The sequence below is a fragment of the Lytechinus pictus genome, chromosome 13 (genome assembly GCF_037042905.1).
Source record: "Lytechinus pictus isolate F3 Inbred chromosome 13, Lp3.0, whole genome shotgun sequence".
NCBI classification, from domain to species: Eukaryota; Metazoa; Echinodermata; class Echinoidea; order Temnopleuroida; family Toxopneustidae; genus Lytechinus; species Lytechinus pictus.
In genome coordinates, this window is record NC_087257.1 from 13,272,569 (window position 1) to 13,416,747 (window position 144,179).

The window sequence follows — 144,179 nt, forward strand, 5'->3', positions numbered from 1 at the left end:
ATTGCAACTGGCAGAAGAACGGCATTTATTATTGTAAGTTTTTTATTCTTCGCTTCGAATTGATAAGAATATTTTTTTTATTTGTAAGAGGCCAAAAAAAGTTGCAGAGTTGAATGTTTAATTCTAGATATTCTGATTTTGGTTAATCATCATTGATAAAAAGTTTTAATTGTTCTACTGACAGATGCAACAACTAAAAATGCAGATATTTATATTTACAAAAATAATGTATAGGTTTCCTTCCTCAAAGAAAGTACTCATCCTCATTTGTAAATCCAAAAGTTTTCAGAAAATTACTTTTGACAAATTTTTTTAATGTATCAAGTTGAAACTTATAAAAATGAGGACATTTTTAGTGAAGAAGGAAGCTTATGTAAGAGTTGAATTTTGCCTTATTTAATATAATTGTTTATTTCACACTTTGCTTTCCATACTTCTCTTCACTACCATTTCTATGCCTCTGTCACACACCTGTTTCTCTCATTCCTTAGTTTCTACATCACATCATTCCATTGCCATTCCAACTCCATGCATCTCCACATGTTTCTATTGTCCTTTTCTCATTTACATTCAGAACATTGTTCCTCATTCATATCATCCTATCTCATTCTCATTGGTTCACCTTTCACCCTTGGTTCTTCCACTTTTCTGGGTTCTTCCATTCTTTCTTTCTCTATTGGTTGAATTTATCATGTGACACTATGTTTTGAATACATTTGAATATATAATTTGTGAAGGCAATGCCTTGTGAGGTCTAGATTGCAGACCAATAAATTAGAGCATCACTGGACTTCATTTTGTCAACATCTTTATTTTGAGTTTAGTTCAGCTTCAATTATATTTTAGGTTCTTCTTATTTGGTGCTTCTGGCTGTTTGATATGATTTGAGTTTGCTTGTTTTACGACTGATTTTGTGAGGTGTATCATTGAACATTCGGCCACTCTACACTAGCATTTACCTTTAACTCTTTAAAATTGTCTGATCGTACATATGAAGAGAATCAAATTATAATAAAATTTGACTAACAACAGGACTGAAAAAGGATGAAATACAGTATGTAAGGGCCAAGTTGACTGCATACATACAAGTAAGATCATGTCAGCTTGGGTGAAGTTGCATAACCGCTCATGATGGCTTTAAGCTCACATCGTTATTTTGTATTCATAATGTATTATGACTATTTTGTCTTTATTATGGATTATTTTTACATAAGTTTGATTTGTATTGTATTAAGGAAAAAAACAAAACATACTATTGACAAAAGCTCATTATCATGGGACATTTAGTAGATGGGAAATAACTCACCAACAGCAAAAAATGAAGTGAAGACAATTGTATCAAAGTACTGGAAAAGAACCCTTCCTCAGATATTCACTCCCTGATCCTGTTCTAGCATTCTGGTGATGTGCATGGCCGTTTTCTTGGAGAAGCATACCAGAGTTGAAAAGACTCATCTGTGCACCATTCAAGCATTATTCTCCCCATATCTTGGTCCTCAAGGTGACATTCCAACATGTTCAAGTATCTGTGGGTTAGATAAAGTAAAAAATAAAATTTTAAAATGTGGACGAGTTAAATAATATGGATTGTGGACATGCATTCCGAGATCATCACCTTTTTTGCCATATTCCGAACATCGTCACTCTAAAGGTAAACTGCCTACCCAATCAAAATAATGGAAAGGAAATTACAAATGACTTTAATATGTTCTGCAGTAAGTGTAAAATAATAAGATTACAGTTATCCATCAAACAGGTTTTCATTTATTGTGATAACAAAAAAAGATGGCCCCTAAAATATAATTGGTTACAGTTGGCATAAAATAGGAAACCGATATATCAAGATTTTCTTATGGTTAGAAAATTAATGAAAAAAAAAAAAAAAATGAAACAAATCTCTCTTTCCATACTCCATACTCAACAATGATGAGTGACGACACTGTTGGAGAACATTAGCCATTTTCAGTATTGTGGCTTAGGTAGTGCCTAATAATGAAGAAATAAAAAGGAAATAAAAATCTTACTATGATATGAATAACAATCAGTAGTAGACTTGATAAATTCTGATATCGTAATACTGTATGATATTTATCTTTATCAAGAATTAGACAGGAATAACTGTTGTTTTGGGGGATTTATTCAACAATTTCTGACATTTTACTATAATCCCAATTGGTAAGCAGAGCCAAAGAAGTTCAGCGGAACAACCAATGTACATAGATAGAGTCGCAGACTGACGCTTTTGGTCTAATCTAGAATCTACTTGTTAGTACAAATAGTAATATTTTGTGTGCTCCTATTGGTACTTTAAAGGGATTTATTTGATCTAGGGATCAAATAGAAATAATAAACATGCACAATGACTTCAAAATTGTCTACCTGCATGTTAATTAAATGGTAGACCAAAAATTTCAGTCTCTACTCTCTGTATATTGGTTGTTCCGCTGAACTTCTTTGGCTCTACAGTGGGGATGATTGATGGTAGCATTGTCTTTCTGTTAATGTCCACAATCATTATATTAATTATTATGGCATATGAACGTCAAGTTTGACTTGACCTCAATGACCTGAATTTTGCCGGGACCGGCAGGTGCAATAAATACCGTGACTGGGTGAACACCCATCTTTGACGAATAGTGTATTGGTTTTAAAGTGCATAGGTTGTGACTCTCCTAGACACGGGACCAACATTTGCGTCCTTTCCGATGGACGGAGTGTTTTCCAACTGCATTCACACCTGCACTAAATACAGTGATGAGAGTCTGAGACATGCTAACAGGAACACACAATGCTATAGCATCAGATTTTTTGTTAGACAAATTTTGGCTTGAACGGAACCATGGGCGGAAATCCCAGGGGGAGATATGTCCCCCCTACCAAAAATAGTAGGGGGGACACAATATCAAATGTCCCCCCTACTATTTTTGGTCTTTTATGATGGAGAAAAATGCATCATTAACATTCGAAATAATACATGTATTTTGGACTAATTGACCTTACATTTTGGGTGAAAACCTTTGTTTTGTTTTTTTTTTTGCTTGTCAAATTTTCCAGAGTAAATAAAATAAGATGAGGGGAAAACTTGGAAAATAAAAACAATCTTTCATGTCACTATATAAAATTTTCGCTCATGCTTCGCGCTCGCATTATTTGATTGTTGAAATATGTAACGTCTTCATGGCTAATTGCAAACAGTCTTTAACAGGTACCTTTTCCATCAGTTAACCTCTGCTCGCACTTCGCGGTCGTAATATATATTCAGTTGTATCTTTTTCAAGATAACAAACATTGCCCAGAATGTTCAAATTTTAGGAAAAAAATACATAAATTTTCCAAAAAAATTTTGCTCGCGCTTCGCGCTAGCATTATATAAGGACAATGATATCATATATTTATGTTGATTTATAAGAATAAAGCTAAAAAGTGACCATGAGGACTACTCCTTCAATGAAACAGACAAAAATTACCTTCAACCAGCCGATCAGGGATTAACATATGGCTGAAAATGTTTTCACCCCCCCCCCCCCATTGGCGAAGGCTGGATCAGCCCGTTGTCCCCCCTACCTTTCGGGACAGATTTCCGCCCATGAGCGGGACTCGAACCCCTCACATTGAGCTCTACAATCTTATCTGAAACATGCGCTCTAACCTACTGAGCTACGCTGCCTCCCAATGTAAATAAAAAAATTGTTAAAGAAAACAATCCCCAGAAACAAAGGTCATTCCAAATAATCTAGATCTATACACAGTACTAGGTGACATAAGTTTTAGAACTTTATAGAAGAGATTAATACCAAAAAAAATAAGAAATACAGGGGTCTATAAATTATAATGATGAGTCATGGCCTCACGGGTGCATTTATTTTTTTTTCCAAGAAATATCAACATTCCCAAACACAAAGTCACAGTATTTTTTCTTCTTGGAGGGGGGGGGGGAGGGGTTGGGGACAAAACTTGATGAGTGGGCAGTTCTTTTTAATAGTTTTATACACAGGCTCCATCATGTGGATCAATCCACCACTATTTTTAACCTGGGTGAATGCCCCCCCAAAAAAATGAGTAATCATTCTATCATAACCTTGTTCATTGATTGAGTGATGAGTAATGACTCAAAAATTGAAATAAAGAAAACATCAAACTTTAAAGTAAACTTTCAGGTCACTTTACTTAGCTTGTCTTTGCGATGCCAGTGACCGAGTGAGTTTTGCAGTTGCCATACCGTAATTACTATACTCTAGTCATTTATGATAACCCTGCCCTGGCCAGCATGGCCATAGCTACATTGGCGGCGGAAGCCAAAAAATTAAGGGGGGGGGCACCTGAAATTTTTGGATGGACACGGAAAAAATTTGACAAGCCAAAAAAAAGGCAGCGTAGCTCAGTCGGTTAGAGCGCATGTTTCGGATAAGATCGTAGATCTCAACGTGACTCGTGAGGGGTTTGAGTCCCGCTCATGCCGAAACGCGTCTAACAAAAAAATCTGATGCTATTTAGCGTTGTGTGTTAGCGTGCCTCACCACTGTATTCAGTGCAGGTGTGAATGCAGTTGGAAAGCACTCCGTCCATCGGAAAGGACGCAAATGTTGGTCCCATGTATAGGAGAAACCCAACCTATGCACGTTAAATCCAATACACCGTCACTATTCGTCAAAGAGTACGGTAGGGTGTTCACCCGGTGTATTGCACCTGCCGGTCCCGGCAAAATTCAGGTCAAGTCAATATTGACATTCATATGCCATAATAATCAAAATAATGATTGTGGGCATTAACGGAAAGACAAGACAAAAAAAAAGGTTATAAACCTAAATTTTAGGAGGGGATCGCAAAAAATGTTGACAAGCAAAAAAAAAAAAAAGTCATCAACCTAAATTTTAGGGGGGGAACAAACATTTCAGGGGGGACAGGTCCCCCCCCCCCGCCTATCCAATGACCCATGCCATGCAGATCTAAGGACATTATCATGATATTGCCTATTATTGGGAACACCGTTCACTTCATTTACAGCAGTTTTTCTGAACGCGGTCGATCGTGATCCTTGGAGTGTGTATGGACAGACTGCACAGGACAGTCAGTCAGTCACACACACAATTGAACGTATGGGACTGTGTCATTACTTCATGCTGTAACTCTTGATGTAAGACTTCCGCATCATCAGGTATTCCGAATCATATTCTGATATTTCGCGTTGGCACAGATAAATGAAAAATCAGCCGAAGGCTGTACAATGATCAAAACTCTTACGTCAAAATGCATACTTACGGTTTTGTTCGAAGATGTGAAGATAAATACGGCATTACGACCCCCTTCCCGTCCATATCGTCGGCTCGTTCTCGCGATGCAGAAAATAAAACAATTATTGTTCATGTTGATAATCTGCTATCTGATTGGTCAAAATCAGTGGGCTAATTTAGCCCACGATTTAGCCCATGGCCAAAGGGGTGGCTAAATTTGTGACGTCAAATGACGCGATTTAGCCCACGATTTAGCCCGGGCTAAGTTAGCCGAGCTTCGAGAAATGCAAAATTTAGCACCATGGGCTAAATGACGTCAAATGACGCGATTTAGCACCATGGGCTAAGTTAGCCACCCTTCGAGAATTCGGGCCATACAGTCTACAATGATTTATGCCTAGTATTGAGCAAACATACAGATATACATGTAGTTTGTCATTGGACCAAGTACCATGTACTTGATATCATATTGCAAATGCAGATGAGTGTGGTATACATACACTGTGCAGTCTTATCATTGTGATAGATTGTAGGCCTACTGTATATATTTCTTTTTCAAAAAATTATACTGGTCAATGCTTTTATTATACAGTATGTTTTTCATAGCTGCATTTTCATTGGCACTGTGGCTGCATGGGGAGGAGTAAAATTGGGAAAAATGCTTTTTAATATTAAGACTGAAGTTGAGCTATAGATGGAGAGATCATAAAGCAAGTATACCGGTACTGTACAGACAATGTCAGATATAAAGCAAAAAAGAATAATAATACATTTAATACTAATCAAAATGGCACAAAATATGTTTATGACAGTGAAAGATGTATTTTCATATACATGTAGAAATGTGAACATTACCATTTAATAGGCTACATGTGTATAGCTCCTGGAGCTGATGTATGGGCACTCCCAGTCAAGGCTGTTGTTGTTCATTATGGGTCGTTTCCACACCCAAATTATCTTCTCTTCTCAAGTCAAGGCTATAATGTATAATGTAGTCAAGGCTATAATGTATGAAATTATGGATATTTACCAAGTTTATAGATGAAGTATCCTGGAACTCAAACTTGCTGATGGGTTATAAAAAAAGATGTAATATTTGATCCACAAATATTATCTGACAACACCCCCCCCCTCCAAAAAAGGAGTGTTGAAGAAAGGATCAATGGGGGGGGGGGGCATCCATGGGTCACCTCCCCTCTCCCACCTGTGTATATATTCAATGCACTTGTTTCATATCTCACAGGCTAACTTGTCTCACATTGAACTACATTTTACCCATTCATTTGTGTGCAGCTCAGCATATTCAATCTTCTTGGACTTTTTCATGTACATGCAGGGAGTTCATTGATTGGATGAGCCCTGGCTGAGTTTTACCTGTGAAAAGCTGTAGATGGCATGGAGCACAATTATCAGGTTAAATATTGAGAAAAAAAAATTGCAATTCATAGAATAAAGGGCTTATTCCCACCAGCTTATAAATTGTTTCATTGCTAATTCTCACACTTTACAATTTAAGAAAGCGGCTCTGAAAGACGCAAAGTACCTTTGATTATGAAATGTTATTAAATGTATTTTTTGTGAAGCTGGTTTGTAGCATTCTATGCGTACATTGTTTTGATTGTAAATTGTAAGGATTAACAATGGAAAATTGCCAGATACTGTACCTGCATGAAATACACAGCATAAAATATCAAAACTGTCTTACAATATATAATTTATAAATAATACAGTTTGTAAAGTTTAGCATGAATTTGATGATATTTGTGTAGTACTTCCCCATTTCTCAGAAATATTTATGCCATGAGGTTCAACAAGTAGGCTTGTTCGGACTGGTGTTTTGTTGATGCATCATTTCCATTTTTGCATTTCATACTTCTTTGTATTTTATTGTTGTGTGTGTGCTGCATATGTAGTATCCTGTTCCATTGTTGTTCATTCCCATAGTACATGTAACAGTCCATACATGTTCACGTTGATGATGATGTAATGTATTTCGGAATTTGGCATGCATGGTCCCCAACAAAGTACATTTCCTGCTAAACTGGGGTTTCTCCTAAATACAGCTGTACATGTATGTCGCTGAACAACTGCCCCGGGCAACTTGCACAAATGTGAACGATTTCACCTGCCCTCCCATGTACATGTACTGTGCAGAGTTTTCAAGGTCATATACACAATCACATAATGGGAGATGCAGTTTGCTTTGAGACACCCACTTACACTGGCATACTTTAAGGGAATTTTGGGGTGCTGGGGCTGGAGTCCCCCCCCCCCCCTCCCCAGGGAAAATAAATGGAAGTAGAAAAGCAAACAAATATAGATAAATAGACAAATTAATCTAAAATAAAACTATGTATTGCATGATAGTAATAATGATTAGAAAATGTGAAAAATAATTAAATAAAAAAAGCAACCCCAAAAACTGGATGAAAACAGATTTACATGCAGAAATCAATCAACCACCCCAAAATGATAGTGTTATTGTTTTTTTCCTTTTTTTTGAAGGGTGGTATAAAGTGTAATGTACATGTACATGTATGAAATTGCAACTTCCTCATTTTCAATTTTCATTAAATTTCTTTCAATATATTTCCAGTTTTTTATTTTTTTAATTTATAAAAACCCGGCAAATGTTAATCTTTCATTAAAACATTTTATTTGTTTATTGCACATATTTAAAAAGGGGAGCCCAATCTTTATTGTTATGAAATCGATTAGATCAAACATTACAACAGTACCTTGCATGAAGAAAAACATAGCGCCAATTAATATATTTCTTAGTTTTCTAATTACTCCCAATTTCTGTTTCATACTTTATCAATATGGTTTAATAGCAAACAATAGTACACCAAGGCATTTACATGTATATTCAGATACCGATTCAACTGGTGACGTTTTGATGTACTTTGTTTCTGGGGCTGCTTTTCTCACTCCCAAAATTTTATGAATAGTGTACATGTACGGTACATAATACCTTCAAACCTTTAATAAACAGAACCGGCCCCCTCAAACTTGGTTTGCCTGATTAACTTTATTACGTCACTTGCTGTTCATAGGCTATACAGGCACAGTATGTGCACATTATCTATAATACACGAGGTACATTGTATTATTGATAGAGTCCGACCAGCACAAAATGTCTCATGTTTTTTTCTTTCTTTCCCCTAATTCTCTCGGTAGGAGCTGCCTTTAGAAGAAAGCATGGGCGAACCTTCACAAAAAGAACAAGTTCCCAAGGACATCTCAAGCACACAGCCTCATGAAGATGGTAAGACTACATGTATGTACATGTGTGTATGCACTGTGATCAGTATCTGCACATTACATGTGTGGGGTTGATAGACTTTTTTCTTATTTTGTAAAATCTGTGCCATTTCACATTTTGATTAAATGTTGTTCATTTTTTTATGAATGTCCACACTAACACTGGGTTGAATATTTGATTAAACAGTATTGTTTGGTGAAGGGTTCAGGTTTTGTTTGTAAAATCAGTGTCATACATTTGTATTTCACATTTTTAGTATGCTCATTAATTTAATTCATTTATTCAATTAATTATCAATTTTCACACTAATAACTTGAGTTACAAATCTTTTGATCTCTTTACTTTTTACCATTTGTATGATTATGGTTAACAAAACATTTTAATTATGGAATTCCTCCATATACATGTACATGTACAGAGCTGCCAACTATCATTAAAAGTCGTAATTATTATGATTTTCAATTTCATGTCAAATTATGCCATTATGCTTTTGACCTTATTACTCAATTTTGAGGGCAAATAAGTATGTTAACATTTAATATTTATCAATACATAGGGCAATGGTGAAGTAATCTGAAGGTGACCGATGATTCTCATTATTTACATCATGTATCTTTGTTTACATCCCTCAGAATGTTATAATCTCATGCTTTAATAAATATGAATCGATCTTGTGTTTTTTTCCTCTTGGATTTATCATGGATTTACACAAAAGAGAGAGAGAGAGCGAGAGTACCAGAGATGATTTTGAATCTGAGCCTTAAAAGGAAGAGGATTCATTTCTTTTTGGAAATCTGTTCTTTATATTACACCTCTTCAAAGAAATACATGTTTATAATAACAATTGGTGCATACATGTACATGTACATATGAAATTATGACTTTTATGTCAAAATTTGAGCTTCGGGATTACTACTTTTTACTTTTAAAAGTTGGCAGCTCTGATAAAAAGAAATGCTCTTCATACACATCTAAACCATTGTGGTTTTTAATACCACTTCTACCTTGGGTACCGGCTGTCATTATCAAGTACATTTTAATAGGTACACGGCATCTATCAGTATTACATCCAAGGTCACATATCATCAGGCCTCCATGTAGTCTGCTGTGCAAACCTATCACTCGAGTTAAGGGTCTGAATGTGCAGCCTACTCATGCCATGTGTACTGAAGGCCCTCTTAGTTTTGTATGTGCTAGTCTTTGCATATAGACACACTTGCTGATCAAAGTTTCAATCAGGGTCTGTGCCAGCAGACTAACATGTACCTTGGTGTTCTCATGCACACACATGCTGCATGCACAGAGCTGAAATGACCTTGCCATAGTTTTGAAAATCGGACCTTGTCCTATTTGGCGGCTAAAGCAACATCTACATTGTAACATAGAAAAATAGAACTTGGCACAAATTTGTGAAAGACATGAAAGTTTCTGGTTTTAGGCTTAAAGGTGATGAGGTTTTTCATTACCTTTTCATATTAGGTATTTACTTTTTAATGTTTAATAATCATGTTAATAGTTTTTTTTTACTTTATTAGTTACATGATTCATGTGGTTTTGAGACAGCAGGCGCGGATCTGGGGGGGGGGGGGGGGGGTGGAAGGTGCTGCAGGCGCACCCAGTAAAATTGAAAATATAATGGTGCACCCCATAGAATGTCTTCATTGCGCACCCTGTGAAATGAGAGATGACCTTTTATTTTTGGTGGGGGGGGGGGGGTGTTTGTCAAACTTTTCAGGAGACAAAATGTCTTTTATTTTCGATTGATGACCTTTTTTAATAAATCGCACCCCGTAAAATTCTGAAGTCCTCTAGATCCGTGCCTGAAGTAGGTATCCCCTGTGATGGGTTTCTCACACAATAACATGGGATTGATATTTAAATAGGGGACCATTCTAATATGGGTGTGTATTTTTAATAATAATCCACACTTACAAACTCTATCCATTTCATTAATACATTGTACATGTGACTTGACATTCAGGAGGTGGTGGTGTTTCTTTTTCACAACCGGGTCAAGGTTCATTAGAGCCTCGGGTAGATGGTAAGTTTTTCCACTTTATTTTCTTTTCTTTGAAAATGAAGAACCTAACATGGGATTTTCTCCAACTCATATCAATCACATTAGATTTCTGTTTGAATTTAGTCTAATATGAAGTGATATGTGTGATTTTGGATCTAGCCACTATTAATAGATTTGTCAATGTTCCTGGCCCCTTTTTGTCAGAGTACTAATTATATACAATAATGCAACTATTAAAGATTTAATTACTTTTCAATGTTTACTAATAATTATGATAATAGATGGCATGTATTAAGATACTGTTACACTAATTTATAGTTTTTGTTCTTTATTCTTCATTATTTTTACAACGGGGCCATTTCATGTTTGTTAAGTTAAAGTTAGCTACTGTTACACTAATTTATAGTTTTTGTTCTTTATTCTTCATTATTTTTACAACAGGGTCGTTTCTATGTTTATAAAATTATGAAAGACTTTACAATATTGACTAAAACAAGACTTTGTGCTATAAAGTAGAATGCCATTTTTTCTCAAAGTAGGAATGAATGTCCTATTTGATTTTTGAGAAATTCCATGTTGTAGAATCAACTTTGCATGGATATGTTTGCTTGCATTGAGAATTCTAGTCAACAAATATTATAATCTCAAGCTGAAAGTGCATGGAAATACTGTAAATCTTGCATGACTTTTCAAAAAGCTATGAGTATGCTGAAATAGCCCCTGAGGGGTGTATCACCAAGAGCTTTAGTGCGACAGCCGACATGTACATACACTGTAACAAATATTGGGTAAAATTTTAACCAGCACAAGGGTAATTATGTGTCCAACCAATTGTTGGCAGTATTTTACTCAATGCGTGAAGCATATTGTTCAGTAAGGTTTAAAAAGAAAAAAAAAAAAAAATATAGGTATATTCACCCAGGGAAGCCACTTCAGTTCTGAAAACTGTTCTCCCAGTGGTCCCTGCTATTATCATTACCCCGGCAATAAGCAGGAATTACTTTTGAATGGGCAAAATTTTCATCACATTGGATAAATAAAAATGCCCAAAAGAAATGCCCAATGTTGGTTGAACACATAATTATCCTCATGGAGCATTTTTACCCAATATTTTTTTTTAGAGCGATACAGGTATGCATTGTACACATTGATTCAGAGCTCTTGTGACTTGGAGGTGGTACAAATCAAATTTTCAAATGAACATGATGCATGTACTTCTTCTTAAGAACTAATGGACCAAGATATGTGTCAATGAAATTCAATTTTGAACCTTTTGTTGAGAACCTTTGTAATAGGCTGCATTGTGGTATACAAATAATGGATGTTACTTCATGAGGTGAAAGATGAAATGATCCATTCAACGAGGCGTAGACAAACTGAATGGATCACTCATTTCATCTTTCACCGAATAGAAGTATCCTGTCCATTGCAACGAATGAAAAGAACATTCATTATTTGTTTTATATGACACCTATAAAAAATATATCCTTGTCATTTGGAATTTGTAAATTTGAATGCAAAAGTGCATTCAAGATCAGTGCGAATGCGGTCTGTTGATTATCGCACACTGATATACAAACCCGCGCACTATGTTTATGCGCACTGCCGGTGGTCTTGGCGCATGCGTGCAATGGACAAAATCGTTTGGATGAAAAATTGCACAATGAATGGATCCAAAAATTGCACGGATGATGACGTAATTGTAAAATGGGCTGAATGATCAAACAACCAATCAAATGGCAAGGATCTAGATCTAGGTGTCATATAATACTATATAATGAAAGCTTTATGTACTGTACATAATAACATACATTTGCCCATCTATAATTTTTTTTTCACCTCTGTACATACTTTTAGATCCAGTGCTATCCAATGGACGTCAGGGTCAGACACAGTATGCATCCACAGCTGAGAATGGTGGAACATACTTTGATGAAAGGATTCCAATTCCAGACCAAGAAAATGTAAGTGGGCCATTCATTCTTGGTCACGTGTGTGACCAAAATTATGAAAAATCTTGATTTTGATTAGTTAGAGATTTGAAAATTCTATAGATTTATGATTAATTATAATGATTTTGAAAGTTAAATTTCATTTTGAAATTCAAATGAAATTGGACTTTCAAAATCATGCTTCTGTGTGAAGTCACGCAAGTGAACCTGCATATTGGAGACAGCAAAATATATTTCCAAATGATTTAATAGCTTCATGTAACTATTAGCATGTTAATGTTAGACCCCTGTTACATCTGAGAGATTCCCTACCTCGGGCCGGCCCGGGGCCTACCTCGGGTCGGAAAGAAATCAGATGTAAACATCCCAAACCTACCTCGGGCCACCTTTTAGCGAACCTACCCGAGACCACATCAAGAGGTAGTCTCGGGTAGGTATCGGGCCGGCCCCGGTCCACCGATTCGTAGATGTAAACGCACACAAGCTTTCAAACCTATCTCGGTCCGTTCGCCAGCTGTCAAATTACGTCATAGCGCGCGCTATCCCCTCCCCAGCCCCGTCGTTCTTCGAATGTTTTGCGGCTTTTGACATGTGAATTGTGATTGATAAAGTCTTTGATTTTAGTGGAAAGAAGGAAGCACTTTAAACGTATTCTTTTCAAATCGATCATATCTTCAACGACTGCTGGGATCATCAGCATGCTTCCAGAATAACGAAATGTAAACAACTTCAATTAGCGCACGCAAATTATTCAGAGCCTAGATCGAGAGTGCCCTTTGGTGTCAGCAATCGGATACCGCTCGAAACCGTACCGATAGGGGAGGGAATGAACGCTGTGATGTAAACAGACCACATTTCGGACTCGGTCCGTTCGCGAAGCTAATCCACCAATAATCCAGTCAAGGTTGCAAGTGGACTCGGTCGGGTCTCGGGTAGGAAACTTTCAGATGTAACAGGGGCCTTATACAACCTTTGAAAGTCAAAAAGGGGCCTAAGCTTTCGATCCTAGCAGAATGACAAACATATAAAGTGGAACAACCATAATATAGACCACAAACAAGCTACAGCAACACTAGAAACAAGGAGACAAAAGGGGCATTAGTGAGTAGAGAAGACCAATCAGGTTAGTGAAGGGGATGAAAGAAAAGGAGAAGGCAGACACAAAGGGAAGTTAGTGTAAGTAAGGCCAAGAGGGATTAAGATAATGAGGCAGGCAACATCAAACAGGATCTGGAACAAAACAGTGATAGAGGGATGAATAACTAGAGAATTAGTGAGAGGTGGGTCAAACAGGTTACAAAGAAAGGCATAATAAACTGGTGCATAAGAGTGGGGGAAAAAAGGAAAAGAATGGGGAACAACTGATAATGTGCAAAAGACATATAAGTATATATGATAAAGCATTAAACAAACTAAGAGAAGAAGGTAAGTGTAAATATGTATCTATAAGTGATATATAAATATATCAAAAAAAAGAAATGTATATGAAAAAACCTTTGAATTACAATAATATCTCTATTTTTTTAGATTTCCAACTATATGATTATGTGAAGATCTGTCACAATTTAGTTCACACACATGACCAGGAATGGCCCATGATCCCCATGCACGAGTTGTTTTCATGGAGGGCCGGGGGTAGACTTAAATGTTCATGTACACGTTTGAATGACTTTAGTAATATTATATTAATATTTGCAGAATATTGCAGGAAAGGAAACCATATGAGACTTCCTGTATAGGTGATTTATAGTCGTGTTGCTTCCCTGTGTTTGAAGTTCTAATGAATTTGAAGGAAAAGTTTAGGAACAAATGATGTAAACTTCCACTTCCTTTTTCGTTTCCATAGCTTTAAAAGTTGTCCCATGAACATCTCACTCAACATTACTACATTGTGAGAACCAATCAGTGTGGAGTTTGATGACTGTTTTTTTTTCAACTCTCATGCCATTTTTAGACCAAACTTGTGCCGCCCTGGTACAAGGTTCTGAAGTTATGCAACAAAAAGTGCATATCGGAACAAAAATTCCTCAAAAACATGATTTCAAGTACAAATCCAATCTAAATCCGTTTCTACCCGAAATTCATGTAGTCTTAATATTTACTTTCATTTTCAGAGTAGTGTCCTAGGGATGTCTAAAAGAAAACAACAAAACAAATCAAGCAGAAAAAAAGTACTGTAGATACATGTACATGAGAAACTAACAATAGAATACATTAAAAACGGTGTGGCTGCCAAAATATTTTTGATACATTATCCCACAATATCCCACAAAGATGCTTTAAAAATACATTGAAATTATCAGTTTTCAAGCTTTATTTGAAGTCTGACAGCCAAATTCTATTTTATTTGCATAAATTGGTGTCATTCATATGAAATAAATGAAAAGATTTAGTTTCAATTGAACTACATGTATGCCACTCTGCAGATTTCATCATAGATCTACAGATGTCTTGTGTGCCAATTTTAGCCGTGAAGGCCAGGGTCCTGTTTTACAAAGACTTGTTGAAATAACAAAGAGACAATTTCTATATTAGGTTTACTATCTGCCAATCAAATTGATTTATTTCAGTAGCTTTAAAATTGTAAATTTGTAATTATAACAAGTTCCAGATTTGAATTGTTGGTAATAATAATAATTAATAGCATTTATGAGGCGCCGATTTATCTAGTTTCCTATTTACTGGCTAAAGGCGCTTGATGCATTCAAGGATTAATCCTGCTGGGTACCCATTCACCTCACCTGGGTTGAGTGCAGCACAATAAAGGTAAATTTCTTGCTGAAGGAAAACACACCATGGCTGCGATTTGAACCCACGTCCCTCTCATTGAAAAACGAGATTCATAACCACTAGACCATGACGCCACCACTGGTAGATTGGCATGTCAAAAGAAATTTGAATACTTCATGTTTTCTCTGTATCACAGTCGTTCCGCTTGAGTTTGCACATGAAGGAAATAGGCTTGCATGATTGATGAACCCTGAACACACGTTTTTCTGATTTTGTTTTTTTTCTGTAGTATGCATTCAGTTTCCGTAAGTTATGGGCTTTCACCGGGCCTGGTTTTCTGATGAGTATCGCTTACCTGGATCCTGGTAACATAGAGTCTGACCTACAGTCTGGATTTGTCGCAAAGTTCAACGTAAGTTCCTCTTTGGTCATCAATTATCATCAATTAAAGGGGAAGTTTACCCTGAAGATAGTTTGTTGCAAAAATAGCAGGAAAAAATAGTCAAAAGTATTGGTGAAGGTTTCAGGAAAATCACGTAAAGATTAAAGAAAGTTATTAAAATTTTAAGTTTTGAATTTGTGACGTTATACAGTACATGAGCAGATGCCCCATGTGTTATGTCATGTAAAATGCATAAATTTAAATTTTTTAATTGTTCGTGATGACTTTTTTCTTTCTTTTTAATAGGAACAGGTGTGAAATAATTTGTCTATTGATTTTTACCATACAATATGTAGGAAAGCTGCTCGCATATGACGTCACAAATCAAATAATTAAAATTCTGATAACTTTTTAATTCTTTGATGGATTTCGTAAAACCTTCAGCAATATTTGTAATTATTTCTTACTGCTATTTTTACAATAAATTTTTTTGTGAGGGTGAACTTCCCCTTTAATATCCAGGCGTGGATCCAGTCAGATTAGAAACAATACGATTTCAGGGGCCATATCGTGTTTGGACAATAGTTGACCCTTCAAAAACTCTTGTGTCTAATCCAGCTGGAAGTCCGCACCTATAAATATCAGCCACATGAAATTCAGGATTCAATTCTTAAAGGAGAATTAAACTCTTGGAGCAAGTTAGCTTTTGAGAAAGCAGAAAAATCAAAGAATAACATCAACAAAAGTTTGAGTAAAATGCGACTAGCAATAGAAGAGTTATGAGCATTTGAATGTCGAGATCACTATTAATGCTATGGAGATTTTCCCATTGGCAATGCGACCAAGATCTATGATGTCACAGATGAACAACTCTCCCCTTTTGGACACTGAAAATATACCCCAAAACATCTCTTTTTGCTCATTCTAATCATATGACAAACGATTCATCAATGATATAATGTTGTGAAACCTCTGTACTTGTCCTCTCATAAAGAGAACACCTCACCTTGTGATAGACTCTATAAAAGTGAGAATATAAGTGAAATAAGTACTAAAGTAATGAGGGAGTTGTACGTGTGTGACATCACAGATTTTGGTCGCATTGCCAATAGGAGGATCTACATGGCATTAGTGATCTCAATATTCAAATGCTCATAACTTTCTTATTATTCATTCAATCTTCCTCAAACTTTCAACAATATGTTTCTTTGATTTTTCTCTTTGATATGGATTCAGCTGGTTTCAAGGGTTTCATTCTCCTTTAAGGATTTTTATTTACTTATGGCAAGCCATGGATAAATATGAAAATGTTAAAACTTGATAAAATCAACATTGATAATTTATTATACACTGTACTGTCAAAATTGACAAATACCAAATTGAGGTTAAAAGTCATGGTGTGGCCAATTAAATTTTGGTTTTTCATTAAAAATGAGAATATTATATCAAGTCATTTCTTAAGTCTTTTGAAATGAAAATATTCAGGTAAAAAAGTTGAAGATAAACTTAGATATAAATATGCTACATATTTTCATGTTTCACATGCAAATTAAACCAAACTTGAACCATATTTAAAAGTGTATTTTATATAATAAATAATGGAAAAGAAAACTTGGAAAAACAAATCCACTCAAAGAGAGATCTAGAATATGTGTGATTTTGTATTCTAATGTAAGCAATATTCGTCATGTGAAAGAAATCACTCATGTTATAATACAATGTTTATCTCCATATGTATCTGATTGCAAACGGTATATAACTACTTTTTTTAATTGTTTTCTTTTTATAAAGTTTTAATTTGGAATAAGTTATTTATTTGCTATTTATGTTGTGTATAAACTTAAGTATTTTTGAATAGTGTCAATGATGTGTTCGATCAATTTGTTCAAAATGATGAATACAGGTTTGATTTGAACAGGTTACATGAATACCTATCTCCGGCTAATTCTCACGAAACTTTACTCCCTCAATCATATTTTTCAATTGATGGGTTTAATGAATATGTTAATGCAAATAACTCGGTCAATGATTTTAAATTTATCTGTTTACATTTCAATTGCAGGAGTTTGATTAATAAACTTGATGAGTTCTCTTCTTTTTGTCTTCTTTACAAATCCAATCAAGCATTATTGGGGATCACAGAAACATGGTTGACTGAGAATACTTTTGTTAATTTAATGAGGAATTACAGGTTACTGATTGGTTATACTGGAACAAATTATCCCTCAATGTTTCTAAAACTAACTTTATGATATTTACAAATAAGAAAATAAACTCTAATGAAATTGATATAAAATTGTGTGGTTCAATAATAAAAGAAGTTTCATCTTTAAAATTTCTTGGTGTCATAATTGACAATAAATTAATGTGGTTAAATCATATTGATGCCATCTGCAATAAGATATCTAAGAACATAGGCATAATGTACAAATCGCATAATTTTCCACCAAATATTTTAAAGATGCTATATTATGCTATTATTTCACCATTTTTTAATTATGGCATTCTTGCTTGGGGAAGTGCTGCGAATATTTATTTAGAGAGATTACACAAACTTCAAAAACGTGCAGTCAGAATTATAAACAACTCTCCTTTTTATGCCCATTCTTATCCTATTTTTCATTCACTTAAAATTTTAAATATTTATGATATGTACAAGTATGAAATGGGACTTTTTATGTATCTATGTTCTAAAGGACTTTAACCAGCGTTTTTATTGAACCGTTTTAAATTAAATTATAATATTCATGAATACTCTACTAGAAATGCTGCAAACTTCCACTTTCCTAAAATAAGAACTTGCCTTTCTCATAAATCTATTTTCTTTTGTGGCCCACTACTTTGGAATTCTTTGCCGGTTAATTTGAAAACATCTTGTTCATTTAATATTTTCAATCGTAACTTCAGAAATTTCATAATTGATAATTAAACCTGTTTGTAAATATTTTTTTTATATAATCTAGATTTTACCATTTGTGTATCTATGCTTTTGTATTGTCTTCTAATTTGTTTTTTTGTTGTTACTTTTGATATTGTCAATAATTATTTTTCTTTTTAAAGTAAGTTGGGTCGGCCGTTTTATAAGGATATTTTTTTTCCTTTTTGGCTGCTTCCCTTTTTGGCTGCTTCCCTCTCAATGCTTTTTTGTATTACTTTTATGTCTTTGATGTTATGTAAACTTTGTTCCCATGTATTTTATCACAATTACATGTATGTTCATTTTTATGCAGAGAGCAAAATAAACTTGAATTGAATTAATTGAATTAAATTAAATTAATTGAATAATATATATAATGTATATTATATATATTTTGTATAATAAGTGAATGAAGTTGTACACTTATCCCACAAAATTATTGTCATTGTCACTTGATACCCAATTCATCTCCTGATCAGTTGCTATGGTTACTGATGTTTGCTACCCTCCTGGGTCTGCTGCTCCAGCGACTGGCGGCCAGACTGGGCGTGGTCACCGGTATGCACCTGGCGGAGGTGTGTTACCGGGAGTATCCCAAGTACCCTCGGATCTTTCTCTGGATCATGGTAGAGATTGCAATCATAGGTTCGGACATGCAGGAGGTGATCGGAACGGCTATCGCGTTCTATCTGCTCTCTAATGGAAAGTGAGTATGAATGCGTTTTATTTTATACTGAGGGAGGGGGTAGGGAGAAGAAGGGAGGGGAGGGGGTAGAGATAAGGGGTCATGGTAGAGATTGCTATCAAAGGTCCGGACATGCAGGAGGTGATTGGAACAGCTATTGCATTCTATCTGCTCTCTATTGGAAATTAAGTGTGAATTCATAGGGTTTGAGAGAGAGGAAAGAGGGGGGGGGGGTCAGGGAGAGGGAGGGTGAAGGTGAAGGTCAAGGAGTCATAGTGCAATCAGTGGTTCGGACATGCAGGAGGTGATCAGAATGGCTATCACATTCTATCTGCTCTCTTTAAATGGAAATTGAGTATGAATGCGTTTGATTTTATTTCTGAGCGAGAGAGAGAGAGTGAGAGGGGGGAGGGGACAATGATGGAGTGTTTATATTGCTACATATTTTTAGCTGCCAATTATGTTCATCAAATCGCAATACTTGCATGCTTTCTCCTCTTTCATTTTTTGCAGAATCCCTCTTTACGCAGGTGTCCTGATAACCATCACAGACACATTTGTCTTTTTGTTTCTAGATAAATATGGTAAGCCACGGTCATTGGCCCGTATTCTGATAGGTTGAACTCTGTTGGAGTGAAACTGGCTTTATTGTCTTGCCAGCTTTAAGCTAAGGTTACACCAAAACCGAATTCTCTTGAATCTGGGGCGATTCCGTACGGAATAGGTCCCGAATCGGAGCATACATGTAATTGCCAATAATTGACTTCCAAGAATTGCCCTAATGCCTTCCAGAACATACAGAATCCAACTGATTCCATCCGTATACATCTCAAATGTTGCCCGAATGAAATTTGTTGTGGCCACATTCACGAGTATTTTGGAGGGTAGAACCGAATACATCCACGAATGTTCCGAATCCCTCCCGAATTTTCTCACATTTGGAGAGGGACAGCCGCATACTCCTGATTTAATTTGGGGAGATCCCGAATCAGAGACGAATAGGATCCGAATCAAGGCCATATTGGGGCAGAATTAGTCCAAATTTATTTTGGAGAATTTGGTTTTGGTGTAACCCTGGCTTTAGCCAATGCCGAGACTCAAGTGTAATGTTAAATTAAACAAGCAGAATAGTCATGCAGCTAGATTGGCTCTTTACATTTATGCCATATATGTGAGAAAAGAATAATGAGGGCTTTGTGACTGACCGTACTGCTCTAATAAAATCAATGTTTAAATGAAAATGATAAAAAAACAATTCTAATTATCTGAACTTAAAACGAATTCTGCAGCATAGGCTTAAATAAAACTAGCAGCAAAGATTTAAATAATAAATTAAACAGCAAACATTTAACTGATAAATTCAGCAGCACAGATGTAAATATTAATTTGAGAGGCAAAATTTTGTATAATGAATTCAGCAGCAAGATTTAAATTATAAATCAGCGGCAAAGATTATGATAATAAATTTAATGGCAAAGATTCCAATATTAATTTCAACAGCAAAAATATAAATGAAATTCATTGGCAAACTGGGATTAATAGGTGGCAAAGAATTAATTCTCTGGTGCAAGATTTTCTAGCAATGATACATGTCCACTAGTTACACCATTGGGTTCATTGCAGAAATACCTGTAGTTGTATTCAAACTCCAAAACAACTTATTTTCTAGCCTCCAATTGTCAACTCAATTTTGAATGTTAATCTCATAACGACCTGATATTTCTTGCAACCCACTTTTCTGCAGCAATGCTTTTAAGAGAGACAAAGTCAACTGACACCGAGAAAGGATGGAAATGGTTAACTTTTTTATCCTGCGGTTGCTCCGCAGATAGTGTAGATCCATGTAACTTTGATTATTCGACTTTAAATTGTAGAAATCTGGCAGTTGGGTTTTGGATTTCATTTGGGGAAATGGCCTTCATTGCTCTTAATCTTTATAGGATGTACATTTTAATTTTATTATAGCTCAAACAGGCTAGTTTTATAATAGTGTGTACCGGATATTTATGATTTTGGATTTTCCACATTAGCATAAACTGTTGTAGATTCTGTTTATTGGGAAATATCTTTAATTTCCTTTGTTCCCCTTTGTATTATTTTTATTTTAAAACACTTTTGGATTAGTAAATTTGTAATATAGGTACAAGAAAAATACCAAAGTCTTATCTTGTCTAAAATTAGCAGTACTTTTTGACATAATGAAACTAGTCCAAACTTTCTTATACATGTATTTTTTCAATTTTTCTTATTTTTTTCTAGATAGACAGTGATGTAAACACCTATTAATTCTACCTTGGTTTACTAGATGTCATTTCATTTGATAGACACACATTTAAAACACCTATATTTTTCATTTAGTTTCAGATAGGCAAATTGAATGGTAAATTGGGGTTTAGTAGTGTTTTCATTTTCTTTATTTTAATCATTATTTGAATGGAGCTTCCATGGAGCATTTGCAGACCATTTATAACTTATTTCCCATAATTCTATTTCAAAATCTTGACTATGATAATCTTCAAGGTTCTTTACTTACGTCCTTTGTATAGGATTAGAGAACAATTACATGTCAATATGAGCCTCTGCAGTGATGTAGTCAAAACACCATATTTTGTAAATGCACACTAATAACAAATGTAAAAATGTAATAGCTAAAAAGGGAAAATATTATATGACTTTTAGATAAGAGGTCACCGGTTAATTTAATTGCTCAAAATACTTTTGAGTAAATTTTATAGTGCACTTCATGCTGTTTTTGTGTGTTTTCAATTCCTGCATCTATGTGCGCTTTCTGTGCATTATATTTTGTATTCGTCACAAACATATTTAACATGCACAATCGCCCTTTTCCAAATTGATCCCCAACGCAACAATAATACATTGAAGATCATGACGATTAAAAGATTATTTTCTTTTTTTACTTATTTGTATTGAACAAGATATTCTCACTCTTTCCTGTGTCTAGGTCTACGTAAACTGGAAGCCTTCTTTGCATTCTTGATAACAGTAATGGCATTTACCTTTGGCTATGAGGTAAGAATATCATAATACAGTTGGGCTCGAAAGTTATAGAACCCCACATCAAAATGCACTCCTTCATGCTGAGTGTTGAATGTCGACAACCACGCTACGAATTTTGGCCATCTCAGAGAAGCAAACTTTATTGAATGTCATATTTTGTCACCTGACTTCACAATTTATCTAAGATATGGCAGAACTAGAACACCTTAAATATGTTGATTATCTGATGGGGTTCACTAACTTATGAGCACAACTGTATTAGTAGACCTGTTCAGTGTATGTAGTGTATTCTTCCATGTGCCTAGTAGTGCTACACAATATTACATGTACACTTTAGATTTGGGGGTTTTCATTGGCATTTATTTCATTGATGTTGAGATGGTTTATCCCTCGTAAATCACCAATACTTCCTACCAATCTCATTTTTTTGTTGTTTTGTTTGATTATAATTTACATGTATTTCCCTGAAAGCAACTCCAATGCAGAGATGGTGGTTGTTCTGAACGTTTAAGAAATTAACTGATAAATCACTTATTGTAGATGTACAGTACTTCAGACTCTGTGGCAGTTGCCTTGTGATTGGTTACCCCTTCACCTCCACTCCCTCCATGAATTAAGGCCCTGTCACATCGTTCAGTGCAAGCCTTGCGGATGAGTTGCCGGGTGATTACCCCCAACTCACCTGCAACAAATGGGAAATATAGTAAAGGGCACCAAACATAATGCCAATGAGAGGGGCATTAGTGCCAAGGAATATGGCTTCTATACATGTATGTAGGCAATGACCTTTTAAAGTGGCCTCAATGAATTTTAACCCTGGGTCTCGTCGCATGAACATTACCATTATGGTAACTCTGCCATGCAGTGGTAACTAGCATGGAATCCTTGATTTTGATTGGCTTTAGATCATCGTTACCATGGTAGTTACCATTGGATGGCAAAGTTACCATAATAGTAAATTTTATGCAATGTGCCCCAGATCACATAATATTCCTTGTTTCTTTCAGTATATTGCTGCAGCTCCAGATCAGGTTGAGGTTCTGAAAGGGATGTTTGTGCCATCGTGTGGGGACTGCGGAGAAGAGGAGATTCTCCAAGCTGTCGGGGTCATCGGGGCTATCATTATGCCTCATAATATATACCTGCATTCAGCTCTAGTCAAGGTACGCCTCAAGGCTAGAATAATAAATAATATTCATAATTACATTTCTATAGGGCTTCATACTTGTATGTTTCAAAGCAATTTACATTATAATTATCATTATCCCAGCAATCAGATCCACACAGTTTATGCACTTTCTCCACTCCCTGGGGACCATTCCAACATGAGATCCAAGACTGGATTGCTAGGCATACTACATACATGTTTAACACCTGGGTGGAGAGTGGCAAAATGTGGATTGACGCCTTGCCAAAGGACACTGGGCTGTGGTAGGATTCTAACACACGACCCTCTGATTACAAGGCAAGAGTCAGAACTACTTCACCACAATGCTTCCACAAGAAGGGGACAATCCCATGAAATAATAAACCATTTTAAATACTTGATTTCCTATTTTTCTCTCTTTTAATCCATGTTACAAATTTGTCTACCCATGAATATTGGAGACCATTACAACTTTTCATACTGTATGAACAAGAAAACAGACACAAATCATTTTAGGAAGGTCCTCAATGTAAGGGATCAAGCATAGATGCTCTAAAATTCAAGTTTATTATTATTTTTTTTTTAGGTATCCAGTCTTTATTTTCTGAAGTTTGCTTCGGTCACTATTGAACATAAATTTTCAGCTTCCAAATTCATATTCAATTTATTGCACCTTTCAAATCTTAATTTCTTTATTCATTGCTTAGTCACGAGATGTGGACAGAACTAAGAAAGAGGCTGTAAAAGAGGCTAACAAATACTATTTCATCGAGGCTAGTATCGCTCTCCTGGTTTCCTTCATCATCAACCTTTTCGTTGTCTCCGTCTTTGCAGAAGGACTTCATGATAAAACAAATGCACAAGTGGTAAATGTCCGTATGGCTGTTTCCTGAAGTAGTTCCTTATGGGGTAGCGAACCGACAAACGCTGTATGTTGTCTCTCATTGACTGTGTGTTATAAATGGCTAGTCTGAAACTATAGAGTACCGAAGTGATGATGTCACAAAAACATTTTTTGTACTTCAACGTTTTTGATGCCATATTTTGGTAGAGCATGATGAAAAACCCCCAAAACCAAAATTTGGAGGGAATCAGTATATCAGGGCCTTAGATATGACCTCATGAATACATAATTAGTCCCATTGAAGTCAATATATTATTGGCCTGGTTCCTTACATTTAGAACCAAGCCAGTAAACACTGACTTCAATGGGGCTAATTATGTATTCATGAGGTCATATCATGGGGCCCCATGGACCGATTCCCATCAAATTTGGGTTGTGAGGGTTTTTTATCAGGCTCTATCAAAATATGGTATCAAAAACGCTGACATGCAAAAATGGAAAATTGATGACGTCACACTTTGGTACTCTATACCTTTTTAGATAACTTTGTACATATACTAAGTTACGAGGATCAATAAGCCTATGATTTTGTCTGTGTAGAAAAATTGTTAAATGATTTTGAGATAGGTACCTGTTTGCTACTTGGTAATAGTCATGAACTCTGTGTGAAACTCCCTGTGGAATTTTTAAAATGGATTTTTTCCGACATCCTCTCGAATTAACATATGGTATTTCAAAAATCCAGGTCAGAAATTCAAGGTCAAAATTCATTTGAAGTCGGTCAGAATTCCACGGTTGCAAGTTTATGAGTCAGGTGACATGTTCTTTATTTGTAGCTTATCGAAAAATGGGAATCGGTGTCCCCTGTCATGCTAGAGATATACAGTATGTGTTGTATTGCTTTCTATTGTGTTGTTTGATTGTGACTTCGATTGCCTTCTCTCATTCCCTTACAGCATAACAAGTGTGTGGAGCACAATCTTAATATGTATATAGATGTATTCCCGGATAACAACTCACTGGTTGAGAGTGTCGATTTGTACAGAGGGGTAAGTGTATCCTTGTTTCGTATTCTGAAGTCAGGTTTAACTTAGACCATGGCCTAGCTCTGTGCTAAAATTATGGGAAGCCAAACGGTTCAAAATTTTGTTTACAGTGAATGCTTCTCGTGTTTACTGTGCTCTTTACTAATTCTTTAATGGTGAAGACAACTATCATACTTATCCTTCCCAGGCAGTTAAGAATGTTTTGGGAGTCAAATGAGCTGATACATTGAACCTCTGCTGTTATAGATTTATGTAATAACTGGCTTTCCATAGTTAAACCACGACTTTAAACCAGAGTTTAAATTAAACCAGACTTCAGAATACTTGGCAATGTTTTAGCACTTTGAACCCTAAATTAATTGGGGTGGCCATGACCCATACCCTGAATTATTTGCACATATCAACCACATTCACAACTTCCGATGATTTGAGCCCTTGCTTAGGATCTCAATCTAAAGCAGGGGTAATCGTGTAGCAGTTGCGCTTCGTATCCTCTGAAAAGAACTATAAATAAATCATGCTATTTGTACTATTATCATTATAACAAGTGAATATTTAGAAATCCAAATTTAATATATCTTACCTCAAGGGGTACAAATTGAACTTTAGAAATAGTCATGGACTGCTCACTTTTCAACCTTTTATCTGTCGATATACACCGGGCTCTTGTTCTTCCGGTTAGGAGCCAAACTTTAGTTCCAACTAAAATGATAAAATCTAAAATCATATCTGTTCAATATTGCCTCATTAATTCCTCTGAACTTATACAATGCCAGTATTGTTGAGTCACTTCAATATTGTAACTATTCACTTGGTAATTGTGTTTATTTCCATTGAGTGATATTTTTACTTTGTTTGTTATTTTTTACCAGGGTGTGTTTTTAGGTTGTCAGTACGGTGCTGCTGCCCTCTACATTTGGGCCATTGGGATCCTGGCATCAGGTCAAAGTTCAACGATGACAGGTACTTACGCAGGGCAGTTTGCAATGGAGGTAGGTCAAAGAGGTTACGGAGAAGGAAGCCATCTCAACTTTATCGCTCTACATTTTTTTAAGATTTAAGACAATGCTGTGAGATAAATAGAAACCGTGGAAAAAGAACCATATGATATTAAGTGCAACAATAATGATGAAAGATAATGATCAGTATGGCTGTTTATAGAGATTTAGAGTTACTAGTAGTTGGTTTGGGGGCAGCTGTTATCTTTATAAATCTGAACCCTACCAAATTTCAATTTCCAGGTGGGTGATTCATAAGCCGGTTGAGCAACTTTAGGAACGACTAGCGATCTTTCAATAGGAACTCCTATGAAAATTTGATGCATATTATATACCACAAGAAAGGGTCACCAGTCTTTCTTAAAGTCGCTCGCAAATTATGAACAGCTTTAAGAAACACCCACCAGAAAGGGTTAAAAAATGCATACATCTGAAGCCGACACAACTTCTACTTCTTCCTTCAGTTTTTAACACGTATAAATCTGAAAACAACCAAATGTCTTTTTTTTCTTACAGGGCTTTTTAAATCTGAAATGGTCCCGATGGAGGCGGATCATTTTGACCCGGTCAATCGCCATCTGTCCCACCATCCTCATAGCCATCTTCAGTGGTATCGATGACCTCACCGGAATGAATGACCTACTTAATGTCCTCATGAGCTTACAGGTACATGTATAGATGAATAGGGCACATATACAGTGGTGCTCAAAAGTTAGTGAATCTCTCCAGAGAATTAACATATTCCAAGTGTTCAAGTTCCACCGTGTTATTATACTTAATATTGTGTAGTCAGGTTAAAAATATTACCTTCAATAATGAAGTTTGTTTCTTTAGGCTCGTCAAACATTATAGTGTTGTCTACATTCACACGCAACATGAAGGAATGCATTTTTGTGGTGGGGTTCACTCACGTTTGACCACAACTCTATGTACTTAATTTTATGTAATTTCTTTTTAGTATACATTTATATCCTGTATGGTACAACAGTTGACATACAGTTTCAAAGTTAGACGGACATTACTATCTTGAGTTTTATTTTAAAGCAAATAAGAATAATAAATAAGAATTATGCACATGTAAATATGGATGTACATATTTGTAGATATTATTTCTTGATAAAAAACTTTGTGGAATCTGCGAAATTGCTTCCCTTAGTTGCACACTTCTAACATTTTCAGCCAAGATACAGATATATTCTACTCGGCAAAAGGAAAGGAACATTATTTCCAAGAGATGTATTAGTATCCTAAGTTTGGCTGTTGCACATATTGTACAAGATAATATTCTGTGATATGAGTATTCTTGGAACTGTCCTTCCCAGTGATGTGGACCTTTGTAAATCGTCAGCTTCCTGCAAGAAGGGTTATATTTTGACCATATTTTTTGAATTTCAAATATTGAAAGAGTACATCATGGGCTATTCAATGATGCAAAAATTTTAAGTAAAACTCAAAACATCAGCAAATTTAAAAAGGGCATAATAAAAAGTAATTGTAAAAAATCCCTTATTGTGGGAAGCCAACAAAATTGAGTGATGATTTTACTGGCTCTAATGTCCTTTAGGCCTACATAAATAATACTATTCAACACCTGACCAGCAAGTACCATAGCCTGAAAGCCATGATTCCTCTGACCATCTTGAATGCTTTGATTTTACCGATTTGATCACCTTTCTTTTGCAGCTTCCATTTGCATTAATACCTATCCTGACATTCACCAGCAGCAAGCCTATTATGGATTCATATAAAAATAATCTGTAAGTACGCTCTATGTAATCATCGATAACAGTTAGACCAAGACCATGCCAATCTGATTACAGTACATACCATGTCGGCATCCGTTTCCAGTTCTATTTTTGCACAGAAGCAGTAGAAATGAATCCATGTTATGTACTATTCCAATGTAAATATTTGTGCGCAACGAAGCGCTGTGATGCCTTGACCAGAAACATTCTAGTATGTGACCTTGGGAGCGTTTCATAAAAGGACTTGTCAGATGTTCTAGTTAGTAGGGTAACAGTGCCTCTCAGCCAATCATAATTAAGGAGGCATGATATTCTCCCGATTGAAATCGGAATTCCGATTTTTTAATAATTTTTTTCTTTAATTATTATTATAATTTTTTTTTATTAAAAAAAAATCATTTGCCCAAGAATATTCTCATGCTGGTTTTTACTGCCTTTTTAAATCAAATGATAAAACTATCATGCAGACTCACCTTGAAAAATCACTTCTGATTTCTTTACTATGCAAGAGCTTGTAACCCTGATGCGGGCGCCTTGGACGTCGGCTGTGAAATTATATCAACCCTTGGCTATTTTTCAGAGGGAAATATGATGCCTTATCAAGGAAAATTATCAAAGCTGACAACTTGTCAGACGAAAATGTTGATGAAATGCTCCCCAGCTTTCTATTAAAGGTTGATTTGAATAAATAGAGAAAAATCAAACAAGAATAATGCTGAAAATTTCATCAAAATCGGATGGAGAATAAGGAATTTATGACATATTAGAGTGTCGCTTATTTTTCCCCAAAACAGTTCTATGCTCAACTCTGTGATATGCAAATGAGAGAGTTGATGATGTCACTCACTCACTAATTCTTTAGTTTTTTGTTTGAATTGTACAATATTTCATTTTTTTTACGGATTTGACAATTATGACCATCTTGTTTGAACCAAAATATGTTAAAACAGTCAAATTCCACATGTTAAGGGAGGAATTAAACTTTGCTCACATGACAATGAGGAGAAAATTCAAACATTTCATATTTCATATAATAAAATACAAAAGAAATAGTGAGTGGGTGATGTCTTCGGTCCCCTCATTTGCATACTGACCAGGATGTGAATATAACTGTTTTGTGAAATTTAGCAAAACTTTAAAATGTCCTAACTTTTTTATTTCAGATCCGATTTTGATGAAATTTTCAGTGTTATTCTTGATTGATTTTTCTCTTTCTATTCAAATCATCTTTTAGTTCGGGTGGACTTGTCTTTTAAATAGGACTTGCCATCATGGTACATGTTATTGCCTTGGCAATACTGTTCAGCAGTGGATCAAAAACAAGATTTCCATGGTATTTAACATCATGGCAAGTTAGAGTAACTGTAAACCTTCAGGAAACCGGCCCAAGTGAATGGTTGGATAAGGTTGGTGAAAACACTGGCATGCCGAGGCCGCCGAACGGTTTTTAGAGTGGGGGAGGGGGCTAAAAATAATTAAAGCAAAAAGTGAGACTGACAATGCACAAAATCTCAATCAGATTTTTACATTTTTGTACATGGTTTTTGTAAAAAAATGCAGAGAAGGGGCTGAAACCCACCCAGCCAAGTCATTTCTATTTCCGTTTCCTCTCTCCCTTCCAGCTTTTCAATTATAACATGCGGCTTGTTAGCCATAACGGTGATCGGGATCAACATCTATTTTGTAGCAGTCTTCCTACCCCAGTTGCCACATCATTGGGCGATGTACCTCTTAGAAGCCATTATTTTGGCGATCTACTTTGCTTTTATATTTTACCTGGTGAGTATTAGAATTATCATTTCAAATGTATTTAATCATTATAAAAAAAGCCTGTCTAAGTTTTGGTTGAGATTCAGTGACATGAATTATATTTGAATGGTCAAATCCGATAGAAAATAAGTTAAATTTATATCATATTCCTTGCTCGATTCTAGACAAAATCTGAGTCTGACCATTAAGGTTAGAAATTTTGTCACACTCCACGCTTGATTAGTTGATATTAGGAACCATTTTGCCCCCATTTTAGGCATTTAATTGTATAAAATCATACCCATTTTTACAAGATCTTATATGATGGGTTTTTTTTTCACAGAGCATGTCTTTTTGCATGCATTGATGGGTAATACAAAATATCAAGAATGCTATAGCTTCCTAATCCTGTATTGATTACATTGAGATTTTAGATGACGTTTTTCCAAGTTTTGCCTGCTTCCTTTTATCCTTTTTTATGTGATCACTTTGAAAGATTGATGTGATTTTTTTTGTCATATGAAGAGGGATGTCATAAGGTTCAGATATGTACCTTTGTGAATAAGAATCTGCCACCTGTAGCATTCTCTATCTGCTATCATTGTACTTTGTTCTCTCATTCAGGTTGCCTTCTTTGCACAAATGATTGGATGCAAATTTCCTCCATCAATACAGGTAATTACCAAAGTTTTTTAAGAGCATTATGGTAAGGCCAAAATTTGTTTTAAACTTCTAACTTGTTTCATTTTGTTTCATGCATTCATTTATTCATTCATTTTGCCTTCCTTTGCACAAATGATTGGATGCAAATTTCCTCCATCAATACAGGTAATTATCAAAGTTTTTTTTTAGAGCATTATGGTAAGGGCAACATTTGTTTACAAATTCTATCTTGATTGATTCATTCATTCATTCATTCATTTTTTGGGGTCTATTTACTTCATGGATCCAGCCACATTATCTATTGTTACTGGGGGTGCTGTGACAATACTCAGCACCCCCAGTAACAATAGAATAATCCTCCGTGGACAGGTCCCTGATTGACTTATTTATTTGTTTATATACCACATACTGTCGGGACCTATTGCCTGTAAATTTTATTGTATTTTCCAAGGAAGTTGAAATAAGAAACAGATCAGAAAATTTTCAGAATACCTTTTAATGACTTGATATGTTTTCTTGTGTGCAGAGAAATTTACGTGCTGTTTTTAGCTTTAAGCAAGTAGCTCTGACGTCATGCGTGCTCATTGAAAGTTATCAGGAAAGAGAAAAGCATTTTCAGAATATGGACGTTACTGTTACTCTGTACAAGAATGTCTGTCTTAAGACAATTATTAGAATACGGCCCCTGGATCTTATGGTTAAAACTTCGAGTAATCTCCTCTGATCTACAGGAGTTCTATAAGACTTACACGTATGGCTGCACACTGCGACTTTGTTTGTTAACATTGAACTATCCTATTTTTGCAGAAACTGTTCACTGGCCCAAACACGTCTTTCATTTCGGATCAGTCGGAGGCCCAAGAATCTTCGGCTTTATTGTCTTCATCAATGTGATAATGATCATCCGCTTTACAATCATCGTCTGCTTCATCCTCCATCAGCATTCATGAAAATCACCTCATGCTTTCGCCATTCATTGCTTTTCACCAACTTGATGGTGTATTGCACGTGCCCCCATCAGTATTCATGAAAATCACCTTACGGTTCCTTCGTCGTTCATTGCTTTTCACCAACTTGATGGGGTATTAGTCTTTTGCGTGACCATATACGAATTGTCGCCAATAAACACCCATCAGTATTCGTGAAAATCACCTTGTGCCTTCTTGATGGTTCATTGTAGTATTTTACATGGTTTGTACTACCTGGATTAACAGATTGCCATCCTTGACTGGGAGATTTTATCTCTGTCATTGTCTTTGATTGTGCATGTATTCCGTTATCATCAGTTGACGTTGAATAATAAACATAAAATCCAAAGAGCTGCAATTCATCTAGCCCTTTATTATTATATATATATATAATGAAATTAATTGCGGTTAGTCACATGAATAGCAGTACTACGGTCTCACATTGTTCTCTCTTGCTCTACAGCCGTACTTCACAGCATCCGCTACGTCCTACAGTTTGGACCATACAGAGTTTCACGCTGATGACGACGAGGTCGAGCTTTCAGGATCATACGGTCCGAGAGAACTCACATCTTTCCCCAATGAAGACACAAGGGATGATATCCATGGAGATTAGATGCAGAGGGGAGACCTTGACCATTTGATACTGCTACTTGCCTCTATGCCATGGCAATCAAATGTTGGGCTGACGATCAGAAGGACGTAACTCAGTTTTGGCCATTTTTAGGATTTGGTACCAAAGACAAGTAAATAAGCATCACCCACAGATTCTGGAAGCCGTATAGAAGGATATAATTCAATTTGTGCCATTTTGAGAATTCGGTACCAAGTAATCTAACCAAATTATTTTTCTATTGCCTTCAAAGTATTGATGATTGTTAAGTTTTTAACAACACAAATATGTCGTAACTGTCAAACAGTTATTCTAAAAAGATTTAGAATGTATTCTAAAATCTAATACATGTCGATATCGTTGGTAGAATATTGTCAAACATTGCTGCTCTCTTAATAATTTTGTTGTAGTTACATCTGTCTCCTTTTCATTTCGACGTTTAGCACAAGAAATATTAAGTCACAAACACAGCTCAGAAACACCATTTTTCCTTGGGTATGGATCCGGTAGTACATCATTTGAAATATTACAATGTATCTTTTCATTTAAACACAACACAAGGTTTTCACTCTATGTCTTCATTATTTCATATTCTTATCAAAATATAGCAAGTTTGCTTTTTACTACATATTATTGTGTCTTTTTATGCTTTATCAGAAGTATTTTTTATATTGTACTTTGTAAAGATAATAATCTATTTTCATAAATATCTTTCCTGGAGTCTGATTGCTCTCTGTCATGCCGGAAGGCGGGCCTTTGCTGGCAGAGGCTATTTTACGACTCCATTAGTTGTATTTTAATAGGTGCTAGAAAGAGATATTTCAGTTATAGTATTAGTACCAGTGGTACAGTGTACATGCGCAATGTAATTGTTGCATCATTATTACTGTATGAAGTGGGTCGTTATTAACACGTGCATTCCAGTCATACGGAAAGTGAAGACTTCAAATTTTCTGTTCCCATGTTTCGTCACAAGCAGTCATATTGGGGGACATAACAAGAGGGAAGCTTCTCGCCAGACCATAAAAATCAATGGTTTATCACGATTTGATAAACAGATTCTTATTGATCTTTGTAGGTTTGCATGGTGGAGTTTATAACGTGGAGAAGGTTTTCGGTTCACCATGTGTATGGTGAACCGTAAACCTTCTCCACAGGTTCTTATTGTTTGGTCCTCCAACCATTGGCGGCGGAGCAGAGGATTATCTTTTGTGTTTGGGGGGGACGCAACAATAGATGTCCCCCCAAACACAAAAGATAATCCTCTGCTCCGCCGCCAATGCCTCCAACATAAATGTACGATGACCTCACAGGGAATGCTCTGTTCGGCTTCAGTGTAACTCCCCAGGGTATTGACCGCTATCATCACCAGTTTATATTTTTCTTGATAACTGTTTGATCTATGTTTTATTCATTCGAAACAGGCAAAAAAGAATATATATATATTTATTTTTTTTTATTTTGGGGGCTACCTTTCACAACTTACTGCCTAAATCTGCAACATTGGATAAGCTCTAACATTGCAATGAATGGGGATTTCCGGGGCTCTTTTGAGCAATTTGGGGGCAAAATTGCCCCCAGCCCCCGTGAAATTGGTTTCCTCTGATTTGAAATTATCACTTGGTCAAATTACTTAAAGGTCAAGTTCAGCCCAGATTTGAGTTGACTTTAATAATAATAGTAGGCATTTACATAGCGCCATCTATCTATTCCGAGGCGCATTGGTATTATTACTATTACCCCGGCTTTAGCTGTAAACAGTGTAGAGAAAACTCAACGAAGATAAACAATGAAAAGTTCGTAAGAATCAGATTAAATCATTATTAACGCTCTCTGGCATTTTTAGCTTTCAAAAAGTAGTGATTTGCATACCATTGGTGTTATGGGAATAAGTGAGCCAGTGACATCACTTGCTCATTCTATCATTTGTATTTTATTCCTCTACATTTCTTATTTTGATTTATTTCATTTTCCTCCGCTAATGCAAATCTTGGTATGATTCCTTGTGGAATAGGAGAATTCATTATAAATCACAATTTATTGTCATTTTTCTAATAGTGAAGAGATAGTTATCATCAATTCTATGAAATTGAAAAATTTGATATTTACTGTGAATAATATAAATGAAAGAATGTGCAACAAACATCATCAGTTTCCTCACTTTGTATACTGACCAGGATGTGCATATTACCGTTTTGTGAAAATATGTGTATGCAAATCTTGAAATGCAAAAGCTTTCTTATTTTACATAATTATGATTATTATTAATTTTCCAGTACTATGCTAGTTTGATCACTCTATTTTCTTAAGTAATTTTTTTTTTTGGGGGGGGTAGACTTAGCCTAAAAAAAACTATTTTAATCTATAATCAAATGGTTTAGGTATTTCACCAAAAGAACCATGCAAAATTTTAGACCATATTTTTAATTTGATGACATTAGAATAGAAGCCTAGCCTATCCAACAACAAGTTGATATCAATTTTCAATCTGGGAATTTCAATGAGGTGTTTCCCCAAATTGAACAATTTATCGATCATGTTTGATAGATGGTAACTATATGATCCTTGCATTATCCAAGAATATAGTTTTAGCTGAAGTTTTATTAGAATGATTCTCGTATCATAACAGAGTTATAGGCATGAAGTTGTCATCTTGTTATGGTATATTATATTAGCGCTTCTCAATCGGTGGGCTGCTAGAAGCTCCAGAGGGAGAAAAATAGAGGGAAAACTATACTATATTTCACAGACCTGTCAGAATATCTTATGTTTCTTCGGTCTATGTGGGTCAAACAAAACTAAAGTACACTTAAAGTTAGGTATCATGCATGTTGCAAAGCATGCACACTATCATGGTTTCGATCTAACTTTGATGTGAACCTCATGTGCATGCATTATTGTGTGCATAATTGTCGCCCATTTACCAGACATTTGCGAATGAAGATTAGTTTCAAACTGTTTGTTTCGAATGTGCTTCAGAACTTTGTGTTCAAATTTCACGAAACATTTTTTTTCATCAATATGGATGTTCTCTTAAGATTTTTGTAGGTGGGCCTCGAAAAAAAATCTGAGAGTCAAAGTGGTCCTTGAGTAAAAAAAGGTTGGGAAGTGCTGTATTATATCATACCTGTATTTGCCTTATCAAATATTTTCATCAAAATGTGCCTTGTGATTTAGTAATTTTATATTATGTACTCATGAAAATCTTCTAAAATGTATTTTGTTTTAATTGTATACATGTACATGTAGTAATATTATTTATACATGTAATTAAGAAAACCTAGTATTGTATAGGTAGGAATTATGCTTTGATTTGGTTTATAAAGCCACATATCATACATTGTTTTAAATCTTGTGACCAAAAATTGTTTTTGATGAAGGAGTATTTAAATGGGAAGTCTTGATATTTCTCGCAGTATGGATCACACAGAGAACAAATTCTGCTGCTAGAAAATAGGGGAGTCTGGATGGAGGATTTTTGGATACATACAGGGTGTCTTAATAAAAAGTGAAAATTAACTTTTTTATTCAGAAAAATAGATGGCGTGTTTCTACAGAGAATCGTTAAAACGGTTTATCTTTTCCGGAATCGAAAAATCGTATCGCCCTTAAACCAACCTGTTTCTACAGAGCGAATAATCCGATTAACTCACATTCTGCGTCGCAAATGAACAGATTAATACGGCAATAACCACCTCCCAGAGGTGGTTATGAGAAACCAAATTTTGCACGATGCGGTTTTATCAATAAAGGTTTATCAATATACCGCATCGCGTTTGTTTCTACAGGGAAGTTTTCCGGAATTCTGGATTCTTCCGCGGGTAATACCGTTTTGACGATTCTCTGTAGAAACACGCCAAATGACAATTGTGCTGAAAGAGATACAAAATGTTGCAATTTGAATTACATGTTGATTAGGTTTCTAGGAACATCATTGAACACCAGTGTTATAAAAACTAGCATAGGATTAGCATGTCTACCTGTGAGCAACACAAGTGTAAACAATGCTCGTTACTAAAATTGCTTCAATAAATGACTATTTTTATATTTCATATTATCAATTTCTCGATATCTTAGGGAGGTTGTTAGAAAAAAAACACAAAGATATGAACCACAAAAATTTTAATTTTTTTTTTATATGTCCAACACTGGCTTATATACCATGCTAAAGAACTAACTGCAATTTTACATTCATGTATAAACAGAACAATGGTGTTCAGTGATACATGGCCTTAGAAAAGTAATAAGTTAGTATACCTACATTTATGCCTGAAAAAATATAATGTAAGTATATTTGTGGACAGATTGTGTCTTGATTTGATTTAATACTCTGACTAATGAAGTGGTGACTGTTTCAACTATTTCGCAGCATTGTTCTTCAACCCCCCCTTCTCATTGGGATGAATGTTGTACTTTTTTACTGCCAAAGCAGCCTGATTATAATTTGAATGATATTTGAATTTATTGTGAAGATTAATGGAATAAAGATATAACATTTTCTAATGAAAAACAATTTTATTTAAGACCTCTTTATTGACATCACTTCATATACTCCTAATTTTCTTCCAATTCAATAAACACTAACTGTATCATGGTCGAGATCACATTGAAGATTTTTATTTCAAAACATGATTCTGAACAAAAACTTAGTAAGCTCAGTGACATAATGAGAATAGATGAAATCAACAGGTTTATATCTCATCAATGAAGTAAAGAATATTAAAAACAAGGTAATTTCTTTGAAAATAAAATCTCCCCATCCATACCATCGACAAGTTGATTTGAATGAACAGAGAAAAATCAAGATGCATAGCACCATTGATTTTATTTTTTCATTCGATGTTAATTTTGATATGTTAAAGACCCTGACAATCGCTCAACTGAAATTGAAAAGTCATTTACAAATTGAAAGTTTATTAACTACAAAACGAATCGATGCAAGGTATATATGCATTTTCAGTGCTCGCCAGCTGAGTATTTTGCTAGAGAATAGCTCCAATTATCGGGCATTGAAAATAGGCTTTATAGTGGTTATGTCATTCTGTATCAGAAGCATCGTGGTTCAATAGGTTTGTACACAGAAAAACTAGACCAATTTTTTTTCTCTCTTTTTTTGCTTTCCAGATTATGCATTTAATTTTTTCACTCTATCACATACATATATCATAGTTTTTCCTGTATGCTTAAATTGATGAAACCTACAGCTATGAACTAGTTTTAGCCATGTTTTATTTACAGCTCATTTGGCGCAGCTTTCCACTTCTATCTTCAGATTGCAGTGTATGTGTCCCGCTTTTTTAACATAGCAAATAAGAGCCAAACTAAGAATTACAAAAACCCAGTCAAGAGCTGCAGGTCTCTGTCCACCGAGTACTGAATAACTGTCAGTGCCATTTCCCTCTGCATATTGTTTAAATAAAAATCAAACTCATAGTCTTAAGAAAATTATTGATCTTTTCTATGTACAAACCTATGTTATCACAATGCTCCTGACACGATACATGAATGACGTCCCATACTACAGGCCAAAACTCGAATAAAACATTTTCAAAACATCTTCCTTTTTGTCTAGTTTGGTCTGATATTCATTTGCCACCACTAATCTATATGGTACGATTAACTTTTCCTGAACAAACTTTTCATTTGAAAAAAAAAATATTATCATTAGACAAAGTGAAAATTAGAAAAGCATATGTGGCACTGTATTAATATTGCTTCGAAAAATACCAGACATTCAATGGAATTCCGTGCTTATTTTGCTAATTTCTCAGCATTTACGCATTTTCTTCAAGAGCAATTTGGCACATATTCTTTATTTATACATACAAACACTTGGGTGGTAATTTCATTGGATTCTGTACAAACTCATTTTGAGATCGTCACCACAAGTGGTATTTATCTTTAAGCAAGACTCTAAGACATACTTAAGTATCTGTTAAACACCTCCCTGGTAATAACGAATTGCTTGATTAAAGCATCTTGTATGTTTCTTGCAAATGATGGAAACCACCGAGGTACATGTATTGACCATTGCCGCTTTTTATCTGTTCCAGATCGTGACTGGTGAAACTTTGTACTCGCCTATCCGTCATGTAGGAGTTATAACATCTGTTAATAGTGACAGATAAAAAAGGCATATAATTAGATACTGTATTCCAAAAAGTGGACAATTGTATCAGAAAGTCACTCCTATAAATATGCATACATAAACAAAAACACAATCATGATTTATCTTCTGATAATGATTATAAATTAAAGGGGAAAAAAATAGCAGCAAAAATGTAAATGTAGGCATACAGTGTATATTTTATACTACTATATTCAGGTACGCTGGCTATCAGATCTTGAAGTTACTGTATAACAAAGACTCATAAACCTACGTTTGTTCGACCTTTGACCTTAGGGCCCCAAGTCTAATAAGATTTTTTTTTTAATGACCTTTTTCGAGTTACCTCATTCCAATTACAGGAATTAAGCAAAGGTATTTGAAGGATTGATGGGGCTTTTCTGGTATAAAGAGTTGATTTGAAAAAAACAATAATAGGCATTGATATAGTGTCATATACAAAAAATACGTAGAAATCTATTCTGAGAAGCATTAGTACCGTTTCGAAAGGTGAGTTGCCAATTTGTCCACTGCCAACTCATCCACTCACCAGATGGTCTACCTTCATTTAGTCTAATGCCATTCAGTCCATCAACAACCATTTGGACCAATCACCACTTCGTCTAATCACCAGTTTGTCTAAGACCATTTCGTCTCATAACCAGTTGGTCTAATATTTGTTATATTTTCATTCATTTTGCCGAACTAACACCTAGTCTAATTAGACCAAATTGTATGTGGACTAAATGGCTATTATTAAACCAACTGGTTATTAGACAAAATGGTAAGTGGATGAAACGGCATTAGACCACGTGGATATTGGACGAACTGACGGTAGACCAAACGAGGTTGGCAATTGGACGAATTGGCGTTGGACCAAAAAAATAAACCTTTCGAAAGAGCTGCGGTTTGTAGCCCTGTGCATTCAAGGAATTCATCCTGCTGGATTACCATCCACTGACACTGGGTTGCATGCAACCCAACGTGGGTATCAAATTTCTTGCTGCGGAGAGCATGCCCTATCTAAGTTTACAAGATCCTCTGATTGAAAGATGAGTGAGAACCACTAGAGCAAGATGCCCCCACGATTCCCAGAGGGTATTATTCATGGGTATATTTGACACACTTGCAAATAATCTATACTATTATCTTATTTTGCATCACTTTCAAATGTGTACAAATAATCTTACTCTTTTCTGATTGTCATCGGTGCACTTGTTTTGCCTTCATTTTTTCCAATGTCTCGATCTGACCTACGAGATAAGGAAAATGAAAATATGCAGGGTGCAATGAAAAGGTGAACCATTTTGTCATATCTTTCCATGAGGAAAATGCTGGCTAAAATAGCTGGCTGCTATTTCTTCAAGCAGTTTTCCAATGTACAATAGCTAGTCCCTGCATTTTACCCAAACTACTTTTTACATGCTTTATGCATAATTCCCAGTCTTTGTCTAACCCCATTATTAGAAAAATGCAGAAACTCCTGTGAAATAAATGGAAAAAGAGATTAGATTCATATATATGAGATTCGACATTGTGGTGAGAATGCTATGCAGAATTGTATAAGGTTTAAACACTTAATACTGCACATTAGATGCAACGAAAGGAAACATGGCATGATCATCCAGAAATTGTTAATGTTCTGAAACATTTTTTTCTTGAGAAAAAAAACAATGAAATTTTCACAAAATATTTGTATGCACAGCATAGCCATAGGCGATATGCAAATGAGAGAGCTGATGATGTCACACGATCATTTTTTTCATGTTAATTGAATCTAATGTATGTATGTTACAACTATGGCAATTGCACATCCTCAGAAAGAAACTAATTGATCTCTTATCACATTATTATCAGGAAAAAAAGACAATATTCCGTACTTCGTAAAATAAAATACAAGAGAAAAAATCAGAGGTAGATATCACTGGTTCTCTAATTTGAAGAAAGAACTGGTGTGTATTCCAGAAATAGTATGACTCAGAGTCATCATTCTTAAATGTTGACACGCAATCTTATTGATTAATTTGCAGTAGTGCGCGTCCTCTTATTCATTATTTGACAAATGCGGTTATTACTTTCATACTGCAAACAACTAGGAATTTATGTGCAACACTAAATCTCACATAAATCTTTGTGAAACACCCTCCGGATACTCATGCGACTGTTTTGTATAGTTAAGCAAAACTTCAAAATGTCATCACTTTCTTATTTCCCATCCAATATTAATGAAATTTTGCTCATTTTATTTTTCTCTACAGTTACATGTACATCAATGTCATCGTGGTGTAGACTCGACCTTTTTACATACAGTCTAGACTCTGATTTATAGCTTAATAAGAAAGTGATGACATTTTGAAGTTTTGCAAGTGGCATTCTGTATACTTACTCTTGCACCGACTTTGACAATGAGCTTTGTCCGAGAGGAAGAACACATTGCTATTTTGTTGCTGCGTGTAGACCTTCTGAAATTATCATAAAGAAAGAATGTAAAATCATATAATCATAATTCTCTGATCATGTACTGTACTAAGTGTTTTTGTTGTATTTCATACATGTCCCACACTTCAAAACTATGAGTGTCATGGTCTAGTCATTAAGTGTTTAAGACTCTCGTCTTTCAATCTAAGGGACGTGGATTTGATTCCCAACCGTGGCGCATTTTCACAGCAAGAAATTTACCCACATTGTGCTGCACTCAACCCAGGTGAGGTAAATGGGTACTAGCAGGAAGTAATTCCTCAAAACTTAGCTGTGAGCACCAGAATAGGTAGACTAGCTTGCCAGGGTAAGATAGGAGTGCCTTGAGCACCTAACAAGGTGGACACATGCACTATACAAATCCTATTTTATTATTGTTATTATTATATTATTTGTATTATTATTATTATTATCAATATTGTTATTATCATTGTCATTATTATTATTATTATTATTATTATTATTATTATTATTATTATTATTATTATTATTATTATTATTATTATTATTAGTAGTAGTAGTAGTAGTAGTAGAAGTAATAGATACAATAGAGTGGAATATCAAATCATTGATTTTTTTCATGGAATTTAGTAATTTGAGACCATTTTTTTTATTGGCTTTCATGTCAATTATCCTTTCATTATCACTACCTGTCTAAATTTTAAAGAATAGAACTCTATGGAGTTATGAATAATGATCATAAATCAAATCTGACATGTCATCAATACCCATGAATAACAACCAAATAAGCTACAAATGATGAACCCACACACATACTTTGAGCATCATGGGATCAAGTCAACAACAACAAAACAACAGAAGCCTGAGTATAAAAATGATTTTCAGAGGCTTGTTAAGACAGTATAGAAGATAATCTTTAGGCACTGTTAATATCTGTATTACTATGTAGTAGTATGATTGTAATTCTCTTGTTTGCATTGAAGAAAAGTTTTTAAAACCTACTTACTGCATTTTTCTTTAGGGAAGAAAGTTCACTCTGAAGTACTTGGAGCTCGCTTATCTGATAACAAGAAAAAACATAGGCCTACTCAATATCGATATGGGTATCACAATTTATAACACACTTCGAAGTTAAAAAAAAAGTGCAAGAAAAATAGAAAGATAGAAGTATGACTGATACAAAGAAGTAAACTAAAATAATATCAATAACAAAAATATAATTACTGTAATCTCTTATGTCTATTAATCAGAAGTAATCTGATTTTTTTTTAATTATCATATAGGCCTAAATACCCTTGGAGGGTGGGGGACAAACTTGTAGAAAAAAGTTTGTTTTCAAGAGTGACTTAAACATTCAAAAATATAATTTCTTGTACATTGATGGGGAGTGGGAAACTCATCCAAGTCAAATGTATTGCTGTACACATGCATGACCAATTCATTTCAAAACACCCCCTAAACAAGTTTTCTCCAAGGACTGTTTTCTCAGTGTGCAAAATAACCCCCTAAACAAGTTTTTCGCAGGCTTTATTTACACATTTTGGCCCCTAAACAAGTTGTTGCCAGAATATGACCCCGGGGAAAAACATACCCTATACACGTTTGGCTAGTCTTAAAAAAAAAGCTTTGGAAAAAAAATTCCCATAAATAAGTTTGACTCTGCAAATGACCATTGACCAGTCTTTCAAAACCACCTTTTTTCTTTAAATCAGTGTTTTTGATACCCTTAACGAGTGCGGCCCACATCCAAAACTAAAAGGTGTTTTTTGGGGTCACGCATGTGAGTGCAATATATTTGACAACCTACCTTGTTCATTGAATGAGTGTTCGCATCCATTGTCTGTTCATATTCATATATGGTAGGGGGTCCTAAAGCTACGCACCACTTCATTGCGCATACAATTTCAATGGCAAAATAAATGTGCACTCTAGCTCTGTGTATGAAGCTGTGACTGCAGAGTGACGAACGATCCCTATTCAATTTTTCTACAGAGGCTGCAATAAAACCTTGATGTAGATTGTAGAGAAAACCAGCAAATGTTTGGAATTTTTGAGTTATATTCATTTTAATTTCACATTTCCCTATATAATACGGACAAATTTTAGAAATTTAGGCACAGGAAATACTATTTCTTTGCATGACATAAATCAAGTGCGTAGCCTTAGGACCCCTTCGAAATCAGGCGACAAAGTCTAGAGGTGTTCGGAAAACACGGCGGGATTTTTGTAATTAGTAAGTTTTGAACTTTTGTAATATTTTCTTCTTGTTTAAGCCTTAAGGATCTTTAGAATATTTATTACAAATTAGTGAAATATAATTTGTTAAAATTTTAAATTTGGAGTAGTTTTATGACTATCACTATGGTTTGAAAACAAAGTGCGTAGCTTTAGGTCCCCCCATCGACTTATTTTTCACCTTTCATCTCTACTACTTTAGACTCTATACTGTACAAGCTGTTATTTTCGAGTACATAATTTTTCGCGAATCACGGCGGTCCTGACATTTTCGCGGGTTGTTAAATTCGCGATCGGAAGATGTACAAAACACTTCCACAGCATTTCAAAGAAGCAAAACTAGTGCAAATCATGTGCAAAACCATGTTCCTCAAAGTTTTCATGCTGATGTGTCCTTTATACATAAATATGTCAAGGTAAAAACGGTTACAAAGTGTGGAAAAAAAGTGGCTTACATTTCGGTTTTTGTACCTTTAGATCTGAAAATTCATCATGTCACAATTTGATCTGTAAGAGTAATCTTTTGAAGTTATGTTTTGATAGATTCACTTTGTAAAAAGTTGGTTTCAGTGCAAAAATGTTGAATCTTGTGAACAGAATCTTACACCCTGGTCATGTGACTTATGAATATTAATGAGTATGAAAATAGCTGCCAATACGTGTGTATATAGTCAATCAGATGACAATTAAATCAAATTATTTCATGAAAAATACATTGTAATATTATAGCAAGTGAATAAATATCAAAAGAATTATGTTAGAAAATAGTTTAGGCTCTGATTTTGTTAATTAAAAAAAAGTGAAATTCTATCTTACTTTTTGGAATCACTAACTGTATTTTCTAAACCTTATTTTTTGTACATATAGTATATGTAGGTGCATGACTCAATTTTTTCACTACACAGGATGTTTTCAATAGCAAAGCTTTGCTGTTGGGGATATTGGCACTGACTATTAAATGTGTCAATATTTTCGCGTGTTGTTAAATTCGCGGCCAATCGGCAATTTGCGAAAATAAAACCACCACGAAAATAACAGCTTATACAGTATTTCATAAAATCTTGAAATGAATTGCCATGTATTACTTTTGCGCTTGCCATTCGACAACCCTCTCTCTGAATAGCGTGGCACCACATGTGATATATGCAACACAGAAGTTGCCATTATGATTCGCTCCCGCGTTACGCGTGCTCGGACCCAATGACAATGGGTGATTTCAAGTACGATGTTGAAATCTGGTGTTGTGACAACACCAGCCACAACACTGTACTTGAAATCAGGCTGGTCTTGGGATTGACCTCGGAAAATGACATATTTCCGGCAGTTCGTGTTGGAGGATGGTGTTGAATGTCGTCTGCTGAACCCAGCAATGTGGCTGGTGATGACGATCTACATGCAATTTCCCCATTCTTCTACACCAACCCCCAGGGATTGGGAAAATCATTATTTCAAGTTCGGTGTTGGTAATCTCAAGCTCGTGAACAGGCGGCGAACATGATGAAACATCCCCGTAAAATTAGCGTTTACAGTTAAGATGAGTACAAATCATTACTAGAGCTTTATATATTTGGATGAAGAATAATGTTCACTCTTTCGAATTTTTGAATTAATTAAAGCATTTGCATTCTGTACGATGAGAATTTAATGCAGTTCTCTCCGATTTCTTTTTCGTTGTTGAGACTTCTGGCATGAAATTGAAATGATTTAGCAGCACCGCCAGTAGAGGCGCACGGCCAATATTGGAGACTGTCTCCAATGTGGGAGATTATCTCCAATATCAGAGACTTTTGTAAAGAATTTGGGTATCCAATTTCAGAGACAGTCTCCAGTTTTGGAGACCAATTTCCTTTGTTTACATTTGCTGCAAAAGGATTACCTTGGCGGCAAATAAATATGTGATAAGGAGATTCCTCATGAAAATTACCCCTTTTCACCGTCTACTTTAAAATTCACGGTCTACTTTTGTTTTGTTGTCAATCACACACAAAACAAATGGGCTTCTGACCTCAGTGAGACAAAATTTTGGGTGGAAAAAATCATGCTTTTGTTGATGTTGTTTCTTTTGTCCTTTTGCAAAGCAAGTCTCCAATGACAATGTGGGAGATTGTCTCCATTATCATGATTATTGGAGAGAGTCTCCCATATTATTGGCCATGCCCATGCACCTCTGCTGACAGCGCAGAGGCGTGACGTCATGTGCTATCAGTATCAACAATGCAATCAGTATCGTACCTCTGAACCCAGCTCGGTTCAGCGACCTTACGCTCTCAATACCAACACCTAAAGTTACACTGAACACCATACTTGAAATCCCCCAATGTCGATGAACACAAATTTATATATATATGGGACTACACTGAATCTATTGCGAAATTCAGTTCAGTTCCATTAGCGACGTCTCTCTCTTAAGGAAATCTACTAGATCCTCAATCAAGCGTGGTTCTTCATTTTCTAACAGCGCATCTGAAAGTGTCTCTGTGCTGAAATCTACATCTTTGCATATTGTTGAAGAAGAAAAACAAGATACACTGCCTACTGAAACGCCCAAAAGTATAGTTGAGTCCACATTATATCCCAAAACCACAGTTAACACTGAGCAATGCCCATGTAACATCGACCTGCAGTCTTCCAATCAATCTACTAGCTGGATCGAATGCTCATACTGTAAGCAATGGTGGCACTCTGAATGCACTGGGCTCGATAAAGGTGAACTCAAATCTGCTACAAAGCGTGGAAACAAGTACAGATGCCCTTTCTGCATTATCAGAAATATTAAGAGCCTGCAAATCCACAAGTGTCTGAATGCTTTATCTAGCAAGTTTACTACAAGCACAAGTGTTATCAAGGCTGATACTGCAATTGCTAATCAAGAAAAAGATACAGCACATGTTCCATTGGATGTGTCAGAATCTGTCTTAAAAGATCAGAAGACCGACGTAGGAGAATCTCATATCAACAATTTTTCCATCTCCTCGGATATACGTCCACATGCAGATGCTGTGGTGTGTGAAGATCGTACGCCTACATCGTCTAGCTACATTGTCATCATAGACGGCCTCTCCAACCCCTCTACTTACTCAGACAGTCGCAGGATTTGTAAAGAGATCAATAGAGTGAAGCCCAATCTGAATTTCACCTTTGCTTACTCTCTAGCAGCAGGAGGTATTGCTATTCACTGTAAGACTGATACTGACTATCAAGAAGCCCTTTTACCCTGGCCCTCTGACTCCTTTGGACAAGGTGACATTTTTCCTCATCCACCTGGTATTCAAGGTCGCAAAGCAGTTGTATGCAGAGGCATCAAACCATATATTAGCTTGGACAAAGTTGAGACAGCAGTAGAACTGCTTACTGGGGAAAGACCGTCTGTACGTATCTTACGTAATCATCGTACCCAGCGTCGCATGCCTCTTGTTAAAGTTTTTCTCAGCTCAAGCATTTCAGTGGACATTCTACTTCAACGTGGTCTGGAAGTGGAAGAGAAGGTGTATCCATGTGAGCCTCTTCGTAGACACAGGATTATTCGCTGCTACAACTGTCAAAAGTTTGGACACTTAGCCAGATCCTGCATAAGGAAACAGGCCTGCATAGACTGTGGGTTAACCCATGATCAATCATCACTGTGTTCACGCAAATTCTGCGTCAACTGCAATGCTGAAGGTCACGCATCAGATAGTACACGGTGTCCTGTGTATACTCACATTCTCCGTGGTCGCTGTGAAAGAGATTTCCATCTCAAACAACATGCAGTTTAATATCCTCCAAGCTAACATTCACAGCCTGAACACTTCTCAGTCCTACCTCCAGGCTTATGTCGAGAAAAGGAACATTAGTCTAGCAACTCTATCTGAAACATGGAATAGAGGAGATACAATCAAGTTTAAGAACTGGAAATGTGAAGACATGTGCAGGAACAGCAAGCATGATGGATATGGTGGTGTTGCCTGTCTCCCCAGACCAGGGGTTAAGATTGTGAGGAGGAAGGATCTTGAAGTTGATGACCTAGAATGCATGTGGGTCCAAGCCGAAATAGGCTCTACACGCTATACCATTGGCTCCATCTACATCCGTCCTGACAGCCCTGGGCACTTTCATAAACTTGACCAAAATCTGCATCAGGTTCTCAACAAAACCACTGGACCAGTTCTCATCACAGGTGATTTTAATGCAAGAAGCTATACTTGGGAAAACTGGCACAGCGATTATAGACCCCGGTATGAAACAGCTTGGAGAAATGGTGCAAAAATGGAAGATATCATGTTGAAATATGGTTTACATCTTCATAACAATGGCTCTCCTACAAGAGACTTCAATGATAGACTAAGTGCAGTTGATCTCACACTTTCTGCCAGATGCAATCCGAACATGTTAACATGGCAAGTTGACAAGAAAAACCCAGTGTGGTCTGACCACTATCCTATCCTAGTTTGTCTCAAATCTGGTGCCAACCTTGCCCATACCAAAAGTCGTATGTCATTTGCTGATGTTGACTGGACCTCTTGGGAAAAGGTGGTGTCAGGTAGACTGAGTAGTATTGATATTGAATGCACTGACCCTGATACAGCATGTGAGATGTTTACTGTCACACTGAGTGATTTAGCTTCAACACATATACCACGTAAGAAGATCTGCCATCACAGCAAACCTTTCTGGAATGGTGATATGGCCAAACTTCTCCTGGTATGTAAACAAGCCAAGAAGAAATACAAGACAAGGAGAACTCCCCAAAACTTGGAAAATCTTCACAGTCATGTAGCTCACTTCATGTCCGAGTATGAAAGAGCTTTCAAAGCGTGGCAGCTGGCAAAATGTGAGCAGCTGAAAGAACATCGAGAGGATCCATGGAAAATGATTAACAAGCTACTAAATGGCGGTATCTCTGCACCTGTTCAGCCTCTTGAAAGAGATGATGGTGACTATGACTTTAGTGATGCAGTTATTGCTGAGCGGCTCAAGTCTGTTCACATCACTAGGACCATTCCTCCAGGCAAATTCAATGATGACTGGTTTGACGAGGTAAATTCATCAGTTCATGCGACTTTGGAGCATGAATCTCAGGCTGCCAGTACTGGTGTCGACCCGTCTGTGAAAACCTACAACTCAGACTTGTCTTATGGTGAAATACTTGCAGCTTTCTCTCAAATGAAGTTGAACAGTAGTCCAGGACCAGACCAAATCCATCCTAAGATGATCAAGAATGCTGGATCATCTATTAAGCGGTTTCTACACTGTCTGTTCCAACTCTGCTGGAAGAAGGGCAAGATACCAAAACTTTGGAAGCTAGAAAATAAAATCTTCATTCCAAAGCCTGGTAAACAGTCCTATCACACTGAAAAATCATACCGTCCTCTCGGACTCACATCCGTTGTCGGCAAACTGTACGAAAGAGTCATCTCCAGAAGGTTACTTGCAGCCTTACATGATCAAGGATTTTTCGAACCTGAACAGTTTGCGTATTTAAAGGGGCGTGGTATCACTCAAGCTCTCCTTAGTATGACTGTCCCCATCCTGAAGGGATTCAAACAGAACAAAAGCACAGTCGCTGCTTTCATTGACCTAGAGGGTGCTTTCGACAATGTGTGGCGGGAAGCTGTACTCTACAAACTTGCCAAAGCTGGCATCAGTGGAAGACTGCTGCTTTACATTTCTAGCTTCTTCACTGATCGTTTTTGTAGATGCCTCGTCAATTCTGTCACTTCAGACTGGCAAGAGACCAAGATAGGCGTACCGCAAGGATCAGTTATCGCTCCAATTCTGTTCATCATTGCCGTTAGTGACGTATCTCCTCACCTAGGTCCTCATATGAAATATGCTGATGACATCACCTTATGGGAAACTGACAATGATCTACACACTGCAGTTGCTAGTTTAGAGGCCAAGCTACAAAGGCTAGATCGATGGTGCCACACCTGGCGATTCTCTGTCAACACATCTAAGACCAACATCATGTGTTTCTCAAAAAACGGTCACCAGAATGTAACAGTCAGGATGAATCACCGTTGCCTTAGTCAAGTAGAGCAATGTAGACTTCTGGGAGTCTTCCTAGATGAGAAACTCAGCTTCAGAGGTCATGTTGAAAAGGCAGCTTCCAGAGCTATGAAAGCCTTGTGCAAGATCTCTTTCCTCACATCGCATACAGCTGGCACCAATATGGAACTAATGCTCCTCCTGTACTCATCATGTGTACGCCCACACTTAGAGTTTGCATACCCAGTGTGGTGCACTGTCAGATCGATTGCTGCCCTTGAAAGGGTTCAGAATCTGGCTCTACGTATGGCCACAGGTACCATCATGCACTGCTCATCAGATGCTGTTGAAGTTGTTTCCCACACTGTGCCACTTGACATCAGACTTCGAGAAATCTTGGCCAGAACGCTCTGCTACTACATTCTTTGTAAAGAGAATAATGACAGTTTCAAGATGATGGTACAGAGTTTCCTGTCTGACCCTGACTTCATGCTCGGACCAAGACTCTCACCTCTATGTTTAATGATTAGAGCTCTAAAAGACTTCAACATCAACTTGGACATGGATAGCCCAGGATCTCCACCCACAGAGTCAGTGGTGAGCATCCTTCACAGAATGATGGAAGTCTGCATAGGCTGGGAATCATTAGGAAATAGTGCCAGCAGAACTAGTGAGCAAAAATATAAAGCTCATAAACTTGCTACTGACTTTCTCCTGGACATCTGCTCTGACACTGTCATCTTTACTGATGGCTCTGCTCTGAACAATCCCGGCCCTTGTGGTGCAGGTGTTGTCATATACTGGACAGGACTCAGCAGTAACCCTACTCTCCTCAGTGTTCCAATATCGAGTAACTCCACTAGTTTTCATGGAGAAATGGCAGCCATTGACATTGCTGTTGAGCAGGTCACATCACGGAGACCAATCCTTCATGGCCAAACAGTCCACATCCTGACTGACTGTCAAAGTGCTCTCCAAGCCATGACTAGCACACTACACCCCTCCTCACTTCCTGAAATCGTCTCAAATACTAGCAAGAACATTTCCATTCTACACAATAGAGGAAGTTCTGTAACTATAACTTGGATTGCAGGTCATGCTGAAGTTCATGGAAATGTAATTGCAGACAGACTGGCAAAGGAGGCTGCTTACCATGCACGCAATGCTCCACCTCCCTCTTCATCCACTTCATATGCAAGTATCACCAAGATCATCAAGAAGAACACTGTAAGACTCTGGCAAAGGCGATGGAATATAACCACCAAGGGTAGATGGACCTATCAGCTTCAGCCAAATGTCACTAGAAAGAAAGCCTCTAGTAAATATGATAGGTCAACAGAGGTCAAGATCATGAGGATGCTAACTGGACAGACTAAGCTCAGAGACCATATGCACAGAGTACTCCCTCGTGTATGCCCTACACCCACATGCGACTGTGAACATGACAGGCAGACAATTGAACATGTCCTTCTTCACTGCCCACTCCACAAGTTGCATAGAGAGGAGATGATGCAATCCATTGACGTTGGATATCAGAGGACAAGCACCCCCTCCTATCTTCGAGATATATCCCTCTTTTCCCTCCTTGGGACTAACCCCAAATTGTCACCCCAAATGCAATCTATAATAGCATCTTCTTTGGCTCGCTTCATCAAAAGCACCAATGCCAACTTCTAGCACCAGTATCTATGCAAATAGTACCTAGCAGCTCATCAACCTTGTGACAAACACACTGAGAGTATACTGACTAGGAGATCATTTGGGTGTGGAAACGACCCACAACGAACAACAACAACAACAACAAATTCGTGTAGTAAATTTTCACATCTTTACAGAGCTACGACCTGATTTCGAATTGCATAATGTTTAAAAGTACAGATTATACTGACAAATATGGATGATACCTGTCTATTCACATGGATTTTTCCTGCGTCTCCAGCATTCGATGTCGAACAAAAATCTCCCATGGGCGCCGCCATTTTATCCCAATCGATATGCGCGGGGCTGGTGTAGTCGCCGAATGAAACCGGGGGCCGGCGGTCCAAAACGGCTAGCCGATTAGTCCCGCCAGTACCAAACGGCTACAGTCGTCGATCGGGCCTGCCAGATCCAAATGACTGGTTTAAATTTTGGCCGATACAAAAGGAGAGCCAACTTTTGGTTCCACATTTGTCAAACATTTCGCAGGTAGTAAGTATAATTATTTATTTTGATAAATGTTTCATAATATATCTTGGTGTAATTTTTAATGTAATTTCAATATTATCATAGAACTGATGAATTCTATAGTTCTGTTTAGAAATGTTTTAGATATTAAGTATTTAGCCTCGTACAAGAAGGACTTTTTTCACGTGGTTTGACGGTAGTGTGCAAAAAAACCGGGCACTTATGTTTGCCTGCCAGGCGGCCGGGGAGGTAGGGGGTGCCATGTTTGAAGGTTTTGAAGGTTTTATTAGAATATCCACAAATCGCAGCCAGTTAGGCTGTATTGCATTAGATTTACAAAATAAAATGATAACAGGATATAGCAATCAAACATTATAAATATATTATTTACAAATAAAAATACAAACAGTTTGGGTAACTTGGCAGATTAAGGAAAGGATGACCAGATCGAGTGTAGAGAAAATGGGAAAAGGAGATACAATAGAGTAGGGGAAGAGGGTGGGGGAAGATGAGGACAGAAGAGAGGAGAATGAGAGTAGTAATAAACGGATGTAATTCTGATTCAACCCAAGTGGGAAACTGAAAGGCAAGAAACATAGCTGGTTAAATTAAGAAGGGTACATGTATATCAAAATATAAATATTATTATGGTAATTATATGTAAATTAAAAGTGTCAGCGAACCCCCTTTATATGAGTGTATTGAAACGTATATGCAACGGGATTTGGGTGACAATTGACTAAGAACATTAATACAGCAAATAGGATGATAAAACATACTAGTAATCAAACAAAATATTACTAAAGAATTTGAGTGCTAGGGGTGTGAAGTTTACATATGTGGCATATAATGGTATTAAAGTAGGCCTACATAGGGGCGCAAAAATCAGGTCGGCCCCCCGGATCAAATTACTGGATAGAGGCACCTCTTTTACTATAATTATTATCATCATTATTATCATTATATGATGATTATTATTTCATTACTATTATCATTATAATTATTATTACTAAAATAGGTTACTGTTAATATAACTGTTATTTATATTGCTATTATTGGGTTACTGTGTTACATCATTAAGGGGCCGTATCAGATACACTTTTTCATTTTTCTTGGGTTTATTTTCCTTGTATCTAACGATGCTTGTAGGACTTTATGCCTGTTCATCGGTCCAATGGAATAAACTGCTCCACACTATCAGTTTCAATTAGTTCCATGTGGCAAGTAGTAGCATGTGGCAAGTAGTTGCATGTGGCAAGTAGTTACATGTGGCAAGATACAAAATCCATTACTCAAAGTCGTACACAAAAGCAATATCCTTCCAGTGATAATCAAGCCGACTCTTAAAGGAATTTACATAAGGTGCTACATCTGAAACGTATCCATATTGATCAGCCCAAGGAGGTAAAAGAATCTTTCCTCATGTTTTTCCCTGCTTTTTTTTTTTGGGGGGGGGGTTAATTTTGTGCTTGAAATATAGTGTGCGTGGGTGCGTGTATCAATGAGGTGTCAATGAGAGTTCCCTGTGCTTTTGGCACCCTAAATTGTTGGACTTAATCAGGTATTTTTTTTCTTTCATTTATTCATTTATTTATTCTTATTTCTACCTTTGAGGTTTTGATGAGCACAGGGCAGTTCTTTAACCCTCCCCCCATCGCCCCAGTCGCCAATCCCATCTTATACGTTCTTGCATGAGTAGCTCCAACTTCAAGCCAGCCATGATGGATAATCAAAGTTAAAACCAATATCGCTTCCCCCCCCCCCCCCCAATAGCACAGGCGTATTAAGGGAGCTCTGTGAAAAGGACTCGGCTCCACAGAGCTGTCCAAAATCAAACAAACATGATGCTGAAAATTTCATCAAAATTTGATGTAAAATAAGAAAGTTATGACATTTTAAGTTTCGCTTATTTTTCAAAAAATAGTGATATACGCACAACATTACTCAGTGACATGCAAATGATGATGTCCCTCTTTAACAATTTCTTTTGTTTTTTATTGTTTGAATTATTTCATTTTTTTACAGATTTGATGATAAGGACCAAGTTGACTGAACCGTATTGTATTAAACAAGGCTAATTCCACATGTTCAGGGAGGAATTACTCATTGTTTCTCTCGACAATGAGGAGAAAATTTGAATATTTCATATCAAATACAAAAGAAACAGTGAGTGGATGACATCAGGCTCGGTGTAAATGGCAGAGGTAAAAATGGCAAAGGTAAAAATGGCAGAGGTAAAAATGGCAGAGGTAAGAATGGCAGAGGTAAAAATGGCAAAGGTAAAAATGGCAGAGGTAAAAATGGCAGAGGTAAAAATGGCAGAGGTAAAAATGGCAAAGGTAAAAATGGCAGAGGTAAAAATGGCAAAGGTATAAATGGCAGGGGTAATAATGGCAGAGGTAAAAATGACAGAGGTATAAATGGCCGGTCTTAAACCCCCATGCAATAAATTGTCAAAAAGCCCCCGCATATACATAGATTAAATTGGAAAGGTTGTGAGAAGACAACAAAAATTTAAATGTTGGACTAATGGAAAGGGTAACATTAATTTTTTGAATCATGGATAGATCGTCTGCACCAAATTCCCAACCCTTGGGTTGGTATATGTTATTTTGTTTTGGACTTACATGTACTTTGGCTTTCTCGTGTCAAATCGCTCCACTACAATATAATATTCAAATTTGGAGCACACTTTGGATCCCAAGTATTGTACCTAATTCATTAAAGGGGAAGTTCGCCCTTGCGTAAAGTTTATTGTAAAAATAGCAGGAAAAAAATAATTAAAATGATATTGGTGACGGTTTCAGGAAATCCATCCAACATTAAAAAAAAAACTATTAAAATTTTATATGTAAATGGTGACGTCATTTGTGAGCAGCTATCCCATATATGAAGAGCTCACTTGCAAAAGGGGTTAGGTCCATTTTTCATCAAATTTGATTTTTTTTTTGTCTTAATGTATAGATTTTTAGTAGCTCTATAAGATGGTACCAAAGAAAAGTTGAAATTCCCATTAAAAAGTGATCTAAAATGGCAAATTTTATGTTCTTATGGTATAGGGTATCATGAAAATTTAATTTCGCATAAGAATATTGCATTATGGGAGAATAAAAAAATGATTTTCTTGGAGTGGACCTAACCCCTTTTGAAAACAAACTATTCTGAAGAGCATGTCACAAGGGGTTAGGTCCATTGTTCATATTTTTTTCATTTTTTTCTGTCTCAAATCCTCTAAATTTTTAGTCATTCTCATGAATACAGCGAAAAGTTGAAATTCCCATTAAAAAGTGATCTAAAATGGCAAAGAAAATCACATTTTTTTCAAAAGGGGTTAGGTCCATTTTAGTTTGGTTGCAAAAGGGGTTAGGTCCACACAGTATTTTTTTGGAAAAGAATATTTAAAAAAATATGAAGACAGGTAGATTTCTTTTATACCCAATTTTATGTTCTTATGGTAGGGTATCATGAAAATTTAGTTTCGCATAAGAATATTGCATTATGGGAGAATAAAAAAAAATGATTTTCTTGGAGTGGACCTAACCCCTTTTGAAAACAAACTATTCTGAAGAACTAATTTGTCACAAGGGGTTAGGTCCATTGTTCATAAATTTTTATTGTTTTCTGTCTCAAAACCTCTAAATTTTTAGTCATTCTGATGAAAACAGCGAAAATTTGAAATTCACATGAAAACGTGAATAAAAGTGGCAAAGAAAAATCACTTTTTTAATCAAAATAGATTGGATTCATTTCAGTTTAGTTTCAAAAGGGGTTAGGTCCACGATGATAATTTTTAAAAGAATATATAGAAAAAATTGAAGACCGGTAGATTTCTTTTATACCCAATTTTATGTTCACATGATAGGGTAGTACATCATGACAATTTAGTTTCTCATAAGAGTATTGCAGTAAGTGAGAATAAAAAACATGGTTTTTCTCGGAATGGTAAAAAGTGGACCTAACCCCTTTTGCAACTAAACTCTTCATATGGTGTGATTAAAAAAAAACAATGAAATGTCATTTGCTAAAAAAAAAGGAAGACGGTTTTTTATTGTCCTTCGGTATATTAACAGACAAATATATATCACAGATCAAAACAAAAACTTAAACTTCTAATAACTTTCTTAATATTTAATGGATTTTCCTACAACCTTCACCAATATATTTTTCTGCAATTTTTTACAACTATTCGTCAGAGCGAACTTCCCCTTCAAAAGAGGTTGATAGAATGGTACCTTCACTCTTAAAATGTCAGCCAAATTACTGTCCACACAACAATTGGTTAAAAAAATAATCCAACTCTGGGTAGTTTTCAACCAATAGGCCTACTGTGTAGTTTTCACCCAAAGCACACATTATTGGTTTAAAACTGCCCAGAATTGGATAAAGTTTGAACCAATTGTTGTGTGGACAGTGTGTTTCCCAACATTTTTTAGAGCGTAAGAAACACCCATACAATTTATTCACTACACATTTCCAAATTCATGCGGTATCCGTACCATAGAAACTTGTTTGGGAACCTGACATTCACTTGGACTAGCTGCAATGAGTTATTACTTAAAACACTGAACAATAATTGCTATAATTGCATCATTTACATTAAACTATGAGTCATATCTATATCTATTCGGATCCATTATGATGTGGAAGTAAAGAAAATTACCTTTATTACAGAATGTTTGTTATTTTTCTGTTATGGAAGTGGTTCTAAGTAATCTCAAACTTGTATATTTCAGTGGGTTAATGGCAGCGCATATTGGTGTTTACATTAAAAATCGTTGGGTTTGCATGTGAAGCGCTGTTCTACTTACGAACAGGCCAAGATAAATCCTTTCATTACTTACTAATTGAAATAATATTGGCAACACAATTTTTGAGTTTAATCATATCAACGATAAATTAGAAACCTAATATAATGATGAAAAACAAGACAAATAATATGTAATTAGTTCATATATATAGCTCATTTCATCGACAAGAGTCAGTGCAAGGTCAAAATGCTCCCTCTCTCTTCCTTGTTGCTGTAGCATGTCATCTTTACCTCTGTCATTTTTACCTCTGCCATTTTTTCCTTTGCCATTGTTACCTCTGCCATTTTTACCTATTTTTTGTTGGGGTAGACTTGTCCTTTAATCAATTGTTAAAATATATTGTAAATTCCCGTTATTTGGATTCTCAAATCGGCAACTGTGTCTGTTCTGTGAGTGCGGTTGATTTGAACGAGCTAATTGGTTGAAAACGACGACTAGATTATCACATTTTGCTATAGGGGTGTTGACGGCGGATCGGAACAAATCGGCGATGACGATCGCGCCAGTACCACCATACAAAATCCGGAATAAATCAGCGGGTAAAAGAGCCGCCGATTAGCTCTGCCGGTACCAATCGACTGCCCGGATAATTCGGCTATGACACCGACCTCATCGAGCTCGTCATAATCCGCGATCGACATGTAAACAAAATGTGCACGCGCACGTGGAATGATCAGCAATTTCACTCGATCTGATGCTGACAGACATTTTAATTGGATTGAATTGAGTAATTATCGGCATTATCGTGATCCAAGTCCCCGGTGACTCGGATCCACGGACAATTTTTCACAACGTAAAACATGTCCTACCTGTCTCTACCAACCTCGTAGTTGTGTGTTACTTGTCTCTTTTCAGTCTCCACTTTATTGGCGTAATAAATCAGAATTTGCATCATTCTCTATTACTTTAGTTCGTAAACTATTACTTTTCATATAAATAAATCAGGATTATATTCATCTTCTTATGTTTCTTACAATATCAAATTTGCTTTATTTCGTCTACGTTTTTACTAAATAAATCAATAAGCCCTATAATCCTCTTCAGTCTCAATTGCTTTATTTCGTTGATTCCTTATTTACTAAATAAATCAGAATTGCATCTACTTCTTTTCAATCCATATTGCTTTAATCCGTAAACTATAGTACTTTTCATATAAATAAATTAGGATTATATTCATCTTTTTTATGTTTCTCACAATATAAAATTTGCTTTATTTCGTCTACGTGTTTTACTAAATAAATCAATAGGCCCTAGATCCCTCTTCAGTCTCCATTGCTTTATTTCGTTGATTCCTAATTTACTAAATAAATCAGGATTGCATCTACTTCTTTTTCAGTCCTTATAGCTTTATTTCGTCGTACTTTTTATGCTATCTTTTCATATATATGTTTCTTATGATTTTGCTTTATTTCGTCTATCACGTTTTTACTAAATAAATCAAATTGCATCTCCCTCTTAACATTCTCCATTGCTTTATTTCGTTAGGTAAAAAGAATGTCTGCATAATTACTCCTCGTGATCCAAGTCCCCCCTCTAAAATAAAAAGGCAATTAACCCCGTTGATATTCATCTACCCCTCATTTCCCTCCTCTTCAAAACCACTCTGCCACTTTTAGACAGTTTCCTAGAGATGATAAATGAATATTTTCGATAATAAGAATCATTAAAATCAATGAAAATCACATTAAAAACACTATTAAACTGTCTTATTATTCCTCGTGATCCGAGTCCCCTTCCCGTGTTAATTAAGACTGTCCAATTTCTCGTAGGAGGGGACTTGGATAACGAGGAGTACTATTACTCGTGATCCAAGTCCCCTCTCCTAAAAATACAAAACGGCAATTAACCCGTTGATATTCATCTACCCCTCATTTCCCTCCTCTTCAAAACCACTCTGCCACTTTTAGACAGTTTCCTAGAGATGATAAATGAATATTTTCGATAATAAGAATCATTAAAATCAATGAAAATCACATTAAAAACACTATTAAACTGTCTTATTACTCCTCGTGATCCGAGTCCCCTTCCCGTGTTAAGACTGTCCAATTTCTCATAGGAGGGGACTTGGATAACGAGGAGTACTATTACTCGTGATCCAAGTCCCCTCTCCTAAAAATACAAAACGGCAATTAACCCGTTGATATTCATCTACCCCTCATTTCCCTCCTCTTCAAAACCACTCTGCCACTTTTAGACAGTTTCCTAGAGATGATAAATGAATATTTTCGATAATAAGAATCATTAAAATCAATGAAAATCACATTAAAAACACTATTAAACTGTCTTATTACTCCTCGTGATCCGAGTCCCCTTCCCGTGTTAAGACTGTCCAATTTCTCATAGGAGGGGACTTGGATAACGAGGAGTACTATTACTCGTGATCCAAGTCCCCTCTCCTAAAAATACAAAACGGCAATTAACCCGTTGATATTCATCTACCCCTCATTTCCCTCCTCTTCAAAACCACTCTGCCACTTTTAGACAGTTTCCTAGAGATGATAAATGAATATTTTCGATAATAAGAATCATTAAAATCAATGAAAATCACATTAAAAACACTATTTAACTGTCTTATTACTCCTCGTGATCCGAGTCCCCTTCCCGTGTTAAGACTGTCCAATTTCTCATAGGAGGGGACTTGGATAACGAGGAGTACTATTACTCGTGATCCAAGTCCCCTCTCCTAAAAATACAAAACGGCAATTAACCCGTTGATATTCATCTACCCCTCATTTCCCTCCTCTTCAAAACCACTCTGCCACTTTTAGACAGTTTCCTAGAGATGATAAATGAATATTTTCGATAATAAGAATCATTAAAATCAATGAAAATCACATTAAAAACACTATTTAACTGTCTTATTACTCCTCGTGATCCGAGTCCCCTTCCCGTGTTAAGACTGTCCAATTTCTCATAGGAGGGGACTTGGATAACGAGGAGTACTATTACTCGTTATCCGAGTCCCCTCCTATGGGAAATTGGCAGTCTCAACACGGGAAGGGGACTCGGATCACGAGGAGTAATTAGACAGTTAAATAGTGTTTTTAATGTGATTAATTTTGTTTTATTTAGTGTTTTTGATCATTGTTTCATCAACTTGGAAGAATATACAGCCACAGGAGAGAAAAGAAAAAGACTATTATTGTCGTTTGAAAAAGTGTCCGAGTCATTTGTCATTGTGTCAATGGGAAAACGTGTGGTGGAAGGAAGTCCCCGTTCAGTGAGAAGCTTCGCACCGTTTCGCACCGCGAACAATAGATTTCTTTTGAAAATCTTCCAACCGTGGATTCCATTGAAAGTTTGCTGATATTTGAGGTGTGTCTCAAGTTTGTCCCCAGTGACTTGGATGACGAGAAGGCCTAATTATCTAGATAAGCCTGGCACAGGGAGGTACGGTACGGTAGGTCTCCTCTAAGACTAAGTCTAACTTTTGTTACGTTAAGACCCGGGCCCAACTGGCCTGGCCTTAACCCAGGGAGCTCCTGCGCGGGCGGGAGTTCCCTGGGTTAGCCTGGCCTTGGCTTGCGGGGCCGGGCGCGGGCGTCAGCCCGGATACTTCGTGGCTAACCTCGCATGCATGTGTGAGTGGGCTAACCCAGGCCCAGGGAGCTCCGGCCTGCTTTGCGGGCCGAAGCCCAGCCCCAGGACTCGTCCGTGTAATAGTAGGCAGACCTGGGTACTCTCCAAAATGGGGTAGAATGGGGTCGCAATAGCACCCCAAATAAAAGGAGAAAAAAGAAAGTCCTGACCTTATCCTGAAATAAGTCGTCTCTCTCGTGTGTGTCAGTGTGTGTGCGCTCGTTGTGTACAAAAAAGTTGATGGGAGATGAAAGGAGTCACTGCCGCTGATGAAATGAACGGCTGTGAATGGAGTGGTGACTTAAACCAGGATAATGCCAGTAGCGTACCGTGAACCGCAGGAGACAAAGCATTGGGGGGGCAGTGCATTGTCTGTGAACATTAATGCTTTGCCCCCCCAATGCTTTGTCTCCGAGTCACGGTACGCTACTGGATAATGCCAAAAGAAATAATGCACTTGCCTCAATATGGATGAAGGTCTATCTCTTAAAGAATCCTGACATCGAGGCACTAACTGGACCCTCAAAACAAAAAGGAAAAGTTAATTATGTCGCGTTCGTTCTTGGTATCGATCGGCCATTTACGAATGAGACAGAACTTTTCTTTTTTTCTGAGGGTCCAGTTTGTGCCTTGATGTTACTGTTAGGATTCTGCTTTATGATAGACCTTCATCCATATTTGAGTACCTCAGGCGATGTTCGTGCAGGCTCCACTCCACTTCACTACCGCTACACTACGCTCCACCTACCCGAACATCGGGACAGTGAACTAGATTGGATATTCCGAGTCACAAAAGGTGGGATGGCAATCATGGTCATCGTAAAAATTAAAGAAAAAAAATATAAAGAGGGATATGAATGACTTAATATTGTGGCGTAACCGAGCTCTGTCGGGGTAGCGTTCTGCCGTCTCGCAGTCTCTAGAACCCGGTCCACGCTGTTCTTCACTCATTCAATTGTTTTGGGGGGGCAGATTCTCTCACAAAAGTCTATTGTATAACGTGGTACACTCTCTTCCTCTCAGACCTCTCTGAAATACATCGAATCAAGCACTAACACTCACCTTATAAAGAAAGCACAGTGGAAAGATCTAGTGTACGGTGTAAGTCTTAGTTTAATATCGGGAGCTACTATTTACAACTGCACGTCATCACAGCTCCGAGCGAACTGACGTACTTCTCCATACCAAGTATCACAACATAAAAATATCGCCCTCTACGATCAAATTATGACATACATCTTAAAGGTATAACTCATTATGCTACAATATCTTACTTACGACGGTCGCTGATCGATCGCGATCGCATGCGATGTTTTCGAAATTGGCCGTGAATAATACGTGTGAGGAAAAAGATACTGGCCCAAAATCACAAATTTTGAGGATAACCGGAGGATGGACACGGAGTGAAATACGGGTGTAAAGTAAGATATTAAAGCTAAATGAACGTAGTTGCAGTAAAACACTGATTTCGTGAGAAAGTCAGTAAAACCAAGGTAAAATATTAATATATCATCGTGGATCTAGATCTGGTACAGTTACATAAACTGAACTTTGTTAAATCATAATATCTAGCTAAAAAACGATCACACTGAAGATCGCCTACACAGATAGGCACACGTGGGACAGTGTATTATTATTGCTGGAATAAAGACCCGACGGAAGTGACCGAATCCGCGCTTATTTTGCTTATTTCTCAGCAATTACACAATTTCTTCCAGAATCCTTTGGCACATATTTTTTATTCATACAAACAGACACTTTGGTGATCATTATATTAAATTCTGTAAAAAGTCATTTTGAGATCGTTCCCAAAACTGGAATTTACCTTTAAGTCATTCATATCCCTCTTTATATTTTTTTTCTTTAATTTTTACGATAACCATGATTGCCATCCCACCTTTTATGACTCGGAATATCCGATCTAGTTCACTGTCCCGATGTTCGGGTAGGTGGAGCATAGTGTAGCGGTAGTGAAGTGGAGTGGAGCCTGCACGAACATCGCCTGAGGTACCATATTGAGGTAAGTGCATAGATCTAATTTATTTTTTCCCCTTTTATTGGGGTGCTATAGCTAGGGTGACTGCACACAGAGCAAAACATTTTGCCACTTTCACCGCTTTAACACAGCCAAAAATGGTCATGGTTTTGAGGGAAAAATCGAAGTTCAACGCATTTCTGACTTATGATCCCGTTATCCAAATTTAATGATTTTGGTATCAAATTAAAGAGAATAAAATGCTCCAAATAACGAATAGTTTACATTTGGTTACTACCATAATTTTGATGTGGCATTCAAAAAGCAAGTTCAAAGTCTCGTATCTTTTGAATGAACTTTTTTTATTTGTAGTATTGATAATGGCAAATCCAATGGAAATACTAATTTTTCGCCTTTCCATTAGTCCTTTAAGTGTCAGGATTGATTTAAAAATACCCCCACTACTCCATAAAGCCCGATGCAGAACTGCACACAAAATATCTGCACTCTGTGTGTGGTCGTGTGTTTCAGCTGTGTGTGTTGTGACAAATTATACTACAGAGCCTATTGGGAGCATTTGGCTGAATTTCATTTGAAATTCATTAGATTATTACTCAAAACCGATTCATGGATTACCTTGAAATTTGGTAGATTTCTATTTTGCACTATTTTCATCAAGATCTGAAAAAAATCTGACAGTTTAAAGGTCAAGTCTGCCTCAGAAAAATGTTGATTTGAATCAATAGAGAACAATTGAACAAGCATAATGCTGAAAATTTCATCAAAATCGGATGTAAAATGAGAAAGTTATGACTTATTAAAGTTTTGTTTATTTTTCACAAAATAGATACTTATATGCACAATTTAGTCACATGCAAATGAAAGAATCGATGATGTCCCTCACTATTTCTTTTGTTTTTTATTGTTTGAATTATACAATATTTCAATTTTTACAGATTTGACAATAAGGACCATCTTGACTGAACCATAAAATGTCAAACAATGGTAAACATGTTCAGGGAGAAATCAAACTTTGTTTCACAGGAAAATGAGAAAATTCGAATATTTCATATAATAAAATGCAAAAGAAATAGTGAGCGAATGATTTCATGAGTTCCCTCATTTGCATATGGCCGGGATGTGCATATAACTATTTTGTGAAATTAAGCGAAAATTGAAAATGTCATAACTTTCTTTTTTTTATTCAAATCAACTTTTTGTTGGGGTGGACTTGTCCTAATGAAGTTGTTGATGAGAAAGAAAAATCTTGGGATCTCCCTACTATTGCCACCACATTTTACCCCATTTTGGAGAGTACCCATGTCTGCCTAGACCAAAAGCTTCAGTCTCTGTATTTGGTTGTTACGCCGAACTGCGTTGGCTTCTCTCACGAATAGGCCTACATATGATAGTAAAATGTCAGAAATTGTTAAATAAATCTGGCTCTGCGGCATCCCCTCCGTCACTATCCTACATAAGTTACTAAGACTCTTGCCGCGGGGACCTCGACACGGCTTCAGATTGTGTCGAGGTCCTGAAGGGAACCTATCATTCCCACCGGAGTACACCGATGCATTATTTTCATCTTGAAATTACAAAAACATGGATGATAAAAATAAACCCAAAATACGACAGCTACGATTTATCTTACTTATAAAGCAACCCGACCCCAAAAAGTCTACTGTGTTCGGGCTGCCGCAGTAACTGAGACTCCTGAGTGAGTTAGTAAACATATATTGCAAATCCCTTTTCAATGAAATTAACTTGAGAATTGATACTAATAGACGTAAGGCTAAGTGTTTCTTAAACACTTATAATGTAAATTTATGAAAAAGTTTCTTGGAGTAGATTCTAATGCAACTCTTGTTGGATTATGGCATCATTGACTTCTGAATTCATTCATTACAGTCTTGCTTTACTTTGGCGCAAATCAAAATTTACATCACTGCAAATAATACCTCCTGATCATCCAAGCGTTTACAGATACCATATAAATATGGTATCAAATTACTTGGGAGCATATACTCTTTCCGGCCATAATATAAATAATATATGTTCATGATATATTTTTTCCTTAAATTTGGGGGTTTTGAGGTGTCATAATCTTGTAATAAATGTAGGGTTCTACATGTACATTGTAAACAAAATTCTCTGAAGTTTAATGTCTGACATAAAGCTGAAAAATGTGTACATGAAGTTACTTGTACCTACAGTGTACATACTTTGTGTTTGTCTAGATACATTGAGTGTTGAAAAGAATTGGCCTTAAATGGCATTGTTATTAATCAAGAAATTCAACCAAATCAGTATTACATTCACCTAACTTGGGAAATACAGAAGGAGGGGAATGATTACCGGTAATTTTATCAAGATCTAGGCATATACTACTGTATATTTTCTTAATTCGGTCTTCCCTTTTTTGTGTGTCTCTCTTTCAGTTCATCTAATGGATGTCACACCAAGAGCAGTACCCTCACACATGAGATGAATTGGAAGAATATTGTTCCTTTATCACTAGGACTGCTCACTGGAGTACTTTCAGCCATCAGTCTGTTGCAGTACCAGGCATTGGTCATGCCAAGCATCGCGCCCGATCCCGAATACTCATTGGGAGGGACCACCTTCTACTTTGTATCGCTCCTCAAGAGGAGAGACTCGGAGAAGACGAAGCAGAAAGGTGATGGCAGAATTAATGGCAATGATGATGGCAGTATAGAAGAGTGGCTCAGTCATGAAGGAAATGAGAATATGGGTAGGGCAAAGCGTGAGAATGCGGAGGGAGAGGAAAACGGGAAGGAAGTGACAGGACTCCATGGAGACTTAAAGGATATAGGCTCAGGAAATGCTTTTGATACTTCCCTCGATGCTCAATCTTCCAAGGACAAGACGAAGATCCTCTGCATGGTTGCACTTGCAGGACTGGACGTTGCAAGCTATGCCACGTACAGCACAACCCTACAAAATACATGGGGGAAACACTGCAGCAGGGTTCTGTTTGTGAGCGACAGGTCCATCCATGTGCAAGCAAACATTCTTCGAACAGACCTTAAACCTGGGGAATCTCACTCTTGGTCAAGGACTAAGATCCTGCTGAAGGAGGCATATAGTTTTGTAGAAGAGTTTGATTGGTTTGTCAAAGTGCCCTATGATGGATTTGTGGTCTTAGAGAACCTTAGACATCTCGTACAGCTCCATCAAACTAACATCCTGGGTTACATCGGCCAAGTTTTTGAGGGACCTGGTAGAGACGGCTCTGTCTTTGTCTTGAGTCGCTATGCAATGGAACTAATAGTGCCTACCCTAATCACCTGCACCCCTAGATATCTGCAAGGTTTTGATGATGGTGAGGTGTTGGAATCCTGCTTAAGGAACGTTGATGTGGTCTCCTTGACGAATGGGCGTGACCAGTCTGGTATCTTCAGATTCCAGATGAAAGTCCCTGAATTGGAACTACCTCGTCTTGCTACAAGCCGTATGCAGTGGAACTTGAAATACATTAAACACCCAGAAAGACAGGTGGGCATAGGAACAATATGAGAATTTAAATGCATTTGCATATCAATTTGAAATTTGGAAAAGTGATCTAGGCACCTGGGTCTAGGCATTCATGTAAATGTGCATATAGTTCCTAGATTTTTTGTTATTGGCTGACAATGTGAATTTCCCATTCCTGAAAGCTTATGTGTCATATTCAGCAGAATAAACACTTGTCAGTTTGAATAAGGGAAAAGAAGGGAAATAATTTGATACATTTGAACAGAGCTAATAGACCATTTCCTAGTTGTCAAGTAGTTTTGGTTGAACAATTGATATGTGAAATCTTCACTTTCATTGGAAATACTTGGCTTTGATTACATATGAAATCGCATAAACAGCAGAATAAGGTATTAGACTAAAAAGTGAAATTATACATTACTTCCCCTTGGTGCCCCAAATCTGTTAACAGTTCAGAACCACTTCACATTTATAGGGGTCATTGTGCTCCTGAATGAACCAGCAATTTTTCCTGTAGTATGCTCATTGAGATATTGCCGCTTGAAGAAGTTGCACACCTGTGGGTGGTCTCACATGAAAACATTTGTCAGTTGCAGGGAAAAAATTACAGTGGCCTTGGAATTAAAAAAGAGCCCCGGAAAAATCCCCCGTCGTTGCAGTGTTAACCCTAAGAAGACTGGGGGGGGGGGGGGCTGATTCAGCCCCCCTCACAATTTTTCGCTATAAATCTGCCGAGCAAAATATTTTGATCACGTCGCTCGCTGACTTTTTCTTTCAAGCCTCGCACAACTTTTGAGACAAAAATGGTGACCCCCGGGTACGTGGTTCCGAAAATACGCAACATTTCGCAACAAGTGCATGCAGACCCAAAATTGCTCAAAAACGTGAATTTGTGTACAAATTCAATGCAAATAGTGTTTTTAGCCAAAATTCATAAATGTATCATTATTTTGCCTTTTACTGATTAAAATCAATTGATTCTATCTTGTTTATGGTCAAAATAAACTCCTCGACATTTTTTATTGAAAAAACAATAAAAAAACAAAAACTCGAAAAACAGAAATACATAAGAAATTTCAAAAACAACAAAATACATAAGAAAATGTAGGTGATGTTGAAATTTTATTAAATGCATTTGATTAGATCTCTACCCGGGGGGGCCACTTCCATTCACGAGTGGATACCATGCGCGACCATGGGGTCTAGAAAAGCACCCTAAACACGTAATTTCCATATTCTGAAAATACACCCCTTAACAAGTATTGGCGTGTGAAACCCTACCCTTAACAAGTATTGAAAACAAAACAATATTCATGGCAAATATTCCCTGAAATGAACCCCTAAACAAGTACAGGAATGTTTTATTGTTACGGGTCCTTCGGTCGTCGGCTTTGGTTTAGTACGACCCCACCTTCTACACCTTGTGCAAATTGGACTCTAAACACGAAGTGTTGGGGCAAAAAGGACATCCTTTATAAAACATTTTAATTTTGTTTTATCATCCCCGCAAATTCGACCCTAAACACGCAATTGTCCTTGCGAAATAGATACCCTTTTTTCATTATTTTTGTGTTTTTGACACCCTTATCACGTTACGTACGTAACGTGCCCTATCGTGAAAAAGACATCCTTTTTACGTGTTTTTTTGGTCGCGCATGGTATCCACTCGTCAATGTAAGTGGCCCCCCCGGGGATCTCTATAAAGAGTCTGTGTACAAAAAATTAGCATTTTAGGGGCATTATTTAGTTAATTAGAGCAAACTCTTGATTTTATGCATTAATTAGCAATGACATTTTTTGCAGAATTTGATCTAGATTATGCCATGGGTAACGCATGTGCCGATTTTCATTGCGATCATGCGATCGACGGCCGAGATCATAAGGGGGGGGGGGCTGAATCAGCCCCCCCCCCAGTCTTCTTAGGCGTCAAAATAGCCCAGTCTATTTAGGGTTAAAGCTTATCCAATGTAGCATATTAAGGCAGTTAGTTGTGATAGATAGCCCCCAAAATAAAATGATTTCTTTTTTTTTGTCTGGTCCATCGCTCATAAACTTTCCATGTGTACACATCATCCCAGACAATTTCCTCCCATCAAGAACAGACCCAAAGTACATGTACATTCCCACTTCCCAGTTTATATAACAAATGATACCTTTTTTTTAGATGAACTTATTAATTTTGTTATAATCTTTCTTTTCAGGATGAGAGTTGTTGCGAGGAGTATCCAGTCATTTTCCATGCTGTTGATGTTAAAGAGATGTACACGTTGGAATATGCCATTTATCATCTCAGACCCTTTGGCATAGGCAACTATATGTGCCCCTCTACCAGTGGACTGAGGTGATGTCTGCAACCTTTCATGACCAGAACAATAGAACTTGGGGGCTGCAGGTTAGTGGATATGTGCTGACAGAGTATGACGAGGGCCAGGATTTGATTGCTGTAGGAAAATATGGGAGTTTTCACACAGGTGTAATAAGGTATGATGCAAAGAGTGATCACCTCTGTGATCTGATGAACAGAGTTGCAATGATCAAGTGGTTTGTAATGGAGTCATTTTTCATAACGTGTTTATTCAAATGCGGAATATTTTTGTTGAGAAAATTATTTTAAATACCACACCTTTTTGCTTGGGAGGCATTCTATGTAAATACTTCAATGTCAAGCAAAGTCTGTTTTGTTTAAATCTGTTAGTTTCATGTACCTTAGTAAGACTAGAGTCAGACACTTGTGTTGGAAAACTTGTCAGACTGCAAATGTTAAAACTCTCCTGTTGAGTATAAGTAAATTGAACTAGTATTAGTAATGTCTACAACTCTCCAATGGTCACATTGAAAGCAAAAATGGTGGAGGATGAACAATTTTTCACACGTGTCGTGGATAAATTGTTGCCACATCTGTTGATTAATATCTCATTTTGAAGCTAGAACTATAGGCCAAATATATTAATATAAATCAGATTGTATATAATATAGGAACAAAAACTACAGGGGGTGGAGGAGCCAATGGATGCGGAGCTGGTGGGGGTGGTGAATGATAGAATGTTAATTAAACTTAATTAATAACTTTATATTATATGAAATAGGACTGTCAGCCTCATATTTCTAGGTAATTTAAAAGGAAGGAACTATTAAAATTTGACAATTTCGAAAATATGCAGATGTGAGGTACATGTGCAAGTTACATGTACATGTAGCTCTGATCTGCAACAGTATCATTTAGTAATTTTGAGAAATTAGGTTAATTATCTAATGTCTAACTTGAATTTTTAGTATAAAACTTTTGTATCAGTGTAACAAACTTTCCTACCAATTATGTAGTCAATTTGCCAAGCATAATTATAAAATTATAAACGGTGACAGTCATTTTTTTTTTTTGGGGGGGGGGGATAGTAGAATTAAACGTTGTTAATGAATTAGTGTAATTAATATGTATACAATAACAGATTATTTGTTTTTGTTATGGATTTAACTATTGATGTTACAAGATTGAAAATGCAAAATACTAGGGTGATCAAATGTACATGTACTTGTACATGCAGCTTTAACTTTTGACACCATTTTTGTGGAGCAGGTCCAATTTTGGAAAAATGCATTTGAGAATTCTTATTTACATGTACATGAATGTCAATGTATTAATTAGCAGTTAATGAGTCATTTAAAAAAGGAATAACAAAGGTACATGTATTTTTGGACTCAAAACTTTTTCATTATTTACAGAACGGAAATACCTATATAAACATATCAATTTTTTTTTAACCAATTTTCCCTTTTTTTGCGAAATTGGACCACCTTTTGACATGCGACCCATTATTATTTTTTTTCACAAGTATGTTACAAATTTACATGAAGGTAGAGTTGATAGATAAAAGAGATATCATACAAATACATCAGGCTTTGAGAAAGTATAGTGGGAACTATTTATCTGAGGTTGGATTGGCAATAACTATTTTTCTCGAATACATGTAGAACACATTGCTTGTCCAACCGAGGATTAATAATTCACACTATGCATTCGAAAGAAACGCCTGATATATTTGTTTTATATCCCTCTTTAACTTGTGGACCTAGTCCTTGCTAATGGTTAACTAAATCTACTGGACCTAGTCCTACTCTAACATTAGGCCTGTTGAGCTATAAATGCTAGGCAGTTCCTGGGTAGGCTGCGCGCGGCTTCTACCCGACTGCACTTAATGAGAGGTCCGCTGAGCTGCGTTGGCCGTTGCTGCAGTTGCACTCAAAATGTAAATAGATATGGGCAGGCTAAATATAGACCTGTCTAGATTCTAACTTATTGTGCTCTAAAAATTAGTATCGGATTTTGACTCACCTTGCCAGGTATATTTATTCAAAATTTAAGGATCCTGTATGAATGGTCGTCGGAATTATATTTTCTGCATAGTAATCTAGACCCAATTCCACAGTGTTTTTTCAAATTGTCGGTAGGGGAAAGTCATTTGAGCAAGAGCTTGTATTTTTAAATTTATTTATGATTGATTACGGATGATCTGGGTCAAGTCAGGGAGCATGCGCAGTTCAACGTTGAGAGAAAATATCGAGCGTGAGCATGCTTAGTTCTGCCCATGAAAGTATATCGAAAAAATATATATACAGAGCTGCGAGAAAGCAATATGGAGCTACTTGCAGCGATGTGTTTTCCTAATGAAATTATACTTTGTCACATGATCATGAATTCACCAACCGTTTATCTAGAATACTCATGAATATTCATAAGAGGGATATAAACATTTAAGACTATCCTTAAGAAATTTGTAGTGCATTGCATTTATCTGTAATTCCTGATCAAAAAAATCTCTAGAACCTTGGTTTGATGGTTCAGTCAGTATAAAGGTAGTACTTTATATAACTTTGAGAATTGGTGGCTTTGTATTTGAATATAATGACCAGAAATTATTGTCCTTCTCATCAGGGTCTTCAACAAGAACTGTTGAACTATGTACATGTATAAAGGCAAACAGATGTGAATTTTCTTGCAACAGGTTTTAATGCCAGTGACTTGGTGACTGGAATTATTATTGCATCAACGTACTCGCACACAGGCTGTGTGGTGTACAGCCAGCCAGATGCGCTCCACTGCATTATCGAGTTAACCCCTATATGTAGCTTTGCGTACCAAGAGAAAGAACAAGCGCTGCAGTGGCGTGAATAAGCACATACATGTAATGACTTCAATTTCCAATCTGAAACCATTGATTTCCTGCAGAAACTATTAAACATTTTTAGAAATTATTTTGCTGTATACATCCACACAGCAACGAACGGCCTATTGAATGGCTACGAAACTACGAAACGGGGAGTATCACTCAACTTTTGCTTTTTACTAGCGGGTTAATTGGTTGGTTTTGTCGGAGTACTTGTGCTTGAATGTTATGGTTGATCCATCCTTGGTCTAAACTGTCTATAAAATATCACAATCCAATATAAAATACCTCCAGGTTTTATGTGATTTTTTTGCAGAGTTTAGATCAAATCGAATATAGGTCTTTAAGGCATGGTTGATGGAGAGCTCCCCCCCCCCCTTGGCATATTCACTTTGTTAGGGTCTTCAGGGACTGCTTCTTGAGGAGCGTCCTCTCATTTGATAACTTATTCCTGGCAGCCTCCTTCATTGACTTTGCATCCACACTTGGATGCTGTGCAGCTGCTTTTTCTATAGAGCAAGAGCAGGGTGAAAACTTGGGCATATACATATGAACTTTAAAGGAAATGTAAGATTATAGTCAAGTTCGACTATTTGACAAGAACTAAAAACATAGTAGAAATCTAACCCATGTTTATATGTACATCTGTAGTAGGAGTGATTGTCATCACAAAATATAAACTTGAAAAAAAGTTCATCCATAACATCCTCATCCTTTGACGGATTGTCCTCACATTTTATGTTTCTGTCTTTATCCTGCTTTTAAGACTTCTTAAAAGGTAGGAAGAATAGCACCCTTTTTGTTATTCAGGTGCTTTCCATCTGGCTGCCTCCAGCAGGGTTCTTGGCTTTCTTGGAAACCCTCAAGGAAAATAGTCTTTGAGAGAAACGAGGGTATATTTGACACAGTCAAACCACAGGTGCATTGATTTTTTCATTATTCTGAGGTAGACTAGATGCATGTAATCGAGGGGGAATTTGAAACCATACATTCCCAGCTGAAGAAGAGGTGATTTTCTAGTGTTTTGATCTTCATTAGCCATTGAGAGAAAATCAGCATCTGTTCTTTTAGCAGATGCTACATGTACATGTATATCAAGAAATGTAACACAGCCATTGACATTATTACCATCCTGCATGCACCTTTCGCATCCAAAGTAGCCAGTATGACCCTATATACATTTGAGAAAGGCATGGGCAGGAGCATCACAGATAAGCAAGGCCCATTCATGCATGACCTTTGTAATTCACACTGCGAGTATCTGGGATGGATTTTGTGTCTTTAATGAAGTCATTTAAAAATATACCAAGATCGCAAGGCTTTGAGGACCCTAAAAAAAAGACCACTATGCTTCCTTTGTCTGACCAGAGGAACTTTTGAAGAGGGGAAGTCCATCTATACGGAACAAGACCTTTTTAGTCTTCTTCAAACTTGGAGCATTAGGAAATTTCTTATTTTGTCTTATTTTTCTTCACATCTCCTATCTCATCTATTTGAACTGTTCAAATGATTCATTTGAAGTGGTGGGGCTATAAAGTGCCTACCCCAATTTTTAATGCTCATCTTCAGAAATGACTTGTCCAACACTTCTTGCAATGTGTATGTCCATCATATTTTTTTCTTTTGACTTCCTTGTTTGCCTAGATGCAATGGTGCGTATCATTGTGATATTACACAGGAGGCCCTGGATGAGGGAGTACCGGAATTATCAGGTGTACTTGGGAAATAACGTGTAGCTTTCTCCTCTTTTTGGCGAGCTTGGCGATATCAGGGCTACCTCCTCCTGGGTGAGGAGAATTTCTCCGAATGAAGTTTTCAACTGGAAGAAGATGCACAAATACATATTTTACATTAGAGCAGCGAAAGCTATTACACAGTTTATTTCAGATTGTTTTTTTAATTTTATACGGTTATGTCTTTCATGTTTATGATTAATGTTCATATAAATGTAAACTCTGTTATACTGAATTTTTTAAATATCTTGACTCAAATCAATTTATTTTTTATTTTTAGAAAGTGTGAAATTTTGGCTAGCAATGCTCTATCAATATTCAGTTGTAAAGTTAATCTGAATAGTATAGAACTGATGGTGATGACAGTGACAATTTTGATGATGATATTAATGGTGACCACGGCGAATATCCAGTAGACTCATTGCGAGTGCAGTTGTAGGCATGTACTACCTTTCCCAAATAAGCACTCCAGATGTGAAGAGTGTTGGCTTATTAATATTTTTCCCCCTTTCACAGGGTTCTTTATTTTCAAAAAGTATAATTACACTGTATGAACATATACAATTTTTTCAGACAAACAGTAAATAAACATGGTATATATATCAAGGCTCGACATTAGCGGTGGCCCGGTGGCCCGGGGCCACCAGAAATTCACCTCGGGCAACCATTATTGAAAAAATATTAAGTTTTGGTGGCCCGAATCGGGCAACCAATAATTTTCAGAATAGCGCAATTTTTCTCCCCATTTTGCACGCATTTATCAACTTTCTACAGTTCAAATTGCAAGCCAGTTCGTCATGCGCCCTTTTTGTTGATCTACACACACACAAAATTGGCCTACCGCTATAGCATTAAGTAGCTTTTATCCAGCCGGCCGGCCGCGCCGGCCGGCTGGCGTGAGCTTTGCATGCTTCAAGCAGCTGTGAGTCAGCAGCCTATTCAGACTCAGGGAGCTGCAATACAAAATGTTGCAGCTAAGAAATCTTCCACAGAACTGTGAAAATCCAAGTCAAAGTCACATTTTACACCAATGAAAAGCCCTTCTACAGACCTTTTTGCCAAAATCTGGTGTATCCTGATTATTTTCAAGCATTTAAAAGAGGAATCATGACCTCTCTTTTGACTCAAAAAGACCGATTTCCAAATGAAAATAATGCACATAAAAACACATAGGTGAGTACATCACAGTCCCACGTGTGCATTTTGTATGTATGTTGTTACTTGGTTTCTTTCGAAGCTGTGCCTTTTCCGGTCTTTTCTAGCCAAAAATAAACAGACAGTTACTTTCTTTCTTGTTTATAAATGACTTCTTAAACAACTCTTGAGAAAGTAAATACTTTGGGAAGGCATTTCATTAATATGAAATGTGAATTTTTCCAACATTTTGGCAAATATAGGGAAGGAATTTTCTCACACTTTTTTTTTGCCGTTTTATTATTTTCTTTCATTTTTTTGAAAGTGGTTAAAAAACCATTTATACCCATTTATTAATTTTCAATGTTTTTCTTTATATTTTTCGGGCCACCAAACTTTAATATCGGGCCACCAAAAAAAATTATTTGAAGGTTTTGGTGGCCCGAACGGGCCACCACCAAAAAAAGTTAATGTGGAGCCTTGTATATATATATGTAATTTATAATACATAGAAAGTTAAGTCAAACTGACTTATTATACAATCAAGAAGTTGTCACAGCCAAAGCAAGAAAGGTATTTATAAATCATTTAACTACATTAGCAGAACCCTTAGAAATTCTTAATTCTTTGGGTGCAAACTATAACATACATGTACGTGCATTAGTTTGGTATTTTGGATGGCATTTGTAATGCGCCAAATCCACTCGGCAGAGTGCCCAAGGTGCAATGAAAGAAAGAAAGAAAGAGAAAAGTACAAATATATTAATAATAGATTCAGGAACAATTAAGAGTAGGAAGCATTGAATAGACGTGTCTTAAGGTAACGTTAAAATGTGTCAATGGAAGTGTATCACGGATTTAACCAGGGGAAGATCATTCCAGAGAACAGGGCCAGTGTGAGCAAATGCCCGAACTCCCCGTGTCTTATTTGATTTAGGAATAACTAGGGAACCAGATATGGATGAACGTAGATATGAATATGTTTTTATGATACAGTGACCATACGTGCTGCAGCGTTCTGGAGTTTACGACAACTGGGTGTTGGGTAAATTGTAAAGCAAGGCATTCCCGAAATCAAGTCATGATTTCGGGATATGTCCCAATGATCCAATGATATACCAAATTATATGTCCCATGATATGTCCCAATGATATGATAATTAATATTATGGTGTCGTAAGATATGTCCCAAACTAAACCATGGATTGCCCTGGCATCTTGAACATCTTTGTCAAAATAATTTTATAAGGAAATGTCATCTGTCTCAGCATGAGGTATGGTATAGTGATGTTTAGGCATTTGGCTCTTTCCTCTTCTGCAAACTCCTTTGAGGTTCTTAATTCAGCTTTTCCACTCATTATTTCTTTGGCCACTGCTTGCTTCATTGTTCCGCCAGTGCCTTCAAATAGCTCCTTGCCATTGCTTTTTGCGAAGAAGTTCCAAACAATCTTGCGACGCAGGAGAGGTGTTGGCATACTACACAAAGGGTATAGAGTTGAAATTGGGCAGTACCCCTTCTTAGATATGGCCACTTCCTGAAAGAATTCAACTTCTTTGTCTGGTCGTCCCAGAATTTAGGCATTTGGCTTTACCTTATCTCCAAATTCACTTCAGCTCTTCCACTCATTGTTCCTTTTGCCACTGCTTGCTTTACTGTTCCAACTGGTCCCTTACCATGGCTTTTTTTGGAAGAAGTTCCAAACAATCTTGTGATGTAGTGGTTGTACTAGTACACAGAGGTACCGCTGATGAAGCAGCAGCTGCTGTGACATCCTGCTTGCTTTGGCTTGTTGAAGGCAGGTCCTTGTTTTTGAGTGAACATGTCACAAGCTCCTTTGCAATGTTCTTGAAAAAAACCCTTCAAAGTAGAAACAGAGTGCTCAAAATTTTCTTGTCTTTGTATCATCTGTCTGAAACAAATCTTTGGTGTCCAGAGAACACAATGTGCAACCTGCACATCCAGAACAAACATCTGTATCTGTTCTTGCGTCATGAACTTGTGCTCCTTCAGAAAAAAGCAAATTGTCCCCAAGACAGGAGTATTTGCCATGGAGATCTGTGATATTTGCCGCTCCCCTCTTGCTGTACAGACATACACTGTGAAGTGGCCATGACAGTCACATTTACCTACTGCATCAGGGGATGCTCCAAGGAAAAGTCAAGTTTTCTCGATTGTGACAATAATAGCATGCTGTTTTGTAGGGATGTGCGGTACGCGTTGATAGCCTTTTCTTCATTAGCCTTCTCTCTTAGCCAAAGTAAGCATATTTTCTATGAAGGTTAGGACTGAGAAGAATACAGATTGCGACAGAAAGAAGCAGGAAGGGGGGGGGGGGGAGATTCCGCGCCGCTAGCTGATTTTACTTTTTACTTTTAAATCTTGCACAACATTTGAGACCAAATATGCGGTGCCTGGGTACCCTGTTACGATATTACGCAACATTATGTATAAAGTGCATGTCAGACCAAAAACTGCTCAAAAAAGTGATTCATGTACAAATCCATGCCAATTATGTATGTAGCCAAAATTCATAAATGTATCATTATTTCTACTTTTACTGATTGAACTTAATTGATTTTGTCTTGTTTATGATCAGAATTCACTTTGCAACAATTTCTATCAAAAAACAATAAACAACGAAATATATATAAGATATTTAAAAAAACAATAAAATACATGAGAAAAAAGATTAAAAACAAAAATATTAACCATACAGCCTTGTAGATTTTATCGCACACTACCACTGGGCAAATTTTCGCGGCGTTCGCACGATCGAAGGCCAAGATCTCAGGGGGGGTCGAATCCGCCTCCCCCCTCCGGCTGTGAGAGGGGTCCAAATAACCCGGCTCTTTAATGGTTAAAATGGAAGCAATTTTCAATTTACCTGTTAACTATTATTAAAAGATATGATGATGAGCTAGGCATTTGGATAGATAATATTTAATTATGTAACGATTGAAGCCCACGGTTCTACCAAACACAACTTGAGACAATTGCCACAGAACTTGTAAAAAGAAAGAGAAATACCACTGATCGCGTTCAACTTGTTATGATGAAGAGCAGGAAGCATCACTTCAGCCCCTTTATGCAAGTTGTATCGTTGCCCAGTAAAGGACGAGCTTAGTAGCATTGTCTTTCCAAAAATTTTCATCAACAACTTATTCACCAAGTCCCTTGCAGAGCTTGGTGAGATAAGGGCTACCTCCTCCTGGGTGAGGAGACTTTCTCTCGATGACATTTTCAACTGAAAGAAGATGCACAAATACAATATTTTATATTAGAGCAGCGTTAATTACACAGTTTATTTCAGATTGTTTTTTTATTTTATATGGTTATGTCTTTCATGTATATGATTAATGTTTTTGTAAAATCTGTTGTACTGAATTCAATTTTTGAACATCTTGACTCTTAAGTAAAAAAAAACATTTTCAGAAAATGCACAATTTTTGCTAACTATGCTCATTCAAAATTCAGTGGTAAAATTCATCTGAATAGTATAGAATTGATTTAATATTCAAACCAAGCTATCCATATGGAAAATATTTACTTTACATGCAGTTGTTTTAACACAAACATATTCCCACAAACAGTTATGATAAAAATCAACTTTTTGCCTCCAAATCTATGATTACAAGATAACTTGGATGTTTTGGAAATTCACAAAAAGAATAAATCAACGTTCAATTTATGTTGATATAAACAAATGTGCCTAAAGATCCCTGCCACTAAAGAAATGCCTAAATCTGTTCAGGTAACAGTCCTGAAAAACGGGACTATTCTTTTTCTTTCCTCTGAAATCAGATCCATTTTAGATCTTATAATTGATTTTTAGATCATGTATTTCATTTATCACTTGCCTCTCTTTGCCTCTCTTGGGCGACTTTGGGGTTGATTTTGGAGTTATTGATTTCGGAGTTGAAGGGGATGCTGAGATAGGACCTTTCGGGGATGCTGAGTTAGGAGCTTTCGGGGATGCTGAGTTAGGAGCTTTCGGGGATGCTGGTGTCATCAGGGAGGCTGACGATGTCTGCATAATACTTGCTGTACATTCACGTGCCACCTTGATATCCGAAAGGAGAGTTGGTAGCTCTGGGAACACAAAAGACAACAAGGATCAAAACTAGCTGATAAGTTAGTCAGAAAACTTTATCTATCATAATTGTCAATAACATATTCATACAAATGTAGCATGATAAATAAGGCCATGCATTTTGAACTCAGTATTAAATGATTATTACAATTTATGAACTGAAATGGATGTGAAGACTGTTGGCTAACTATACTAGTTCACCAAGCTTTAAAATACGACCAAAATGAAATTTCTAGCCCTCTGTTATTCCATAAGTTGTACATGTAGTTGTTCATATAATAATAATGATACATATGATTTATATAGCGTCTTTTCCATTTGATGATATCATAAACCAAGAGACTATGCGCAACCAATGGAGGTCTTTAAGAACAGGAGTGATGTGATTGTGTTTATTTGACAGAGAAACAATGCGAGCTGCTGAATTCTGAAGTTTTTGAAGTCAGGTTATTTTAGAGTTAGGTATATTAAAGAGAAGACTATTGCCGAAATCATGAGGTGAGGAGATGAGTGAGTTCACAAGTTTCTCTGTTGCAGAACGAGTTAAATATTTTCGAATGAAACCAATGTTACACAATTGATAGTGGACAGATTTACAAATACTTGTGAGCTGATTTGACATTGTCATTTGGTAATCGAAAATGACACCAAGATTGCGGCAAGAATCAGAGGAACAGGATTACCGTCAAAGAAAATGGAGACTATGTTATTAAGTTTACTTTATTGAGATTTGGAGCCAAAAAGCATGAACTCACATTTACTGTGGTTCAGTTGCAGTGAATTTGATTTCATCCAGGTGTGAATAGCAGAAATGCAATTTTCCAAAATGCGCAAAGCTTGGGAAGCTTGAATTTGGTCCAGTGGAAAAGAGACAAAAACCTGTATATCATCGGCATAAATATGGTAATGAACAGGGTGATTATGAATAATGTGGCGAAGTCCAAGTAGGTAAATTGAAAATAAGGTTGGCCCGCCTACAGAGCCCTGCGGTACTCCGCAACCTAAAGACCGTGAGGAGGATGTGAAACCGTCAAGAACGACAGACTGTGAATGGTATGATAGGTAAGATCTAAACCATTCAAGAGCCTGGTCCTGGATACCTAAGCTTGCAAGAGTATTTACAAGTATCTTGTGATCTACTGTATTGAAGGCCAAAGACAGATATAATAGGACCATTGCTGTAGCAGATCTAGAGTCCATTTTCTGCAATATAAAACTAGAAACGTTTATGAGAAGAGTCTCAACACTATGATGAGGTCTGTAAGCCGACTGAAAAGGGTCAAGTAAATTGTGTTCTAACAAATGTTTCTGCAGTCTAGTGAACACAACTCAACAGAAATAAAAGGTGTCTCTCCCATAGACTTTATGTGTACCACTTCCCCTGCCTCAACCACACTCCTCTTATTCTATCAGTAGAGTATTGAGTATGTATTGAGCTTCGACCAGGATATTGTATGTTGAACCAAATAAAAATGAAAGAACTTCTTTGAGAGGCGAATTCAAAATGCATGGTCATAATGATTGGGAACCACCTCTATAACAAAAGAATGTCTTCAATTTACCTTTCATTACAGATATGGTGTTCCTCAGAGCCCTGTTCTCCTTCTTCAATCTATCTACATCTTGTCTTAAGATGTCATTCTGCATCTATAGAGACTGCGGCTCATTGCCAACTGTCACCTTTAAAAAAATGCATGAATTAAGTGAATGCAAAATGGTTAATATCCTATAACAATTGAAATAGACAAATCATATGTCAATCCAAAGCTTCTTAACTTACAAACACAGCAATGTAAGGTTTATGCATATTCAATGCTACCCAACAGAGTAGTTCAAATTATCAACCTTTGAAAATACACATTATGTCAGGTTTATTGTGCTTCTCGTTGGCCTCAGATCTGTGATATAATTCTTTTTGTTAACCCTAGAACTAAGTACTGGGCTATTTGAGATGTATTGACTGGGGGTGAGGGCTATGATGGCTTTCTGATCTCGGTCACAGTTTGTACGACCGTGCCGCAATTTGGCACGCACATTCTTTACCACATAAACATATAGCCAGTAGGCCTATTAATTCATAATTATTATGAATAAAATATGCAAATTTATTCATGAAAAATATTGTTTGCAATTTTGACCCTCCATTTCATTCCACATTTTCTATTTTTTCCCTGCTGTCATCTTTTTATTCTCGTTTATAAGTTTCCACAAAGAAATATTGCAAAAGCCAAATTTTTCCTTGTATGTATTTCTTTGTTTTTTTAGGGGGCATCATTGTGATTCATAAATGCTATTTTACCTTCATAAAGACCAAGACTGGAGCTAAATTGAAACTGACAGATAGGATATTAATTGTTAATTGAAGGCTAGGTATAACAACAATATGCTTAGCATATTTGCTGCTTGACAGCAGAGTATTTCACTTTTAGAAAAACTAAATTTCATGGGTTATGGTTTGCTTGCTTGTTTGCTTGCATTTATTTCTGCGTTCAAAAACACAATACAAAAATATTTACAATTACAATATACAAAATAATTCACAATAACAATATACAAAATAATTCACAATATAAACAATGTAGTCATATTACATGATAAATACAAATAAGGGTGTGAGTATAAATTAATCTTTTATAAATACAAACATATATATATAATGTAATAATTGAACGCAGGAGACCGCCATCGTGAGCGGTTAGGCTTAAATTGATGGCGGCCTCATAAAAAGATGGTAGTTGACTCTATCAAGCTCTCTTAGCCTTATCTAGGCTGGGGTACTTTGGGAGTTCACATGGCCGTCGATTGCGCCAAATATTGGTACGCACATACACATAGACAAGCAAATAAAAAATAATCATACATTTATGATTTCTGGTTGAAAAACCCAATTTGTATTGACTTGGTACACAAATTCATGTTTTGAGCAATTTTTGATCTGACATGCAATTACAAAAAACAAACAAACCTGGGTGCAGCACTCCCTTGATCATCATCAGCTCTGGTATGTAGGTGTAGCCTAGTCTTCTGCTCCATGATTGGGTATACCACAAATCGCTTGGTAAGCTTGTTCCATCTCTTTGCCCATTTCAGTTTGCCATCCTTTGTCTTTGCCTGCTTCCTATCAGTATCAGAATGGAAATTTAACTCAAGTACAGCCAGCTTCGTCTTTGTGGTATAACCAACGAACGAGAAAAATGATCTCTTTGGAGCATACATTAGAAGTGTTCTGTGATAGGATTCCAACTTCCAGTGTGGAGGAAGTCCCGGTAATAGGGCAGGGTCTCCATGAAGCGCTTTATCCATTCATGACGATATCTCTAAGTTTTTCATGGGCTGGGCTGCCTGGCTGCAACCATGACACATCCTGTTCACTGTCTAATGGTCCATGTTCACATGATCCTGCTCTCCCATTTAATGTAAATTACCATTCATGTTCATTAACAATGTGATGCAGGATGGATACAAGACTACCGGTGAGTTTGCTTGCATCACCACCACATGTCTTCGCACAGTACCAAAAATGGTTTCTGATACTTGGTATCCATGGCAACAATTCACGCCCACTCTTGTTTTGGCCTGCAGCACTGATTTTTTTTCACCAAGTTCTTGCTGCCATGCCACACATCCGCTGGTGGTGAATACCCTCATATTAGGGAGTGTGCTTCACATTGCTTAAATCTGGGAGAGTGCATCTATTACTGTCATTTGAACCTCTACCTTTGTTCTCAGGAAATCTAGCCCCCTGTCAAATGCTATTCGCTCCATATTCGGATACTTTCCACTGGCTTCCTGCACCATAGTGCTGTTTGTGTGCAGGATTTTCTTGGTTCTCTCATCACAGAAAGTTGCACTATGACCCAGAGAGTCAGCCCTTCCTTTTCAAGACAGAACAACAGAAGTATTGAAAGAGGACAGCAACTCTTCTTGTCTGCTGCAGTACAAAGCCTGGACAGCAGGAGCAATATACAATTTCTGGATCCTGTTGAATGTTGTGCTGCTTATCATGCGTAGCTTCAGAAATTTGACATTGTTGCCACTTTCTGAAAACTATTTCCAGAGAAGAGTATTGCAGTTGCAGTATGTAGATTTCCAGCAAACATTCCACTGTATCTTTGCCCCAAGAGTGCTTGTGCCCTTTCTCATGCTCCCAAGTTACAATTATTGCAGTACCCTTCAACACAGCCCGATAAGGAGTATTGCACCTTCCACAGTGGAAACTGGACTTTTTGGAGGAGTTCAAGCAGCTTGTTTTCATAAACGATGCACTTCTTTCTTCTTTCAATTTATGTTGCTATAAACAAATGTGCCTATTTTTTGCATGTTTAAATTTAAGTAGCCGACATCTTGATCATTGCCGTTAAAGAAACGCCTAAATCTGTTCAGGAAATAGTCCTGAAAGAAACTGGGCTATTATCTTTTTCTTTTGATTAAAAAAAACATCTCCTCTGAAATTAGATCCATTTTAAATCTTATAATTGATTTTTAGACCATGTATTTCATGTATCACTTGCCTCTCTTTGAAGATACAAGGCATTGGGCGACTTTGGCATTGATGTTGATTTCGGAGTTATCGAAGATGCTGATGTTGATCTTGGAACTTTCGGGGATGCTGATGGTGTCATCAGGGATGCTGGCGATGTCTGCAGAATACTTGCTATACATTCACGTGCCTCCTTGATATCCAAAAGAAGAGTTGGTAGCTCTGGGAACACAAAAGACAACAAGGATCGAAACTAGCTGATAAGTTAGTAAAAAAAGTTTATCTATCATAATTGTCAATAACATATTCATACCAATGTAGCATGATAAATAAGGTCATGCATCTTGAACTCAGTATTAAATGATTATTGTTAATTACAATTTATGAACTGAAATGGATGTGAAGAGTGTTAGCTAACTAGTTGCACCAAGCTTTAAAATACGACCAAAATTAAATTTCTAGCCCTCTGTAATTCCATAAGTTATAGTTATTTACATGAAAACAAAAAAAGGCGTCTCTCCAATAGACTTTATGTGTACCACTTCCCCTGCCTCGAGCACACTCCTAACTCTTATACTATCAGTAGAGTATTTAGTATGTATTGAGCTTCAACCAGGATATTGTATGTTGAACCAAAAAAGTATGAAAGAACCTCTTTGTGGGGCGAATTCAAAATTCACTGTCATAATGATTGGGAATCACCTCTATAACTAAAGAATATCTTCAATTTACCTTTCATTACATATATGGTGGTCCTCAGAGCCCTGTTCTCCTTCAATCTATCTACATCTTGTCTTAAGATGTCATTCTGCATCTATAGAGACTGCGGCTCATTGCCAACTGTCACCTTTAAAAAAATGCATGAATTAGGTGAATGCAAAATGGTTAATATCCTGGCCAGTATAACAATTGAAATAGACAAATCATATGCCAATCCAAAGTTTCTTAACTTACAAACACAGCAATGTAAGGTTTATCCATATTCAATGCTACCCAACAGAGTAGTTCAAATTATCAACCTTTGAAAATACACATTATGTCAGATTTATTATGCTTCTCGTTGGCCTCAGATCTGTGATAAAATTCTTTTTGTTAACCCTAGAACTAAGTACTGGGCTATTTGAGATGTATTGACTGGGGGTGTATTTCACTTTTAAAACTCCATTTAATGGGATATGGTAGTTGACTCTATCAAGCTCTCTTAGCCTTATCTAGGCTGGGGTACTGTGGGAGTTCACATGGCCGTCGATTGCGCCAAATATTGGTACGCACATACACATAGACAAGCAAATAAAAAATAATCATACATTTATGATTTCTGGTTGAAAACACAATTTGTATTGACTTGGTACACAAATTCATGTTTTGAGCAATTTTTGGTCTGACATGCAATTACAAAATGTTGCGTAATTTTGGAACCAAAAACCTGGGTGTTGCAAATTTAGTCTCAACAGATGCACAAGACTTGAAAGTAAAAAGTCAGCGTGCAGCACTCCCTTGATCATCATCAGCTCTGGTATGTAGGTGTAGCCTAGTCTTCTGCTCCATGATTGGGTATACCACAAATCGCTTGGTACGCTTGTTCCATCTCTTTGCCCATTTCAGTTTGCCATCCTTTGTCTTTGCCTGCTTCCTATCAGTATCAGAATGGAAATTGAAGTCAAGTACAGCCAGCTTCGTCTTTGTGGTATAACCAACGAACGAGAAAATGATCTCTTTGGAGCATACATTAGAAGTGTTCAGTGATAGGACTCCAACTTCCAGTGTGGAGGAAGTCCCGGTAATAGGGCAGGGTCTCCATGAAGCGCTTTATCCATGACGATATCTCTAAGTTTTTCATGGGCTGGGCTGCCTGGCCGCAACCATGACACCTGTTCACTGTCTAATGGTCCATGTTCACATGATCCTGTTCTCCCATGTAAATTACCATTCATGTTCATTAACAATGTGATGCAGGATGGATACAAGACTACCGGTGAGTTTGCTTGCATCACCACCACATGTCTTCGCACAGTACCAAAAATGGTTTCTGACACGTGGTATCCATGGCAACAATTCACACCCACTCTTGTTTTGGCCTGCAGCACTGATTTTTTTTCACCAAGTTCTTGCTGCCATGCCACACATCCCGCTGGTGGTGAATACCCTCATATTAGGGAGTGTGCTTCACATTGCTTAAATCTGGGAGAGTGCTTCCGTTAGTATCATTTGAACGTCTACCTTTGTCCTCAGGAAATCTAGCCCCCTGTCAAATGCTATTCGCTCCATATTCGAATACTTTCCACTGGCTTCCTGCACCATAGTGCTGTTTGTGTGCAGGATTTTCTTAGTTCTCTCATCGCAGAAAGAAAGTTGCACTATGGCCCGGAGAGTCAGCCCTTCCTTCTCCAGACAGAACAACAGAAGTAAAGAGGACAGAAACTGTTCTTGTCTGCTGCAGTGCAAATCCTGGACAGCAGGAGCAATATACAATTTCTGGATCCTGTTGAATGTTGTGCTGCTTATCATGCGCAGCTCCAGAAATTTGACATTGTTGCCACTTTCTGAAAACTATTTCCAGAGAAGAGTATTGCAGTTGCAGTATGTAGATTTCCAGCAAACATTCCACTGTATCTTTGCCCCAAGAGTGCTTGTGCCCTTTCTCACGCTCCCAAGTTACAATTATTGCAGTACCCTTCGACACAGCCCGATAAGGAGTATTGCACCTTCCACAGTGCAAACTGTGGACTGTCTAGTGGAGTTCAAGCAGCTTGTTTTCATTAACGATGCACTTCTTTCTTCTTTCAATTTATGTTGCTATAAATAAATGTGCCTATTGTTTGCATGTTAAAATTTAAGTAGCCGACATCTTGATCATTGAAATGCCTAAATCTGTTCAGGAAATAGTCCTGAAAAAAACTTGGCTATTCTTATCTTTTTCTTTTGATTAAAAAAAAATCTCCTCTAAAATTAGATCCATTTTAAATCTTATAATTGATTTTTAGACCATGTATCACTTGCCTCTCTTTGAAGAAACAAGGCATTGGGCGACTTTGGCGTTGATGTTGATTTTGGAGTTATCGGAGATGCTAATGTTAGTTTTGGAGTTATCAGGGATGCTGATGTTGATTTTGAAGTTATCAGGGATGCTGATGTTGATCTTGAAACTTTTGGGGATGCTGATGGTGTCATCAGGGATGCTGGCGATGTCTGCAGAATACTTGCTGTACATTCACGTGCCACCTTGATATCCAAAAGAAGAGATGGTAGCTCTGGGAACACAACAGACAACAGGAATCGAAACTAGCTGATAAGTTAGTCAGAAAAATTTGTCTATCATTATTGTCAATAACATATTCATACCAATGTAGCATGATAAATAAGGTCATGCATCTTGAACTCAGTATGAAATGATTATTGTGTATTACAATTTCTGAACTGAAATGGATGTGAAGAGTAAATTTCTAGCCCTCTGTAATTCCATAATAAGTTATAGTTATTTACATGAACACAAATAAAAGGTGTCTCTCCAATAGACTTTATGTGTACCACTTCCCCTGCCTCAAGCACACTCGTAACTCTTATTCTATCAGTAGAGAATTGAGTAGGCCTATATGTATTGAGCTTCAACCAGGATATTGTATGTTGAACCAAAAGAGTATAAAAGAACCTCTTTGTGGGGCGAATTCAAAATGCATGGTCATAATGATTGAGAATCACCTCTATACAAAAGAACATCTTCAATTTACTTCTCATTACAGATATGGTGGTCCTCAGAGCCCTGTTCTCCTTCTTCAATCTATCTACATCTTGTCTTAAGATGTCATTCTGCATATTCAGAGACTGCAGCTCATTGCCAACTGTCACCTTTAAAAAAATGCATGAATTATTAAAAGGTGAATGCAAAATGGTTAATATCCTGGCCGGTATAACAATTGAAATCGACAAATCATATGTCAATCCAAAGCTTCTTAACTTACAAACACAACAATGTAAGGTTTATGCATATTCAAAGCTACCCAACAGAGTAGTTCAAATTATCAACCTTTGAAAATACATGTCAGATTTATTGTGCTTCTCATTGGCCTCAGATCTGTGACATAATTCTTTTTGTTAACCCTAGAACTAAGTACTGGGCCATTTGAGATGTATTGACTGGGGGGGGGGGGTGTGCCTTATCTAGGCTGGGGTACTTTGGGAGATCATATGACCATCGATTGCGTCAAATATTGCTACGCACATACATGTACACATAGACAAGCAATTCTAAAAATAATCATACAAATGATTTTTGGTTGAAAACACAATTTGTATTGACTTTGTACACAAATTCATGTTTTGAGCAATTTTTGGTCTGACATGCAATTACAAAATGTAATTTTGGAACCAAAAACCTGGGCATTGCAAATTTAGTCTCAAAAGATGTGCAAGACTTGAAAGTAAAAAGTCAGCGAGCTGCACATTCACCTGTTGCCCTTTTCTGAAACACTCCCTTGATCATCATCAGCTCTGGTATGTTCATTAACAATGTGATGCAGGATGGATACAAGACTACCGGTGAGTTTGCTTGCATCATTACCACATGTCTTCGCACAGTATCAATAATGGTTTCTGATATGTTGTATCCATGGCTACAATTCACGCCGACTCTTTGTTTTGGCCTGCAGCACTGATTTTTTTTCACCAAGTTCTTGCTGGCATGCCACACATCCCACTGGTGTTGAATACCCTCATATTAGGGAGTGCACTTCACATTGCTTAAATCTGGGAGAGTGCATCCGTTAGTATCGTTTGAACCTCCACCTTTGTCCTCAGGAAATCTAGCCCCCTCTCAAATGCTATTCGCTCCATATTCGGATACTTTCCACTGGCTTCCTGCACCACAATGCTGTTTGTGTGCAGGATTTTCTTAGTCTCTCATCGCAGAAAGAAAGTTGCACTATGACCCGGAGAGTCGGCACTACCTTCTCCAGACAGAACAACAGGAGCATTTTAAGAGGACAGCAACTCTTCTTGTCTGCTGCAGTACAAATCCTGGACAGCAGGAGCAATATACAATTTCTGGATCCTGTTGAATGTTGTGCTGCTTATCATGTGTAGCTCCAGAAATTTTGACATTGTTGCCACCTTCTGAAAACTATTTCAGGAGAAGAGTATTGCAGTATGTAGATTTCCAGCAAACATTCCACTGTATCTTTGCCCCAAGAGTGCTTGTGCCCCTTCTCACACTCCCAAGTTACAATTATTGCAGTACCCTTCGACACTGACCAATAAAAGAACGGAGTATTGCACCTTCCACAGTGCAAACTATGGACTTTCTGGAGGAGTTCAAATAGCTTGTTCTCATAAACGATGCACTTCTTTTCACCAATATTCTCCTTCTGAACCGTTTCCTCCTCTGCACTGTCCTCAAAGTCCATCCCTGGCACATTCCTGCTCATCATATTTGGTATGGTCTCTGACTTGTGAATCTTTTGTGAATCTGCTGTTCAGTAACTGTCGATAGCCTTTTCTCGTGAATGAAGTATGTGGGTGTAATGGGTGCTGTCTACAGCCCTATTGAGTTCGCTGCCCTTGCCTAGAATTGTCTGTATTTGCTTTGTAATATTGTTTGACGATTTCCTGGATTGAGGTCCTTTGACGCTTGTAGCTTTCCTCCTGGCAGAACTTTACCAACACATGTTGATGTGATTACACTGGCTTTGACCTTGTAAGTTCTTACATGGTAGGACTGATCACTTGATCCTTATCAAATCCAACAAGTTTTCCAAACAATGTACAAGCATAAAATCCCTGCTTGCTCTCCTTTGATGCAACCAATAATTTCTTGGTACTACCTACTGACCTGGATGACATTTCTCTATTACAATACATGTAAATGACACTCAGTGGTGTTTGCAGTGGCAACTTTGCCTGTAAAATGACTCTCGGCCACATCCCTGGAAACCTCGACAGCAATCTGTAAACGGTCCTTCACACCCACATCAAACAAAACTGGAGAAAGAAATCTTTTTACTTTGTTGTCATCGGCTGGTAAGGATACTTGTTTCTTTTAATGTCATCAAGGGTAAGAGTAAGTTTTTTTTTTTAGGTACAATGCTCACCATGAAGAACTCCATGCAAACCAGTCCATTTGCTTCACAGCAAGGTACTGTAGTCCACTCTTTCTGACAAGGTGTACCCATCACTCATTCCAGCCAAGGGCCTTGGTTAGTTCATTCATAAGATGATGAGTGACCTCCTCCCAAACTTTCAAAAAAAAAAGGAAAGCTTTGTAGTAGGGACTCTGCTTTTGGGGAACTTTTGAGATCCCTTCTTCTCTGGTAAGAATATTATTTTGGCCCTCAGATTGGTTTGTGTATGGCCTGTCTGGCCATCTGATGTGGTTACATGGTATCCCATACTTTTCTCTTTCACTTTATCATATTGTTGGCTAACATATTTTCCTTCTTTTTGATGTCTCTGGAAAATCCTGAAGTATCATCTTCTCATCAATGCTTTCCCCCGGCTGTTGGCTACGTCTGTTAAACTTTGCCCGAGTAACAATTGTGTTCTTTCTGATGTTGAACTGTGTTTCAAATGCTGCAACAACACTAGCGTACGTTGCCGTGTTTTCATCTATTCCCTGTGTCAGTATAATATCTGCCGCGCAATCATCTATTGCATACAAAAACGTACTGACCTGTTCAGCCTCCGGCTTCGCTGGGAGCCCTGATGCCATTCGGTATCGCTTGAATCTCCGGTACCATTTCGGCCAAGCTTCGGCTTGATTTAGGCCAGCAACTTTTTCAAAAGATTCCTGCAATGGCAGTGATTTATCCATGATTCACCTTTTTACCGCTGCCACCATACAGAATTGGGTAAACGTCCTTTCACTGTAAAACTTAGTAAGCCGACACGGTGATGATCGTTATACGTGAAACAATTTTATTACCACACAACCCAGTCTTGTATCTGGTGAGGTGTAGTCTTATATCTAGATGTAATAACATTAAATTGCATTATGCAACAATATTTTCCTTCTTTTTGATGTCTCTCCAAAATCCTGAAGTATCTTCTTTCATGCCCAAAACCTGCCTTTCATACATGTCCAAAGATGTTTTCCTTGATTTGAGTATGGCACTCAATTCAGCTGGAGTGTCACATTCAACCAGACTGTCTATCCCATGCCAACGCACAGTTGCCCACTGATCTGGATGGTACACAGGGATATTTTTTTGCAGTCTCAATTGTGCTGTGGATGGAGTCCACCTCCATCTGGGTGTGACCTGGTTCCAAAAACTTGTGTCCGATTGTCTCTATCTCTGTTGTTCTTACAGCATGCAATAATGACCCTGCCCAATCCTTGATTTTGGACCTTCTGTTTCCCCCAAATAAGTCCTGAAATCGATATAAAATTATAACTTAGATCTAGTCTTATTTTTTTACTTGTGCCATATGATAGCTCTACGACGGGGAGTAGATGTTGCGTTTTTAGTCTAACGTTAGGCCTTACCTTTTGCACTCCTGTGATCTTCTGAATTTGCATTTTGTTTACAGTTGCTTTTCTTCATGCTTTTAGTTCCATCGATGTAGGCATTGCCACCATGTTTCAAGCCCACAGCTTTGTTGCATCGTAGGACTATTGCTGGTTTCCTTCTACAAAAGAAGCACCACATCTTAGTGACAATCCCTCCTTCGCCCTCAAATCTGATCCAACTTAGGTCTGGGCTCCTTGTTTTGAATTCAGCAGCTGAGGTTCCGACTGGCCCTGTTTTCAACTGCCATTATTGTCCAGAGTGAGACTATAGGCGCTGCTTTTCCGACGGCGGCGTCAACACTAAATCTTAACCGAAGGTTAAGATTTTGAAATGACAGCATAATTTATAAAGTATATGGACCTAGTTCATGAAACTAGGCCTTAAGGTTAATGAAGTATTACTGAACATCCTGTGCGAGTTTCAGGTCACATGAGACATGACCAAAGTCAAAGTTCGTTTAAGGTCATTGAACTTTGGCAATTTTTCTAACAGATGTATTTATTCAATGAATATCTTTGAAGAATGCTGGCAAAGCTTAACATTGAATACATCTATGGTTCTGCCCAGACTTATGAGCACCATACAACATGTCATGCAGGTATCTATATTAAACTCTTTGTAATACTACACTATACATGGAATCAAATGGATAAAAGAAACGTACTTAAACTAAATATTTGAATTTGTTTACAAAATGTAATGGACATACATTATGAACATTGTCCATTTCAAATACCAGCACATAAGACTTGACATTTCAACATAGTGTGCATGAGGTGACCTGCCAAAGACCACATCCAGGAAATCTGCCCACACAGACTAATAATAATAATAATAGCCAATTTTTATAAAGCGCTTTTCCCAGAATGGCTCAAAGCGTGTTACAGCATATTATTATCCCGGTCATTGGATTAATTTCAATCCCGCACGAAAAGTGCACAATTTCCACTCCCTGAGGAGCTTTCATCGCAGCCTCATTATGGCGCTGGCAAAATCAAACATACAATATCTTTCGCATCCTACCGGGTACCCATTTAGCACCTGGGTCGAGAGTGGCAGTGTGGATTAACGCCTTGCCAAAGGACGCTAGACCGCGGTGGGATTCGAACACACGACCCTCTGTTTACAAGGCGAGAGTCAGAACCACTACACCACGGTTCTTCCACCTTACCTTTACCTGCTACACAATCTTGAAGTATATAAGTATTACTTCACCTAATATTGGCATCTTCTTCCCAACACTTCAAATACAGTATTTTTGTTGACTCGGTAACTGGCTGGCAAATATACAGCTCACATTCAGTTTGGGGGAAACACACGTCAACATCAAGAATACCTTTATATATCTGGAAGGACATCGAGACAATTCAAGACCAGCGTCAACATCGCCAGATAAACTAGCAATGACCAACAAGGGTTGAGGCACAAGTCCCTTCAAAATGGCATGTCTTGGCAATAGCCCCTCAGTATCTATTCCATAGTAATACTTAACATATGGAGAGACAGCTGTTATATCATGCAAGTAACTCCATTTTAAATTTAAACATAAGAATGATTATTAGAAATATATTTTTAATTTTTCCAGGCTCTCTCCGACAAGTTCCCCCTCAAGTTTTGTACACAGGTGCAGGCATACACAATCCCAGCCTAGAAAGAAACGTTCAGTCTCTGCGAAATGGCTTGATTCGGTAGTTCAAACATCCATATTATAATACTCATTTGTTTTTCTATATAAGTGGAAAGTAGAAAATATGAGTGGAAAATAGGAAAACACAGTAACAAAAAATAAGGAAAAACAAGGCAACAAAATATAGGGGAAAAATAGACCGAGAAAAACCTAATTTTTTTGCTATTTCTTCTTCCTCCCAAAAGACCAAGAAAATATATTTTCTCACTATTTCTTCTGTCAAAAAATAGAGAGAAAATCAGTTGAAAAATATTATATAAATAGTAAAAAATAGGTTAAATTTTTTTTTTTGCCTATATGTTTTGGAACATAAAAAAAAGCCAAAAAATATATTAGGTGGAAAACACTCGGTCCCTCGGATAGGATGTTAAATGGAGGCCCCGTGTAGAGGAGAATCACCACCTTTGCACGTTAAGAACCCACTGCACTATTCGAATAAGAGTAGGGGGAAACCCCAGTGTAGTGGTCCACCTGCATTCCCCCAACCAGTTAATATCGGGAGGAGAGACCCGCGGGTCACACTTCTGTGTGCGCGCCCTTGTAGGCGACCCAGATTGGCTGGCTCCTCCAATGCGCCTTTGAATGTCTTTGACAGATATATGGTGCTATACAAATGCTGTGCATCATCATCAACTGAGGATCGATTGTTTCTTTCTTCTCGCTCTCAATTGGTTTTCGTTTTGGCGCTGTGTCCTGTATATGGTGCCAGCCCAGGTATAAAGAGCTGCTATATTGTGACAGGTATCCATGGATGTAGTCCCACACTACACAAATAACTTTGTTGGTCATAATTTAATTAGGGCTTAATATTTTTCATGTTCGGGCTTGATCTTAATTTGTATGGCAGTGAGTCCAAACCTCGCGGATGTCCATACTTCGCGGACAGTAATTATTTAACTCTTATCCAACTGGCCTATTTGAGAGCCAAATGAGCAATGACACACTGGTTAACAAAATAAATTCAGTAAAATATTTTAATGTTGCCCAATCTGGCCTTATGATATACCAAAATAAAGCTAATGATATAATCTTTCTTTTGACACAAATTATTTTGAATAATTTGCATATATTATAATATCATATGCAAATTAGCACTTCTGCATATTCATGCAAAGACAGGTATTTTGGGCAAAAATCATATTTGATCATATAATTGAAAGGGAAATATAACTCAAAATATAGTCAAACTTGCATGGAATATTCTTTGAAGTATGTAGAGTAAAAATAGGGGTCATTTTGTATATAAACATTATTGATGAGTTGTGAAGTAGGACATATTACATAATATTCAAATACGAGTAAAATTTTGTAAAAAATGCCTATACCAAAGTAGCTCACAAAAAAAAAATCTTTAAAAATAAATGAATGATTTCTGCTCTTAGTAAGATGCTTTTTATGACAATAGGTATCTTTAGATAAAGGAAGAATGCTATATAGTAATTAAAAAAATCACAATATCAGATATTTTATGCAAATTACTTCTTATGAATATTGATGAACGCATTGTTCAGGTGAAACAAAGTCTTTTCCTTCAAAGGGGAGTATGCAAAAAAAATATCCAAACCTCATGAGAATGAAGTATGAGTTATATTTTCAAATTATGAAATATCATATTTGTTTGTTATTTCCTTATTTATGATTCAAAGGTTTGTGAAATATGACACTTTACATGATATTCAAATACATAAGTGTGAATTCCGTTCAAGAAAATACATGTACATAACTACATATACACCAAAGTTGAATAAACAAAAAAATACATAGAAAAAGAAAACAAGTGATTCCTGCCTCATACATGATAGATAAATGTTTCTTCTGTACTTTTTTTAAACAAATGTTACAAAATATGCGTATGTAATGTCATGAATATTGATGAGCTTGCGTAAAATAACATGTACCCACGAATAATTGTTTGTACAGTACAATAAAAAGATATAAATTATGGCAATGAGCCTTGCAAAATATCACATGTGTTTGGTGCAGTCTTTATTACAAGTGACTCAGATGGATGTCAAACTGTCTTTCAGTCTCTATTTCACACTGTCTTTCAGTCTCTATTTCACACTGTCTTTCAGTCTCTATTTCACACTGTCTTTCAGTCTCTATTTCACACTGTCTTTGAAGGAGGGATCTGTGTGAAAAGTATAATAGCAGTTTCTCTTCTTGTTCATACAGAGATGGACATCACACCTCAAACATCGTACATATGATTTGTAGGCATTTTTCTTCATTGTTTTTGCACACACTTTGCAATCTAGTCTGTCTACACTGTCCTCTGGAAGGTGGAAGAATTCCGGGTCATTTGCTGGTACAGGAACAGCCGCTGCCTGTGGTGCTACAGGGCGATACAGAGGTACTGGATCGTCGTCATTGATTCCACCCAGCTGTCTGCAAAGCTCTTCGCGAAAATTGCGAGGATCATATCTTGATGGCCGATGCAGGGCCTCCACATTTGCATGCTTTCCCCTCCAATCTTGGAATAAGATGAAGGAATTTATGATCGCGATGTCTACAAAGTGAAAAAACAAGGTCTTCCAATACTTCACAGTTTTCCGAAGAATGTCATAGTTAGACAGCAACTGGTCAGACCGGTCGACACCGCCCATGTAACTGTTGTAGTCGCGAACAGCCATAGGTTGACGCACTAACTTCCGGTGGAATTGACCTCTTTCCTTCACTCTGCGTCGGCAATACTCGAAGTCATTTGCATCGTGAAAGGAGGAGATCATGCTGATCGCTTTGTTGTCCTTCCACTGCTGGACGAGGTTCCCATCACTCCTGACCCATCTCATGTTCCCGCGCGATGCATTTCTGGACCAGTCCTTTATAGTGGTTTTGAATTCCACTGGGAATCCTCTCCGATTACTATTAGCTGTCCCACATGCCCAAACCTGGTTTCTCTTTAAATCGGTCAACAGTTTCATCGATGTGTAAAAATTATCGATATAAAGTTTGTAGCCTTGGTGCAACAAGTTTTCACAGAGACTGAAAACCACATCGTAGCTCAGCCCATTCTCGGAAGCTTGTTCTCGTCGTCCAATGTACACGTCAAAGTCAAACGTGTATCCGGTTTTAGAGTCCGCCACCACCCAAAGCTTGAAGCCCCATTTCGTTGGCTTATCGCGAATGTACTGCCTTATTGAGAAGCGTCCTTTTGACCGCACCATTCGCTCATCAATAGCGATATGTTCATGGGGCTGATACAATGCCTGGCACGTCTGCTTCATGTGGTCAAGAAGAAAACGAACTTTGCGTAACACATCATTGGGATCCTCTGTGTCAGGAACAACGACATGAAGAAAACTCATAATCGCCTTGTACCGATCCCTGGACATGAACGATCGCGACCATGAACCATGGTATAGCGTCGCTGTCGACCAGTAGCTCTCTATGTCTGGAAAGCGTGCAAGACCCATGTAGATAAGTAGTCCGATCAAGCTCCACATCTCATCAACTGTCACTGGATTCCAGGTCCCATCACTAGAGGCATAGGTTGAGTTATTGGCTATGTGGGCATTTGCGTATTTATTTGTATAATCACAAATTTGTTGGATTACTTCGATGGTGAAGAAGAGCTTGAAAAAATCTTGTGCAGTCGTCATTGTGGCAGCACCCTGTCTTGTCCTCACATTCTCCAACTGTGCTCCTGAAGGTCGATTAGACCTGAACTTCAATTCTCGCTTGGCAGGGCCATTGCCATCTCGGTCATCATAGGACTTGTACTGGACTCTCCTGTGATGAAATAACGAAAAAAGAAAGCTTACATTAGACCTCAACTGCATAGGCTTATAAAAAAATGGAATACATCAGGCCTAGAATTATACACGGAAAATAAGATGAAAATAAAATGAAATGAAAAAAAAAAAATAAAGAGAAATCTACATATTATCAAATGATGCAATAATGGGACCGCAATAATATATCCTTTTTTTTAAACTAGAATTTCTGATAAGGGAGGGGTGAGGTTTTTGGTGCCCCCTGTAAAAAAAAAAATGAAGAAAAACAACAATGAGAGTGAGAGTGGGTGACAATTTTTTTATCTTGGGGGGGGGGGGGGATTGCAGTTCATCAGTCATCAGGATGCAAACCAAAGAACCTTTTTTTTTTTTTTTTTTGCTGGAAAGACCATTGTTAGTCCTTATTTTGGCAGTGTCTTTATTTGTTCTCATCATTTCAGTCTAAAAACTCCCGTATAACACTTTGTAATGCTAATATTCATATGTTTTAGCTACCATTCCCAAATAAACATCCAACCGGAAGTTGAAAATTTAAATGTCCGTGCACTTCCGGTTTCGAAAATGATCGGGACAGGTGACAGTTTTATCAATAGTAAACATAATTAGGCCGGTATTTCCCAATAAAACATAATATTTCACAAAAATATTAACTTTTACACGGAATATTAGCTTCCACTAGTGTTTTTATTGAAATAAAATGATAAAATAAGGAGGTAAACTTACTGAGTTTGTCTTGCAGCAGTAGCTCTCCTTCCGCCTCGCTGACGGCCACGTACGGCCCTTCGTGGTGCCTGCACACGGGATGTTGAAGGAGCATCATTATCGGATGAATTATCATCCGAAATGTCAGTATAATCTGAAGAATCATCACTCAAACCCCTGTTCAGGTCTGACTCTTCCCCTGAATCCAAGACTGAAACCATTTCAACATCGCTATCATCCATTTTGAACGATTTTTCTTCGGAGGGACAATGATCAAAATCAGCGAGTCGCGAACGTAAACATGCACCGCGATGCCCACGCGCTGAAGCTAGCAGGGACCTGCCTGAATGAAAAAGACGTCTCTTATTTCAGTTGTCCGGAAAATACTGATCGTTTCCGGAAATGTCCATATTTATACTTTTGAGGTATATTTCGAGGATATACGATGTTTTACGGAGATTCTACGAACGGGGAAAGTTTGTTGACACGGAGCTCCGGTCATATATGACCGGGATTTCGTGGCACCGTTGGATAAGAGTTAAAAAACTGTTCAATATCTTTAAAATCTGACATTATCAACATCAAAAGCAACCTAAAATGAATCTACCCTAGATCTATAATGTAAATTTCTTTAGGATGAGATCAGTATTTATTAAAATATTGACAAAATATCGGCAACTTTGTCACCGTTACTTAGCGCCCGTTCAGAAAAAATCCGAACTTCTCAGCAAGCATCAGGAAATCATAATTTTGCAAGCAGATATCATAAAAAATGTGAGTAAAATGTGATACTGACCGATTCTATAGCATTTTGCCATCGATCTGATATGAATATCTCACTATTTGAGCTTGAATTTTTGTTTGAATCTCCACAAGAATTTTGTCCAGGAAGTTAATTGGGATGGTTGTGTCGTACATGACTTCTTTTCATGTAAGAAACTATGCATTGTATATTTCTTTTTATTGTTTCGTTTGATCTTTAGAGTCATCACTATGAAGCCCTTTGCTGAATGGTTAATGCATAAAGTGATTACTGAACAACAAAAATGGGGATATGAGATCAATTTTGATTTCAAGAAAATGATTTCTGCAAGTCTAAAAGAATGGGGAGTACTAAATTGAAAAGTAAAAAACAATAACACTTAAAAATTTGGAGGAAAAATTTACAAATCATCTATAAAGAACAAAAACAGAAGGAAAATTATGATATTTTTTTAGCTGGAAATAGCAGGAAAATAGTGAAAAGCTTTTTAAGAAGAGAAAATAGCTAAAAAATAGCAGGAAAATAGTACAAAAAATTGTACAGAGTAGCTGCATGCATGGCCTGCAGGAGCAAAAAAGACATCAAGAACTGGAAATAGCAGGAAAATAGTACAAAGAGTAGCTGGCCTGCACAGGAGCAAAAAATAGCAATAAAATAAGAGAAGCAAATTTTTGTCAAGCATGGTAAAAATATTGAAAAAATAGGAAATAGTGTAGAATAGTCTTATTTTTCACTATTTTTTTTGAAAATAGATAAAAAATATTCCACCACGTAGAAAAATTCAGAAAAATATTCTAAAAATAGTGTGATTTTTACACTATTTTTAAAGAAAATAGCCGAAAAATATATATCACAAAATCAGGAAATAGCCAAAAAATATAGGGCGAATAGTCAAATAATATATTTTTCTGCTGGTAAAAATGACTGGGGTTCAGATGCCGGCCTACTTATCTGAAACTTGAAGATTTGAATCTGACAATCTGTAGGTCTACTCTAAGTTTCGGCATTTAGGGAAAGGGGGGGGGGGGGTGGGATGGATGAGAACTAAGTTAAAGTTTTTTACCCGAATATATTACACATTTAGCAAATTAAGTATTCTTTGAGTTCAGGAAAATCTTTCGACTATCTAATAATTGCCCCTACCGTAGGTGAAACGCCCAATCACAATTCAAACGCGGACAATAACTTCCCAGGAAGGTTCGTTCTGTTACTCAAAGAATTTGTTCCAAGTCCTATCCATTTTGATTTGACCCAGAATTTTATCAATCATTCTGGTATTGTCGTTAAATATATATAACAATTGAAACATTTTGATTACTTACATAAAAACAAATGAAAGTACAAAATAAAAAATGCCTTGACAAAGCCTTGAAAATGCCTTGAAATTTCAAGGCTCAAATTCCTCAAGGCCAAGGCTTTGAAAAAGTAGACCTTAAGTGGGTGACACGACATCTGCTCCTGCGACAATTGCTCCGGCCTTAATATCTCAGAAGGCATAGGATTAGAGTTAGGATTGTGATAGAGTTTTTGGTTCAGAATATTGTAATGATTACGATTAGGGTTTATTTAGTTTTGGACGTTAGGTTTTATGTTTTGCTTAATGTGTAGATTTTCCATCGGAGCAATTGTCGCCGGAGCAAATGTCATGGAACCCTTAAGTGATTTAGAGCAAAACGCATTTGCATAATCAAAATTAAAAAAACAACTTTAATCTGAAATGAGCAATGAATATTTCATGTAAAATACCCCCACCCAAACAATTGAAGAATTCAAACAATGTAAGGTAGGGTTACAATAACCCTTTTTTCGTTAATTTGACCTACCTCATGTTCTGTATTAAAACAGTGATGGATAGTTGTCCTTGATCCCCTTGGGAGATATAACCCTCTTTACTATTTCCTGTCTTCTGTCTGCAAGTGTTATTTCCATCAGGTGTGACACTTCTTTGAAATCTGGACGCTTCTTTAGAATTTCCAGCTGAAGCCACTTCTTGTGTTTCAGAATAGAGTTATTGTCTTCTGAAAAGGTTCTTGCTGTTGAATAGTTCCTCATTACCCCACATGTGAGGGTAGCATGGGGGTGTTATTTTCTTTGGCAGGTGTGCTTGTCGGGAATTCATGAGTCTGCACCTTCCTCTTACTTGCTTTAAGTTACCATGGAGCTATTATAGCTCCATGCTTTAACTACAAGCATTTCTCTGATCTCTGGGTCTCTCTTTCTTGCATTCTGGAACTTTCTTGTTGGTCCACAGTTCCTGAAAATTTACAAAATATTACATTATGAATACTAAATAAGTATCAGATAGGCATATGATCTCTTGAAGTGTCTTTTCAATAATTTGCTTCGTTGTGGTTTCCATGGTTCTGTACAAACTGATATATACCTGAAGAAATCTATGAAAGAATGTCATGGAACACTACATTATCAGTGTAAACACCATCTTTTTGAGGGAACTGGCCATTTCATGTTAGTATACTGATGTTTCTTTTTTCTCCAACCCGACTCATTCAACATAGAGTTGGCCATGGGAGAAGAAGTCTTTTGAGAGGTACAATCCAACTCTAAATAGAGTCTGTCCTTGCGATTTGTTTGCTGTCATGGCAAAACATGGCTTGATTGGAAATGGCTTCTCTGCATCTGGAATGAAATCGAGTTGTGTCTGAAGGCGAGATGGGAATTCTAGGAATGAAAATCTGCTTCCCTGCATGGACACCCATAGCAACAGTTGCTTCAATCACATGGTCATACATGCTGTTGATCAGATATCTTGTTCCATTCCAGTGGCCATTTGCAGGATCAAGATTTCTCAGAAGCATGATTGGACACCCTATTTTGAGACAAAGAATGTGTGGTGGCATCCCTGTAGATATTGTATTGAGGAACTCCAGAGGGTATTGCTGATGATTCTCACAATTCAGGACCTTGTCAGAGCTGATGTACCCTCTGAGTTAAACTGAGAACCTGTCCATCATGATTTTGTTCACATCATTTGTAGCCTGGTTTGTTGGGCATACATGTAGTATCCCACGTGAACAAAGCCACTGTGGAGAAGCATACTCTCTATCCAGCGAGTCAAACACAAAGTCACACAGATCATTGAGTTTTCCTCCTTCAATGAGTATGTCGGCATCAAGTCTAATCTTGTTTTCCACAGGGATATTGCCTTCACCAATACACAGCAGTGTATCAGCATAACTGTCCCCTCCACTTACTGAACTCTTATGTTGGTTACCAGTTTCTTGACTGTGAAATGCTGCCAGAGTGGAGATGTTTCGAGACCTGCATTAATGATTTCCGGTTGACTGCCTCGACATACAACAGAAAGAATTTGTCTCCAGTCTCTCAATATCTCTCAATGTTCTGTCAATAGCCTCATACACTTCCAAAAGACTGCAGCGTCGAAATATCCAGATGGATATGTTTTGAGCAGCTAGGGCAGTGCAAGCTGGTTATTTGAAGCATTTTATTCTCTTTTATTTGATACCAAAATCATTAATTTGGATAACGGGATCATGTGTCAGAAATGCGTTGAACTTTGATTTTTCCCTCAAAACTATGACCAGTTTTGGCTGTGTGAATGCAGTGAAAAGGGTAAAATTGTTTAGCTCTGTGAGTGTGACTGTATGTGCGTGTGCAGTGCAGTCACCCTTCTGATTTTTGAAAGTTCACTGAACATGCTGAACTCCCTACCATCATGACCATGCGGCCTAGATCTTGATACATTTGGATAGGTTAGATCTATACAAATTAGTCTAGGCCTATACAAACAATTAAATAAACATGTATCTCACCTGAAAAATGGACCACGCGGGCAACACACTGTTTTGTGACTTTCCCCTTCTTCGACTTGTTGTTGGTCCAATCGACCAGGACCTCACAGTCAAAATCCCAATCATTGTTAAAACTAAAAGCGTCATGATCATCCTCATTACAAATGAGGTTTGTTTTCCCAATCTCCACAGTTCCCTCTTCAAAAATCGTACAAACAGTACTTCATGATCGGATTAATTTAGATAAAACCTTAGTTTGACAATAGAGTGGTACAGTAGATCCTAGAGTGAATATAGACTCCAACACCTCCTCGTATGCCAGGGTCCCTACAATTCACTTCCAAGGTGTACCCGTCAATCCCAAGAATATCTGCATCTGATACATTCCGATTAAATGAAATTTTGATTTAATGCACTCTTCATACAATAATCTTAGGACATCAATTTTTTTATTTGAAGACCTAATATTTATATGTAAGATTGTGAAAGCTTTTTGGAACTTTGAACATAATTTGCTACCAAATTCAAATGGAGTCAACTCAAAAGAGTCAATATGAAACAAATTAATGTCTTGGTTGATATCAGCCATTTTCTCAAGAAAGTTAACATAATGTCATGATGATATGAAAAGGAAAACTAGACAAGGTGAAGCCGGAAGTTCTCATATTTGATGTCCTCAACCGATTTCAAAGAGGTCATCGGGGGAGCGGAGGGTCTTAAATGTTTCATCTTTCATTTTGCAGGAGATGTTTCCATTTCTGGATGACACCTGCTTCACACCTGGTGCATTCTTTGCCGCCATCAGCATGGCATAACGAAGAGGGGTCAGACCTTTGACTCGTCACAGATCACTTTGGCATTGTATTGCCATTTTCTTTTGGCAAATTTACCCTTCCTGAGAGTCTCAGTAAGTTTTACTTTCAGATCAGGATCAGTAGGCTTCTCTCGGAACACAAATCTGTGAAAGCAGGCATCATCAGGTCCTATCTTGATTGCTTGAAACATCTAAGAAATATCTGGCTAAGCAAACAACATTTTTTCTCCCTGTAATTTAGTAGTCTTTGTCGCAGCCACTATCACTTGGTCGGCGGCCAGCATAAAGTCTGAGGTCTTCAGTGGAGATCCTTTGGGCATGGGTAAAGAAACTAGTAAATATATAGTTTTATGACCAGGCTTTCTCTGGAAATGATTCAAAATTCAGTAAACCACACTGACATACATCACATCTACATGCCTAAGGTATTGAGGGGGTTGAAACTTGAAAGCTTAAAGTAAAATCACTGAAGTCTTTCATAATTTGTGTATTTCCATTGAAGATCAAGCTACAGTCCCAATAGGAATTAAGTAGAAATTCAAGCTTTATGGCCAGCAGCATCAGCAGTTTCCAATTCATCAACTCCCAAGAAGACGTTGATTGGCAATCCACTCTTTACATATCGGAGGTACAGTCTCCAGATCCCTGTTGCTCACATCTGTAGAGGAATCCACCAATAGGCTGACATATCTCGCATTGTGGCCTTGTTCTAGTTCTCGTTTTTGAACATACGTGTAGATGTAATCTGTGAATCTTGAAAAGAACAATAAATAATTACTTTAATTAAATAAATCATCAGCCGAATATTACATGGTGATTTATTGAATTTGCTTGCCAATCAGAAGTGAGGATTTTCATTTTGTTAAACCATTTATTTTGTGTTAGGTGGAAGGCCTTTATATCCCCACCCGTCATTTAATTTAACTTGTGGGGTGGGAATTGCAGACAAAACAATCATAATCAAAAGTTGATTATTATGGCAAATCGAATAAGGAAGATCAGTGAGGACACCTGTCCTGCAATGTCTCTAGCCCATCTAGTATCACACTTCTTATCTGCTTCTTTCTTTTTTCCCCTGCATTTTAAAGAATATATTGTTTAATTTAGTTTTTAAGGAATGCTCTCCTCAAAGGCGCAGTTGAAGCAATCCAGCATTCTCTTAAAATTAAGAACAGATAATCATAATTGATTCAATCATTCATATCGAATATATTGTTTGCATGTATTTAGCCAGGCTTAGAGAAATAGATACAATCTCTATATAGTACTGCAGAGAAATAAGTTATTCAAACATGATTGAAAGTTGATTAAAGAATTTATCATAAGACCACATACATTTTCCTGTAAAGTTTGAACTAAAAATATGCATTTGAAGTACAATCAAGAGACCCTAATATTTTTTATGATTAATTATATTAATCAATTTTGAATATGAAAATATAAAGTTAAAATAAAAAATTGCCTGACCTCCGACAAGCTTGATCGCTAAAATAAGTGGAGCCCAGATCCACACCATTTGTTTTCTGCAAGTTAAGGATTCCATGATAGGTCGTAAAGGGTAATTCCTCCTTAACCACAAAGTATGCAGTGTTAAATATCTTCACAAGACGCTGGTGTGCTGTAGCATCCAGTCGCAGTATGTGTTGTGGAATTGTAGACGGCTGTTGCGTAATCCCACGGTCATGAAGTTTCTGAGCCTCTTCACACTCCCTGTGGTGGCGAGAGCTGTGGTGCTTCTGAAGAGACTGCTTACGAAAGTTCCTACTCCCTGTAAAAAGGGAACCATTCTCGTCAGCAATGGCTGGAAATTTCCTGCATATTGTGCAGAACATGCCAATCTCTTCGTTGTAATCGAGCCATTTTAATTCTTCCTTCCATTGCACTTGAAATTTTCTTGACCGTTTTAGTTCGTAAGCTCGTTTTGGGTTATCCTGCCGAACTGCCCGTGGAGCTGGAGATCCGTCTTCCTGTCTCGGGCCTGGAGCTGCAACAGTTGGTCAAGGCTGCTCAGGGAACTCATCTTCTTGTCTGTAAAGTTGAGTGTCCTCGTCGTCCTCATTGTTTGTATCCTCACACCTTTTCCTTTTGGAAATAAAGCCAAAGGTGGCCAGACTTCTTTAGCTCATGACAACTTATCAAATAATCGTCACTAAATCCCTCCTCGGGCGAGGGCCTAGCGTGGCATTGGCATGTGGATTATAGTTCCGTGAACACCAGACGCATTCGCCTGCCCATTGCTCACATGAGATTCCGGAGGCGGGTAAAAGTCAAATTGGTATGGGTCCGGAATTTGGGGGCCGCGAAGTGTGCTTGTCCTCATTCGATGCATCTCCGGCATGGATTGAAATGCTGCCGAGTTATCAACGGGACCCGCCGGCATGGCACCGCTCGCTGAGGGGGTGGTTAGGGATGGAGGTGCAAAATCAAAATCATCCACCGAAATATCCCCTAAGAATGGGGCTGATGCGAACAGGTCGGGTGTAATTGCCCCATATTTAGATCTGGCCTCGGCGATGACTGCGAGACCTGCAGCAGTCATACCAGGCACGGCTGCGAGTTCTATCATAGAACACAAATTGATAGGGAGACGGCCCGACTCTGCCATTTAATCAATAATCTGATTACGCCTATTAGTATCAATGATCCTTACTGTGGAAAGAATAAATCTACCAATACTTGAATCAGTTCAGCTCTGAAAATTACTCCAGCATGACACGCTACTAGAAGGAACCGTAGGAGACGCAACCTCCCTCTGATTTCAATTATGAAACTGATCGTTGGAATTATTTTCATCCATGTACTGGATGAGTCGCTAAATTGATTTTTTTTATTTACCGATCCCCATATTTTTAAGGCAAAAATGAATCTCATTTTTGTTAATTTCAAGCGAAAAATTTGAATTTGGATGGGTCAAATTTGGCGGGAAAACTTATTTGATCCCAGATTGATTTTTGCAATTCTTTACAATATACGCCACAATAAAAAGGTACCACGCCTCAGGAAGATCTGTTGACGCAGCAACTTGAATTTTTCATACCTGACGGAATGTCCTTCATCCCTTAGTTCAATATATGGATACACTAATGGGCATTTGCCCTTCTTAGAAGATATCTATGGCAGACCTCACTGTGGCAAAATGTCCATTTTGTCCAATTTGTTGACATGCCTACTTGAGTTGATTGATACACCTCATAGTTGGTCTTGGAAGTTTCAACTCTCTTTTAAGTCAAACACCATAACCTCCAAGAAAGACAGTGTGTTTTGCAACTCTTTAGGATATTTCATCTCGTATACAAATATGCCACAATGAGAAGGCACTATGCCTCGGGAATATCTGTTGCCACAGCGACTTGAATTTCTTCACACATGATCGAATATCCATCATTGACACATTTCACTTGAATGTGTGGATGCATCATTGGTTTGACTTTAGCAGCCTGAACTTGCTCTGGATCAGACTGAAATGCAAGCAAATATATGAAACGTTGTTACCGTAAAATAATTCGTACATTTCAGACAGGCGCAAAGGAACCACGTGCCTCATGCAATTTGTACAAGATTCTTGGTTAGCACAAGAGTAGGCATTACAAAAACAAATTTGTTAGAAATGAAATTAAGAAGATCCATTGACATCTGTTACTGCAAAACTATTCATCAGCAAGGAGTCTGATCCATCTCATGAGCCATCTAAAGAACTTTTTCCATAAGAAACACAAATATTTATTCATTTTACGTAGACTCTGAAAATCAGTCATTCTGAAGGATGATCATTAGAATTGAGGTTACACTGTACATGAACATGTATATTTCAATGAGAGAGCATTTTTCTGTAGAGGGTGATCTAAGGGTCTGGACACTGATTATGAAACTGTATACACAATCATATATGTATAGCAGTCCAATTAGCAGTAATACCATATATTACCTTAGATATGAAAATGTTTACAACTGACAATAACGAAAAAAACCCACCTGAGCCTAAAATTTCTAAAACTGTTAAGTGTTGTGTCCGTCTACACTGTTAGAACGGAGATTAAATTTCTATACTTGTTGGTTAAATTTGTAATCAACCAAAGATTACCCTATGAACCACACATTTGTAGGTTAAAACTCTGATCAACACCCTGTTGATTAATGTTTAACCTGTAGTTGATTAAAAGTTTTAATCATTTGTTGGTTGATGGTATTTCACTCAACTTTGGTTAAATTTGTGTTAATTAAATTAAAACATATTGTTGGTTAAATGTTTAACCTTTTGTTGGATAATTTTGTTTTTCTAATTTGCATGATGTTGGTTATTTTAAGCCATTGTTGATAAAAGTTTTAACCATTTGTTGGTTATAATTTTTTTTAGTTCACACGATGTTGGTTAAATTTACAAGAGGTTGTTACTCAGTTTTAACCATTTTGGGTTCATTTTTATTTCAATTCACCTGATGTTGATTAAACTTATATGGTTTGTTGGTTAGTATCAGTTTAACTTTTTAACCAATTTTGATAAATGTTGTTATTAGTTTGCATGATGTTGGCTATTTAAGGATTTCACCATTTGTTGGTTATTCTTTTTTTTTTCACATGTTGGTTAAATTTACAAAAGTTTGTTGCTCGAAGTTTTAACCATTTGTAGGTTAGTTTTATTTTAATTCCCCCGATGTTGCTTAAACGTAAATGATTTGTTGGTTAAAGTTCATTCCTAAAATAAATGAACTTTAACCATCAAACTGTATAAGTTTAAGCAACATCAGGTGATTCTCATGACATTGGTGAAATCTACACATGCTGTTGAATTAAGATTAATCATATGATGACGAACTAATGTTCCAAACTTTTATGGTTTATTGATTATATATTAGATCATTCACTATCATAGGCTTCACATGATGTTGGTTAAACTTACACTGCTTGTTCCTTAACGTTTCAATAATTGTTATATATTGTTTTTGTTGGTGCATTTTATTACAGAACAAGGGTGTAAAAATAACCAATTTGTCCATTTGATATATATTTGATATAAAATAGATAACTATAACTACTGAGATTCTTTGTAAAACTGAAAACAAAGTAAAGGAAACGACTTTACACAATACATTTAAATTTGAAGAATGACAATTAACAAATGTTTTATTTGAGATTCATTTCCATTAAAAACCAGATGAATAATGTAGAAACGTCATATTTTAATTCAACAGCATCATTCATTAAAGCAATTTATTCAATATTTAAGTCGAATTGCAAATGCCTATACAAAAATTACTTAGGGTATGGAACAATATGGATTCTAAAGTTTCAAATAACTAAATACATTCCAACCATGATTTCAAGAAGTGTTGAATGGGTGCACAATTGAAAGGAGGTTTGTTACAATGTGCATACTGTCATTACGAATGTTAAAGTTGAATTAAGAAGGGGGTGAGTTTCCATAAATATAGGTTCTACACACAATATATATATATAAGTTGTTCAAACAGATAGCATGTCACAAAAATCCTCTGCCTTCTCGATATTTTGCTTTGAAAGTCTATGAAATTAGCCACCTGTCAGAGCCCGAGAGACGAGTGTACAGAAAAGCCACTCGGAGTGTGACGTCACCGGGGGGAAGTTAGTTTAAGAGGTGCCTGAATGTCATACAGAAATGCTATGCAGAGAGAGAAAGATATTTTACAATTTTTTTTCAAAGCAACTCAAATCAAACAAATAGGACTGATATATACAAATCTTTACTTTCCCTGTATAAAAAACAGTATGAATAACCATCATGAACTCTTCAATCATGATGTAAGATAGCAAACAGTGAGTTATTGAATGATATTTTCACTATTTCTCATTTATTTTATCACGATGTTCAATCAAGTGAATAGCTGGAAAGTAATTCCGGCGGCTAGCTCAGCTCTCGCTCAGCGCGCGCTGATTGCATAATACTAGTACACACAACACCCAGGCATTGAGTGTACTGTTATGGTCTGGTATGTCGACTTAGTTCATGGCCGTGCAGCGATCCCCTGGCGTTTTTTCTTCTTTTCTTTTGTCTTTGACTCCACTTTTATATCCTCTGGATCATTTCCACTTATAGCTCATTCCACAGAACAATCTTGAACCAAACGTATATTCTTTCTCGGCCTTCTGAGTTGTTTTCTATATTTAATTACGCTAGGGGTCACCGTCACACATACAAACGCAATTCGCAAGTGAGTTGAAGACAGAGGGATATTATAGTAATTAGTATACATATCTATGGTTGAAGAAAACAAGAAAGGTATGCGGTACGGTAGCTCGACAGCTAGCTGCGCCGGAGCGGGCGGCCGGTCGTCACAAAGCAATTCCTCAACCAACTGTGTTTTTTTGCAAGAGCCGCGTCACACGCGGATAAATATGTCATAATAACACGTCTGCCCGGGGGGGCCACTTACATTGACAAGTGGATACCATGCGCGACCAAAAAAACACGTAAAAACGGGCACGTCTGCTACGTTATCGACTGGTGAGAAGATCTCGATCAAATTTCATATTATTCACCTTGAAATTATTCCTTTAGGGTCTATGGTATCATTCTGAGGGAATTTACAAATTTGGAATAATAGTACGGCCACAAATATTTTAATCATTTCCTCTTTGCAAGTTCTATGGCTCGCAGATACAACTTCAACTGCAGTTATTCCATATGAAGGCGTACGTGCATAGTACACAAAGCGGCACTGCCTTGTTTACTACACCGGGACCGAATACCCCCCGGTGACGTCACACTCAAAGAACACCCGTCTCGGTAGGCATTGCAGGAGCGAACTCAGGGAAAATGGGTAGGGATAAATCGTTCAAATTCACTATTTTGAAAAAAGAAAATGGGGGGTCGAATCACCTCTTAGTGTTTGGGGGGTTGTAAGGTTGCTATTAATGTAAATATCTCAATATTTGGAATCGTCTTCTTAATTCAACTTTAAGGATTGAATGTGACTTCGAATAAACCTTCCTTCATATTGTAGCATTTGAGTGGGTTTTTCATAACTTCTCGACCTGATTGCCACTTTGTCAACCTGCATGCTTCTGTTCTGTGCCTCAAACAGTGTTATGCACTGCACTCAGTTGAAATAAGATGGATAATAAACCCGGAAGGCCTTTTGCAATACATATATACTCAAGAACTTGCAATGCCAATCATTTACTAGTATACAATAAAATCAAGACTTCATGTCAGATTTCTAGGCAAATACCCCTCATGTTCTCTTTTACGTAAAATGACTGAATTTATGTACAATAGTAAAAATGCAAATGTGTTGGTATATTGTATAAAAAACAATCCAATAAACTAACCACACTTCCAAGACCAAAATTTTGAGTGGTCTAACTAAATAATTACCCGTTATCATATTCCTCTGGTACACATTCATACAACATATTTTGAAATGAAGAAGATATTGTCATAATAAGTATCATGACCGACAAGTTCATATATCTAATATTCAAATATTGAAGACCCCAACCAGAGCAAAATATGAAACTAACAAGCTGAAAGCTTATGAGCTACAAAATACCCCAAAGTAAATTACAGGCTTATTCACCGCTTACCAGCTGATTATTTTGCTTTAGAAACACTAAAATATTTGACTTTTGAAAAAAGGTTTTATTGCGCTCCTTGTCTGTGCGTGCCGGCAGCCTAAATACTATGACATCCTATGGTGAGGAAAAAGGGTTGTGATTACATGCGCTTGTAAAAAAAAGTTATTTATTTTTTTGTTTTCCAGAAAACAAAATTTTTATTTTACTTTTTAAGTATTCCCTGCTTACATTGATAAAAAATACAGGTCTATACAACTTTTTAAATAATTTTTATTTGCTGCTTATTTGGCAGAGCTTTTCATCCGGATCTGCATTCAAATTGTGTGGAAGAGATCTGTGTGATATAGCAGTAGTCATAGCCCCCAAAACGGCAATAAAAGATGACCTGCTCAAAACTTGTCTAGAACCTGTAATTTTCATCAATTTAAGCAGGAAATACTTGCGAAGTAACATTCATGTGAAAATCATTTCTAAAACTCAAAATCGTATTCTGTAAAAAAAAAAATTAGGTTTTTGGTGCATACACGCACATGTAATCACAACCCTTCAAACTTCAGGCCGCTAGCAAGCAAAGGCGAGGAGCGCAATAAAACCTATTTTCGGATGTCGAAATTTTGAGTGTTTCTAAGCAAACTTCTCGGCTGGTAGGTAAATATCTTGGATTTTTGACCAGCAATTTTTTTTCCTGGACCTGCATCAAAAATATTGCCATTTCATGTTGAGATAGAGTAAATAGAACACATTAAAAAAATGTTCCCTAAGGCTAAGCAAACCCCCCCCCAAAAAAAAATGTGGAACGCCTCTGGCAGTCTCGCCTGCATTACACGATTTAAAAAAGCAGCAGTGCTAAGCAGACTTCGAAAATGGGTATTGAATAATTATTGAAAAAAGGAAATCTTCATATAATATAATAATGTCCATTGACCCAAAATGACTGACCATTATCATGTTTATGTTTGATGAACTAGATCCATAAACTTTTTAAGTTATGATGCCAAATGAACAAATACCCCCAACACGGCTAAAGTTCATTGACCCTACATGACCTTTGACCTTGGTCATGTGACCTGAAACTCGCACAGGATATTCAGTGATACTTGATTACTCTTATGCCCAAGTTTTATCTATAAATCTTTGCAGAAACTTCGAAAATCTCTAACCGAGCTAGCTGTAGTGATTGTGCCGGTCATGATGTTTGGCAAATCATATATGTTTTCTACGAACTGCCAAGCTGCGAAGCACTGGGGCTGATACTGAAGGTCCAAATTGTATGTTAACTTGAAGGCGAAGTCGACAGCCTTGACCAACGACTGCATCTGTAGGGCACGGGTTTCAGGAATAACAAAAACTTGGTTGGGGTTACTCCTCACACCACCCGGCAGCATGATATTAGGCTGAGCCTTACAACTTGGTTTTTCCATGAGATACTGCTCGACACTTGTTTCTGAAAATTCATTGAAAATGATAAATGTGACACAGTTGTGAAAATCTTCCAAATTTTCTCTTGCGTCTTATATAATGAACAGCTAACAGTGCTTGGTGTTTTTTTTTCACTTTCCTATACATTTGCCTTTAAAATTCCTCTTTCTGAACATATTAATTTCCATTTTGGTGCATTACTTTATTTAAAACTGGCATTTTTGCGTGAGTTCCCCCCCCCCCTATACTGGCTCAAAGAAGGGTTTTTTCCAACTATAAAGTTATCTCACATGTATATGACCATGCACAGGTCTCTAGGATCATGTTTTCAATGCAACTGAATTTAACTATATTTCACCGAGCCTCATTTTTTTTTCTATCAGCTTCATTGAGAGGGGAGAGAGAGAGAGAGCAGAAAAAGCAAAACAGCATGATACAATGGAATAAAAACACCTTCAAGTTAAAGCACTTTTAAATCAAACTAGGTCAGGCTTATTAAAGCAGATCATCAAAAATTTCCAAACACCAAATAAGAAAGTTATGCCTAGATGAAATGTATTATTATTATAATTATTATTATTATTATTTATTCGACCAAATCATAAAAAAGATACAAAATGTGCATAATAAAAATCATAGATAACTTAAAATTTCAGGACAACAAAAATAAAATTATCAGCACTACATGCTGGTCAGGAGTGATAAAAGCATAATAAATAGCTGTTGCTATCACCCCACATGTAGTCCTGCACAGAAACATTAAAAATAAATCATAAAACATATACATGAAGAGTACAAAGCATTTGGTATGAATTAATAAGTAATTAATGAATAGTAATACCTTGGTCACATTTGATCTACGGCGGCCGTACGGCGAGTCGAAAACAGCCGTTTTATTAATTTTAATTCAAACCACCTATATGTAGTTAGTACACAAAATGTAAAACGGCTGTTTTCGACTCGCCGTACGGCCGCCGTAGAACAAATGTGACCAAGGTATAAGCAAAGAAGGGGAATACACTCTGATTATTACTGATAAAAGTAGGTCTACTTGCTGATTATTGAACATTACAGTCGACTGGTAAGATGAGTGTTCTATATAAAAAATCCAATGATCATGTGATTTAATAATCTTTTCATCTACAAATAAAAAATTAGTAAATTATTTTACAGAAATAATGTGGAAAATTAAGTAAATAAGTGAGAAACTAAATAACTATGATAGATATTGGGTATATAATTAGTGGAGAACTCTCAATTTTTTTTTGCTATAAAAAATAATGTCTTTGTCTGTATCCAAAATATAACTTGATATATAGGCTTCACTTTCAGCCCCCCCCCCATTGACTGGTACAAATAGATGCAAACCAATGGTTGAATTTTGGATTGTGTAAATAAATAAAATCTTCAGTGTGCCTTTCAACAACAAAGAATTGTTTTCTTTCATAGATGTAGTTTGCCCTTTGATTATGATACTACTGCAGAACTTTCGAAATCAGCATGTTTTGTCAAAAGAGATAATGGATGGGAGGGGGCAAGTTTGCTAAACTAAAAGACAGACTCAGTTATCACTTGAACTTGTGAAATAGCAAAGACATGACCCCATTTATAAGGCTCCCTTATTGCTTGAGGTTGAGCAAAAGTCCTTTAAAAAAAGCCCAAGTTTAAATTGGGAATTTTTTGTTTATTTGAAAGCTTTATGCCTTTGAATATCTCTAGTTTTTTGTTAAATTAACTAATACAAAATTTCAGGGGGGGGGGGAACCAAGATTTTTTGCTATATTTTAGATTGTAGCATCCAAAGGGTTAATAAGATGTTAAGGTTATCCGAGTAATCAGTTACATCTCATATGAAAGAGCAGAGTCTGCTCTTTCAGATGAGGTATAACTCATACACTGTATACCCTTAACGCCTTATTAACCCTTTGGATGCTATAATGTAAAATATAGCAAAAAATCTCAGAGTCCCCCCATAAAGCTTTCAAATAAACAAAAAAATTCCCAAAACTAAAGTTGGGCTTTACATGTAAATTATGATCAAAACTTGTGACCATGAATCATAATCCTTAGGTCCGGTGGCAATAAGACCTTAGTGTAAAGTTAGCATTTATTATGAGTAAATTGTCTTGGAAGCAAATGTTCAAGTTGGATATTTGGATTCATGAATCACTTCAGTTTTTGTTTGTCCAAAGTTAGCTGAAATAAAAACAACAAAGTCCGATATACTTTAATTTGCTACTAGTTTCATATCTAACACAGATGACACTCAGTTGACTTTGAAATTCATGTGTGTCATATTATGGAGAGATTTCAAATGAATCACTCTCACAGTCACTTTTGATCCATCAGTCTGAGTCAGACTCAAAGTCATCATGATGGTCATCGCTTTGTATGTCGCCAATATAACTCCCACCATGATCAGAGGAATACTCTGCTTCAAATTCCTGTTCACTATCGCTGTCATGGTTCCCAGAACAACTTGCAGCTGATGATGCATGACAGCGTCTGCGATGATATTCTGGTCTCCTGGCCCGCATCCCTCCAGCATGCCACAAGGATATTGCAGGATGAGGATCGAATGATGAGATTTCTTCAGAGTGCAACATGATCAACAGTTGATCGGTCACCCTGTCATCCTTCAGGCAAGTTCTCATTGTGGTCTTGAGATTTTTCAGCCTGCTAAATCCCCGCTCGGCTTCTGCAGAGCTTGCCGGGATGGTAAGCACCAAATCGAGAATGGCACAGATGTTAGGCAACTCCTCTTTCACTGTTGGGATGATGCTTGACCAAGGCAAACTGTTTTTCTTGAAGTTATTCAAACTAATTCAAAATGAAATTGACAAGTTGTTAATTTAAATTTTGAGGATATGTGTTTTGGAAAATAGTGATTTTTATCATTCCAGCTAAGTACTAGTTACTCAAAGGAAAATTATTTCATTATTTGTGCTGAAAATGTTTTGAATTTTTATATCAGTCATAGTCTCTGAAAATCAAATTTTAGAGGTTTAAAATACGAAATTAGGTTTAAAAAAATAAAAAACAGAATGTATGCATATTTTTGTCTCAAGATTATTATATGACTCCTGGTATAATATATATGTATATAAAATCATCGATACTGCCAAATTAATAATCATTTATCATGCAGAAAAAGTTACAATGAATTCACCCAAAATCAATCATTCAGACCCTCATTGTGAATGATTCAAAGTTATTGAGCAAATGCAAGTTACTTAGTATCATATAATATTAGAAATTACATATGGTAGACATTAAATCTGATCAAAGGAATAAAAAAAAACATTTACTTACTCTGACTTAGAGTTCAGTCTTGCTTTTAGAAGTTCCCACTCCACGCCAACCTTTGTTGTGTCAACACCTGCAGCAGCCAGGCCTCTACGGAAATGGCCAGCTAAAGTCTTAACTTCTTCATTGCCATAGTCTGTACCAGGATGGGGGGGGGGGGGGGGGTCCGGGTGAGAGAGAGAATTTTAGTTTATTAGCTGTCTGAGTGTATTTTTGTAGGAAAATTATCATCATGAAGACAGTATTAGAATAAGACCATGTGATATGCAATTTTATGTAGCTAGAATCATGTAATCTAAATAAGTTGCCCACACTTTTATAATAATTTACTTACATTTTTTATTCAGTTAAATGTGATACATTAATTTCTTATTCTTCACAGCTTTATAAAGGTAAACATGTCCAGTTAACTGCACATTTAAATGGTCAATAAAAAATGTTTGTATTCACATTAAATCATATCAAAGTATTGAAATAATAGTAATGAAAAGATCAGTTCACAACTGACCTTGCAGTTTGTCGTCTTCTGGCCATAAGTTGAAGCTGGCTATCTTCAGTGCTTTGCAGACCCCATTCTGCATGTCATCAAATCTGCCTTCCAGACGGTTCTTCAGGCCCTCCAGCATCTTAGTCAGATGAGTCTCGATGTTGGTGCTGCCTGACAGTGAGGCTGTCAAGTCTTCAGACTGGAAGTATGTTTCAAATTCCAGCATACTGGGCGTTGACTTCCTGGAGAACAATTGCAAGAATAGTACAAGTTATAGCATTTTAATTTCAATGAGTGTAAGAATCTCTAGAGTAGTGACCCCTGACCTGAAAAAAATATTATGAAATGAATATTAGGTTATTATTTCTTACTGTTAATGTTAGTTTTATTTCTAAGTTATTTATGTTCTATTATGGATGATCCATTTTATGTCTAAGCTATACCAATGAATGCTGTATAATGATGGAACACTGAAATGCATTGTTTTTTATGAGCATTTTTGTTTTGATCATGGTTTTCTTCATCATCATGACTTCATGCAAGTAATTGTATTGTTTTGAAAGGCATTGTTCAGCACCTAATAAAAAATGATCATAAGATACTAACCTTTCCTTGTACATTCCAAGTGCGGTTTCTGCGGCATGAATGGATGCTGCAACATCGGCAACAGTTGATGATGATATCTGCGCTTTGAGGGATATCTTGGACAGAACCACGACAACATCATACAGGAAGAGCATGAACGTCAAGATATTCTTCCGTTGCAGTTGTCTCATGTAGCCTTTCGCTTTGGATTTTGCATCCACTGTTTCTCCTTCTTGTGCTTGAACCTACATGTACAGTACATGACGCCCAAAACAAATAAAAAAAAGTTGCAGATAAGATTATAATAACCTAGGGCTAGGCTGTATTATTGAGTGAAAAACAAAGCTAGAAGTTGACTTAAAGTATTGTTTTTTATACAAAATTTATATGTTTTTAAGATGAAAACCTGAACCGCATTTCTTAATAAATGGTCAAATAGGGCTTGCACAGTGTAACCTTATCAGCTAGATACGGGTATGCAGAGATAATTGCCCTGGCAGCATCATCGTACATAAACGGATGTGGACACCTTTTAGGAGGAACAAAATAACACATCAGTCAGCAATTCCTAATGATAGAAATAATTAATGAACTATGAATTTCATATTTTTTTGGGGGTAAGTTTTATTAAGTAATTTATAAACAGACAAAGAATAAATATGAAAAATATTAAACTTGGAATAAAACATCAAAATTATTCTAAAAATATTAAGTGAAAAAATACATGTTAACAACATCTGATTTTTCTTGAAAAATATTTCTGCTCCTTTAAAGAACTACAATTTCGACAATAGCAGCATGCAACATTAAAAAGTCACTATTTTACAAATTCTGTTGATCTGTACTACAAATGTATAAATTGCATATCTTATCTCTTTTGGATGTAAATATATATTTCATAACATTTCTTCAATGATTTGTATATGATTTGCAAAGCCCAATCCCTAAAAAAACCTCTCTGAATCCTGATTCTGGTTGTGGAGTCAGCAGTCAGTCATCCTGGTACAGTATTATTAAACAAATAGTATGGATGCCGCTTCCTTTCAACACACAGCCTCATCACAATGCATGTTTTTTCAATGCCAACTGTGACCAACTCAGAAGTTTGCAAATACAATGAGCAGTTGCTATGTCAGAAATGCCCAGGCAACACCAGGAAAGCAAATGCTGTGATGGGCTATATTTAATGGAAAATTGTTATGCTATTCATCAGGTAGCCAGGTACAAAGTTAGCACATACTGATGTCTGTTGTTCACATGCCAGCTCAAAGATAATTGACTGATGATGTCAAAGCCAGACTCCAGTTTCATAGATTTTTTAGAGGTGAGGCTAAGCAGAATAAGAAAAAGAAAATTGGAAGTATATCAACAATAAATACATATAAGTTAAGATATGTGATACATTAGTACAGATCACCAGAAGTCAACAAGTATGTTAATGTGACACACTACATTCGTTTAATATTGTTTTCACTTTAAAATATCTGGACTGCATGGTCACTTATACGATTGGTATGTCTGATAAGGTGCAATTAAATGAAACCCTGACAATTATTGTTCAAGTGGATCATTAAGTTCTTCAAAAATGCAACAACAAAAAATCCAAGTGACCGGAATAACCATACTAATTTTCCTCATAGACTGCAGTGTTAATAATAAAGTGTCGGTCCCATTCCCATTATCATGGCAATATTCTGTCTTAGATATCTTCATAGTGATGCCATATTTTCTAAACTTTTGAACACTTGGTTGTTTATTCATCCACTTGAACATCATTACATAGCTCAGACAGTGTAGTTCAACAATTTAATTGAGGTTTCAAAATTTTAAACAATGTCTTTAAGATACATGTACATACCATATGTTGTCATCTCTTCAAACACCGCATTGACGAGTTTGTGCCGAAGGTTGCTGTCTAGGTCTCTTCCACCATCTAAGGCTATTTTCAGCTCCCTTGGGAATGCATGAAGTGGCAGTTTAAAATTTGTTGACCATTCCTTGCCAACTTTTACCCCAGAGGATCCTGGCTGTGGATCACTTGGCTGTTGTTCACTTTTCTCAACATAAGATCCTGGCTGTGGATCACTTGGCTGTTGTTCACTTTTCTCAACAGAAGATCCTGGCTGTGGATCACTTGGCTGTTCACTTTTCTCCCCAGAAGATCCTGGCTGGGAGTCGAATGTTTCTAATTGATCATTGGTCTCACTAATTACATTGGGTTCTGCTCCAATGTAATTCAAATCAAATAAATCCTCTGATGAGAGTGCTGAACTGCTCGTAGATATCAAAGAGGGAATATCTGTCAGCACTGCCGAAATAACTGTTAATTTTGCTTTATTCTCAATTTCTTCACCGTCTTCTACGTTGATATATTCACCCCAGTCCTGATCAAACTTCTGTAGTTTGATGATTACATTTGACATAATATTGAATGCCTTTCGTTTGGCCCTTTTGACTTCAGTGATATTACTAGAGCCACTCTTGACCACCTTCTTGTCCACACCATGAGTTACTAGAAATTCCATTTCAAGGGTTGATGTAGTGGACCTTACACTGAATTTGATCCGCAATGATTATGTTTATGGTGTTTAAAAACCCTCAATACTATAAAAGATGATAGCACACAAGCCCATTAAATGGGTATGAGTTACATCATAATTTGATTGAGAACAGAAGTCTAGAAATCTGGTGAAATCTCTTCTTTCCATAAAAGAAACTGCAAAGACATTCATGGTACTGGCTCATCCTGTAAGAAGAAAGAAGGAAAGATAAGAAAACTTTCAGAAACACCATTCACAATCCACCACCCGTCTACCATAGACATACCATTCACAGTCCACCATTCATCTACCATTGAAACACCATTCACAATCCACCACTCGTCTACCATAGACATACCATTCACAGTCCACCATTCATCTACCATTGAAACACCATTCACAATCCACCACTCGTCTACCATTGAAACACCATTCACAATCCACCACTCGTCTACCATAGACATATCATGCTTATTGGCTGAATTGATGTGGTAAATTTGTTTTTAAAAAAGGGGGTTTTCTTACTTATTTCCTCCTCCACAGTTTCTACTACCTTCTCCACAGTTTCTTTGGTCGGCATCATCTTCATCCTCTTCTTTCCTATCTGCCTGAGATTTTAGAAATTTTCTCACTCGCATGTTGGTTAAAGGCACTCTCGGAGTATCCTGGAAAACATGACCTGACGAAAGCTGCAAAATAAAATGAAAGACACTTTCGAGTGATGGTATCAAATTGGATAACACTTCATATTATTAACTGTACTGGCATTCTGAAGGTCATTACATACACAATTTTCAAGACACTTAGAAGGTACCCTTTTTTCTAACCTTTCATTCGCATTTGCTCAGTATATAAACATACATAATAGTCTTGAAATACAGATGAAGGGGACAGGGGGATATACCCCCTCCCCCATAAAAAAGAAAAAAAATCATGATAAAAAGAGAAAAGGACAGGAAGGGATGAATGTATTATATATTTTTTTTGAATATTAGTTATGTCAAAATCTATCATAAATTTAGATTTTTGTATTAAATGATCAAAAATTTTGTTCACTTGCTTTGATCAATATAGTTTGCCCCATAATCATGTATGTCCCCCTCATTGTTTTTGTTTCAATTCATTACCCCACTAACACACCTGAAGAATTTCCCTTTTCATGCTAAATAAACACATTGTATAACAAGATAAATAAAATATCTGAAATTATTATTAAGTTTGGGAGACTCTATTCAGAATTTTGAGACTGTTTTTTATTTTTTGTTTAGGGCTATTTTGATGCCTAAGAAAGAGGAGGGGGGGGGGGCTATTAAGAATTTTGGCTAATAGCACAATTTGCATTGGATTTGTACACAAATTCATGTTTTGGGGCAATTTGGGGTCGACATGCACTTACAAAATGTTGCGTAATTTCGAAACTGCATACCTAGGCATCGCAAATTTGGTCTCACAATTTGCACAAGACTCGAAAGAAAATAGTCTTGGAACAGCGTGGCCCCAGCTTTTTCGCGTTGCAGATTTATCGCGAAAAATGTTGAAAGGGGGGGGTGAATCAGCCCCCAGTCTTTTTAGGGTTAACTTGGTCTAAGATATATTTTAGCCAGAGATTATAATGTGCTCTTGATATTAACTACACAAGGAATAAATACTTCATATTTTTGCCCATTATAATCTACATTACCTCTAATTGCTGTAACCTTCTCTACTGGGAGGGCTGGCCTCTGTGTGGTGCTGTCCTTGTAAAGGTTCGATTTTGTGCCCAAAAGGGAATGTATGATTAGGAATTCCCTTCCGAAAACTTTCTTTAATATTTCGTTAACCATGCTACGAGGTTGACTTGTTGAGAGTACACTCTTAAAAATACCTAGTCAATCGACCAAAAAAAATCATCAAAACATGGTCTTATTTGACAAACTTTGAATTCGTCAAATAAATTTGTCATGCAAGCAGATTTCCTTGACAAATTGACAAAAAAAAATCGTCAAAACATGGTCTTATTTGAGAAACTTTCAATTTGTCAAAATAAATTTGTCATGCTAATTCGTCAAGTATTTATGGGAAAAGATTTGTCATTTGACAAACTTTAATTCATCATGAAAAGTGGTCTTATTTGACGAATTTTCATTTTGATTCGTCATGCTAAAAAATCAGTTTGTCATGCATGGAAATTAATTCATAATGTATGACAAATATTTTGTCATGCATGAAAAGTAATTTGTCATGCACAACTTAATTGTTTGTTTGATCATTTATTTTCCATCATATAATTCAATTCAATTCAAATTTATTTCCACATCTGATTAAAAACACAAGTACAAATTCATATGCAGATAGATATATACAATAAAAACATTAAAATGAAACATATTCAGTTCGGAATCATAATGTGGTGGGAATTGACAAAGGCCTATCAGGGTTATTCCCAAAGGTAATAAAATTTGCATAAAATGTTTCTTAAATATATACAAAATATAACACAAAACAATAAAAAAAGGAATACACACATAGAATCCAGAAATATAAGTGTAAATGAAATAACAAAAGACATCCAGACATCCAAACCCCCCCCCAGGTTTATTCTAAGATTCATTTTCAACTAGGTGTTTTTTTAGTTTTTGTCTCGCCTGCGTAGCGGAGCGAGACATAGGTATCACACTGAAAAGATAACTTTGTCAATTGACAAATATAAATTTGTCATTTATGTGGTTTAATTTAACAAATTAATAAATTTGTCATGCCTTGTCATTATAAATTTGTCATGCACCTTAACATGACGAATTTTAATTTGTCATGAAAAGTGGTCTAATTTGACAAACCTTTTTCAAAGTTTGTCATTGCAACATTTTAATTCCTCATTCTCATTTTTCAATTTGTTTTTTTCATTCGTCAATTTGTAATGCATTTTGACGTTAATTTGTCATGTAATAGTCAGAAAACACACCTGTAATAAACAAACAAATACAGATAGTTAATATTTTTGTAGGTTTTAATAGAACCTCAAAATTCCTGAGGAATCAAATTCAAAATACATCAAATCCAGTCAACACTTGCCAGCAAGTAACATTTTATAAAATATTTACTAAAATTCACTGCAAATAGTAGGCGGCAAGTAGTAAGAATTCTAAAAATTTTCTGTAGAATCTGATTTTTTTAGCTTATCCCCCTATTTTTAGGGTGCTGAATACAAATCTGCTTATTGCCAAATTTATAAATGCCGTCTTCACCGTTGTCATGGCAACGGATTAATTGTCAGGATCTCGTCATCTGATCTTTTGCTATCATGATGTCGACTTCTCAAGATAATTATCTCAACATCTCGGTGGCACTTTTAAGCTTCCATAGAATATGCTTCCTCAAGTGTGTGAGCCATCTCCATCTACTGTGCTCTGAATGTGACTTTAAACTTTCTTTTTCAAATCTCTAAAAAAAAATCACAATTTATCAATACATACTTACAATCTTTAAACTTGTAACAATTTTAACCTAAAGGGCATGCCTGTGTGACTTTAAAAACAACTGTTGCATGACTTCAGCCGGTCTTTAGTTACTTCCCTTGTTTGGAGGGCACTTTCTTCTTCAACTTGTTGAGAAGGTTGATAACAGATTTATCAACAGGACATGCATCTTTCACCTGAAGAATTCCAAGTTGGCAAAACTCAAGAATTTTCATGACTGATGGCTCATAGGCCAAATGAAAAATGTAAAAACCAGCTACGTAACAAGCCAATGCATGCACTTTATCCTGGACTTGACAGACTCTTTGCTCCTCCAGAACAAGCTCATATGATTCCTCTTGATTGCCGGATACACGTATGTACATGGGCTTCGTATCAACCTGTCAATGAAAAACAATAACAAGGGTTTCTTATTCAATGCATGTGGTTTAGCTTCTCAACAAGAAATATGTTTGTTTTTTTAAGAAACTTGGCCCATCCATTATGGGACAATGGATGGGCGGGCAGAGTTTTATCAAAAACGATAAGATTTCTTGAGATTATGGTGCGTAATCATGACTGATGCATGCTAAATAGCCCGTTAGCAGCGTGTCTTGCAAACGCGCGACATGCAGCATGACGACCAAGCAACACAATATTTTTCACCCTACTTGGATTGAAACATTTCTCTTTCAATAATTATTCAAATAACATTAATAAGATGTAACAATATTTTTGGCAAATAAATCACTCTGATGAAATGCAAAACTAACAAAATTCCACCACTCAGAATATATTCAGCTTTGTTTGGTGCTGTAATTTGCAACTGCATGCTAGTGTATGGCACGCCCATAGGGAATCAATTAAATATATATTTCACTTATAAAATATATGTTTCTCTTCCACTAAACCATTTCACTCAAAGAAATTTATATTTCACTTTTAAAAATATATTCCACTTTATCAAAAAAATATATTTCACTTAAAAAAAATATGTTTCACTTTTCAAAAAATATATGTTTCACTTTTCCCAAAAAATATATATATTTCCCTTTTCCCCAAAAAAAATATATGTCACTTTTCAAGAAAATATATTTCACTTTTCAAAAAAAATATATTTCACTTTTCAAACAAATATATTTCACTTTTCCAAAAATATGTTTCGCTTTTTAAAAAATATATATTTCACTTTTCAAAAAAAATATATTTCACTTTAAAAAAAATATATATTTCACTTTTCCCAAAAAAAATATGTCACTTTTCAAGAAAATATATTTCACTTTTCAAACAAATATATTTCACTTTTCCAAAAATATGTTTCGCTTTTAAAAAAATATATATTTCACTTTTCAAAAAAAATATATTTCACTTTAAAAAAAATATATATTTCACTTTTCAAAAAAAATATATTTCATCTTTCAAAAAAATATATTTCACTTTCTCAAAAAAACATATTTCACTTTTCAAAAAAAAATATTTTACTTTTCAAAAAAATAAATTTCACTTTTCCAAAAAAATATATTTCACTTTTCAAAAAAATATATTTCACTTTTCCAAAAAATATGTTTCACTTTTGAAAGAAATATATTTCACTTTTGAAAAAAAAAAAATTTCGACGAAGATTCATTTCACTTGTTACATTTTAATTTTGAGAGAAAACAAATCCTTTCACTTTTGTTGTATAACACATGCGGCTGCTGCCGTATTATCTCCGTATACGTAAAATCCATCTATCTTTCTACCTACATGATATATCTATCTATCTATCTATCTATCTGCCTAATTAGTATCTATTTGTTCAAATATGTCTATCCTTCTATCTATCTATCCATCTATCTGTCTTTTATCTATCTCTGGATCTGTCTATTTATTTTTCTATATATCTGTCTAATAATTATCTGTTTAAATATGTCTATCTATCTATCTACAAATCTGTCTGTCTATCTATCTATCTATCTATCTAATATCTATTTATTTCGTTTAATATGTCTGTATATCTGTTTATTTATCATTTAATTTATATATATATATCTATCTACCTACATGATATATCTTTCTATCTCTCTGCCTAGTATATGTCTATCTGTATAAATATGTTTATCTTTCTTTGTATCTATCTATCTATGTATTTAATATCTATTTATTTCGTTTAATATGTCTGTATATCTATTTATTTATCATTCAATTTATATATATATCTATCTACCTACATGATATATCTATCTATCTCTCTGCCTAGTATATTTCTATCTGTTTAAATATTTATCTTTATCTTTCTATCTATCTGTCTCTTTATCTATATCTATCTATCTCTATCTATCTATCTATTAATCAGGGGCCGCGGAATGGTTTTCAAAGTGGGGGGGGGGGACCATGCAAAAAATCACAATCATATGGTCACTTTTACGTTTTTGTACACGGTTTTGGAAAAAAGTGTGGGGGGCTGAAGCCCCCCTCCAGCTTCCGCGCCCCCTGTTAATATATATCTATCTTCTATTAATCTATCCACTTATCATTTATCTATCCATCCATCTATCTATTTATCTATCTTTCTTATATGTATCTGTTTGAATATGTATGTCTGTCTGTCTATTTATCTTTCATACTTATATCCACTCATTTGTTTAAATAATTATGTGTGTTTGTCTCTGCATCTACGACAGACCACCTAATTCGTCCGCCACGACGAATTGAAATCTAGTTTCACTTGTTTCATTTTAAATCCGAGAGAAAACAAATCCTTTCACTTTTGTTGGATAACACATACGGCTGCCGTATTAGACCGTAAGTAAATTTCGTTCCTCGCGTAAATATCCATTCTTCTCGCTACGAAAAACATTTCACTCATGTTGCAAATTCATTTCACTCAATTGCAAAAAATACGTTCCTCTTTTTTCTCGGCCTGTAGGCGGCGCACACATTGTTGGTGGGACGAGGACACAGCACCACGAGGTGGGCCCATAAACACAAATCGTAAAGTTTGAATTTATCGCTGATTATCCACAATAGCCAGTGCAATCAGCTGTTGCATTCGGCCCTATACGATCAATCACTAACCTTAGCACGGTCTGGCTATACGTTATGTAGGCATGAATACTTCATACATACACTATCTACGGAGCTGAATGGTCAAGGTTGAAATTTCCCTTTTCTCCCTTCCGTCTGTTTTTTTTACTTCATTGACATACGATGATCGTAATGATTGATGAAATGAAGCTTACAAAAAGCTACATTTCACTGGTCAACTCGCTTGTACCTGCACTGCAAAACCAAATTCTCTCCATTTTGTATGAGACATGAATGGGGGGTCACCATCCTTAGAACAGACACAGTTGGGTGATGACATCATTGCTTTCGGTGGACATTCTCGGCTAACACTGAGATGTATACTAATTACGCGTTATTAGTATATATCTCTATGGCTAACACCAACCTTTTCGGGTTGAGCGATGACGTCATCACCCAACTTCAGTCCCGTATACTCACTTTTTATGTCTGTTCTAAAGATGGTGAACACCCCCCCCCCCCCTTCATGTCTCAGACAAAATGGAGAGAATTTGGTTTTGCGGTGCAGGTACAAGTGAGTTGACCAGTGAAATGTAGCTTTTTGTAAGCTTCATTTCATCAATCATTACGACTATCGTATGTCAATGAAGTAAAAGACAGACAGAATGGAGAAAAGGGAAATTTCAACACTTATACCTTGATCATTCAGCTCCGTAGATAGTGTATGTATAAAGTATTCATGCCTAATGCCTACAAAGGTTAGCGATTGATCATAGGGCCGAATGCAACAGCTGATTGCACTGGCTCATAGAGATGTATACTAATTACACTGGCTATTGTGTTTGTATTTGTGTTTATGGGTCCACCTCGTGGTGCATTCTCGTGCACGTGGGAAAGTGATGCAATTGGGTTCGCTGGTATTCCCATATCCTAGTTATTTTGTGTATTGCAACCGCATTCATGATTTCTCCCCTCAGTACAGCGAAAATTTTGCAACCATCTCTGTGCGCGCCCCTACAGGCCGAGAAAAAAGAGGAACGTATTTTTCTGCAATTGAGTGAAATGAATTTTGCAACAACAAGAAATGTTTTTCGTCAGTAGCGAGAGGAATGGATTTTTACGTGAGGAATGAAATTTACGTACGGTCTAATCATAGAGCAGCCGTATGTGTTATCCACCAAAAGTGAAATGATTTGTTTTCTCTCAGATTTAAAATGTAACAAGTAAAACTAGATTTTAATTCGTCGTGCGGACGAATTAGGTGGTCTCTCGTAGATAAATAAACAGACATAACTATTTAAACAAATGAGTGGATATAAATATGAAAGATAAATAGACAGACATACATATTTAAACAGATACATATAAGAAAGATAGATAAATAGATAGATAAATGGATGGAGAGATAAATGATAGATATATATTAATATATAGATAGATATAAACAGATAAATAGGTATTAGATAGATAGACAGATAGACATTAGATAGATATTGATTGACGATAAAAAATACGATGATGAGGAGGTTGATGCTGATAATGATTGATGGCAAATATGATGATGATGATAACGGTGATTATGATATTATATTTGATATACACATAGATTCAGAGACAGATAGATACATGGGTACATACAAAGATAGACAGATAGATAGATAGATGGATAGATATATAGATAGAGAGAAAATAGATCGATATATTTATTCACAGATAGACATATTGATTAACATATTAAACAGATTTAATAGATAAATATTAAGTAGATAAACAGACATAATTATTTAAACAGATCAATAGATATTATATTAAAAACAGATAGACATACATATTTTGAACAGATAGACATAAGATAGATAGATAGATAGATAACGATAAATAGGCAGATAGATAGAAAGACAGATATACAGACATTTAAACAGCCGGATAAATCATTAGATAGATAGATAGATAAAGAGACAGACAGGTAGATAGATTTGTAGATAGATAGATAGACAGACATATTTAAACAGATAATTGTTAGGCAGATAGATAGAAAAATAAGTAGTTCGAGAGATAGATAAATAAATAGACAGATAGATGGATAGATAGAAAGATAGACATATTTAAACAGATAGATATATATTAGGCAGAGAGATAGATAAATAGACAGATAGATGGATAGATAGATAGAAAGATAGACATATTTAAACAGATAGATATATATTAGGCAGAGAGATAGATAGATAGATATATCATGTAGGTAGATATATAGATAGATGAATTTTACGTTTTTATTTTTTTTTTAAGTGAAATATATTTTTTTGAAAAGTGAAATATATTTTTTTGAAAAGTGAAATATATTTTTTTGGAAAAATTAAAAACATTTTTTTTTAAAGTGAAATATATATTTTGTTTGAAAAGTGAAATATATTTTTTTGAAAAGTGAAATATATTTTTCTGAAAAGTGAAATATATTTTTTTGAAAAGTGAAATATATTTTTTTGAAAAGTGAAATATATTATTTTGAAAAGTGAAATATATTTTTTTGAAAAGTGAAATATATTTTTTTGAAAAGTGAAATATATTTTTTTGAAAAAGTGAAATATATTTTTTTTCAAAAGTGAAATATATTTTTTTTGAAAAGTGAAATATATTTTTTTTGGAAAAGTGAAATATATTTTTTTGAAAAGTGAAATATATTTTTTTGAAAAAGTGAAATATATTTTTTTGAAAAAGTGAAATATATTTTTTTTGAAAAGTGAAATATATTTTTTTGAAAAGTGAAATATATTTTTTTGATAAAGTGGAATACATTTTTAAAAGTGAAATATAAATTTCTTTGAGTGAAATGGTTTAGTGGAAGAGAAACATATTTTTTTCAAGTGAAATATATATTTAATTGATTCCCTATAAGCGTGCCATACTAGTGGGCTGACTGGAATGTTGTGTTATCACACATAGCATGCATGTAAATCTTAAGTACCTGCATCACATAATACCAGTGTACTTTGTGATAAACACAACCCACCAGTTGGCTCAGCAGTCTGAAGTTGTAGAGCGGAGTGCAAAAGAATGCTAAAATATGATTTTTAGGTTTTGGCTTTATGAAACTTATAATCTAGTCCATGTCAATGTTGTAAAATTACTTCTAACTGGTTATGCGGTACCATACCTTGTCACTTGAGATGAATATATCACCTAGGTCTTCCTTGAAGAAGGTTGGTAGGATCTGTATGACATTTTCTGGAATCAGATTAAGAAATGTCAATAATTTGAAAAATGCACCATGTTTTTTAATTCAAAACAGAAGCTTGTATTCTGTTAGTTGGAATCCAATGTTGATTATACCACCACGTTACCACCGCAATCTTTAGATCATGTATGGATTGAAGGGACTGAAGTTCTGAGCTGTAATTTTGCTCAAAACTAATGAAAAGCTTCCTGCCTTCAGCCTTGATTCTCATGATATCAGTTTGCAAGAATCAAGTTTGATTCACACATAAAGTTGTCTACAAGAATCTATAAGCGAATCAATTCGCACCAAATTTCTGGCCCTGCCAACGATTCCAAATTTAAATACCAACATGCTTCATAACTAACAGCTGTCTCTTAAAGCTCAAATTATTGAAAGATAGAAAAGAAAAATCCCAAATTCAATGAAGAATTATCTCATAATGTCGGCTTCAAAAATGACCACAAATGGACAGGAGTTAAACACTTTTAGGCAGGCATTAGAGACAAACTCATGAATTGTTGGACATTGATACACATCCACTTTACATCAAGTGACTAAGCCAAGTGTGAGTGTAAAGTGGTTGCATGCCTTTGTCAGCATAAAGTGGGTTGCCTGAAGGGGTTCGAACTTCAATTCTTAAAGTGTATTTACAGTTTCCTTTTATCATGTGTGGCACCCTGGAATGAAGAGATAATTATCCATTGTAATAAGGGAATAATGTTACAAATTATTTTTCCATCGTATAACATTTTGGGTTTTTAATGTGTGATGTTACAAACAAATTAAAAATATCCGAATAACAGAATACCTTCTTTACTTCCGGGAACTGACACATCTTTCTTGGCTCGTTTGCATCTATCTTTGCGAAGTCCAGAAAGGGGTTCTGCCAGTCTTTGTAGTCCTTGGTTGAACAGTGTGATTAGGTCCTCACCATGAATCCTGCGAAACTCTGCAAGAAACAGAAAATATGAAAAACATCGTGACCCCTGTTCACTAGATTAATGCTGGTGTTGTTGAACATGTTGAATTATTGGTGTTTATAATGACAGGCTGATTGGATTTATAATTTTACTGACAAGACAGATACAGCTTCATCCTGTAAATCAGCTAGCTTATCATAACCACAAACACACTCCTGTAAAGATCTTGTTTAGACTACTTCAGGCATTAATTTGAAGAAATTGTAATCATAAACCCTACCATCTTTGGTAGGGTTCATGTGGTATGACGAAAGCATTATATAAGTCTATCATGAATTCATCCCAAATAGAGCATGGCAGATAAGACTGACCATGCACTCCAGCTTTGAGTTTTGAAAATTGCAGGTGTGGTATATATCACACTCCTCAATATATTAAGGTGTGCTGTAGAAGTGCATCACAATCAAACTTGTAACTCAAATTTCAAATATTCAAATAAACCACCCTGCATACGCTACCATGGCTACGTGGCACGCAACATACCACATGTGCAGAAACGACCAAGTGTACGTGGAATTCAGGAAAAGGGCTCTTTTTTATTGCACGTGAACAAAACACTACATGACCGAACGTAAACATAAAGGCTTGAAAAAAAGGATTTACACTGAACTTTTCCTTTGTCAATATACATTTTGAAAATTTTAATTTTGTTATAAATGATTCAAGATTATTCCTGCAAGCCCAAAGACACTTTGCACTTTGTAGCCAATTTAAAAAAATAGGCGTGTGAAAAATCACACTCCTTGTGATGATTTGAAGCGTGTGATCGCACTCGCACGCCTCAAAACTCAAAGCCTGTGTACTCGTGAAATTGGCAATGTGCGTGTTGTTCGCCTGGATGGGACTAAGCATTATGGTGTTTATATTCCACCAATACGCCTGAAAATGTAAACCAAGGTATTACATTTTATATTCCATGTACAGTACATGTGTGCATCATTTACATGTCAACAATTTGAATGTGGATACAAAATGTATATCTACATTAAAAATAAAATATACACAACAGCCATGGATATTTCTCTTTGATTACTGTAGAGCTTGCACCACCCTCCACAATTTTGTGGCGTCTATCTGGAAAAGTTAAATCCATGCGTTGTGTGACCTCCTTAAAGTCTGGACGCTTTTTCTTGCTCTCAACTGCTAGCCACTCAATATGGGCCTTAATGGTTAATGGATCCTCTGATTTGGGTCTTTCAGGTAGGTAATTTTATAGACCAAACATTGGTGGGAATTTGGGTTTAGCTGGTTGTTTTGCTGCCAATTCCATGCTTGGTTTTTTTCATGGGTTGTTTCCTTTTTCTCATCTGAACTTGTAGCAATTTCCTTATATCGTCCGACCTATTCCGCTTGTTCTGAAATTTGTATTTGAGTTTGGCTAACCACAGTTCCTGCAAAACAAAAAGTATGATCAAACAGGCTCAACAATTAACAGCAAAAGCAATGAAGTTGTTGAACCACAAGTGTCGCCTGCTTTTGCAATTACCAAGGTCAAAGTTACAAAGTTTCAGAAGCAGCTCTGCAAGTTTCTCGCATAGACGGAAATATGAAATACTTAAATTAGGTGAAGAAAAACCGGGCTGCACTTCATAGCACAGGATGCTTCCCTACTCAAATCCCATCTATTTTGCCCTTCGCTGTCCCACACACCAGTGGCATAACCTGAGGGGGTAAGGGGGCATTTGCCCCCTGCTGGAAGGCTCACCCCCCAAATAAAATGCCAAACTCCATGTCTACTAACAATAGTCGGTTATGCCCCCCTGATCACAAGCCTGTCCCCCCCATGCTCCCCCCAAATGGGAGACCCTAGTTACGCGACTACCTCACACCCTCTCCCAAACATATGCCTCATTCCAGACCTACCCACAGCCTGCCTGATCAAACACTAAACTTGCAATAGTTTAGCTCCACCGCCTGGTTACGTGCACATCCCCACATCCAAAACCTAAAAATACCCTGCCCGTACCTCAACCCACTGTCAATATTGTACAAATCTTTATTTGACACATTCCTCCTTGTGATGTGCACTTACCTTGTTATTGGTGTTGTCTAGCATGGCTATCTTTGGGAACTTTGAAACCAGCTGCTCCACAACTCCGGCATATTCACGAGGAGTTGGATACCTACAGGATATGAATCAAATTTTTTTTAACAATTAGCTAGTCGTTTAGGTGGTGAATGCGAGCTTTTAGCGTGCTGGATGATAAACCTTGGGGGGGGGGGGGTTGCAACACCCCTCCCCCTTCTTTAGACTAAGGTTAATGCATGCAGTCATTTATATGTACAGTACACATACAAGGCAATTTCTTGGTTCCAGGAAAATACAAAAAATTCTGTGATACCTTCTGACATATTTTTATGATTTGACTTCATAACTCAGCACTTTTGCATTCTCCTCTCTTCCTCTCTTCCTCTCTTCCCCAGTACCTTTAATGTTACTTTGTTTCTTTGAATAAAAAAACCCAAGTATATAGAATGCATATATTTCGACACTGTTTCAAGGTATACACACCTCGATACCATCATCCTTGAACAACCACAGGTATTCTTCTTTCAGCTGTGCTATTGATAGGTTTTCGTTTATGATTTCATTTCTTCTATCAGAGAAGGTTAAGGTCATCCTGGATTCCACCTCTTCGTAGTTGGGTCGCTTTTTGGTCCCTTCTGTTAGTGGCCATCGTTTGTGTGCTTTGATGCTCTCGTCATCTTCAGAAGCCTGCCTTGATGGAAGGTAGTTGGCCATCCCGAAAATAGGAGGATACTTCACCTGCTCCTTTGGTGTCTTGAAAATATTCCGGGTTGGTGGTTGCTTCCTCTTTCGTTGTTGAACTTCCAAGCTGGCTCTCATGGTACCATCCCGTCTCCTGCTGTTCTGAAACTTATACTTAAGTTTTGTAACCCACAGTTGCTAAAAAAGAAGAACAGATACAAATATATATAAAGAGTTAGGCCTATTCAATATTTATAAGTGTCACATATAAAGTAGATAGAATAGACAAATTGATTGTATGCATGCAGAATGGTTGATATTATGTACATGTCTAATAGATTCAAACATCGACTGCAGAATATTCACCACACCAAGAATATCTCAAGATAACACCGCAAGCCTTGTTCCTTGCAACTAATTATAAATACAACTACCTATATACACAGGGGATTAATTTGTAGTTATTTTTCTGTCTGTAAGTTTGATTAGCAGGCTTCTTGAGCAGGTTTGCAATTAAAATATTTCATATTGTGCTTAGAAAGATGAACTGAATATAAAAAAGTGGGGATTTAATTTAGAAAAGAACTAGATAGATGAGAATTAACAAAATGGTTCCAGTTTATCATGCAGAAACTCTCCCAGTATATCGTCAGACAGTTACTTGCGTATGTGTGTGAGGGGGGTGTCTTCACAGCAGGAGGCAATGTTGCTCAGAGTAATAAAATCTAGCACTGCCAATCCCAAGGTGATTGCATATATATAGTGGAGACAGATCCCATCGGTCTAGGGCTAGTTACGCTGCGAACGTTCGAACACCGGTAAGACGCAACTTAGCCCTATAACTAAGCCTACATGTATGCTTGCAGAGGTGGGTAAGACGGGTGGGGTTGTATTTCCGATCACTTAACATTCCTTAATATTCTAGACTTTGCCGTGTTTGTTGTCTGATTCTACTAAAAATACACATCAAATTTCACTAAAATTATCCAAGTTTGTCTTGCATACATTTAAGACATCATATTGTGTTAAAAGAGTGAGAACATGTTCATGTTATATCGTGAATTTTGAGTAACAAAGTTAGGCGTTCGGAATTAGGACCCGTTCGGAATTTCGACACCTTGGTAGTTTTAGTACCATATACCGGGTCGTAGCCCGAGACCAGTCCATGGCATCATGTCATCATGCCGGATTCAAGGCTCAAGCTATCATATAGAGCAAACAAACAAACAAAAAGAAACACGTAAAACTCACCAAAAAACCCCAAAACTTCTGTTACGGGTAGGCCTATAAATTTTTGTAAAGGTACATCTTCTCATACACCGTACCTCGTCGCATGTCCGCATCCGACCGACATCCCGCGGCGCGCTCGATTGACCGGGCGCAGATAGTACTCGTGATCTGAGTAGGCGTACCGGACGCAACATTTAAAATTACGCATATCCAATAAAATTACTCGCAAAGACTTTCATGAGACCCCGAGACTGTCGTGGTTTACTCATCTAGTGAATTAAGGTATTTCTCAGCAATTCTCACTTTACTCGATTGTTAGTGTTTTCACCCGTTCATCCACCAAGCCGTACCAGATTAAAGAGAAACTCACTTTGCACATTTGTTTGACGTAATTATTTGTGTAAGGGATACTCAAGAAAAAAAAAGAGTATACTGGAAGAGCGGATGTAATTTTTAACAGAAACACAGATTCTGAAGTAAAAATACGTAATATACGAATAAAAGGCACTCGGTTCCATGAGTAGCCGTGAGTAGCAAAAGATTTTACTCATGGAAACTAGTTATTATTTTTTGTGCGTACCTTTTCTAATCATGGATAGGATGCGTGGGCTCATAAACTAAACAATTCGAGCGCGAAGCTAGAGCCGAAATTTTTGATGTATTGTCATGAAAAAGGGGGAGTGTTTGTAAAATAATTTATCATTTACAGCGCCGTAATTTTGGGCATTATATCGCCGTAATTGGGCAGCATAACGCCGTAATTTAGAATATGAGACCAGATTCCTTCAGGAATATCTAGATAGGGTTTTATCATTGCGTAGTCTTAACAAGATGCAGTTGAACGCCAGTAAAACCAAAGCAATGAGAATTGCTCCTTGTAAAAAGAATGTTGGTAATACTAGTTACATGATAGATGATGGGGTAATTGAACAGGTCAGTTGTATCATAGAGCTATTCCTCTATGGTTGTATCAAGTACTTCTCAATTCCCAGTTAACCGTGGGATGACCATGTAAATCATGTTGTTTCAAGGTGTAGCCGTGTGCTCGGACTCCTTTCCCGTATGTCGGCTGGCCTCTCTTCACGAGCGCTTCTGACATTATACAAGTAATTTGTGCTGCCCATCCTTAATTTTGGTGTTCATATTGATATACTCGAGCACATTCAGAGAAGGGCAACACGAATGATACTCAGACATGAGATGCCATATGACCAGCGTTTGCGATTTATGGCATACGTTGAACCTAGGATGATTTTTTGATGGTGTTCTTTTTTCGTTAAATTGTTGTATGGCTTGATCGTATGCGATGTCGTGAGGGACAATATTTTAATACGTGTAAGGCGTTCTGAGGTAGATGTTAGAATTGATTTGTACACCTACAGGCACCGATATTCCATTGTATGGGAAGCCCAGCCCTCTGGATGCAGAGTCGAAATAGTATCAGGAGACATTGAACATGTTCTGGGTGTCCTCAAGAGAGATGAGATCCTAAAATGCCAGTTAGATTAGAAAATAAATCAAAACTATATCTAAAGATCCACAACACCTTTTTCAAGTTTCATTTTCCCAAACGGTGTCCAATATTCTGATTTATATTATATGATATTATATCTTTAATCTCATACGTTATAAAGTTGTTTCGACTGCTCCCTGTTTATTCCAGCTCAATTATTTTAATTAAGTATTAATTAAGTTAAACATAAATTGGTTCATTTTTGTGCAACCAACCTGTTTTATACTATCATGTTATTCCATTTTGTTACTCTTGTATGTAATGATTTTTGTTCTCCCAATCAGGTGTGGGAGGGAAGGCCTGTGTGCCATGGCCGTTAAATTGGCCTTTTCCCTACCCAGGCTACCTGGTTTTGTGAGCAAGGGTCTAAAAAAATTGTATTTTTTTTTTTACTATTTTCATTCTTGCATTGTACATGCTGTCCTGTTTTTCATTTCTGAAAGTGCCATTGGTCAAACGATGTCACATGATTAGAGGATAATGGAAGCACAAAAATGTTTGGCAACTCCCCCCCCCTTGGGCGACAGGGGACGGGTACCATCTTTTTTTTTCAAAAAAAGGGTGTTTTTACCCGTTTTTTTTTTTTTTGCTAGGGGAGGGGGCCCGGGCCCCCCCCCCCTCCCTGGATCCGCCACTGACATATTGATACGCCGGCCATTTGTAGACATCACATGTGACAATTAATTTGGCGTCGTGCTTATGAACAAAATTAGATAAAGTTTTACAAAAAGAAGCGATTATAGGTTACAATTTAACAGCAAAGTCACTTGCTTCTTTTTGTTAAAGTATTTGGCAAAAAGAGGAGTATGTGATAATTTGATTTTTTATGTCAATTAATTGCTTTCGTAAAATTATCTCCTCAAATATAACATTTGAACAAATTAAGGGAAGCATGTTTGTGTCACGGTAATTGCATTATATGTAGCAGTTGAAGTTAATAGTCGTAGAGAATTGTTTATATATTATATGTTACTGTAATTTTAGAATATGTATTTAGTTTCCGAATTTTGTTAAAAGTACAATTAAGAGAGATATTAAATTAAGCCCACATGTTCCATGTATGTTGAAATAAAAAGTGACTTCAAGGTTCAAGCCAAATATTCCATTGTTAGTAGTTCGTGTTTGTGAATGTCTAATCGAGTAACTTAGCTGGACATGCTAAAAAATGGCCCTTTAGCAGAACTATTTTTGTATACCACCATATATCCATAACACCGCAATGATTTCGGCTGTTTTTATGGTTTATTTTATTAGCTAACCATAATTTATAATTAGCAATTTAGCTGCAAAATGTCAGTTACCTCTTTAGATATATAGATGTTTTACTTTTAGGCCCCAAACTTTGTCCAGCTGTTAGTTTTCATCACCAGCTGATGGCATATAAATACTACGTTAATTAGCGGACTCTATGGTACTTTGAAAACTCGATGCTGGGGCGATCGAACCTTGTATTTCAAAGAAGTTAAAATGTTCAGGAGAGTGAAAATTATGGCTACCATAGCACTAAAAGAAATGAGACTGCTTTCTCTTTGACATGCTGTAGCGGCTTCATTTTGAGGAATAGAGAGCTAGGATTTGGACAGGACATCACTTGACCGATATTTGCTAGAGATAAGTTCAAAAACGGTAATTTTCACCAAAATTTGAGATACAAGTTGATATCACCCCAGCGACGATGTCTTCTTCCGCTTTCTATCCCTTAATTCTCTACTTTTTCAGTTTCCATTTCCCTTCCTTTTTCTTCTTTCCTTTCCTTCTTTCACTTCTTCCTCCTTTCATTTCCTACTTTTCCTTCTGTAGTATTTAGGAACTCAGAGACATAAAACTAGATATAATGAATTTAGAAGTTGAGATGATTTAATCTATTCCAAGATGTCCGATCATATTCAGATCATGTGTACATAAAGGGGATTGAGCCCTCGACGTTGACTGTTAGCACAGTCTTACAAACACAACATATTTCCCTCCTTTAAAGAGATGAATAATGTTATATAACTAAGTCCAGATATGAGTTCAAAAGTTTATGAGTCTAGAAAATAAAACTTGTTTATTAACAACAAGCCTGAAATTTTATTAACCTATATTGAGCAATTGTTTCATATGAGTCCAGAACTTAAACGTTCCAGTTTTTTAATTTCTATGCTCAATACTTGTCGGCTCTAAGGATTTAAGATCTGTAATCTCGTAGATATCCAGGTCGTCTCCTTAGACGCTGAGAACGACGAACAGTTCGCGGTTCTGCTCGCTGTTGCTCTTGATCTTCAGTGCTTGTAGGGAATGGAAAGGTGTCTTCCCAATCGCTTTCATTCATGTTGCCTGGCTTGCTCGCGATAAGGCGTCTGGTGTTCCATCGCGTTCCGTCATCTAGTACAAATGCATTCGAGCCGAGCTTCTTCACGATCTGTTTGGGTTTCGATACCCCCGAAGCTAGCTTGTGCTTGCGATTTGGACGCTGTACACGAACCCAGTCACCGATAGCGAATTTCGGTGTGATTGCTCGTCTGCGTTTGGCAGTGTACGCTTTCATGCTTTGCTGTTTCCTCTCAATCTCTCTCGCTTCAGCCTGTGTGCTTGCAGGCTCTGAAACCGGTTCTTTCAGGATGTTGAATGGCATACGGAGGTTCCGTCCCAACATCAACTCTGCTGGAGTATTTCCGGTTAGCGAGTGAGGTGTTGAGCGATACGTGCGTAGTAGGGTCTGGATGGCCTTATCGAAGGTCATTCCATCTGCGAGATTCGCTTTCAAGCTCTCCTTGATTACCCGGTTGAAACGCTCTACGCCGCCATTGCTTTGAGGGTTGTAGCGAGTTGTGAGGCGATGTTGAATTCCTTTAACGGCTAGGAATTCTTCGAACTGTTCAGACGTGAACTGTGGTCCATTGTCCGTGGTGATAGATTCTGGAAGACCCCACTTGGTAAACATCTTCTCCAAGATGCTAATGACTGATGTCGTAGTGACTGAGCTTGTTGCTGCTATCTCAGGCCACTTGCTATGGAGGTTGTGTACAACTAACAAAAATCGCTGACTTTGAGGAGCGGCTTGGACTTCCCCAAAGATGTCGACTTGAAGTTGCTGCCATGGCTTCTTCGGCCATGGGGTCGGCTGCAGTGGTGCTGGCCGCGGTTGAGTTTTCTCGCTGAGAGTACACGCTTCACAAGATCTGACGAGATCTTCTACGCGTCGATCGATCGCTGGCCACCAGATTGCTTCGCGACATCGTTGCTTCATCTTCACCACACCTGGATGACTTTCATGTGCGGTTTGTAACACACGATGTTGAAGCGATTTCGGGATTACCGCTCGGGTGCCACGGACGATACACGTGTCGTCGAAGATAGCTAGCTCATTGCGAACACAATGATATGGAACGAGGTCTTCGGAAATCTCTCTAGGCCATGCTGTTTGGAGATAATGACAGACCTTCTGTAGAGTTGCATCTGCGGCTGACTCTGTTTTCAGCTGCTCACGCGTCACAAGCTTTGCGGTCACGTGAGAGATCACCATAAGAACGTAGTCTTCGATGTCGCTTCTTGCATGGCTATCGCGATCGCGTTCGGTGTACGGCTAAGCATATCTGCTACTCGGTTGCGTGAACCCGCGAGATATTCGACCTTGAAATCATATTGGTGCAGTCGATCTGACCATCTGTAGATGCGGAGTGGGCGGTGTCCAGATCCTGAAGTGCTCAACAAGGTTGTTAAGGCTTGATGGTCAGTACGAAGTGTGAACTTGCGACCGTAGAGGTACATATGCCAGTGTTCGCAGGCATAGATGCATGCGAGAGCTTAGCGTTCTCCTGTAGAATACTTTCGCTCTGTGTCCGACAACGCTCGAGATGCGAATGCGACCGGACGTACACTGCCGTCGATCGTTTGCGATAACACTGCTCCGATAGCGAACGCTGACGCGTCTGTAGTCACGTACGTTTCAGCGCTTGGAGTGAAGTGAGCGAGAACTGGTGGCTCTGCGATTCTTCCCTTGAGAGTGTTGAATGCGGTCTCTTGTGCGTTGTGCCATTCCCAAAGCGCGTCCTTCCGGAGAAGCTTCTGCAGAGGTTCTGAGATTTCTGCGTATTGTGGCACGAATTTGCGGTAGAAGTTCGTTGTTCCCAAGAATGAGGCTAGCTCCTTCACATTCGTTGGGGCTGGGAGTGTTCGGATAGCTGCAACGTTGTCGAGTGTAGGCGTCAGACCACTTGCAGTGACATGATATCCCAGAAAATCAATGTCCGAAGCAGCGAACGTGCACTTGGCCTCGTTGAGCGTCAAGTTATGCTTGGCGAGGCGCGTCATGACTTCTGCTAATCGTTGATTGTGCTGAGCCTTGTCCTCTCCGAAGACTACCACATCATCAAGGAGATTCAACGTGCCCTCGATTCCAGCTAGAACTGAAGAAACGATTTTCTGGAATGCGCTAGGTGCTGAATTCAGTCCATAGGGCATACGGCGATACTGAAACATGCCTATGTGTGTGTTGAATGCAGTGAGATGGCGGCTCTGCTCTGCTAGCGGAACCTGGAGATAGCTACGTCTCATGTCTAGTTTAGAGAAAACTTTAGCTCCGTGGAATGAAGCTGAAAGTTCATTCATAGTAGGAAGTGGATACTTATCCGGAATGATTGCCTTGTTGACTGCCCTCAAATCTACACAAAGTCTAAGATCTCCATTCTTACGGCGTGCGATGACCAGATTAGACACCCACGGGGATGAATCGATGCGCTCGATGATGCCATCGGATTCAAGCCTATGAAGTTCCTTTGAGACTTCATCCCTGACAGCTAACGGAAGTCGACGGAGACTCTGTGCAGTAGGTGGGACTGAGGAATCCACCCTTGGTGCATGACAATATCCTTTGCATTTACCAAACTCGTTGAAAAGTGCAGCATAGCGTTCTCTATACGCATTGTCTATGAGCCGAATGCGTTCACCAGTGTGGTCGTTCATCTGAAATCCTAGGGCGTCGAACAGATTGACTCCCATAAGGCTCCCGCCCTTCGCTATGTAGAACGTAAAGCTGTCGAGATGTACATCCTTGTACCCGACAGGAAGCTCAACCGTGCCCAGAACGGAAATCAGTGTAGGTGGTTCACCATATGCTATGAGCTTGCTCGATGTCGATGACAGGCTACAATGTGAGAAATGTCGATGATACAGTTTATCACTAAAAATTGACACTTTGGCCCCCACATCAATCATCAAAGAGAGGTTAGTACCAGCAATCTGCACTTCACATTCTTTGAACTGACCTGAATTTGCTGAAGAAATCCGGTCTGAGAGTGTGAACACGCTGCTTGCTATGTCGCCCTCTATTGGTTCATCAACGTGTCGAACTGAAGATGCACTTTTCTTGGTAGATCTGCATACGCTAGAGAAATGGTTCATCTTCGAGCACGAATTACAACGTTTTCCAAACGCTGGACACGCTTTCGGAGGGTGTGTCCGTCCGCAGTTCGAACACGACTTCAAGTTAGCATGGTTAGAGCGGGCTTTGTTATGATATGGTCGTTTGATGTTCTGTACTGGAGTTGCCTGATGTGCAGTACGACTATGTCCTGTACTGGCACTCACAGTCACATCGTGTTGTTTGAGGAGCTTGGCGTCCAGCATTGCGGCTTCGATCTGGATCGCTAGATCGAGCGCCTTCTTAAGTGTCAGACCGTCATCCTCCATTAACAGACGTTCTCTAATACGGGGAATAGACGTCTTTTCGATTAGTTGATCTCTAACCAGTTCATCGTTTAAGGTGCCAAACTTGCACTTGGATGCCAGTTCGGTTATGGCTGCCACATATTGTTTTACTGGCTCCCCATGACCTTGTACTCTCTGTCGGAAACGATATCGTTCAATCATCACACTTGTTTTTGGCCCAAAATATTTCTCAAGTTCATCAACAGCTTTATCGTACGTACCGGTAGTAGACACTTCCAGCTGTCCGAAGATCCGCTGCCCCTCTGCGCCCAAACAGTGGATCAGGATTGCGCGGCGGCGGAGGTCGGGTATCTCCGCTGTGTCCAACCCGCTTGCAGTCAAATACGTTTTGAAGCTCAAAATCCATCGTGACCAAGGCACAGGAGGTTCTCCTGGGGTTGCTAGGAATGGGTTAGGTGCTACAAGACCTATTCCAGCCATTCTCGTCGCCAGATGTAGTATTTAGGAACTCAGAGACATAAAACTAGATACAATGAATTTAGAAGTTGAGATGATTTAATCTATTCCAAGATGTCCGATCATATTCAGATCATGTGTACATAAAGGGGATTGAGCCCTCGACGTTGACTGTTAGCACAGTCTTACAAACACAACACCTTCTCTTCCTAATTCTTTCTTTTTTCGTATTTTCTTATTCTCTTCCATCTTTCCTTTACTCCTTTTCCTTTTTTTCTCATCTCATTCAATATTCAATGTCGCCACATCATCACATACAAAATAAATTGGCATATTCAGCAGAACTCACAAACATCACTGCAGTTTAAAACCCAAAGTTTTGACATGGGAGTATATATAGTGACATACATTATTGGGTTAAGGGAAACTTAATCCTTGGACAGAATTGAAAGTGAAAGAAACAGATTTCCAGTATTAAGCTTTTATTCAACTTAAATAAAACAAACTGGATTAAAGAACACAGATTTTTTTTCTGATCTAACAACCTTCACAAAAGAATTCTTAGTACACATTATTACAACACATGAAAACTCACACTGTATGCATATTCATTGTAAGAGTTGTGGTCATGTGACTGTGCATGATGCCATAGTTAAGCAACTATCCAAATGTTTTGTCATATATAGAGTGAACTTCCTAACTTTCAATTGGAGAAATGTTGCTTACTGTTATGAGTGTGTAGAAACACACTATCCTTCATAATAAACATTGAACATAAAGATAACATGGAAGAAGACTAAGATGAGGAGATAGAAAATGATGCAGAAAGAGAAAAGAAGTTTGAAAAGTTGTTGCACTGCTTGATCGAGAGAGAGAGAGATAGAGAGAGAGGGAGAGAGGGAGAGAGAGAATGATGCCTGTACAAGTACTATATATATATAAATGCAGGAATGCCTGGAATGCTCAGCGGGCACATATGCCAAGTGGTGACCATGTCAACCATTGTTAAACTAGGAAACATGGTTAACAACCTAGCTGGCACGAGCCTGTCGAGCATCCGAAGCCTGCCCGCATGTATGTTACAGATATTAAAACATAATGTAAAAGAAAAACCTAAAAATACTACATTAATATATATAGCCACTGAAGGTACTGAGCTATGATACAGGATAACAAAGCTAAGGAGGGAAATTAAGCAGTTACCCTTAATTATTTAGATAAATATTACTCCTACAATGAAATTCCCTCTGAGATTGGTAGAAATAACTTTCAATCTAGACTTGCAAGGCTTTCAGTTACTAACCAATACTCCTAGACAGGTTTTGTCATTTATTAGGAACAGTTTTACAGGTTTTACAGACAAACTCATGTTCATACCAACTACAGGAAATAATAACTAAAGCAGGGACATCTTTCATAACACTTTCTGTTATCTCAGTTGAGCGATAAGTCTGTGACATCTTTTTGGGAAGCATCTAGAGAAAGGCCTTATTCATATGTAAGAGTTAATATATCACAATTGCTCCATGCACTAATTGCATAATACATAACCTATTTTCACTTTACACATCCCCCCCAAACAAAAATAGAAATAAGTCATGGACTTAATTGTTAACAACTTGAGATAAGAAGGTGTCATGAGAGCTAGTCCAGGTGCTCTTTTTGGAAGAAAGCAAAAACTCTCAAATGAATGAAACCTTCCTCTCCTTGAAAAAAAAAAAGCATCAGGAGCTGGAATGAAAATACAACAAAAATTCTCACACAGGGGCATAAATCAGCAAGATTTTCTATTAATCAGGGAAGATGAATAAATACGCCATCATCCCCCTGAACAAATGAAAACGCTCGCAGATTTATGCCAGTGCTCACACATACATATGTGATTTTCACGATGTGATAAATATGCAATTTAGGCAACGTTTTTGTAGTAATGAGCAGACACCAAAGTTCTAACTTTTATGGTGGTGGACTAGAAAAATTCACAAAAATAAAACCATACAATGTGCTACAAAATAGAATTTGACAGAGCTTTTATTGCTACCAAACAATATAGTACAGCAATCATTTATCATCAACAAATTAAATGAAATCGAACGATAGTATTCCAACAAAATTTAAATAGCTTTAAATATATTTGGCTTGTAGTTCTTAATAAGAAATATATTTGAAATATATATGTTTAAAATATAATTCAAAGAAAATAGAAGAAAAAAATAGGGAAAAAATATATTTTTTCCTATTTTTCTTGTCCAAAAAAAAAAATATTTCAAATAGCATAGATTTGGAACAAAAAAAATAGGAAAAAATATATTTCAAAACTATTTGTGGCTTTATTTTTTTCCTATTTTTGTTCCAAAACTATGCCATTTAAAATATATATTTTTGGGGGGACAAGAAAAATAGGAAAAAATATATTTCAAAACTATTTATGGCTTTATTTTTTTCCTATTTTTTGTTCCAAAACTATGCTATTTGAAATAGATTTTTTTGGGACGAGAAAAATAGGAAAAAAATATATTTTTGCATTTATTTTTTCCCTATTTTTTTTCTATTTTTTTCCTATTTATTTTTTACTAGGGTAGGTTCATACTGAGATCTGTATCTTCTCCTCCACCTATACATCCCTGGAGCAAGACCTGGATCTCGAGCCCCAATCCCTCCTGGAGTTCGATCGAGACACTGATATGGACCAACTTTGTATCATATGTTTGGTCAAAATCCGCTGAAGGACATTGCAATGTACATGAGACTGTACGTGTTAACAATATTTCCCAAGTCTAAATTTCACCCTGACCTTTAACCTTGAACTCTGACCTTGAATTTTTGTATTGAGTTTTGAGACATTGATATGGTGTAACTATATGTACCAAGTTTGGTCAAAATCCGTAGGACATGAGGTCTATCGACTGTTCACTAGATTTGTTATGGACAGATCAGGACGGAAGGGACCTGCCGTGTGACTGTTGCATATATACTAACCCTTCTTGCTGGTTCCTTCACCACCAGACTTGTGCTCATCGGTGGGTGCCCCACCAACACCTCCTGAATAATTCAAATATAATATAATATGCTGTGTAACAACTTGTGCCAGTATATTAAAAAAAAAACCAGAGTTAATCTGAGTATATACTGCAATCATACAGATATAGTAGGGGAAATAAAGAATCAATTTTAAAATAAAAATTCAATCCTTAATTGGAACTCCACAGATAATCATATAAGCATATGTTGCACATTGTGAGAGAATTTTCAACCTAGAAATATAGATATCTTAATGTAAACAAGTCAAAGCAAAGCGTAGCATTCCCTCGCAAGGTACAAATATGGCCTATAAGTTAGCTTCATTAGACTATATACTATTATATTACTATATAGGCAAGGAAGTTATATATATAACCACATTTTCACATATAATTAGGTGTTTTTGCATATTCAATGAGCCATGACCTTTCACCTTTGACCTACATACTCAGAAATCAAACTTAGGCTGTATTTTGATACCATGTACCTTCATATTAAATTTCATTAAAATTCGTCAAACATTACTAAGGTTATCGAATGGAAACCAGATTCGCATACCGGTATTTAATGAGCATCAAGAAATAAGTGAGATTTATTCATGATATTTTGTTTGATTAAAAACCATCTTAATAGGCTTTTCCCATGAAGTTGGCGGCATCGAAGATCAGCATGAAAGACAGCAAAGCATCTGGGGAGCGTTTCATCAATATTTTCATCTGACAAGTTGTCAGATCTGACATCTTTCTCTGATGTTGATTGGCTGAGAGGTACTGTTACTATGGTAACTGTCGGATAAAATGGGACTTGTCGGATAAAACGTCCGACAAGTCCTTTCATGAAACGCCCCCCTGGAAAACCACATTTTCACATATCTAATTAGGTATTTTCGCATATGTAATGAGCTATGACCTTTCACCTACATGTACATACTCGAACTTAGGCTGTGTTTTGATACCATATACCTTCATATAAAATTTGATTAAAATCCGTCAAACATTATTGAAGTTATATCGATCGGAAACCAGATACGCATATTTAATGAGCTATGACCTTTGACCTACATACTCTTAAATCAAACTTGGGCTGTATTTTGATACCATATGTACCTGCATATCAAATTTTATTAAAATCCGTCAAACATTACTAAAGTTATGTTTATAAATAATTGAAATTTCTCCCAGGATGCGTTACGTACATAAAAAATTACTAAAGTTATTGAACGGAAACCAGATTTGCATATTTAATTAGCTATGATCTTTGTCCTACTGTACATACTCCGAAATCGAACTTAATTATTAGGCTGTGTTTTGATACCATGTACTTTAATTCATATCAAATTTCTTTAAAATCTGTCAAACATTACTACAGTTATAATTATCGAACGAAAACCAGATTCACATATTTAATTAGCTATAATCTTTGACCTACATACTCAGAAATTGAACTTACGCTGTGTTTTGACCATGTACCTTCATATCAAATTTCATTAAAATCCTTCAAACATTACTAAATTTATCGATCGGAAACCAGATTTGTTACGGTAGAACGGACGGCAGCGTTACTAATATCCCCTCCGACTTCATTGGCGAGGGGATATCAAACAATTTTATACAATATTTTGAGTAAAAAAAAAAAAGTGCTCACTACATTTTTACCATTTCATTCATTATTTGAAAGTTGAATGTTCTGCCTTTTGACATGCAACAGAGTTACGCATTAATGCAAACAACAACAATAATGCAAACTAGAATATAGGAACTTACCATCAATCTTGCTCAAAGATGCTCCCACTTTTACGACCTCCATCAGAGCAAGTGGAGCTTGATACGTATTTCTATTCATTTCCTCACTATGACCCATGTGTGAGTAGAAGTACTTCCTCTCAGAGGGTTCCACATCCATTGCTGCATAAAGTGTGCTTATTCTGTGCCTGTTATGTGTTGCCGTAATGAGAGTAGGCCGCTTCAGGTCAGGAGCTTTTTTGACCACACGATGCACAGCGCGTGCCACCCCGAAACATGTGAAATTGAACCTTGAGTAGATAAAAAGATGTACTTGTTTCCTTCCAAAATGCCTGCACTTTCACGTACTTCATCATGATCAACTAGATGGAGAGCTTTATCACAGTCTTCTGGTATCAAGACTGGGACTAATTTCCGTAGACCTTTTCCGGTCTGATACGTAACTTTGTAGTTTCCAAGAGACTTCTTCTCTGCTGGATTTAGATGTTGGAGTGCTTGTTGATTAATCCAGGTTCCTTCTTTTGCTTCTTTCCACTGATTCCTTGTTAATCTACAGGGTTCACCACCCCTTCTTGCGTTAAAAAGTGTCAGTCTACTTGCAACTAGGTCACGCAATTCTACATAGTGATCACCTTCATGAACACCATATGTTTCTTTTTCCACTAGCTCTTTCATTGTGGAGAGGGTGTATTCCCGGACGCTTTGAAGATCTTCTAGAGGGAGCGTTTCTGGCTTTCAAAGTTTCTCAGTACGGGCCTTGCCTACTGCATAGGTCGCATCACCAAACACAAGGTCATGGTTAAGAATCAGAACCTCATCAAATTTATCCAAGGCATGAGCTGCATCATCATCTTCATTTCCTAGAAATGTGCCCTTCATGATCTTACACGACCGCTTGATGAGGTAGTATAGTGCAGACTTTAATCCGTACTTCAGGTTCTCTCCTTCCCGACAGTATTCGTTCACGGCAACCTTCAGATGTTCAAAATTCCTGCGATTGAACATGTCAAGTGAATAGC

The 144,179-nt window shown here is 36.9% G+C and overlaps 5 protein-coding genes across 11 annotated transcripts; 2 read left to right on the forward strand and 3 right to left on the reverse strand.

Annotated features, from left to right (window-relative positions):
- The first annotated feature begins 1,034 nt into the window (after positions 1-1,034).
- On the forward strand, positions 1,035-32,602 carry LOC129275033 (natural resistance-associated macrophage protein 2-like). 4 transcript variants are annotated; one of them, XM_064109006.1, is made up of 18 exons: positions 1,035-1,088; positions 6,568-6,644; positions 8,412-8,499; positions 10,478-10,537; positions 12,374-12,480; positions 15,488-15,610; positions 18,977-19,203; positions 19,696-19,766; positions 22,145-22,212; positions 23,208-23,363; positions 24,055-24,213; positions 25,148-25,240; positions 26,110-26,229; positions 26,752-26,901; positions 27,919-27,992; positions 29,603-29,759; positions 30,354-30,404; positions 31,824-32,602. In XM_064109006.1, the coding sequence occupies exons 2-18, from the start codon at positions 6,627-6,629 to the stop codon at positions 31,974-31,976; spliced, it is 1,875 nt and encodes a 624-aa protein (XP_063965076.1). In that variant the 5' UTR covers positions 1,035-1,088; positions 6,568-6,626; the 3' UTR covers positions 31,977-32,602. The 4 variants fall into 4 exon arrangements, with proteins under 4 accessions (XP_063965076.1, XP_063965075.1, XP_063965078.1 ...); XM_064109005.1 differs by lacking the exon at positions 1,035-1,088 and having other exon boundaries at positions 6,523-6,644; XM_064109008.1 differs by lacking the exons at positions 1,035-1,088; positions 31,824-32,602 and adding an exon at positions 31,200-31,369 and having other exon boundaries at positions 6,523-6,644.
- A 3,972-nt stretch (positions 32,603-36,574) lies between these two features.
- LOC129274533 (ASNSD1 upstream open reading frame protein-like) lies at positions 36,575-50,839 on the reverse strand. Of its 2 annotated transcripts, none has more exons than XM_064109011.1 (5): positions 50,625-50,839; positions 41,525-41,578; positions 40,466-40,541; positions 39,270-39,332; positions 36,575-38,081 (listed from the first exon to the last, which is right to left on the reverse strand). In XM_064109011.1, exons 1-4 carry the CDS (start codon positions 50,697-50,699, stop codon positions 39,283-39,285), a joined length of 255 nt encoding a protein of 84 aa, XP_063965081.1. In that variant the 5' UTR covers positions 50,700-50,839; the 3' UTR covers positions 36,575-38,081; positions 39,270-39,282. The 2 variants fall into 2 exon arrangements, with proteins under 2 accessions (XP_063965081.1, XP_063965080.1); XM_064109010.1 differs by having other exon boundaries at positions 41,525-41,602; positions 50,625-50,749.
- Positions 50,840-58,633: 7,794 nt separating this feature from the next.
- On the forward strand, positions 58,634-69,511 carry LOC129275032 (glycoprotein-N-acetylgalactosamine 3-beta-galactosyltransferase 1-like). 3 transcript variants are annotated; one of them, XM_064108981.1, is made up of 3 exons: positions 58,634-59,089; positions 63,687-64,764; positions 66,945-69,511. In XM_064108981.1, the coding sequence occupies exons 2-3, from the start codon at positions 63,733-63,735 to the stop codon at positions 67,086-67,088; spliced, it is 1,176 nt and encodes a 391-aa protein (XP_063965051.1). In that variant the 5' UTR covers positions 58,634-59,089; positions 63,687-63,732; the 3' UTR covers positions 67,089-69,511. The 3 variants fall into 3 exon arrangements, with proteins under 3 accessions (XP_063965051.1, XP_063965050.1, XP_063965049.1); XM_064108980.1 differs by having other exon boundaries at positions 58,665-59,094; XM_064108979.1 differs by having other exon boundaries at positions 58,765-59,084.
- Positions 69,512-111,212: 41,701 nt separating this feature from the next.
- On the reverse strand, positions 111,213-115,559 carry LOC135156330 (zinc finger protein 862-like). The gene is made up of 5 exons (XM_064108416.1): positions 115,521-115,559; positions 113,684-113,907; positions 113,099-113,319; positions 112,597-112,726; positions 111,213-112,104 (listed from the first exon to the last, which is right to left on the reverse strand). Exons 1-5 carry the CDS (start codon positions 115,521-115,523, stop codon positions 111,630-111,632), a joined length of 1,053 nt encoding a protein of 350 aa, XP_063964486.1. The 5' UTR covers positions 115,524-115,559; the 3' UTR covers positions 111,213-111,629.
- An 18,900-nt stretch (positions 115,560-134,459) lies between these two features.
- LOC129273935 (uncharacterized protein K02A2.6-like) lies at positions 134,460-135,797 on the reverse strand. The gene has a single exon (XM_054910806.2). The coding sequence runs from the start codon at positions 135,795-135,797 to the stop codon at positions 134,460-134,462; it is 1,338 nt and encodes a 445-aa protein (XP_054766781.2).
- Positions 135,798-144,179: the final 8,382 nt, after the last annotated feature.

Coding starts and splice junctions, on each gene's coding strand:
- LOC129275033 (XM_064109006.1), top strand. Junction 22,213..23,207: donor CATTTACCTTTGGCTATGAG/GTAAGAATATCA, acceptor TGTTTCTTTCAG/TATATTGCTGCAGCTCCAGA. Junction 23,364..24,054: donor TGCATTCAGCTCTAGTCAAG/GTACGCCTCAAG, acceptor TTCATTGCTTAG/TCACGAGATGTGGACAGAAC.
- LOC129274533 (XM_064109010.1), bottom strand. CDS start 50,699: ATGGCGGCGCCCATGGGAGATTTTTGTTCGACATCGAATGCTGGAGAC. Junction 40,542..41,524: donor CTTCCCTAAAGAAAAATGCA/GTAAGTAGGTTT, acceptor TGATAATTTCAG/AAGGTCTACACGCAGCAACA. Junction 39,333..40,465: donor TTGTCAAAGTCGGTGCAAGA/GTAAGTATACAG, acceptor CTTATCTCGTAG/GTCAGATCGAGACATTGGAA.
- LOC129273935 (XM_054910806.2), bottom strand. CDS start 135,797: ATGGTGATCTCTCACGTGACCGCAAAGCTTGTGACGCGTGAGCAGCTG.
- LOC129275032 (XM_064108979.1), top strand. CDS start 59,041: ATGACGAGAAGGCCTAATTATCTAGATAAGCCTGGCACAGGGAG. Junction 59,085..63,686: donor GATAAGCCTGGCACAGGGAG/GTACGGTACGGT, acceptor TCTCTCTTTCAG/TTCATCTAATGGATGTCACA. Junction 64,765..66,944: donor TTAAACACCCAGAAAGACAG/GTGGGCATAGGA, acceptor CTTTCTTTTCAG/GATGAGAGTTGTTGCGAGGA.
- LOC135156330 (XM_064108416.1), bottom strand. Junction 112,727..113,098: donor AGAAGACGACAAACTGCAAG/GTCAGTTGTGAA, acceptor ATCCTGGTACAG/ACTATGGCAATGAAGAAGTT. Junction 112,105..112,596: donor AGACTGAACTCTAAGTCAGA/GTAAGTAAATGT, acceptor ATTTTGAATTAG/TTTGAATAACTTCAAGAAAA.